We start from the raw sequence: 144,179 nt of genomic DNA, 5'->3' as shown, positions 1-144,179 counted from the left end.
TCCCAAAATAAGTTCTCTCATTTTCTATACAAATCAGGTTTCAATGTGGAACAGTTAACCACTGTGTTGGTAGAAATATTTTCAAATTTTTAATAGATAAGCCTCTAATTTGATTTTAATAAATTATTTTCCTGACCCAAACTAGAGTTTCTTCTTTTTGCTGAAAGTAAAATAGCTTCTCTTTAGTGGCACATATATATATGCAAGTTGTCATGATATCCCAGTGTCAAGACATATTTCATAACGCTCATCCCATTTTGCCAATTGCATCAACTAGAACCACACCTTGAAGCAAAAATAATACTTTTCAGTAATTTCAACCTCCAGATACTGCACTTTGCTGTTAAGTGCTATTGCTACCATAAAGAAGGCATATGTAAATTAGCACTAAGACAAAATACCTGAGGGATTTTGGACTCTGCATAATTTGCTGAGACTGTGTCTCCTCTTGATGAATATTTTCAGAAAGCAGAAGGTTGAGGATATCATAGAAACATAGGATACTTCAGCTCACCAGTGGCCAGAGAAGTAAATCCGGACATGTAGAGCTCTGATTCTCAGTAATACAGATAATTTAAATATTTATTAGCTGAGTTTTGTTTTTTAATTCTCATATTTCTCAATCAGTTACATTTGAAAAATGATGCTAAAGAATAGGAAAGGATTAAAGAATACTAAGTGTGAATCCCGCTGATCTTAAATTATCTCAGTTTTTCAACCTAATGGGAACTTCAAAGCGTTTTCCAAAAGGTAGATGGGTATGCAAGTACAACAAATCAAAGAGAAGCTAAGACTGCACCTTGTACAACAGCACAACTGAAAATGAGCTACCAGACTACCATGTGGTGCTAGAAAATCATCTGGCTTGCTGTGAACAAGGGCTTGACATTGCAAAGTTAAAACCTCAAAGTGACTCTTACATGAGGGGGCCTCAGTGTAGCTGTCTGGCTGAAGTGTTGAGCAGGCTGGCTTGGCACGGAAGGAGAAATTGCAGAATGGTGTCCACCCACCAGAAAACATGAGTAACCACCCTGATGCTTCAGGATGACTGACTGCACGAGGGAAGTCATATGCCACGCTGAGGTTTTATTTTGCTCTTTCAGGAGTGTTTTCATATATGAACAAGTTTTCTGACAGTATCTTTAGAACAAACACCTCTGTAACATCGTCCGGTGAAATATCTGAAATGTCAGATGGAAACTGAGGATGAAGTAGGAGTGAAAAAATGCCACCTAATTACAATTAAACAAAATATTTGTTCTAACATTTGAGGAACAATGCAATTTTTATACACAACTTTATATGAAATATTTTTAATAAAATTTTAATAATTCAAAATATTACAACTTTAGAAATCATTAATTACATATCCCTATATGCAGGGTTCCCACACATATTCTGTGGGCCTGGATATCTAAAATTTCCTGCTACAAAGTGATGTGCACAGCAGCAAGAGATGTGTCACAGCTACCAAACTAAGGATATTGGGTTTTTAAAATTAATTCTATAGTTGCTATCTCATGAAAACTCTGCCTCTCTATTTACTGAATCACACTGAAGTAGAAGAACTGAGACATTTTAACTAAAATAACACCTTTTTCCACCCAAAAAAGTTCTCAAGAACCTTGACATTTTTTCTCAAGACAAAATTAAATACATTATTGCTTCTCAATTAAGTTTTAACATTTTAAACTATAACTATTATTTATAGTTTTAATTTCTACAAAGTCAAAACTTTATATAAATATTATAGGGATATTTGTGTTGGATTGTAGGCAGGAAAAATTAAAACTTTTTCAAACTTCTTTTTTTTTTTATTGGAAGGTGCTCAGCAAATTTGAGATTACTTTAAGAATAATTCCCTCTTTTCCCTGCAACAAGCTTGCTTTCTTTATAGATGCAATGTTTTATTGTTATTCATTTAAAATTTTTCAGAGACCTACAAATTAATATCATGTAAATACCAAAAGTAAATTAAATCACAGTTTGTTCTTGACAGATTCATCAATATTTATTCTTTAATCCATGTCTCAAGTGAAATTTCATCCTAATTATTAGCAGGCAACTAATGAGCTTCTTTTATCAGGCCATTATGTCATGAGAGCTGAAGAGCATTAGAAGATTTGCACTTCTCATAAGCTTTCTAGTACTCGCCTTATAATTCACCTGGTCTGCACTGAACTCTTATATATAGCTATTTTATCTGATAAGTATTTTGCTTACAGATTCCAATCTTTAAAACAAGGCAATCTCTCCTTCTGGTCACAGTCTCCTAGCAACAAAGCTTACTTCCCTTGATTCTGACTGCTGAAGAATTTATGGATACTTAAGCTTTTTGTTTTATTTCCAGCAGTCTGACTTTTTCTCAAGAAAGATTTTGTTTCCTTAAAATGCTGCAAGTCAACGCAAGATCACCTCTTTTGTTAAACAAAAAAAGATCTTAATATGTTTATAATCTAATCAAATTCAGTTGGACCACACGCAAATTAAGCTTTTATATTCTGTATATAATGCTGACAGTATCGGATAGCAATAGGAGAAAGTCCCCTTTTTAAAAATGTAGGAGAATTTTGCAGTTAGTAGAGTAGCAAATTTCTTAAACCTAAATTCCCTTCGACACACAAAAAAAAATCTTTCTTTTATTCATTGATGGTTCTACCTTATAGGACACCTTAAAGCAGCAAACCTTTGTGAATAAAATTGTATTCACTTAAGTGATTTCATTGAAGATTTGGTTTCTTTGTTCTGTAAGGATAAATATTAAAGGTGAAACACGAGAAGCTCACAAACTGCTTCCCTCCTGTCCTGTGGCCTTTGCATGTGCTGAGTGCTCTGCTGTTCAGAACTGTGCTCCTTTCTGCTACTGGCCCTTGACACTGAGAGTCTGGGCCAGTAATTCTCATCCATCTATGAGATCAAGTGTATAAGAGATTTGAATTCTATTTATCTGGTCATCTCGAGGATAACAAATATCATTACACTCATACTGTAAAATGCTTGTATTATCGTACAGAAAGTGTATTTAACACATGGCAATCTCCCCTGATAAAAGCAGAAAGCCTCTCAATGTCTCTGTTTATTAAGCATGAGCTTATAAGGCGATGCAGAAAGACTGTGAGTGCCATTCTACCACTATCTTTTCTTCTTTCTGTTCCCTCAAGTATATTTCTTTCTTGATTATTCTATTTTATTTCTTTTTTCTTCTCATTTGGCCAAAATTTGAGGAGGTAGAGATCTTAAGGTGATCTCAAAGATCTTAAGATGAAAAGGGGTGTTGGGTAGAGAAAAGATCCTTCAGATACTAAGCCTTTATAATTTCTAAAATCACAGGAAAGAGCGAGAATACCAGGCTCCAAGTTGCATTTGTCCCAACACTTAGAAAAATACTAATTATTATTAAAAATCATCAGACACTGTACTCTAGTGCCAGGTCATTTTCCAGGCTCCTGAATAATTTTGGCAAGTTCAAAGTACTTTAAGAGGTATTTTTTATTACTTTTTCTGATGTCATGCCTCCTTGGTTTTTTTCAGTTACTGAACAGCAACTACCATAATGTATTTTGCTCTTTGCCTAGATATATTCCTGCGTCCTCTCTGGCTCAGACCATTGCAAATTGTGGCAATCATATACCAATATTCGTCAACGTAACACTTTTTTTCCTACTGAAGTGAACTTTCAGAAGATACTTGATAATCTGGTAGCCTTCCTACATGGATTTGCTGAAGAAGAATTCACTATGTTACAGTATGGTTGTCTGAGCCAATTTTCTATCAACACTTAAATTATTGTTATGACCTTGTGTCTTATAATTCGGTATTTTTGTACTACACTTCTGTCTGTGGCTATGGTCTTGGAGTTCTTTGTTGCTCACACAATCCTTGTGATGCCTGCCTTATTCTGTAGAATATTTCTGCAGGAGATTTTCCTGCAGCAGCTTCAGAGAAATGAAAACCAGTGTACCCTTTTTGATTTGTGGCATCTAAACAGAAGCTGACACAGTTACTGTTTTTCTATTATTTTATGTATATAATGCTGGAAAGATTTTTATTTTTCTATCATTTTTTCAGTTTGTCAGTGTGAGAATGAACTTTGAGGATATTTACAGGCAGCTTATTACTTGAAAATGTAACTTGAGTCTCCTCTCTTTGTAAATTATGATCAGATCTGTGTTAAGCTCTTTAAAGAAAAGATTTTCCATCACACCTTGAGAGTTCCTTGTTAAAATGATGAGGCAATCAATCTGACTGTAAATCCACCGACCCATCACTCATGGAAAGTCCATTACCTTATTGCTTGAAGAAGGTATGTTCTTACTGTGAGGTCACAAGAGTCACCATCCCCCTCTTTTTGCCTTGTCACACTAAAGCATCTGGGAGCAATTAAAGAAATTTCTGGAAGCTCTTGGGCAGGGATTGGCAGTCAGGATGGGTCCCACAGCCCCAGACAGGGACCAGGGCATCCAGGACAGCCAGGGCAGCCCCAGCCCCCAGCACTGACCCTGGGGACAGGGATAGGGATAGGGATAGGGATGGGGATGGGGATAGGGATAGGGATAGGGATAGGGATAGGGATAGGGATAGGGATAGGGATAGGGATAGGTATGGGGGTAAGGATGGGGATTGGTCAAGGCCAAGCTGGGCTTGGCTCAGATGAGGGTCCATGGGTGAGTTGAAGCTGGAGACCATCCCTATGTGGCTTTGCTGGGCAACACCTGCAGGGGCAGTTGTGGGGTCCTGGGCTGTGGGCAGTCAGGAGGAGGCCAGGCAGGGCTCTCAAGGCCACTGGTGCTCTCCAGACCCTGTGTCTGTAAATACCTGAGCTGGAGACTGCACCTGGCTCATCCACTTGAGTAGGCACAAATGGACCCATTCTACATGTGTTTATCTAACCCTTTTCCTCAACCAAAGCTCAAGTGTTTTCAGCTCCTCAGTGCCTTTTGGCAAGAATGTCTACATAATTTTCTGAATAATGAGTGTCTACAGGAGGACAGTAAGAGACTCTTTATCAGGGAATGCAGCTATAGGTCAAGGAATAATGATTTTAAATGAAAATCTGGTAGAGTTAGATTGGATATTGGGAAGAAATTCTTTACTGTGAGGGTGATGAGGCACGGGAACAGAAAATTTGTGTCATCTCTGGAAATGTTCAAGGTCAAATTGAACAGGGCTTTGGTCTATAAAAAGCATCCTTGCCTCTACCAGGTGCACCAAACTAGGTGATTCAAGGGTTCCTTCCAACCCAAACCATTCAATGACACTTTATTATTGATATCTTCATTCCTGGCTGGTTTGCAGCTTATATTTGCTTTTCAGAAGAGTGCATGAAGTCTATGTTTTGTTCTGGGGAACGGTGCATATTTTACCCCTCCAGCTAGAGCAAATGCGCTGTGCAACAAAATATATGGAAATGATGGATCCAGAACTGCTACCAACAGCTCTGGCAGGTCCAGACATGAGACACAGAGCAAACAGGTGGCAGACCACCTATATGGTCTTATCTGGCCATTATCTGGAATTTCTGGATAGTATCTAGTGTGCCAATTCCCAAAGCAAGTATGCAATGAAATGCATCTTATAGAAAACTGGAGGATACGATGGCCCTGCAGAAAACAATGACTGATTCAATGGCCTAGGAATAAGTGGTTCAGCCAGGAAGGTGACAAGCTGATACCCACTGCTTAATTTCCTGGGATTGATTTTTTTGATATTTTCCCCCCAGAGAAAAATTTCTGGAAGTGAACTGAATGCAGTGTCCGTGCCATCATCTAGATCAAGCAGCTATAGGTAATTGCCACGATGGACTATAAAGTACTTCAGAATGAAGCCATTGAATTAAATGGCTTTAGGTACCTGAAATAAAAATTTAGGATTGTTAGAAAATTGATTCACTTTTCAAAGTCACAAATTATGCAGAATTCAAGCAGCCTGGATACATAACCCTAATTCTCCTAGCCTGCCAATGGCAGGGGCCTTGTTAATAGGTGATTTTTGAGGTCCATTCCAACCCAAACAATTCTATGATTTTATGATTCAATGATAACCTCTCTTGCTTTCTTAAAATGTCATCTGACCCTGGGAGAAGTTAGAGATCTCTCTCTCCCCAGACCCATCATATCCTTGCCTGCAGGGCCTCTTCTGTTTGATGCTCTCAGAGCAAGCTTAAGAACTCTGTTCTGTCCAAAAGGTGTCTGCAATATGCCCATCTGCCAACTGCACTGTATCTAGGGCATTACTGATGTTAAGGACATCTTAGATTCAGTTGACTGTTTGCTTGAAAGCTTCTTTTACCCAGGCCTTTAATATTTTTTAATATCTTTTTGTACATGAACTGTTTGGTATGTCAGGATTGGATAAATAAATACGTTCAGTTGCTGCTGTTGAAAACATCTCTACTGTGAATATCTAAATAGTCATCCGACCCATGAAAAAATAAGCATAAAAGTAATTGTAATTAAGTGTTTGGGACTTAAGAAGGAGGAAAATCTCAAATTTTGCCATTATTTTATTATTTTATTATTTTAATTTTTTAGTAAGTGTTCAACGGACAATGGTAGACAATTAGGCTTGACTCCCTTTTCTAGGTGAGTTCTCTAATTAACGTATTTTAGATTTGTGGTTCATTTACTCTTTTTCCACTCATTTATGGCACTCAACTGTGCCAAGGTGAACAACAGTTTCACTGAAAGGGCCTAAGAATCCTCCCCTCACTTAATTCCTCAAGGTATGGGTAGGATAGGATATCTAAATGTTCAGGTCTTTCTTGTGTGATAAGAGATGTGGATTCAAACACTGGTTATACTCTGCTGTAAATGTAGGGGGTTGCAGATTCCAATGAGGTTTTTTTTAAGTTCTCTGTGTATCAGAAATTTTCAGATTATTTTCTGGCAGAGACAAAGATCAAGGAAACAGAACAAGCCAGGGTAACTAGGCACAATGCAGGTAGTCACCTGGAGGAAGGATTCACCCCCATTCACTTTCTCCTATGCTGCAGCTCTTCCTCTTGTATGAAACAGTTTGTACTCCCCAAGGAAGAGAAAGAATAGTCCCCTGAAGAAAAAAAAAAAAAAAGATATCCATTATTCTTTATATGCCTTTTCTCTCTGAATTGCAGAAATTGCTTTTCCTCCAGTCCAAAGCCTAGACAATATCTGTCACAGCTTCAGCATCACTATCTGACCTTTTGCTGTCCTCTTCTGGTGCAGGCTTCTTCCATCCGTGTTTTCTATGTTCCTTAATTCTACACAGCCCCCATGTGTTTAAGACATGTTTTGTTCTCTCAGAGTTTTAATGATACCTTAGTGGGGGCTGGAATTCTCAGTGGTACAAACCTCTTATTAGTGGTGAGCCAAAATGGCATTTCTGTCATCCTTGACTTCATCTTGACAGGGAATTCCATTAATCCATTGAATTTCATAACAAAATTTTTATTCAACCAAGACTCAACTGTTTATGAATGTTTAGAGGGGTGAATACATCATATTTTGCTTTTGTATCTTGTTATTGATTTCTTTTATAGACTTATCATTTTCCACATATACACAGCATTATAGAAATCATAGTTTTGTGAGCATGTCTTTAACTAGTAGCTGTGGTTCAGTCATCCTACAACAATTTTACAACATCATTAAACCTCCCTGGTAGCTCAGATCTCATTAAATCACAGGCTACCTCCCTGATCTAAGAATGTAACAATCATTTCCTGTAAACGTAAAATGTATGAAGGAAAGATTTTCCTCTGTTCTATTAAATTTTATTATAAAATAAAGATAATACATTTAACAGACAGAACTATTCTATCAAATGTTTTAATATGTCATTAAACCTTAAATATCTTCCTGCTTTCAAGAAATGAGAACAGATTATGCATTTAGGAGACTTCATAAACAAAGCTTAAAATTCATTTAACAATTAAGAAACTAAAGAAAAATCCCTTTTCATGTATTTTTCCCATGGGTTCCTTTTTTTTACACCCATTTACAGCTGAAATAATAGGAATCATTTAAATGTATATAAATGGAAACAAACTGAATGTAGGCTTCACTGTGTAGGCTAGGATTCTATCACAGATATTATTGTCATTCATTTTCTAAAGGCCAACACTGAAAAAAGCAGCTCTGGCTGTAAAGAACAGGAAACAGGAACAGCAAAGCACAATTACACCTACAACTGTATAATATAGTCAGAATATAGCTATGCAATACTCCATCAAAGTTAGCTGCTGAAAGTTACTCTGGTGCATTATTTCTCATTTTATAAGAGCCACTTTTTGAGAGGCTGTAAGATTAATCAGTGCAAAGTTCAGGAGCTTTCAAAATGCAGGTCACTACTTTGTTGAGGAGATTAAGTAACTGTCAAAACTACTTAAAGTGGTATTTAATTAATTCATCTTCTTTCCGATGGCTCTAGAAAGGGCTGTGGAGAGCAGGATGCAATTGGGGATCACCACCCAAGGCTCGAGTAAACAAATTCACTGATAAAAGCAGTCACCTCTGACAATCAAGCTGAGTTGAGCTGGTGCAGGGGCTGGCAGACAGCCCACAGCTCAATTCTGCCTGGGACAGGAGCACACTGGAGGCAGATGGTCATCCTTGAGCAGAAACAGTCACAATCAAGTTCCTCTAGCTAGATAAAAAGAGAAAGGCCTTTTGTTGTTGCTGTTGTTGCTTTTACAGAGGGTTTAACTGAGATAGGATAGTCTTACCCATTTTTAGGATAAGAATATTCCAGTATATTGTGAAAGACAGGAATGTTTAAAAGTGCAATATTAATACACGCAAAATGGTCCCAACTGAATGACTGATTGGGGAAACCTTAATTTTGTATTCAGGTATGAAAATTTTGAAATTTGACTTAGGATACCTAGATTTCATTTTGCATGAGGGTGTGTGTAAGGCTCCATTAAGATAGAAATTTGGGGATATAGTGAGGGGACTTGTTTGTTGGAGATATTATTTCACCTGCCCAAAAAATTACTTTGGTCAAAATATTTTACTCAAAATACATGTCTTGTAAGAAGCAAAAACCAATTTGATCACTGTAATAGTAATGCTCCCACACAAAATAAAATTAAGAGACCACAACATTTCATAACAGTGTACTAGAAAGAGCTAGTGAGATGGCAGGATCTGAATGAGCTTAGGGCAAAGATAATGAATCAAGCTGGGAGTGAGGGAAGCTGGAGAACTGAACAATAAGTCTAAAATGCAGCATCTAATACCTGATAGGGTGCTAGCTAGGAACATTTATTTTGAAAGATTGCATGCTCAGGTAAAGCAGATAAACTTCAAGGAATAGAATTGGAATTGAGCAAATTAATAGAGCTCCAATTGTTTCCCTATCTGAAAAAAAACCAGAAAAGCCAAGACTGAATATTTTGGGAATTGCAGTTCTAAAAGTAGACTAAAATTTGCAGAGATATCAGAAAGACAAACCAGCGAGTTTTCTGAGCAAATTGGCTTTCTTTAATCACTATGCAGTTCCAAAAGGAAAGCAAACAACTTTCAGAGACTATCAAACAGATGTGAAGAGTGAAGCTGCAGTGCTGAATGGAGATCTGGTCTCTCTCTTTCAGTTACAATCGAAAGCTGAGGAGGACTTCATTTTGTATGGACAATTCTCAGGCAAACAGTAACTAGAAGAAGTTACGTATCTGAATAGAGATCGAGGTATTTCATTTGAAAAGACCTGTGGATGATTGCTTTATCTCCTTCATTATCAGAGTATGTTAGAACTCAGCTGCATATTTCAGATGTATCTGCTGGTTCAGTGCATACTAAGTACAAGAGGATATAGACTTAAAACACTAAGATTTAACTACTATACTGTGGGGAATGGTGGTAGTTTAAATTCCAGTGATAACCAGAGGACATTCCGACAGATGCTTAGTGTCTGTAATTAGTGTGGGAAGCAGGCTCTAAGCAAGAGTCTTTAAAGTTTAAATCTCACAAGGGAAAGATAAAGACTTAATATGAGAGAGGAAAAAATGTAAAAAAAGGAAGATCTTACCTGACACTTTTTTGGTTGTTAATTGTAATTCTGTCCTGGCTTCTAGTGTTCGCAATGGGATTTTTGGTACCATACTTTTCCTGAGGCAGACCTACATTTTTCATTCAGGCCTTGATTTCCCTTTGTATGATTGCATATAGTGAGCTCTTGACAAAGGCATCATGTGGTGCCTGCAAAGTTATGTTCCTGTTCTTTTCATGTGCTTCAGACCTCACGCTCAGCATACTCCAGGAGAGAAAATGGTCATTGTTCTATCTGGATGTAGTTTTAAGAACCCTAAAAACACTTTGACAGGTGCCTCTGATAGCAACCTTAGCCTCATCATTAAATAGATATTGTTGATTATGATGCATTTATTACTGCTGACTGAATCTAAAAACCCTTCACCAAAAAAAGGACATCATATAAGACTCAAAATGCTTTCCTGTAATATTTTTATTTTTATTCTTCAGGGCAAACATCTGATAGGGGAGGGTTTTTGGTTTCAACTGCATTCACCTCTTTAGTTGGCTGGTATGGCCTTATTGTCAGGAAGCAACTCAGTGTCATTGCTAATGTGTTCCACCTACTGGATTCCCCAGCCCTGCCAGGCTCCATGCCCTTGCCAGTGTCCTTGCTATCTTCCTACTGGATAAAATTTGAAATATTGGACTTTTTTCTTTTTCTTAACACGGTATTCAAGGTTAGATTTTAGGCCACGCTATGCAGATCTGTCAGATAGTTGCAGATATTTGCAGATAGTTGCTTGATCATGGGTTTTGTTAATTAGTCATCATCTATGGTTCAAGAGGATTTGATTTAATTTAATACCATTAATTTAGTATTTTGTCAGGATGGGAATACGATATTCTTTACTATACTCTGGAAGAAAAAATAGATGCTCTTTACCACTTAACTTTGATTTTCAAATAGTTTATCACAAATTTTGACCACATTGCAGAGCTGTCATTTATGAAGTCCATTGCAGCACTTTATTTTTTCTTCTGCTGTTTTAGCAGTACCATTTGAAGGACTTTACATATTAACTGAGCTGAGTGTAAAAGATATCACATTTTTTAACATTGGTCTAATTATTTAAGTTTAAATAGATCTTGGAGTGAAAACCAGCAAAACTATATAAAATAAATAAAATGTTTGTACAAGAAAGGAATGAAGACAAGAATGAAAAGTGTGCCAAATCAAAATCCAGTATTTCACTTTTGCTCATTCTGACTCCAAAGATTGTCATTGTTGCTATGTGGCTTTGCTGCCCTTCTGAAGTCAATCCACAGAACCTCTGCCATCTGCCACTAACCTTCTTTCCCTGAGGACCAGATTCCCAGCTGATGCAAAAAATGCAACCCCAATGATTCCTTTACATGCGACCTGATTTTGATTCAGACTTTGCCTCAGGGTTTCTCTGTCTACTGTCACCACTCCTGTTGTCAGACCTGACACAGGCTGAGTTTCTCCCAGAGGCTTGGCAAGGAGTGACCTCGGCATCCTTGCAGAGTTCCATTAGCTTCAAACCAGGTTGCCCTACAGGACCTGGTTGTAGTTATGGGACATAAGCTGAAAGCTCTTCAAGAAAAATGTTTAATCTCATTATGGCCTGAAATTTCATCTGCAGAAGCCTCAAGGTGAAATGGAAGTTACAGTCACACAGCAGTGCTCGTTGACTGATTGTTTCTCTCTTCAGTAATACTACCTTTTTTCATGACTATCAATTCCAGAAAATGTGTATTATCCTAATCTTTAACAAATGTTCTAGACAATGGCATAATATTAACTAAATCTTCAAATGGTCCTCTGCTCTTTCAAGAAATCTGTTTTCTCAGCAGTAATCTACTCTTTGATTACATTATTTCACTGTAAACTGGTAGATCCATGGCTATATCATTTTTTTTAGCAAAATTACAGGTTTTCTTGTGAAATTTGTATCAATGGATGTATCTCCTAATATGGTTTTTGATATTGGTTTACAAATACCGCTCTCTATAAATAGCATCTTCAAATATCTGTAAAGCAGAACTAAAATCATTAAGAAATTATTTTTGTTTATTACTTCTTCATGGTCTCCCTCTGCCTTTAGTTCTCTTCTCATCCTGTTTTAAATTCTCCAAGATGGATTAGGAAATAAAGCCCCTTCCATAGGTCTCCTAATTGTTGGTTCCTGATTCAAATTATGAAGGTCTTCCTTTCCCCCTGGAGGGGGAGAAAGAGATACAACAGATGGTTCTTTCTCTTTTTGACGACTTATTTGGTGAGGTCTGCATTTTCTTTTTGGAACTCCTTTCTGATGAGTTAGAAAAAAAACCCCTTATCTCTGCAGTATGTTTTACTTTCTGAAGTAGGTTTTCTCTGACAACCCCAGCTGTAGCACTCATACCACTTTTCTACTTACTCAGTTTTCAAAAGAGAATTTTTTTTTTTTTTTTTTTTTTTTTTTTTTTTTGTGAAGTCAGCTTGGCAGCAGTGCTTATTTGGTCTTTCTTCATTTGCTGGCCATTTCTTATTACCTGCCTCTTTTTACACTATGGTGAAGGCATACACAGCACCCTATTTTAGTCAAGACATTGCAGAACTAATAAGAAAATACATCACTAGGCTGGAAAAATTCTAATACTAGCTTTCATTAACAAGAAAATGAGACAAGTCACAGGATTCATGAATAAAAACCAAGATGAAGTATAAAAAATTAACAATGCAGAATCATTACTTTCAGTCTTCCAACCTCATAAACAGGCATTTGCTTAAGTTCTGTTTGTGAAAAGCCTGAGCATATAGCAAAAATAGTAATTTTTATCCCTTTTATTCGTGTTTCAATAACCACTGATATTTTATCTGTATGCTACCAGATAACTCAAAATACAAATTATCCACACTGAGGGCAGGGAAGGGCAGGAGGGAAGGCTTGCTGGCATTTCTTCAAATGAGCACTGAAGCATACAACACAGTGTTTAAACCCTTTTATTTTCAGGCATGTAGGAAAAGAGATAATGCATTGAAACTTATTCTGGGAGAAAGACTGAGACTTCAAAGTCAGCACAGCAACATCTTTTGAGCAAAACTGACCATACAGAATGAGTTTAAATTGCCTTCTTACTTTGCTTCGTGGGATTTTCTTTTGATCTCATACCACAAGACCTAAAGACAGATTTATTCTATGATCACACTGCAGCCTAAATCCATTGAGTAGTAAAGAGTTTGCAGGGATGCTCCCCATTTCAAGTAAGCCCTAATCTCTTGAGAATAACATAAAGAATTAATTTTCTGAATTCTTTTTCAGGGGAAAACTCTTGCAAATTATCCTAGAAAGATTGCCTTCTGGGTGTGCTGAGACATTCCTCATGCAAATCATTTAGTGTATTTTTCCTTCAATATACCTTGCTGCCTTTTATCCCCAAAAAGTACCAACTGAATGTGTAACAAAAGTCTTCATTTTTTTTTTAATCTGATTTTACTCAATGAAAAGATTATTGGCAAGTGACCTTTTTTTTGAAGAGAAATTTCTATAAAGTTTTGAAAGCAACCAGTTTTCCAGCAGAAGGATGGTAAACTGTGAAGGAGTTGCAGCAATGCTTTTGCTGAAGAATGTTTTTTCCTCTGACTGTCAAAAAGAAAGGTTACAAAGACAGCCTTTTCTTAGACACACAGATTTTGGTGATGTTAACAAAAAAAAAGGTTTATGCCTTTCCAGGAAATCTCTCTGATCACTGCTGAAGACACAGGGAGAGGTCAGAATGAAAATCTGAAACAAAAATAAACCTTTTACACCAAATATTTTTTCCAGAAAAACAAGATTTTCTCTCTCTGCCTCTGAATGTGAACAACTGCATTTTAAAGTCTCAGAAACTATTGCAGGAGCTGTCATACTCCAGTAATTTCTAGTAATAGCTCCATTTACTAGGTAATAATGGAGTTTAAGCTCAATATCAAAAACAGAGGCCAAAAGAAGATCCTGCTGTTGCAAATTGTCATGGGAGCATTCAGTAGTGTTTTCAGAGAAAGTCTAAGAGGCACATTTTTAGACTTAGTGGAAGCCTGCAAATGACTTCCAGAGGAGGAGTCTGTTAAAGAAAAAAACAACTGTAGTCAAAGACAATAAGTTTGTAAGGAGATTTCCGACTTTAAGCTAATTCTAACATCTTTAATTTAGCTTTTTAAAAAATACATTATTTGTATAATATTCCAATCGCTTAGTGAGAAAAAGGAAAAAGTCATTAAAAAATTATAACAAAAAGGAAAAAATACAAAATATTTTAATTTCTACTAGTTTATAAGTTTATTGTGCTATTTGTGAAAGTAACTCAGAGAAAGCTAGTTGACAGAAATGCTCTTGAATGCTTATTGCTGTAAGCATCTTCCTGTTCTTGAGTTTGGTCTTTCGGGCACAAAAGATTATCTTTCTTGCAGAGGTGATCTTCAGGGCCTGTTTCTCAGCATGTTTTTATTTTTCACCTAAGAATACCCAGACACTGTTTAAGCAGTAAAGGACCACCAGCTGGACACTACATTCTTTTGACATTACTCTGTGCATGAAGTGCAGAAATTGCATACCTTATAAATTACCACACCACTTTTTGGTAAAGTGAAGATAGGTTCTTTCCTGGAGCAGTAATTAATAAGGTTCCAGAGGTTTTCCATCAGAATTATTGTTATTTTGAAAGCTGTTTTAATTGGTAAAACATTGCTGCCTATTCCACCAAGAATTCCTGTCTTCTTTTGTCTTCCTTTGTTCAGCTTCTCTACACCTACCATCTTTCCTTTTGAAAACCTGTATTTCTGATTGTAGTTTTTCTTACTTATCTGTTATCTTGCTTGCTTTAGATTGAATGCCATGTCTTCATTCTGGAAAAGTTCCTGCCTGAAACAACTATACACACAAAAGGAGGAGGGAATTTATTATGGGAACTTGGAATATTTCCATCATATTCAGAATAGGGATTCCCACCTCTCCTGTTAAAACATAATTACCTCATCACAGGCAGTATGCCTCATTTTTGTCTAGCTTGCTATCTATGCCTTTTTAAGTTTTATTAAAATGTAGGTTATTTTTATTGTCTTGCACTTTCTTTTTGCTTTATTTATTCAAACATCTCTGAACATGTTATTTTTATTACCTTTTATTACCTATGGATTTTAAATTTTCATTTCAAGCATTAGGGTGCATCACAGTATACAGAAGCATACCTTGTTATAGGCATGCACAAGTTTATTGACAGCAGCCAGTTCAGGATCAGTGTTGTTCTCATCTTGATGTGGCAGGCAAGTTCCTTTTATTATATTTATGATATCATAAAAAATAGTATTTTCTCAGCTTATTATGGAACCCACTCAATAGCTTAGGGGCAAACAAGGACCTCAACCAAAACATTCCTCAACACTCTAAGCCTCTCTCTGCCCCTCAGTCTTTTGTGGGATACTTATATGTCTCTCTGCTCTGATCAATTTGTGTGGCCTCACAAGAGTGAGGTCAGCAATCTCTGAGGTGAGGGATTTCTGATAATACCAAGGAGCTTCAGAGACTTGAGGGAAAAAATAAACAAAATTGTTTCTGAGATAGAGTTGTTCACATAAAAATATGTGACAGTCATCTGATAACTGATATTTTCTTTCTTTCTTCACTTCAGATTGCACGGTGCACAGAAACAAATGAAGTACTTCTCTATGAGAACCAGACACAAATACCTGTAGCCTTTTACAAAAATTACCATGCTACAAGCCTTCCACAAGTGCTTATATTTGCAGTTGTGCAATGTCCTCTCCTCAGGTCAGCTGCAGCTCCTGATCCTAGGGGAGTTATTCTTGTCCCATGAATGCTTATGCTTTGCTAACTTTTGTACGGACTGTTGAAAGGCAATTGCAGGCAATGCAAAACAAAGCTCTGATTAACGTAGTTGTTATGATTTGAGCCAAGAAGGCCTGCTGGAAATTTTCCTCTTTCATTTTTGTTCACTTTTGGACTGTGTTCTTAGGAAAAACAATCAACATTTCCAGCGAGTTTAGATGATACCCATATTTAACACTTCTGTCAAACTGCTATATTGAGACCTCGACTCATTTTAACTGTTTATGTAAGACAAATTTCTGGACGCTAGCTGCAAGATGATAGGTCCTTTAAACAGACTAAACCAATCCCCTCTAATTTTACTAAATAAACACTCTTAAAGCAGTGTTAATTAACTGGCTTCAAGTGTCTTGTGACTAATTTTTCCATGCAAAACCACATCTGTAATATGCTTCATAAAAATATAAGGTTCAAAAGAAACTGATGAAAATTTTAAAAAGCCAATTCTTTTATAAGAATTTTCCCTAAGAAAAAGCCATTTATCTCCTTTCCAAAAATAGAAAGCCAAAATAGTAGGCCCAGTCATCAATAAGGGTATCAATCCAGTTTAATTGACACTTTTTAAATTTTGAATGTAGTGAAATGAGAATATAGCAGAGTATCAAAGAAAATTTTATTTATTTCATAAGAACAAGCCTGAAATATTATATAGTTGTCAGTATCAATGCATTATTGCTATAATGTAGAAGAGTGGACTAACAGATTAGATCTAAATAGACTGGGTCAGCAGTGTGCTTGTAAAGTGAGATTCATGCTCCTCCCTGGATTATCATGGAGTGGTCCTTGGAGATCTTGGACTATACCACCTTAGATGAAACTAAACTGGAAGAAGAGCTCCAGGAGTATGGCCAGTGCACTCTATCAACCAGTGGTCACTCAATCCATCAGGCCAAAACAGAATTAGCTGGAAAAAAAGAAAGAAAGAAAAAAAAAAAAAAAAAAAAAATCCAAACCAAAAAACATGCAAACAAAAACCCTCCTGAACTTCACTGCCAGTTGTTTTCCTTACAGATGGTGCATTTCAACTGGTCTGTCACTGTTTACTATCATAAGTACAGCCATGTGTTTCTCCCCTTGCAGTAGCAAGGTGCAGTCCCTTCATAGGAGACAGAAGGTACTTAGTAGATCACTTCATATCTACATGGGGTACACTTTAATCCATGCCTCAATATTGCACAGACATTTTTTTTCATCATGCATAATGCCACAATTGAATTCATAAAAAAATTAATAAAAATGAAAAACAGCTTTAAGCCTAAATAAAAAAGGTTGACTGCCCAAGATGACCATGAAGGTATGAGATTTCTGCACACATTTTCCTGTGCATTATTCAGGTAAACACTATGCTTGAGCATCAACAAAAGGGGTTCGGGGTTTTGTGGATATTTTTAGCTTTGGCCTGGTAAAATTTAGTCATTATAGTAAGAAATAAATGCATAAAAAGAACCAGAAAAGATGCATATAAGTGCATATATACTTGTTCACTGATGACCAACATTGGGTTGAAACGTGTTCTACTCCTCAGGAATAAAGAAGAACATCACCCTTAATATTTTATACCCCAGGCAGTTTTTATTTTCAACTTTTGAACTCCTTTTTCGTTGCTACCACTGAGGAAAACCTTGCCTCGTAGCAATGTAAGGTAAAGAGGGAATGGCAGCTTGAAAGAGAGGATTGCCACTTTTCATCATAAGTCTGCCAAGTTGACAGCCAGGAAACACTACCAGCTAGAAAATTGTCCTTGGAGAGGTGTTTTGATCTCCTTCACCATGAGCATGAGCAGACATGGAAGCACATTGTATGAGAATGCATTTATTTATTTTTTTTTTAATGTGTTGTATTTGTTTGGGTTCAAGTGATATCCATGGACTCAGTATACATCTTCAGAAATCTTATTTGTCTCTTCTGTCCTCCAGTCATTTTCATGAATGAGCTGCTCATGTCGCAGACATTCTTACAAAGCATGAAATTTTCCAGATGAAACCTCAAGCGAACTGTTCCCATTATGGTTCAGTAAATGCCTCCCAGATTCTTCCATACAAAAATTTCCTCCTTTGGAGTTTATTACATGGTCTGTTTGCAAATGTTTTTTTCCTTTACCTACCTTTCAAATCTTATTCTGAATGTATAATTCTTAAGCCAAGTAACTTCCTTAACAATAATGAGCAACTACTTGAGAATAACGTCTCTGCTTTCAAGAGGATGTGAAGAAAAATTGTGTCTTTACCCTACAAGAGGAAAATTATGTAGGCATGTACAATACAGCAAAAAAAAGAACAAAATGGTCACATACAAAACCAAGCAAAAATAAACTAAAACAAGTGAGCAAGTCAGAAGGTAAGCAGGATTTTGTCACGAGGCTGATATAATTAGGTTCCTTGGAGGAACACGTACCTGAGTAATTGTCTGAGTAAGGGGAATAGTCCCTCTCACAGTCAACATTTTTTAGATTCACAGTGACCTGACTCACATGAAGTTTTGGGCCTGGCAAATCAGACTCAAAGTTTTATGTTTCAAGGTTGTATAAAGAAATAAAATTTCTCTATTATTTTTTTTCTTGCAAAACTTACACCTAATGAATTTCATGACTCAAGAGAATTTTTTTTTTATAAAAAATTAAATATTGGTGGTTAAACTTCAGTGATAAATATTAAACTTTAGTGATAAATTCTGGTGGATATTAGCCATATGCAACATTATGAACATCACTGTTCTTAATCTCAGCAAAGATAAAACCCTCAAAACAGAGCTTCTTGTTGCATCACAGAGATAACATATCTAGCGAATGTTGCAGGCAACTGCATGCAGTATACATTTTAAGGAAGCACATTCAAAAAAGAAAAAAAAAAAAGGGTGATTTTTCCTCTTAGTTTCATTTGAATAATCAAACTCTAAATTGGAGCACTTAAATGGAAGTCAAGGAACTTGGAGTGTGATGGAGGAAGCAGCAATCAGTTTGAAAAGATGGTGAATCTCTGATGAGCGTTGAATATGTCAGATTAAGTTATGTCCTAGAAAGGGAGGTTCCCTAAACAACTGCTAGTCACTTTAAATTATTCTGCATTTCAAACAGGAAATCATCCAATTAGACTAACAGCTGCAGAGATTGGAATAAGCCTTGCATATTAGAAAATTAAAGAAAATGCAGCTGAGTACTATGGAAAGGAGCAAAGGTAAGTCATTTTCCCTCTTCTTTTCTGTAATAAAACTTAATTTCAAGGACTTTAAGGATAAGGAAATGACTGCAAATTTGTTACATGTGATTAAAATATTTCCCATTAATTATGCCAGATAATTTTTTTCCATATGTATGTTCTGTTTGTCCTGAAATATCCACTGTTTCTTTTAACAGTGGAAACTTCTGTATTTCTTCTTGTCCCAGGTCCATTCCAGTACCATCACTATTTTTTCCAAATGTTTTAAAGAATATAAGCAACAATATTATATTGAAATTACTCTTTGGCTAAGAGTCATCTCCATTTGAATCTTTGTTTGCAAAGACAGTCTGAGATTGCAAACTACAAACTCTAAGCAACAAAGGAAAACATAGGTGAGGTCAGGAAAAACAGTAACACGGAAGATGGAAATGAAATTCTATATAGTGAAAAATTCTATATAGTTGAAACTCAACCTCAATAACAGACAGAATTCTGATGCCAGGGAAAATAAAATTATGAAAGAAAATAATATTGAAAATACAACGTACTATTAAAACACCTTGGGAATTCTACCCTGTATCTGGGAAAATGTATAAAACCAATATAATTTTACCTTGACACCTCCATGTAGTTTTAGGATCAGAAGATGTAAGCCAGCCAGTATGTCAAAATTATCTTTAACTTTCAATAACTGGACTAATATTGGGCATCATTCTAAAAAAGCAAAATGGATAGAGTCATAAAGTGTCAGCCACAATTTATATTTTTTTTGATTGATTTTTCTCTGTGAAGAATTGTGTTTAAAGAAAAAAAATTGAAACATTTCACATGGTAAATCTTTTTATTTCCATAAAATTATTCTTTTTTCCTGATGCCCTCAGATACTTACAGACAACCTACTGCAGCTTTTGGCAGTGTACATCCCATGAGTGTCCTTCCAGAGGCACAACTCATTTCAGCAGAGGTTATTCCTGCAGGAATTTCAGGTTAGATAAGGAAAAGGAGTTTTTCAAACTGACCATGAATGTCAGGGCACATTCCCATGCTACATACACAATTCCTCCCACAAGATTTCCACCAAAGTATTTTGCCTGGGGTCTCTGTCCCTTTGGTATATATGCAACCTTTTCTAACTTATCACAAGAGTTCACTGAAATCACAACTAGATCTCTAGTAGGCAGAAATACAGCCTTTAAGTGGTGCAATCCTTCTCAGCCTATTTTGAAATGCTTCATTCCCCTGATGCCTGTTAAATGAGCCTCAAAACATAATTAGGAAACAGTCTAATAATTTTCCTTTATATGTTATTTCAGATTGCTTTCTTCTGAAGATCTTTAATGTTAAAGGTAAAGCTTTGAATGTCCTGATAAGATCAAAGACAAATTTTTCAGGAGGAATATATTGAGGAAAGTGACTAATTTCTTATACCAGTACACATTCACCTCACATCAAGATTTCACCAGCTCTGGAAAAATTAGATCTGAATTGCCACTGCATAGATATTTTTTTTAGTTAAAATGTATAATTTTAATAAGGAAGTGGAATTAAAGAAAATCCAGGAGACACTGTCCTGCTTGCAGATAGGCAGAGGATTCAAAGATAAAGCTACCTATAAGAAATTAATTTTCCTGTCCTGACAAGGCAATGAGTTAGGGAAAAATGCCTTTACGCCACAAATATTTTCAAAAAGTATAATTTAACTTTAAAAATGGATTAAAAAGTATGTTTAAATTGTTGATGGAATCAAAATTTCAAGTGGTTTGAGCAGGAAGCTTGTTGCTTTTAGGTTACACAGAAGATGCTTGTTATTGGGAAAATTAAAATTTGCATTAAAATTATGGCTTTAATATTCACCAATGTAATAGAGCAATTATCTAATGCATTGGGACAAAAAAGTAGTAGCACAGCACTGTATTGGAATGCATCAGATGAGCAAATGCATGGAAATCACTCTGCCTGCTGGTGAAATGCAAAAGTATGTGGAAAAAAAAACCTCTGTGACTTTAACAGTACAAAACCACTGTGGCAAAATGTTCCAGCCCAAAACATTGGAAAGTGCCAGTGGGATACAGCTGCCAAAGCACATCTGGTCAGTACACACAAGTCCTTGCAGCTTGAGCAAGTCCAGTGCAAAACAGGCAGAGCCCAGACCTGTCCAACTGCCTGCAACACTGCTGCTCTCAATCAGAAATTAAAAAAATAGGTTTTCAATCACACTTGTAGAGTTGAACTTAGCCAGGAGATCTGTAAAAAAATTGTACTTACCTACTACCTCATTTTAGGCCTGTATTCAGCATATCCTACCATGGGAAAATCCAGAGAAGGAGTCATGGCACATAACTTCTCACCTCCTCTCAAAGGCTGTTTCCTATATTGCTTAATAAGCATCACTTAATTTTATTGTAACACATTTAATGTATGAAAACACATTTAATGTATGGTAAAATCATGATACAAGACCCATTGAAAATTAGATGGTTTTTTGGTTTTTTTTTTTGGGGGGGGGGTTTGGGTTTCGTTTTGGATTGGTTTGGTTTTTGTTTTAAGTTTCTCAGTTATCTGAAGGAGTCTTTTTCCTGTGATGACTAACTACTGATTTCAACCAGTAATGATAGTTTGCGTGTTCAGTGTATCCTGGCATTGGGGCTTTTTGCTGTCTACTTGTAAATTTTAAAACTGTTTCATAGATTCTTCTGTCTGAGCAGCTCTTCTTAGCCTGATTCTTTTAAGCAAATGAAGAGTAACTGCAACCATCTAATCTAACCTCACATATACCAGCAGCAAAGATTTCCAAAGATGAGCTCCCAACTCCTGTTTAGTCATTGAATTTGAAAACAGTAATGATTGTTGTGCTGCTTCAGAACTTGAGCACCTGACTCTTAATAAGATGTTAATGTAATGAATGTTACTTCCCACATAGTTTTGAGAAATAGGTATTCCAAAACAGCTTCACTTAACTTTTATGTGAATACAGTTTTTCTGATAGATGCACAAGTGATAATGCATCTGTAATGCATTCTACATCACACCTTAGGGTTAAGAAAGTTAAGCAACACAAAATTAGTGTGCTGCATACCATATGGTTTAAACACTAGTTAAACAGCATATTAAAAAATAATAGATCTGCATAGCAACATTATTTTTAGCTTTTAATAACTCATCAATTAAGTGTTTGGAGGGCAGTCTAGGAAAGAAAAAAGTAATCACACTATAATTTAAAGCCTTTGTCAGCTACTGTTGAAAAAGTAAAATCATTGTCAGTTAGAAAACGGAGAGTTTGCCATACACAGATAGCATAAAAGAGGAGTGTTTGGCTAGGAGGAAGTCAGACATATGCAGATAATCAAAAAACTGATCAACTTAATGTGCACATATACTTATGTGTAGGTTTGAGATTCAGTGTGGCCAAAGATCGGAATACCTCTTACAGCAGCACACAAAAGCCTTTCATGGGAAAGCAGTGACACTTGAAGAGACTTAAAATACTGGCGGATGATGTTCTGAAAGATCTGTGTCCACTCTGGTACCACAGCCTCTACAGTTAATGTGATCCCTGCATGTATTAATTCTGCTGTTACCGGTGGGCCAAGGAATGACATTTCTCCTAAGCTGGTGGTCTGGAGGACTCAGAGGAGTGCAACAATGCTTACTGAGTGTTGAACAAAGCCTTAGAAGGAAAAAACCTGAGGAGCTCAGAAGATACATGGGTAATTAGACCACATTCTACAGGAAAGAGATACATAACAGTGGACTTTACACTCTAGCAGAAAATGTGAAGCTGAAAGTGTGAAAACTGAAGATGGAAAAAATTAGATCGGAGTTTGAGGATATTACAAGAGTGAACAATTGAGTGTTTTGATTGGAATATGTGTACATATGTTCATTCTCTGCAGATAATTGTAAATAATACACAAGACTTTAGACAGCTGTGTATTTTAAGGAGCGGGTAAGTCTTCTTAAGTAGTTCCCAATAATTATTCACATTTTTTTCTTTAGTTTCTATTTACCAGTTGACTAAGCCTATAATTATCTGTATGCCTGTGAAAGTAGTTCCTGGTATGCACCAGAGAATGCATATCATATGTTATTGGTTTCCACAGAAGCATAATCAGATCATGAAAACCCACAATAATCATCATTATTTTTAGGCTTGAATCAGTTCTTCAGTACCTTTAAAAAAGCCCAAAAAACAACAGAGGACTATTCCAGAATTTACTCACTTGCAATGTTGTATTTTAAAGTTAAGAAAACAGTTGCTAATTATTTAGAGAAAATATTTTTCTGTTATTATTAAAATAGAAAACAACTCCAGTATGTTTTTATTTGCAGCTCCTGTGTAGTTTTAATTTTAAGTCATAGTTTCTAACAGCTTATTGACCATTTATCTCATTCCCTCTGTTCTGCTTTGGCTTTCTTTGGCATCATACTACTTCATCTTCTCTTTTAATAGTTGGAAGACTACTCTCAAGGCCAGAAAGACCATTTACTCCCACCTTGTCCTGGATTCAGAAAAAAAGGTAACAATCCATTGACGTTCTGATATGTTTCACCCTTGTTAAATGGATTTAAACCTAATAATTTTAACACTCCAAGGAAATCTTCCCATCACATTTCAGAAATATCAGCCAAAATTTTCATGCATACAGCAGAGTTTCTAGCCTTTATCAATGATTCTGAAGTCAGTATACAAGTAAATAAGAATTTTTCTCAAAGATTTTATTGCTGTAGGTATTATTGTACTAACATGCTAATTTTCTGCTGAATTAATGGTCTTCATCTGCTTCCTTTTTCTTTACATGAACACATTTTTTATAAAAATTAGATGAGAAAATTAGTAAGATAGAACCAATATAATTTATTTTTACATTGTTATTTGTTTACATGTGTTTGTCTACTTTGTTCATTATTTTCCTCTGTTGTCACCATTTTAGAGAAATGAAAACTTTTGAGTGCATTATACATTTAATTGTATTAAGTATTTCTTAGTGAAATAATATTTACACGTACTTTTGCTTGAGATACATTCAAGGGAACTTTATGCCATTATTAAACATTTTTGTTTATTTCTTAAATAATTAATGGAAAAAATCAATTATTTTAATGAGAAGTTATTTTTCATGATCAATTCTCACATTTTAAACCAGAACTAACAAAATCCTGAAATTAAATATTAATATGAAAAGCTGAAAAATGCTGTTTTAAAAGATTGAGATCAAAACATGAGCTTTTCAAAGCAATCTTTATTAAAAAGTAATTTCAAAAAATAGTGGCATTTCAATGACCTCAACACTGCACTTTTTCATGAACTAACTATTCATTTCATTATTCATCTTTGTTTCCTGAGCCTATCCAGATAGATTGCTCCTTCCTCTTGCATGGAAAAGAAATTACTTACTCATTTTTCCTGGCTGATGTTGCAATACATCTTTCCCTAAAAAAGGTTGTAGGACTGACAGGAGCAAAAAAGGGAAAGATTAACTGTCGTGAAGCTATACATTAATGCTTGGGATACATGAGAAGAAAAATTAATGTTTTCCTCTTCCCAGTGGGTCTTAAAGTGGTTAGTATTAAACAAGGTTGCTCATAACGGTAATAACTTTTTTCCCCTGTTATAAATTATTTCTGTTTTGAAGAGGAACACACAAGGCACAGAACCTTGCTGTTTCACAAGACATGGTCTTGCATAGCCCATATTTTCACTGGGTTGACTCAAAGAAACCACTGAAGCTAGGATACTATCCTACAGAAGTGGTATTCCTTATTTCCCTCTCAACTTACTAGCCACTGGTGTTCCTCTACACAGTTAACAATGATGTGAATTTAGTGGCTCTGTTTCTCAGAAAATACTGTGTTTTCTATCCAGATATAGCCTGAAGACCTTAATGTCATTCGGTCATTTGGATAAGTGCAATCTTTAAAGAAATTATTACTTTGTGGATACCAAAAATATGATCAAGTAAATGCACGCAAATCTAGTTGTGTCCCACAGACTGGTTTGAAGGACCTCTCTAGTGGTCCAACATACATGATAGAATGGTTTATTAGTAGGAAAGAGAAGGGAAACAGGTTGTGGGAAAAGAAATCATTTCACAGAGAAAAAGCATGATAAAAGACAAAAATAACTATAGAAACAAAAATATCAATGATTCTTTGTTTTAAAATACCTTTCCCCCATGCTCTCATCTTCCCAAACTCAATTTCCTTTGTTTCTGACTGTTATACCTCTTACCATAAGCTGTGCAAGGAGATAGGGGATGGGGCTCATAGCCAGCTCACAACACCTTGTCTCTGTTGCTGCTTCCACCTCACGTTCTTCCCCTGCTCCAGCACAGGATTCTTCCCATATGAGGCAGTCCTCCACTTATTTCTCCAATGTGATTGCTTCCCACAGGCTGCAGTTCTTCCCAAACAGCTTCAGCATGGGGACTCCTATCTGGTGCAACCCCTCAGGAAAATCTTCACCAGCATGAGTCCCCACCATGGGATCCCAGAACCTGCCAGAAAACCTGCTCCAGCATGCACTCCTCTCTGCTTGTCCTGCTCCACCCTGCTCCAGCATGAGCTCACCACAGAGTCACAGCTTTCTGCAGGGTACTGTTACAATCCACTAATGCTAGCGGGAGTCGTGATGGTTCATTAACTGATCTCAGAGTGCAAAAAACAAGACAGAGGGGATTTCAGTATTCATCAAAACAAATGCATTTTTATTAGTGCCAACAGCAAATGGGATAGAAGGACTTGAAGGGAAATAAAGGATAGCAAGAAAAGAGAAAGAGAGGGTGGGTAATAGCTACCAACTGAGAGACAAAGTCCTCATGGTCCAGCCAATAGGTCCGTCTTCTTCCATGGGGAGATCTCAAAAGTCATTGGTTAACTCAGGGGTCTGTGTAGTCCTTTCCAAAGCAACAGGCCAATATGTGGGGAAATCGTTACGGTGTGTTCATTTTGAGAACTCAGAACAGGTCAGCAGTCAGCAAGTACAGTGTTAGCCAGAACAGGTACAGTTGTCAGCAAGTGCAGTCAATTCACTGTGACTTGCCCATTGTTTCGGCTCAGGTTCTAAAGTTCCGATGGAAATGCGTGCTAGGTTTTTACAGTGAACACACCTGCAGGCAACACTTGGCAAACATCCCACCTCAGCCAGGCCAGAACTCCTGTGTTGGGGTTTTTTAGAGTCCTTTTAGGGGTTTAAGTCTCTGTCCTTGATGATGGTCGTGAGGCAGATGAGGAATCTTCAGACCATCTCTTACAGGTATGTCCATCTGCTCCAGCATGGAGTCCTCCAGAGCCTGCAGGTGGATCTGTGCTCCCTCATGGGCTGCAGGGTACAGCTGCCTCACCACAGTCTGGACCAGGATCTGCAGGAGTATCTCTGCTCCAGTGCCTGGAACACCTCCTCCCCCTCCTTCTGCACTGACATTGGTGTCTGCAGGGTTGCTTCTCTCACACATTCTCACTGCTCTCTCCCACCTGCTGTTGCACAGTATTCTTTGCCCTTTTTGAAATCTATTATCCCAGTGTCACTCCCACCATCGCTGATGGGCTCAGCCTTGTCCAGTGGCAGGTCCATCTTGGAGCCAGCTGGCATTGCCTCTGTTGGACACAGGAGCAGCTTTCAGTGACTTGTCACAGAAGGTACCTCTACTGATTCCCTGCTACCAGTACTTGTCCACACAAACCCAATACTACTATACAGACAGTTACAGTTATATTTAATATGTACATTTAAATATTCTAATTTTCAACTGATTCGTGTATTATATGAATACACACAGTCCAGGATGCAGTGTGTAGTACAAGGTTGTCTAAAGCATTTCTCAAATGTTATTGAAGGTGAAGTGTAAAATTTCATCTACAGTGCAAAAAGACTTTCATTTCATACCTCACAATAAGATGTTAGTGAAAGATATAATTCCCATAGGTCTGTGGCTGTGAGAAGGGTTAACATGGGAGCAAATCAAGCACGTGAGAAGACTCACAAGTAGTGTGAATCAATGCCTGTGTGACACTGTCTGATCATCTGGACCACACAGTTCATCAGGAGTTCTGAGGGCAAATGGATGTATAAAAAAAAGCTTTCCACTAGATAAGTCTTTATTAGCTACTCTGAGGCCTTCATTTCATTACCAATAAACAAGGCATTTGCCTTCCAAAAAAGCACTTCAACTGATCAAATACGTATTCTGATTATGAATGACTTGCATGCAGATATGTTTGCATATATATCTACAAGCATGCAGATATAATAGCTTAGTGGCACTTGGGCAATATTCAATATAGATGATTATTTACATAATTACAGCATCCATGATTGTACTCCCTCATTGCTGAAGAGAACTTTGGGGATTTTCCTGATAACACATAATTCATTTTCTTTTGGCACTGAAAGGCTGGGTATTCAAGTAGCACGTTGTCAGTACTGTAGATGCTGTGCAATTAAAGCTGTGGTGGAAAACACACATTTTGGTTGACAAAAACAAACTTTTGCTGTAATTTTCTCCTTTAAGACAGAGGGGCACTTGTAATTTAAAAAGTCATCAAACTTTACCTGATCATATGATTGAAAAATCTTCATTTACTCATCCTCCAAGTCTTCTAAAAAATTGATGCTGAAATTGAAGCATTCTGCTAATTTAAAATTAACCAAGATTTTTCACAGTTCTGCTCTTGGTTTTTGTGCTTTTTTGCTCTTTCATATTTTGCTAATGTTTTGAATAATAATATATCAACATACTGAAAGAAAACAATATAACTAGTACTATTAGCATTCAAGGTATCTTCAGTCTGGACCCCTTTGTACTCAGTTGAATTTTCTTCAAAGGAATTAAAAGCTGCAAGGAAAAGATGTTCTTTGCCTTTCACAGAGATGGGATATATTATTACAGAGATTAAGATCCAGAGAGAAGGCTTTAGCTCAGCAAATGGGATGAGCATAAAATGTAGGACCTTAAATCCAAGATAGTAATTTTTAAAATATCTGTACTTTGAAGGCAGCTTTGTGACAATGATGTCTGCACTCTGTTCAGCTTCTAGCTCAGGAGCTTGTGGTCCCTCCTCACTGTGTTATTCCAGCTAGCCAAAATTACAGTGGAAATATATAGCAGAAATATTACAAATATAAGTGGGGGCAAAAAAGCCTACTACTGAGAGCACCAAGAGCATGATCAAGAAGTTGTATCTGCTCTCTCACAGACCAGCAGCACATCTAATGAGCCATGAACATTCCTCCCATAGAACATTCCCATTTTTCAGACTGTGATTATGTGCTCCTGTCCCCACAACAGCACAGGGGGGAAGGATGCCATCCCACATGGTGCTGCTCCATGGCCTGGTGCCTTAATACTCTCTTAGCATTAGGAATTAATCTTAAAATCAAAACATCCTGTGTTGCTTCTTCTGTCAGATTTTAAATGATTGTGTATTGACACTCGCATCAGCAGAAAAGCTTTAAAAACATGGTGTCATGGCCCAAATAGAGGCATCTGGCTTCACATTATGAGAGGATTCTTGACAAATAAAATAGCCTCTCCAGCAGTTTTGCCTTGGCAAGCATATTCAAGTTGAAGAAATACAGACTTGTATACCTTTACTCATTGTTGCAAATGTATTATTCTAGAAAGCCACTAGATTTTGCTAGATATTTTCCAAAACACATGGGTTGCTGTGTAAAAATTAAACTTAAAATATTATGTTTAATCATAAAAAAATAAAAGGTGATTATATTTTCCCCAAAGGCTATAAATCTATTCTCATAGTACGCATTGTGCGAATGGACATTAACAAGGCATTCAAAAAAATAATTTTTTCTAGTAAGACCAATCTCAATATTTTTTCTCCTCCCATACTACTTTTCTACTGTCTATATGTATTGTCCTTTTGAATTTTATTAACATTTTTAATATTTTTTCTTGATCCTTGAATAATAACTTTCCATGTATTGTTAAATACACAGAGTAACAATATTTTGTTAGCATTATTTCTGTAATATTTTACATAATAATAGTTTAAATAATAAATATATAAATAAAGAGATGTGAAAATCAAAAGATGATTCATCTTGTTGGTTCTGGAAGGATGGAATTTTTAGAATTTTTTATTTAGATTATTATATAATATTTGTACAAATAAAACATCTAGAGTGGATTCTTTAATAAGATTCGCTTTTCTTAACTTTCATATACATAAGAATTTGAATGTGTGAGAGATTACAGAAGTTTTGTACTAAATGTTAATTTATTTTAATTTCTTACTAATTTCAGTTGTCATTATTTTGTTAAATTTAGTTAACAAATGCAAGTTTTTTCTATTTCTCTGGTGTAATCAAGATCCAAACTAATCGATCAACTTTCACAACAGAATAGTGATGAAATTTGATGAGTGTGTGTGGACAGAAAGCATTGGATTATCAAGACTTGTGAATCAGTTCCTGTATTTGATCATGAAGTTCCTGACTGGCAAATTGCCGGAGAAAAGACAACACAAAATCAATTTAAACTATTCTTTTCTAATTGTTATTTTAACCAATATCTTTGATTATGTTTCTTAACCAATCTTTCATATTATTAATGGTAGTCAGTCTCAAAGTTTAATAATTTTCTTAGTTTTACATTTATTTTAGATTTTTTTAAAATACCATTGCGTATCAGATCTTGTTCTATAAAAGTGATCCACAGCTGTGTTACTGGCATGCCAAATAATTTCACCATTGCTCTTCTATAAGTATTTAAATTTATTATATATCTTGCTTTAATAGATAGATGAGAGGAAGAAAATTATAAATTGTCTGACACTTCCATGCTATTTAAATGCATATGTAACTCAGTACATCAATCTTCAACATTTTGGCTATTACTATTATGGAAAATGCTAAAAAATCTGAAGGGGGAAGGAAGAACAGTAAAGCTTACACAGGCCAAATAAATGTGTGCTTCAGAATGGAAACAATTTGACCTGACCATACGGTAGACTGATACAAAACAAGAGAAAATAACTGTTTTCTCATTAATTTGTATTTTAAAACCTCAAAACCCTTGAAGAGCTGTCAGCAAAAATGTGTAAGACTTTAACAAAAAACAGAATTGCCATCACGAGGCTTGAGAAGATGACAGGTTAATGTCCTTCTACATGTGCTTTACCATATGGTTGAGTAAAGTTTCATAGAGCTTTGTCTTCTTAGAGTTTTATGTTCAAATAATTTAGTTGGATGAACTTATGCCTGCTCACATTATGTAGCTGACAGACTCATAACTGCTGCTTGTATTAGCTGATTGCAAAATGGGGAAATCATGGCCTAATTTCAATTAAAAGACAGAGAACATTCTTTGAGAAAATGCATTTTAGTCTCTTTTAAAAATGCATTATGCCTTCTGTCTCATTTGGAGCTGAATGATCATTTTATTACCAGATGGCTTTAGTACTGTATCACTGATATCATGTAAATAAGGAATTCAAGTCTGTGAAACTGGTGTTTCTTAGAGGGAATTTTTAATTTTATTATTTAATAACAAGTTTATATCTTTATTTCTTAAATTTAGATATTTCACCTAATAAAGACTAGTACTGGTTGAAGGCACTGGAAAGCAGTAATTCAAATGCCACAGTGTCATTTCAAATCACCAAGACCTTTACTTGCCAATTCCTCACAGAATGTGCAACTCCAATACTGCACATAGCAGACATCAAACTCCTCTTTTTATTGAATTCAATGCTGAAAAGCCAGCTGATCTCAGCAGCAGGAGGTTAGGTGTCATCTTTTTCCAGACAGCTGGAGGAAACTGCATAGCTGGAAAGTCAGTCTTGCATTCTCACATTTAAGAATTTTCTAATTAATTTAGTATTGCAACCAAACAAATTTTGTAAGCTAGAGTCTGTTTATCAGAATGTGTACAACTAATTTTTAAACTAGTATGGTGCTATTTAATTTCTGCTTCTGGATTCAAGATTTACTGCTTTGATTTAGCTGAAAGCTGTACTTATTGCAGTACTGTGAAACCTGAAAAGCATGTCTATTCACATTGTGCTGTCTCATTTAAGGTTTGAACTGATGCACCTCTTTGTACAGGAGACCATCAGTGCTCTTAGCAAGAGCAAATTTTTTGTTCTGAGGGGTTAAAAGGTCTCGGGGTTTAGTCGGTTGTTTCCTCACCCGAGATTCCTAGGCTGGCTGGTGGTTCGTGTGGGCACGAAGGGAGTGATTTTCCCTCTGGACCTCTGAAGGATTTAGGGTCTGCTGTCTGACTCTGTGTCTCTGTGTTCTGTGCTCAGCTCGGTGCTCGGTGTTCGGCGCGAGAATGATGAGGAGTCTCAAGGTCTTGGTTTTCTGGTTTCTCGCGTTGTTTATTAGTTCTTATCTTACAATTCTCTGTGTCGGGCCAAGATGTTCACAGCAGCCTGGACACGAGGTGACTCCCCTTCTCCTGTGTCCTGCCATGATGTCCACAGCAGCTCGGACACAAGGCGACTCCCCTCTGTGATGGGAGGTCGCTACCTCTTATACAGATAACTACGTACCCATTGTTTACAATTCTGTGCCAATGCCTATCACCTATACTAACACGGTCATTTCTACTTTGATCCAATCCACTGAAACTATTTTGTGCCCACGTCACTGCAGAAGATGGATGCCAAGGGAGAAGAAGAAGAACCCAGGGCACCGCCCTAAAATCACCATCTTGTCCCTTTGCATCTACATTCTAAAAATCCATAACTACAAAATCTTCTGCACAGTGATAACTACACTACTCTCAGTAACACCTTTGTGACTTGCAATTCTTCTCTGTGTTAGATGTTTTTCACATGGACCAAGATCAAAGACTGTGTCTTCCTGGGCTCTGTGCCAGGCAAACCCCCCTGCACAGACCCCAGACCCTCTTTTTTGGGTCCCAGGCCTCTCTACCGAGGTCTGTGACTTCCCAGGGCGCCCAGAGGGATGCCCTGGACTCCAACAAAAAGGTAGGTGCTGTAGGTGTTCATAAGGAAAGATCGAATTTTGCTATAGTTTTATTCAGTTGTCCCTAAAGGACCAAAATTTTACTGTCTAAGGTTCTAGAAAATGAGAACATCATCAATGTAAATTGTGTTAATGAAAGGTATTGAACATGGAACTAAACACAATTAAAATTCTTTGTTCCCAAACAAACTTGATTTCCAACAAAGTGAAGATGAAAATACCTGCAATTAATTGAAGATTTTCATCAAAACCTGTTTTTATGACTCCAGGATGTAAACTTTGAGCCACTAAATTATTTGCAGTTCACCTTATTATAGTCAGAATGCCTCCATTTATTCAGACACATTTTAAACTACTATGTCTCTTCTTTAATCTATAAAAATCTTGGAACTGTGAAGCATGTGTCTTCTGTTCTAAGTTTTTTCTAACTTTGTAGATGCATGTTTGCATTTCATCTGTATTAGTGTGTGGTAAATTATATCTTTCACTTCCTGTCCTTAGCACTTAGCACTGGTACAGTCAGGCTTGAGGGATATAGATCAGGTGAAGAACAAAGCAAAGACCCAGAACTTTAGGAAAGCAGAGCTCCAGCTCTTCACAAAATTAGTCAAGAGCACACCCTGGGAAGCTGCCCTCAGAGACAAGAGAGCAGAACAGAGTGGGAGATCTTTGAGGATGTCTCCCAGACAGTATTAGAGCTACTGATCTCCAGGTGTAAGCAATCAGGAAAGTTATATAAGACTGGCATGATGAAGCAGATTGACCATCCTTCTGGTCAAACTAAAGGGAGACAACAAAACACACAGGAGGAGGAAACAGGAACAGGCATCCTAGGAAGAGTAAAGGGACACAGTGGTTGTGTAGGAATGGGATCAGGAAGGTCAAGGTAGGAGTGGAGCTGCAAGGGATGCAAGGAATGATATGAATGGCTTCTGTAGCTATGTCAGGCAAGGTTTGCCTTGTGGAGCCATATTGCCTTGAATTGCCTGCCTCTCCTCCATGTGTCTTAGCTTATCTTCTAGGATAAATGGTTCCATGATGTTTCCATGCATAAGGCGGGTAGTTCACAGGGTCCTCCCTTCTATCCTTTTAGAAAATGTGTGCACTTCATCCTATTTTCCACCCACCGCTGATTTCACTTGACTGCCATGACTTCTCGCTCATCCATCGATGACATAGACAGTGTAAGTGCACACTCTGCAATTCTGCAGATGACACGAAGCTGAGTGATGTGGTTGACATGGCCAAAGGCTGAGATACCATTCAGAGGGGCTCGGATAAGCTCAGAAGGTGGGCCCATGAGGATCTTATGGTGTTCAACTAGGCCAAATGCTAGTTCTTGCATGTAGGTTGGGGTAATCCCCAGTATTCATCCAAAATGGGTGATAAAGGGATTGAGAGCAGCCCTGATTAGGAGGGCCTGGGGGTTCTAGACATGAACTGGAGATGTGCACTGGTGCCCAGAAAGGCAGATGTACCCTGGACTGCGCCAAAAGAAGAGTGGCCAGCAGGTCATGGAGCAGACTTCCTGGAGCAAATCCTGAGAAGGTCCACAAAGATGACCAGAGCACTGGGGCAACTCTCCCAAGATAAAAGGCTGGAAGAGCTGGGGCTCTTCAGCTTGGAGAAGAAAAGGTTTGGGATACACCTTCCAACAACTTCTCAGTACCTAAATGGGGCTACAATATATATGAGAACAGGCTTTTTAGTAGAGCCTAAATTCACCATTATCCCTTACACAACGAGGGGTAATGGTTTCAAACCGAAAGAGGATCGATTCAAACTAGATAAGGAAAGATATTTTTTACAACAAAGTTGGTGAGACACTGGAAAAGGCTACCCAGAGAAATAATGGATACTCCATCCCTGAAAATATTCAAGGTCAGATTGGATGGAGCTTTGTGAGCAACCTGATCAAGCTGAGAATATCCCTGCTCATAGCAGGGGGGTTGGACTATATGATTTTTAAAGATCCCTTCCAACCCGAACTATTCTATGATTTACTTGAAAACTTTGAAGTGTTGCTGGGTTTTATTAGTTCTTAGAGACATATTATGTATTTTAAAACTTGCTGCCCTCAGATATGACAGTGCTTCAATACCCTATCAAATCCTTTGAAAAAGGACTTTGTTGTAGTTCAAAGCATATTATCTATTAAGTATAAATGCAGTGAACTGAAAAGAAAGAACAAATATTTTCAATTAATTTAATATCATTATGTAGAAGGGCTTTAAAAAATCCCATCCTACAGAAAAAGTGGGTTTAAATTAAATTATTTCTGCATTTTTCCACCACCATTACAATTCCTGACTTGAAATGTCATTATCCTTGATGCCAAGTTATTACAGTTCAGGAGTTATGTTTCTACAGATATCACTCCATTCAGTTTTAATAGTATGAGAATTCATGGCACTCTCATAACTCACATCAACATTAGGAGGGTTCAATTAACTCTATAGAAATCTATTCTTGAAGCATATTTGGCAAGCGAATTATCTGAAGTTTGGATCTTCATTGATTGAGTGGTATTTTGATTTTCCATAAATAATGCAGACTTGAATTCAGCTGTGATCAGCAATCAGTGTCTTTCAAGTTTTTATTTCAGATGGCTTACTATGTCCAACTAAATGAAAATATAAGCAAGCAACATGGCCCTTTCTGGTAACACCTTCTCTGTAAAATACTTTTTAGCTGAATATTCACACCAATAACTTAAACCTGTCCATTGTCTCATAAACTCCTTTCCGAAAATGAAAAAAAGGTGTAAGAAATAAACGTCAGAATGGTCAGAAATATTACGATGAATATCCAACAATACTGTTGATTGCTGTAAACACATTTTCAGAGTTATTCAAATGTGTCATACCTGCTATCTGAACACATCAATCGACTGCACAAAGATTGGTCTAAGGGCACTTTGAATTCTTAGTTCCCTGCAATATCAGAGGAAACACTTGAGGAATGCTATTGGAAACCAGCTGGCAGCAAACAACTAGAAAAAATTAAAAAGCCTATTTTTGGTCCTGAGTCCCCTTTTAGTGTCTGCTCCCTGTTCATGTTGTTCACCCAGCTGCCAACTGGAACAAAATGTACTGCTGCTATTCTGGGGTTCCAAACAGCATGTTTAGGAGGACAGAAATCATAATTCAAGATTCTGCAGCTGAAGGTTTTTGAAAATTTTAAGGCACATAACACTTTAACCTTGCAATAGTCTCTCACAGTGTGGTCAAAACAATATTTTAAAAATTGTTGGGCAAGCCAAAATATTCCTGTTTCTGAACATAGCTCTGAACAATTTAAAGCAATTTCAAGATTGAAAATGAAAAGTTTAATCAGGAAGTCCAAAAGAAAAGACCTAGATAACCCATTACAGCTTTAGAGAGGATTTAAAGGAGCAATGAGGTTTGTTTCACAATTGACATCAGTTATTACAAGACATCAAGCTTACAGTGTAAGAAAATTTAGGAAAAGTGTGTTTTAGAGAAAAAGGTATCTCAGAAGCAGCCACTCTACATTGTTTCAGAATACTGCAAGTTTGGAAATACATAGTCATCTTTTAGATAATGCTTTTATTTTGAGCTATACATCTTTGCAAGACTCAAACTTCTCTTGTTCACCATACAGCTCTTGCACTAATCATCCCAAGAAATACCAAACTTTAGTAAAACTCAGTGCTTCTGTTGGCATTGCAAAATTCTCAATGAAGAGAAGCAGATGAGTGTGGATCTTGTTGAACGTTTCTGAGTTCTAGGCAAATTGTATTAGAGCTATATTTATGTTAGTAAACAAAATGGGCTGGGACCATTCTGAGGGCAAGTAGCACAAGAGTGAGGCTTTCATGATTAAAGTCTCTCCTGTCCTCTGAATAAGATAGCCTTGTACTTACTGTCCATCAGGAGCAGACCTTGGCTAGTGCTATCCAAAGTGGCCCCTTGGTTTTTGTCTGTGTAGTGTGAGGAAGCCCAGGACAAAACCATACCAACATGTTAAAACAGTATCAGTGCAGATAATCACAATGCTTGATCTGGTTTAGTTTTCAAAGTATGGACTGTGAGTTCACCTGACTCCAAGACAATGGGAGAACTCACAAAAGGGGAAAGACCAACCATACAACTGCTGGCTAAAAGCCTGCCCAGATCTGTAACACTTGTCTGAACTGACTAAGCAGATTTCAGATACAAGCACTATTTCTTGACAAGTAGAAAAAGGTGGGGAACATTCCCATGTACTGGACCTTGATCATTCACCCAGTGAAATCATTCACATGGTCCCTGGAAGGCTGCATTTTACCTAGTCTAGTATCTTTCACAGAATCACTGAACAATTCTCAGGCACGGCACAGAGCTGCAATGGGTAAGGAATCAATCTCAACAGGCAGGCAGGAGATTAAGAGGATTTTAGGTGGGTACAGAGTGTTCTGTTCAACTCCTAAGAGCAAACCAGCATATGACAAACTGGTTTAGATAGGACCAAGTTGTCATTAGAAATAATATTTATAGAATCTTAGAATGGTTTAAACTATAAAGGACTTCTATTGACCACCTAATCCAGTTTTGCTGAGTAGATCCAGTGCATCCGGTTCCTTGTGAATGTATTTAATCAAGTTTTTAATGTCTCCAGAGAAATATATCTATACTGATAAATAAAAAAGGTCCAGTGAATTGAAATAACAGACTCTCATCAGCAGTTAAACTACTAGCTCACTCTCTGCATTTGCATGATCCAGCTTTTTCTACTTCAAAACTAGTGTCTTATTTTTATGGACACTAGCTAGGCACCACACTTGGCTGTTGTAGTTATCAGTCCCCAGCTATCTTTCTTTAGACCCACAGGCACAGTCAAGACAGGCACAACTGCACAGCATATTTCCCAATCTAATCAGGACTCCCAGACCTGAACCACATAGAGCTCCCTGCATTGTGTGTGCACTTGGGGCATTGCAAAGCTGTTACCTCAATAAATCACCAGTAAATTCGTAATAGTGCTAATTATGCTTTTTATTCATTTCAGTTTAAAATAATAAAGGCATTGCACAAGGCTCTAGGCGGTCTAATATTTAATTATACACTAAATATGACTAAATTACACCTCATCATAATTTAAATTGGTTCCTAAATCAGGCAAACACCTATTTTCTCTGTGTACCTCCTAACCACATTCAGTTTTCTCCAGAGGAAAAATGAGGCCGTTGCAGAAAGAAATCTGAAGAAATCTGAGCATGCAGGAAATGCTGCAAAGTTCAGATGGGTGCATACTTTTCCTTTGTTAAAGAGTGGACAACAGCTAGTTACTCATGTAGCAAATAATAAGGTAATAATGAATTGACAGGAAAATGATACTCAGACACATCAACAACTACTGAATGTAAGCAGAGATGCAGAAATGTAATTATTAATGAGATATCAATGCAATATGGAAGACATTTTTCAAGTAGGACTTGGACAAACCATATAGAACTTCAGAGATAATTAAAATTATGAGTAAACTAAAATTTTCAATCATTTTTTGGGAAAGCTGAAAAAGAAATCATTTTAATAATTTTCGTCAAAAAATTATTCTAATCAGTTTTGCATCTAAAAGTGGTTCTGCCTTACACAACAACAGGGTGGAGTGATTTATGCTATGATCTATCATACTGCAGTTGTCTGATTTTTTATACATTAAAGGTACAGAAATTCCAGTCCTTATACACTTTCCTACAAAGAAGCAAGGGCTGAATTTATACATGAAAATCTACCAGATTGCAGTAAGGACATTTTTTTTTTCATTTATATGATTCATTGTCTTCTACTTGATCATGTTGCATATGAGTGTTTTGTGCTTAGGCAAAGTTCTTTACATTCTAAAATGTGATCAGTTTGAGAAAACAAAACAAAGCAAACATTTCTATAAGAGAAGACAGTAATTTTGGTGTAACAATAACTTTTTTCTCTGTTTATAGAGATTGTTAAAATGGTTGCTTCTTATTCAGACACTGTGTTGCAGAATCCTTGAGTGAAACATCTTTTAATGAGGGCAGCACCCATGAGAACAGCAATCAGGAGCAGCAAGTTTCTGTAAACACCTTCAGCACTTAGCTCACATCTGATTTTAGCTTCACTGTAGGATGGCAGAGCTGAAATGGTTTCATTAGTCAGGACTTTGAAATCAGAGCCCATATTTATTTTATGATCTCTGTTTTCTCCATCTTCAGTCAGTGTGTCATAAGTACTTCATAAGCCCTCCAGGCTTGTGGCAATCCTTGAGACTCACATGACTCTCTCTATTACCATCCATAAATCCAATATCTGCCTGAACTTGAATTCATTATCTCACACTTGCAGCTAACCTCTGAGCCTTGCACTGATCTTATTGATATTTAAATAACACTGTGTGCCTTTACTTTTTCCCCTGATGCTAGTAAAAAGTTTTGATTTCAGGCACTATGGCAAGTAAAGTGAAAGCAGTAATTCCAGAGAATCTGAAGGTGCTAGAAAATATTCCATTCCTTACTAGATTTCAATGCAATGTTTTTCTTAAGTTTCAGCAAATCACTGGGAATTCTCAGTAGCGAGTAAATATTTTTTAATCTCAATTATTGTTATAAGAATAATAATATTTATTCAAACCATTGTAGATATATTATTAAATAGCCTTTAAAGGCAAAAGAAGTTCAGCTCAGGGCATTTGCTTGTTTGATTGACAACCAGTACAAATCTCCCATAGCTGATCTGAAAAATTAACTAAAAGAGCACAAATACTGGCCCGGTACTCTCTCTACCTCACCTCTCCTTTCTTTTGCACTCTTGTCCTGGGTTATAGTGTAGGATGTACACAAGATATTTATTCTATCACCATCTTCATGAACTGTTGAAACCAAGTGGGGCAGTGTTCTTCCCAGGCCCCCTTCCTTTGGAGTGTCTTCTGCTAATGGCCCATCAACGCCTTGCCCATGACTCACAGGTAACTCCCTCCAGGAGTTATCTCTGTTTAATGGGCCATCAAGGACCCACTTCACAACTCATCTTCCCATTGGGAGATGCTCTGCCCAGGGGGAGGAGCCAAGCATTCTCACCTGGATATAATCTGGGATTGGAGACAGTACAAGCAGCCCTTTCCTACTGGATTCCCAGAGAACCAGAGCTACCAGACCTTTCTACAGGATCACTGCTTCAGGAAGAGCACCTCACCTGGACTGCTTCCACCACCCTGCTCAGGTTGTATTCTGACTCTGTCAGTGGTTTTTTTTGTATTGTTGCATTTATTTTATTTTATTTTTACCTTTTTACCTTTCTTCTTATCAAATTGTATTTCTGACTTGGAACCTCTCACTCATTTTACCTCCAAACCACGACAACTCTGAAGAGGTGATGGGCAGCACAGGAGTCTGAGTGCCTGAGATGGTTTTGGCTGCCCATACACAGCAGGTTTCCTCTTGCTCTGTTTGTAACAAGGTTTGCTGCTTTATCCCTTTGTGTCTTTAACACAGTGGGTCACCCATGGCCACAGCTCCCTGGGGGCTGTTCCTACCTCCTTCAGAATGGAGTACCTCCCTAAAAGTGTGTCTCTGGTCACTTGTGCTCCTTTGAACAACTAAAGTTTTGGTTCCCAATGGTTCAGTTTCCTCCACTGTTGTTTCATTTGCTGCACGATGATGCCTACATTGACTAAGAAACAAACAACCCATTGCACACAGTATCACTCCAGCTTTACCCGAAGGGAGTGACCATGGGTTTCAAAACAAATGGATTTGGCAAACCAACATCTGGCAACTGCTAGTAAGGAATAGAGCTGAACAATTTCCAGATAAGTCATTGCCCTCCCCCATGTTCCTTGGTGCTGAGGATGTAGCAGGCCTAACTGTAGAGAGAAAAATATGGCAGGCCACAGATACTCAGGCAGCTTCAGTTCATTAGTCCTGTTTCCAATGGAACATCTTATTTAATTGTTTCACATTGAAGTTGTAAATTCTTCCTAATTTTAACAATTTTCAAAACTATATATTGAGTCGTTGTAATAACAGAAACACTTTATGGAAAAATATGAATATACTACATTAAGTTTTGAGCTATTTCTTCATTGCCCAAGCTATGGATCCTTTAATTCTGCTATGGATTCCTCTGAAACCAATCCATTATGTTAATAATTTCATACCTTCATTGCTGACAGCTGTTACTCAGATGCTGAGATGCATCATCTGATGTAGGAGGAATATTTCCTTCTACCAAAGTAATATAAGTGATATATTTGCCAATGAAACAAAGTCAGATAAGTCCCTGATCATGCATTTTCCATTAAAAAATTTGTTCAGAATAGTGTCTTTGACATGAAAGCCCAGATCAAAAAAATCTATCCTGGTGTCCAGGTACATTTCATTTGATCAGATTTCAGGCAGTGGATGCTGTTATTTCTTAAATCTTGAGGAAGTTATGTTAAGAAGAATAAATCTGAGAGAAAGCTGCTTCTTTATTTTGAGTGCAAAAATACGATGTACTGAATAAATGGTCCAAAAGACATGTAAGGCGGGAATCTCATGTCCTCTAATACATCTGCCAAAAGATCTGTAAATGTCTCAACAAATCAAACCCCATTCTGTACATGAAAAGAAAGCCACTGATCAGCATTTTGAACAAATTAGAGGATTTTCTTTTTTTCATCTAAAGAGGATAACTAAAAATATACTTTGGGGATAAAGTCTTGATTCATGAAACCTGCTCTTTGGAAAGAGAATATGTCTAAAATTTATTGGAGATCAATCCAGTTAATAAACTGTAGATGTACTCTAGCTATCTTCTGCTTTTAGACCTGATGATTGTTGCTTATACTCCCATTTCCTGTCTCTGACACATCAGTATTACACCTAGGGGCTGTTTTCACCATGAGGAAAGAAGAAGACTTCCAACAATTGAGTTACTTATCCTGCTCAGAACAGGGTAAAAAACAGAACCTAGCCACCTCTGCATCCTTTCCAACCCTTACCATTTAGAACTTACTTCTCATTTAAAAGAGATCCAAACAGTAGTCCCACTTCTTTAATATTTATTGTGCCCATCTGGTATAAAGGACTTTGTAGCCCGTTATGATTGCATCCCATAAGGAAAGTAGGAAGTCTGTGTCTCATGGTTCTTTGCTTTGTGTTTCATGGTCCTATGCTTGCACACGACAGTGGGAATTTGGACTCTCCACCTTCCTTCTGGAATGAACCTTCAAAAAGCCTTCCCTAATTGTATTATTTTTCTACTACAGACATTCAGACATAGGATTTTCATTCCGTAAGTGTTCTCTTTATTATTTTCAGACCTCTCTGTTTTGCTAGTAATCAATAATCACACAAGCATTGTGAAAATAGTTTAAAAAAGGTTGCAAATATCCATTGTTAGCCTGTTTATGTATGGAATATGGACTGTGGACTGGAACTTGAAGAGATCTTACAGAATTGACCTCCCATGGTAGTAAAGTCTTCCATTTAAACAAATCATCTAGTTTCCACTTCAATGAAACTCCTATTTCACCTGACTTTGCATGCCTATAATATAGTTATCTCAACTGTGTAGAACACCATAACCTTCCAGCATACTTATATGGAAAGAAAAATTCATTACCTTACTTGTGTCTCTACTTTAGTGTTTGATGAATCACCTGAAGAAACACCCATTTTTCCCTCTTGACTATGCAGAAAGCCTAACTGAAATGTAGACATGCATATATAACAGCAGGATTTTCATTAGGAAAGATGAATCCAGCTTCTAATCTTGCTCCAAGATCACTGAAGTGAATTACATGCATCCAGAAGGCGATACATGAGGATATACCTTTTTTCCATAATAATGTGTATTCTCCTTACTCTCTGTCTTTCTCCATTACTTTTAACAAGAACATGAAAGCAGAGACAAAAACATATGGTTAAAGTTAGATGAGATGAAAATCACTCATGCAGTTATTTTCTAGTTCTTCTTGAACACATCATCATATCCATGAATGTGATGAACTTCAATATATTGTCCATATGTTTCCATATCAATTTGAAATCCTTTTCTTAAAGTACCATCAGAAAGACGTTGAAGAAAATGCAATCCTTTATCTAAATGGGTGCAAACTAAGAAGGACTCAAGTTTGACTTGACTGTGTGTATGTGGCATGACTCCAAGTAGACATTCAAGGTAAATTTCCACAGAGGAAGAATCCAGCACACTGAGTTATGACTTAGAGAGTCATAATAGAGAGACTATATGTCATACCTCTAAGTCATGGTGGATTCTTATGCTTGAACATAGTATTCATAGCATTTTTTCCCTTTTCAATAAAGTTTCAGAGCGGTGTCCAGTGTAAAATTCACAAATCTTGAGAACGAGCACTTTCTTTCATTCCCAACACAACCAGTAAGAAAGATCACACAGGCCAATTTTAGTTCTTGATGACAGCTGTGAAATCTTACTGAATGCTCAGAGGTGTAACTATGGAAATCATTTGGCATGTAGGATCTTATTTTTTATTTTTAAACTTTTTTACACCTCCCTCTGAAATTGCCATCTCCTGGCTCCTGTTAGGCAGAGGATATGCAACTTTTCTAACCTATCATTTCATACCAGTAGTAATGATGATTGACATGAAAACAGCACAGCTTGTCTATTAGCACCAAACTGAATTTGCAAGGATGTCAGTAAGATTATATAGTTATGCATCCACATGTGTTCAAGTGAATACATATATGTTTAAAATAACATACCCAACCTAAATCAATGAACTTCAGGTTTCTGTGCAATTTCAGTAAAAGCTCAGGATCAGAAGAGTGAATTTTGAAGTAGAAGTAATCTTCACAAAGATCTCTCCTAACACCAGGCAGCAGATTGATCATTATATAAAAATTATGGAATCATGGAATGCTCTGGGTTAGGAGAGACTTTAAAGATCACTAGTTCCAACCCCCTGCCATGGATAGGAATATCTTCCACTAAATCAGGCTGCTCAACGTCTCATCCAACCTGGCCTTGAACACTCTTGGGAGTGGGGCATCCACAGGTTCTGTTCCACTGCTTCACCACCCACACAGAAAAGAATTTTTTCTGTCTCTCTAATCTAACCTACTCTTGGTTTAAAACCATATCCCTTTGTCCTGTCTCTACGTGCTTTTGTAAGCAACATCTGTCTTCCTTTTTCTTTTTGCAGGCCTTATTACCACTGCTTGTGTGTAGCAAGCAAGGACAGGAGTGCAGAATGGGCTATAACTCAGTGGTTCTTTCCACTTGAGACCATTTACAGTGGAGGCTTTGAGTCAGAGGTAAAACATTTTCTTAGTACTGGTATCTCAAAGACTTCAGCCTTGAAACTGTGCCAAAAACAAAAGTACAAGTAGCTGAACTCGAGACTTTTGACAATCATGTCTGTTTATGAAGTGCTTCAGGTTTGTGTTTACATTACAGGTTTGTTTTACATTACTGGTGCTGTCCTTGATCCCCAGTAAGACTGGAGGTATGTAGGAGTCCAGTGGAACAAACTTAGGGGACATTCATCCTAGTAAACCTTTACTCTTAAAGAGACACACATGTATGTAAAATATGTATTTTTTATTGTGGTTGGGGAGGGAAGTGTTTAAGAGAGTGAATATTAAAAAGGAGCATTTATAAACTGCTAAAATAACTACAGAATGTTGTCTTGCCGACCTTATTTTCTGCAATGGTAGAAACTCTGTTGCTAAGTAATTAACAGAGCCAAAGAAAGAAAGACAAGAAAAAGACAATCCTATTTCTAAATTCTCTTTAAGTAGCACTTATATGGATATTAGATGGCAGCAGACACAGTTATAATTGTTCTAATGTAATGGAATTCAGTCACACTGAAGGGAGCACCATGAAAGCGTTATATGGTGAATTTCAGTCCATATGGTTTTATCTCACAATACACATCTCCATTTGCCCTGGACTTTGTCAAAGATTCCCATTTTTCTAAAGGAGAAAATTACTTCCTTGCCCCATGGTGACATGGTATTTGGACTTGACCTCTAGTCAGGCCTGAGTACTCCTGAGTACCAGCTTTCCTGCTCAGGTCAGTAGAGAACCTTCTTTCAGCATCACAGCAAGATCCAGCTCACTGCTTTGTCTGCAGTTGCAGGACAATTCAGTGATGAATTCAGGGATGAAATTCAGCCACTTCTTTCTCATTCGGACACTCTGAGCAGTTTCTCCTAACAAATTGCTTTAATTTGTAAGCAAAACCAGAACAGAAACAAACAGCCAGTCTCTGCGGCTGCCTGCATTCAGAGATATATTAAAAAAAAAAAAAAACAAACCAACAAAACCATCTGGTAACAAAACCAGCATTTACTATTGCAAAGGAATAAGATATACTCTTCAGTGTACAAAAGATATTTCAATTCCAGCCTTGTTCAAGTCCTGCATTGAAAGGCACCCATCCATCCTACTGTAAAATTGAATAAATTAGTTGTTATTACTGTGGTGAAACTGTGGGGTCTTTAATTTCATCAGAGTTAGTAGATGACAGATATCTGACTACTTAATGACCTTGTATTTACTGAGAAAAAAAAAGTCTGCTGCTGAAATGACAGAGATGTAATGGCATGAATTCATTGTGGATAACAGAACTATAGAACAGCTTACCATATAATGTATGACTCAGATTTCACTGCTTTTTGACATTCAACAGTAACATTGCTAAAATATCACTTAAATAAATATCAGCAGTTAATCACAAGAGATGTAACATTATTAAGGGGGAGAAATTACCCTTTTCTATATGTTTTCCTTCACACAAAAGGAAAGGAACACAAAATAAGGAACAAAAAAAATGTCAGTTAAATTGCACTGTTCCATCTCACTCAAAAGAAGTAGAAAGATATTAGCCAATGCTAAAGCATGAAGAAGAAGAAGAAGAAGCAGAAGTAGAAGCAGAAGAAGAAGAAGAGGAGGAGGAGGATCAAGAGGAAGGAGAAGGAGAAGGAGGAGGAGGAGGAGAACTGAATTGGGAATCAGAGTACCCTCCTTCTCCAGCCTCCCACATCCACCCTTAAGTAGTTTACCTAGTGAAGTTATAAGAATCAGTTTTATTAATATATGTTAAATATAAAATATTTTTAACATTTCTCTCTTTTAGGAGCAGATCTCCTCCAAAATATTGGCTGTTCCAAACCTTACAAATTCTGAAAATATCTTTCTTTACATCTAATAAAGACTATCCAACACAAACTCTGGAAAATCGGAGCTTTACTGATCACTCCTTTTTTTTTTTTTTTTTTTTTTTTTTTTTTTTTTTTTTTTTTTTTTTTTTTTTTTCTGAGAAGAATAAAATTTCCATGTTCATTTATGTATATACAGATATTTCTCTTGAAAAACAAGGCACACTAAAATTCAGCACTATAATGTTTCCTGTGTTCTAAGTAAATATCCTTAAACACCATAGGTGATGGGGAGCAGGCAGGTTTCAAAAGATGCTCAGAGGTGCCATGGAAGTCTATGGGTAATACTGGGAGGAAATTCAGATCTGCCCACATTATATTTTACTTGAAAGACAATAATTTATGTACATTTCTACTTTCCTGCTCATCCAGCTTGCTCTTCCCTTAAGAAGCCAAAAACAAAGAGTAAAATCTAAGCCAGCCCTGCTGTCTAATCAGTTAACCACACTCCAGTAACTGGCCATGAATGTCAACAGTTAAATAAGCCTGGTCCAGGAGCAATTAGTCATAAATCCCATTACCCTGAACAGAAATCTAACATAGAGAGATGAAAAATTAAAAAACCTAAAAAAACCTAAAAACCCTAAACACACACAACCCCCCCCCCCCAAAAAAAAAAAAAAAAGAAGATAAAAAGATAAAGATAAAAATAAAAATAAAAATAAAAAATAAAAATCTAGCCACTGACTTTATCACTAACCCAGGCAAGAAAGCTGTCCAGTATTTCCAGTAGTAAAGACAGTTTGTGGTATATACAGTAATTTTAAATACAGTTATGTGTGAAAGATTGTACTCATATTTTGTATGAGAAAAAGAATGAAGGAACAAAGACAAACTATGAGACGCAAACAAGGGAGTGAAGGAAATTTTAGGTGTAAGCAATATGAAAAGTTGAGGTTTTATATTAATTCTGAGAAAATAAACATCAGTAAAGAAAGGGACAGTTGTTCAGGGAACACTTAGTATTTCTTTGTCAGTATGAAATCCACAAATCTGACCTTATCAGCAATTATCAAAGGTAGCAAATTCAAAGCTGCAAGATATAGAAACATTTTTCCTTTCCAACCTCAAACCAAAATTTATTGAAGTGAGTCCCTGCAACCTGCTTCATCTGTGAACAAATGGTACTTTTTTAAATAGGAACAACCTCAGGCAGAAAAAAGGGATTTATAAACCATGCAGTATATAGGTAACATCCTACAGAGAAAAAAAAAAAAAAAGCACCAAGTATGTTTTCTTCCTATCATGTGGTGTGTTTTTATTTACAAATCCTTTTTGTTCAGCATAATTACAATAAGTTCCCTTATACCACTGGTTCATGGGCACTCAATCAGCTGCACTGCTATTCTGTCCATATGCTTTGGGCTTAGTCTTTTTCAATCTTGCAACCTGTTGAAAACATATTTAAGATCTATAGTTTATTGTCTCTGAGAAAGATTACCAGTACTCATTTGAAACCATCTCTGAAAACAGTACCAAGTGCTGCTTTTCTTGTTACTGTGGGACATATCTGTAGGTTTCAATCCAGCCCTGCCTGCTGTTGACAAACCAGATACCACATATACCTTGTCACTATACCAGTATTTGCCACAAGTAAAACTGAAGCTCATCCTCTGGCTTTTCCAGATTGTAGTGTGAAATACAGAGCAGAGATAATAGTGGAAGGCATTCTACAAAGAGTTAAGGTCATGGAGACTGAATAAATATTAGCTCAGACCCACTAGAATTTCATTTAATGTTTTTATAATCTCTTTCATTTCTTTTGGGATTTCAGATGTTCATACACATGTGAATCACGGAATGTCAACTGAAAATAAAACATTCTTACAGGTTACAGACACAGAAATATATGACAAACTGGAAATATAAGTGAGCATTAAAGGGTGCAAATTACCATTTTTTCCAATTTATTTAAAGCATCATACTTGACGTTACAGCTCTGCTGATACAGAGAGATATCTTAAACAACTTTGCCTTCCTTTGTTCTCCTCTGGAGAACAGCATTTTTCAGCAGAAGGTCAGGAAGGAAAATGCAGCCTTTAGCTTCCATCTGGTTTTCAATAAAATAGAAATGGCATCTGCCTTAAATATGGAGTATGCTCCAAAAGATATTCTTAACAAAGTAAAGGGATGACTCTAGCTTCTTCTTCCTTTAAGAGAGGGATCTGCTGATTAAAAGAAGTGTTGCAGGCTGAACCTGGGAGAAAGAAATAAAATCTCAGAAGAAAATGACAGCATAAGCATGTATTTGAAGTTTTGTTTTGGTCACTGAGCTTTGATGCAAGAGCTTTTTCTGCACTCTACCCTACATTCCTAATCACAGAAAAGTCTGGAACAAGTTGAATAGAAATAAGAGATAATATGTGCTTGGGGCTCTTAAGGACATGGTTGTGGTCATTGGACACATTTCCTATCCTCACTAATCCATCTCCAACCTAGGGAGTCATCTTTAACTGCTTGATCCATGAGAGGAAAAGGCTGAAGGAGTTTCAGACAGCTACGTACAATTGATGCCAGTTAGTGGCGACTCCATTTCCCCTAGAGATCTCTTGTCTTTATTTTGTAGCCTGTTATGCATTAACTGGCATGTGCTAACCAGACCTCACCTCCACCAGGCCTGGAATTAGCACCTTCCTGTTGAAAATTCCTCCTTTCTGTGCTTATCTCAAGCTCCTGATGTGGTGGCTTCTCTTACAGCAAATTCCTTCTGTGGCCTTGACACTGTTTAAGACAGGCAATGGTGAGTCCTTTGAGTCCTTACAACAGCTCCAGCCACGAGAAGCAGCAAAGGTGATTCCAGGATATTGTGGCTTTATCATTGGCCCTCAAATGCACAGACAGGCAAGTATATAATGTCATGAATCAAAGGGATATTTATGTGGAATAAAAGCTAGCCCAATAAAAAGTGCAGTGGATAAATCAGAGCACTATAACGACATGCTAGTTCCAAGGATGCAAGTTACAATGAGACACTGAGATCAATAGCAAAAAATAATAAAGAAAGATATATAATTCCTCTAAAATTTAGTAGTGAGCCCTTAACAATATTACCTGTCCTGCAATAATAAAAATATTTTTAAATGAAAGGGAAACTACAGTTGTTTTTCCTCAGCCAGGTAAAGTAAATATTTTTAAAAAACAGAAAGATGTTCATCTGAGAAGAAAGTTCATGATCACATAACCTCATTTGCTCCTTCAGAATTTCTGATTTGGAGTCTCCATTGAGAGTCAGAAGGAGCATGTCCAGGCAACTGTATTTTCATTTTGCCATTGCTTCTTTCCCACCATTCAAGTCCTACTCAAGGATAGAAAGTGTTTCAGCCTTGGCCCTCAGCCAAAATAAAATCCTTCCTCTTTCCAGGAAAAATAAAAATCCTAAGCAGCAACCCGAACATTTTCACCTCCCCTCTACAAGACAAATTTCTACAAGCATAATGCAGCTAAGGGCAGAAGATGTTCTAGCAGCTTGTCAGGATTTTCTAGGACAAGGCAGGGAGAGTCTGTACATCCTGTGATAAATATATATGAGACTGATGGAAGGGTAGAAGGGGGTAAGAAAGCAAATCTCTCCCAGAGCACAAGACATTGAATTTTCAGTTTCTGTTGTACCTTTCAACTGCCACTGCTGATGGAGGCAATCCCTCCTTTCCTGGCTGATTGAAGCTGGTTTTCTACTCCTTAGTCCAGTTTATTTAGAGTTTTTCCATCATATATATCCAACTGTCCACAGCAGAGGTAGAGGGTAATCTTTATCGTAACTCACAAAGGATGGACTCCAGAGCTTCCTTTTCTGGGTTCTCCCTCCTTTCCAGTTTCTCTAAATCTATGCTTTTGGCAACCACAGAAGCTCTTCTCTCCCCTACATCACATGCCTTGCATCCACGTAATCCATAACCCAAGAACTTTGATAGTCTTTACTTTCTCTGAAATGAGACAGCTCTTCAATTTTCCACACCTGACCACAGTGACTCAGAGCAGACACCTGCCAGGCACACTGGTGCAGGATCCTGAAACACTCTCGTTCACTGTGTGAAGGAAGTCTTCTGTCCTACCTAAACACAACTCCTAAGGCAGAACTTAGTCTGTAATGTTATGGATACACATAGTGCACCTCCAGTGTGTGTGTCCCCTGGAATCAATAAAAGGGATCAATAAAATTGTGGAATCAATTAAGGGAAGATTGGAATGACCAAAATGCAAATGATCAATGTGCAAATTACCAAATCTGCACATTAAGTTTTAATAATCCCCAGATCTCATAGATTTTATTTAGTAATTTTATATTTATAGCTGTAAAACTTGTCTCTGGAGGCTGGCAAAATAAAGTACTGTTCCACAGACTTCTCTATCTCATATCAAGAGGATGGAAACCAAACAAAAATCTGCTGTGACAGGGAGACACATTTCTCTGTCTTAACCATAACCTTCTCTCTAACTAGAGTCTCTCAAGCATAAGCAGATTGAGGCAAGATTATTGCTCCAGAGTCCAAAATGGGAAAATATTTAAAGGTGAAGTTTTGCCTGCAATTTTACATATAACTTTATTTCTGCAGATCTTTATATCTACATTTCTGTAAAAATGTTGATAGCACTGCCATAATTTGGCAGATATTTAATACCAAAAACCTTCTGGTTTGCAACTACATCAAATTTCAGTTTTACACAGAAGATCATGCGATATTTGGAGAAAAAGATTGAACTGATAATAAGAAACTATTCACTTTATTTAAAAATCCAAAGATATGTGATCTTTTCTCCCTTCTGACCGTATTTCAAGTGGCAAGATGGAATAACAGTATACGCTTTGGAACCTTTCTTCATTCAAGTACATATAATCATTACTGTCAGCACATCAGGCTCCAGGTGAAAATAGATTCTATATAAACTCTTTAAAGTCACATTTGATTAGACCCTTTTCTGTATGAGTTTGACATGTTTTATTATTTCTTATCACTGCTTCTGTGGTGGACTTCCCTGGAATAACTCCTGTACCATAACTGACAAACGAAATCTGACTTACGTTACAGAGAATGCAACACTGAAAGTCTCCAGCTGAATATGGCAAATTAAAAGTGTTTACTGTACAATTCTCTTATTTGAATAGAAGTTTTATTTTGAGCAACACCAACCAAAACCAGGAACCCTTACCAGGCAGGGGAGGATAGAAATTAACCTGTATCCTGGGTGGAGGTGGGATCGAGAATCTATGGCAAGATAGAGGAATGTGATAACAGAAAAAAACGTGGGCGGTAATAGGTAAGGAGAAATGACTGTGATTAAATAAAAAAATTATTTATAAAAAATAAAACCAATTATAAAACCACGACTGAAACTTGTAAATGTTTACTTAAGAATGTCAATAATCACAAAGATAATGAGACACAGCTGGAAGCTTTATGGGCCTTCTCTGTTGGGAATGTTTTTTGGAAAATTAATACCATGACAGATTTTGCCTATTTCAGTGGCTTTCTAGCCCTCTTTCCCTCTCCTCCCAATATATATAAATACACAGAGGTAAAAGATCTCTTGTAATGCATAACTAAAGCACTATTTTTGAGCAGCTAACTTCTTTGTGGCTTCTTTTTTACATAGTAAAATGACCAGAAATAAAGTGTATTTTTATTTAATTTGCCTCCTTCAGTGGCCTAATAGCAGATACTAATCTTGATATGTCTATCAATATATCAGTCAAAGGCAGATTCTGCTGTCATGTGGTCAAACGCTACTTGTTCTCATTGCCACACAGGGAGTTGTTCATTGGAAATTTTAGAAATGTCTCCTGTTTCTGTTCATTTATCAAAATTTCAATAAAGTGCTATTTTAAAGCTACAAAACAACTTGAGTTGATATGGGGAATAATAAAAGGGAAATGAAGATTATGTGCTCTTTTCTGAGTGATATCAAGGAGTCCAGAGAAGTTCAATGTCTAATTAGTCCAATAGCTCCCACAAGTTATGCACATTTCTTGCCCTTGGAACAGTTTCAAGTTCACCAGTTTCTAGATAAGTGTAACAAACAGGGCTGTGCCTCATTACCCTGCACTGGAAAACCTCTGCAGTTGATAGGCTCCTTCAAAAATTCAGCATTCACAACACCACCCTCATAGAGCTTACACAAAGGGCTGTCAACCAGACCAAAGAGGAGCTCTGTAGTATCCTCCTCCTCTGGAAGGATTGCACATGCAGGGATGAATATATTCAGAAGACTTGAAAATAATAATTGCTGTGATGGACCAGCAGAATTGTAAATGTGAGTGGAAGCAGTGGTGCATGCTTATTGCAGTTAAGGACATTTGTCTTGAAAACTCACATTTCAGAAACCTCTTTGCAGAGAACTCATTTCTGACACTGGACTAGGAAATGATGTGTCTTCTTGGGGATGCTGAAAAACTCACCACCAGCCAGAAAGTGATCACTCTTTCACCCACAAGGATGAGCCTGCAAGAATAGCAATGAGGTTCTATTTCAACCTGTCAATAAGTCACTCCACTATTCATAAGCCAGACCTTGCTGAAACAATTTATGGGACTGGGAAACAAGTGGAACATTAGGTATGAGGAACAAACCAGGACACAGCAAGGGCCAGCTGCTCCCTAAGGGACAGGGAATCAGGAGCCAAGCACAACAGGAGCCATATCTGACAGGATTAGGGCTGGGGACTGGCAGCTGGAGACAGCCTGGAATCCAGATCATCAGCTATGTTCATGAAGCCAAGCTGGAAAGTCACAATCAGGATCAGGCCTAGTGATTATAATTAGGATCAGACACAACTCAGCAATAACCAGGCAAATCCATGGTGATGAGGCAAATTTGAGCTGAAGCTGGTAAATCAATCTGTGCTTTAGGGCTGGGGTCTGCATCAGCAAATGATTGGCCAGGAACAGGCAGCCTGAATCCATCTCAGGCAAGAGCCAAGGCCTAGAGTCCTAGCTTAAGCTCCTGTGGGAAGGAGGATCATCCACACTAAGGCTTCTCACTTTCTTCACACAACATTTTCACATCCAGAACCACCTGTTGTTCTTTCTGAAGCTGTAGATGAGCTCAAGCAGCCAAAAGTTGTTGGAGAGGGTCGATGTGCTCAGGGCTCTGAAGAAGAGACTAGTGGTTTCTGGAGGAGAAACAACAGTTTCTGTTCACATATGAACATCTGTGGTGGATGGACCTTGGCTGGACACCTCCCAGGCAGACAGAAGGAAAAAACAACAACAACAACAACAACAACAAAAAGGCTCCTTGCTTGAGACAAAAATGTGGAGGGATCACTCACGAGTTATTGTCAGACAATCTCAGCTTGGGGAAATGAGTTTAATTTATTGTCAGTCATGTCAGAGTAGGATAATGAGAAATAAAAATTAGTCGTAAAAGAAACCTTTCCTCCACCCCTTTCTTGTTCCCAGGCTCAGTTTCTCAAAAATTCTCTACCTTCTCCCCTCACCTGTGCAGGGAGATGGGGAACAGAGGTTGAAATCAGTTCACAACATGTTGTCTCTGCCACTCCTTCCTCCTCAGCAGGAGGACTTCTCATCCTCTTCCCCTGCTCCAGCATGGATACCCTCCCTTGACAGAGAGACTTCCATGGGTCCTTCCCATGAGATACAGTTCTTAGTGAACTTCTCCAGGGTGAGTCACTTCCAGGGGTGTAGTCCTTCAGGAACAGGCTGCTGCAGCATTATCCCACCCAGGATCATAAGACTTGCAGCAACCAGCTTGTGGTCTGTCCGTGACCCACCAGTCCTACAGGAGCCTGTTTGAGTCCTGGCTTCCCACACGGTCACAGCCTCATTCAGGTATCCACCTGCTCTGTCATGGGGTCATCCATGGACTAGCAACAACCAGCCTTGTAAATTATGGCTTCTCTGGTTATTTCATAACATACCTATACCAATGGTAAATTAAAGGTGATAATAATCCCTACACCTTAGAACTTTGTCTACTGTGAACATTGCTTCACAGTAACACAAGTGAGGATAGTACACAATTCCAATGCAGCAAAATGTATTCAGATGGGCATATCTAGTACAGCACTTTGTAACATGATTATTTAAAAAATGTTTGCACAGAACTATGTAGCCACATAAGTTTTCAATTTTATGGTTCTATGCAATTATTTCCAGTAAACACGCTTCCAGGCAGGAGTTACAGATATTTTAGAGATATGGCTCTATGCTTTACAACTAATTTACCAATTTGCTTCTGTATTAGATCAAGTTAAAGTTTTATTATCTGGAGCTACAAATCAGTTTTGTTTAAGCTTTCATAGCAGTACACACATTATACCAGCTGTCATAGATTTTAAACTTTGGATCTGTAGCCCTTAACAGACTGATTAGCCCTGTTGGCTGATATTTTTGTGATGGGGATGGCAACGGGAAAGTTGGTTAATGATAACAAGACTAGAAGCAAACAAACAGTGTCAAAAACAATGGGAGAACATGAACACACTTCTATAATTTTTTTCTCATTTAAATGTTATGAAGACTTTCTCAAAACCATAGGAAGTGTACAAAATGGCTCATTAAGTTGTGAGAGGAAATATTTTTTAGATACTCTGCAAATGCTGGTAATGAGATGCTGCTTATAAAATTGCAAGAGAAGATCCCTGTAATCAGTCATCAAAGTCTTCGAAAGAAACTGAACACCATAGAGTAAGGGGGAAAGATCAGGCATGGAGTGAAACTGCCAAGAGTAGGAATGAAAATGTGCTCCTCAGTCTTCAACAATTGTGAAGAACCTGCTGGAGATTTGAAGTTGGAGCCAACCTTAGCTGCAGTGACCATGAGATTGTGAAGTTCAGTATTGTGTGAGGAGGAATCATGGCAGCAAGTAAGATACAATCACAGGCTTCAGAAAAACTAGCTTTAGCCTCTTCCAGGGTCTTCTTGGAAGAATCCCATGGGGACAAGTTCTGCAGGGTAGAGGAGTCAGAGAGCAGATTGCCATTCAAGAATCATTTTATCCAATATGAAAAAAAAATTCTCTTGAGCAAGAAATAAAAAAAGGGGGCAAGAAACCCATGTGGATGAACAAAGAACTGTTGTCATTACTCAAGAATAAGCAGGAAATAGACAGGAGATGGAAGCAGGATCAGGTCACTTGAAATGAATATAGAGTAAGTGGAAATGAGATGAGGGAGGCCAAGGTCTATCCATGATCAAATCTGGCCGAGGATGTCAAGGACAAGAAGAAGGGGTTTTTCAAATACATCAACAGCAAAAGGAAAACAAATGGTAATGTGGGCCCATTACCATAAATGGAGGGGGATCCTGGTAACAGAGAACACAGAGAGGTCAAAATTACTGAATGTCTTCTTTGTGTTGGTCTTCACTGACAAGACCAGCCCTCAGAGATCTCTTACCCAGGAGCACAGGGTAAAGGAATGATGGAAAGAAGACTTGTCATTGAACAGTGAAAAAGAGGGTGAGGGGTCTGGAGCATCTCTCTTACAAGTACAGGCTGAGGGAGCTGGGGCAATTCAATCTTGAGAAGAGATGACTGAGGGAACCTCATCAATGTATACAAGTTTCCAAAGGGAGGGTGCCAAGAAGAAAGAGCCAGGCTCTGCTTGGTGGTGCCAAGCAATAGGACAAGATGAAATGGGCAAAATTGATGCACAGGAAGATCCACCTGAATATGAGAGATATCACCCTCCTAGAAACAGTGTCTCATCCACAGAACTTCAGAGAGAAATTCTAACTGATGAACTTTTGCGCTTTAGCTCTATTGCTAGTCTTTTATTCCTGTCTTCTCAACTTAGTCGATTGACCTATTTAGATATGCTGTATAGAGTTAGATAAACTCCTTTCTTCTTTACTAAAGAGGGCACCAAGGGTAACTAGTTTAGCTGTCTACTCCACTGCCAATCAAAGAGCTGGACTGATGGTAACAAAGTTTTAGTATCCATATATTTTCTAAATATTTACCATATATTTTTATCCATTTTAACCAAACACCATGCAAAACCAGCTTCACAGAAGGAGGTATGTAGTATTTCTTTACCCTGAACTGACTTTCCAGGTTGTTGACCTGAGTAATGTGAGTAGCTAAGTAATGAAATACTGAATCCCAGGTACATAATATATTTATCCTTGAATTATTTGCACTGCATTATTTTTTCCCTTGGAATTGTTATTTTTTTGTATAATTAAAGAAATTAATCATCATGACATAAAAAACCTGAAAATATTTGTGTACCTTCAGTCATACAGTGATGCAGATGATGTGAACTGGAATAATTAGCCCAAGAATACTTGACAGAATAAGATAAGTCTCTCATGTCATGTGACGTCACTGGCCTGGGGTGAAGAAGTGACAGAGTGCTACATTCAAACCAACTAACTAGAGATGATTTAGTGCCAGATCATTATTCTAAACAAGACACATGACGCATATAGAACACTGTAAAGGCTCAGCAGGAACACAATGCATTCAGATATCACCAGGCATAGGCTATGACTCTCAGTGCACAGGGAAGGGGAGTGAGGGATTAAAGCAATAACCTCTGTACAATGAGTACCATGCTTTTACATCATTAGCAAAAGCAAAATGAATTTTCTATTTGTATAAGCATACAAAATAAATGTTCCATTTGAATAAGCCTACAAATATTGAAAGAAATGCTGATGATATCATATCTGTTGGACTTGAACTGAGTTGAATCATTCTATCTGATTTGAGCGCTGTCTACACTGGATTTTCTGTTGCTAAAGCAACAGCTAAGATGTCTGTGAAATGAATGGACAAAATAATTCACAGGAACTTCAAAACATTATGTACATGCTCATTCGTACTGTGTGCTACCATCCACAAACATATATTTGAGTATGCAAAAAATATGTAAGCGTATATGTATATCGAGTATGCTTTGCCAAACCAACAGCAAATGCTTATGCTATAAATGTATATGTACAGTAATCATGACTCTGAAACATCTTTTTTCAAAATATTTATTAGGTAGTTCAATTTCTAGAATTAGAAACTACTTTGAAACAATTGTGCTAACTGAATATAATTGTTTCAGATGTGATCCTGAGGAGTAACCAGGGCTTGAGTAATCCTATATTCTATCTGTAGAATCTTTTCCAATCTAGACAAAGCACAGATGTTTTATCCCCACAAAGCAGTTCCATCTGAGATAACAGACAGGTTATGATAGGATAGATGATGTACATCATGAGCAGGACTGTTCCTCCCCCAGGTCCATGCTGTCCAACTAGATAAAACAGGTGAGATTTGGGAGGAATGCTGGAAATCCCACCCAGTAGAGTAACATATGACTGAAACAGAAAAGAATACTGATTTAGTGGATTCCAGAAGTGTTTTTATTAGAAACAAATACTTGAGACCCTTTAACAATAGGGAAAAATAGCTATCACCGTGAAGGAAGACAGTGCTGGAATCAAGTCACCTTATGGCTTTAGATTTCCAGCCCTAAAGAAGAGAAAAGCTTAGACAGGAAAAGGAGTGTGGCATCAGAGGGAACAGAGACGGAAGTGAACAAAGCTGGCCAAGTAAAGGGAGCAAATTTCTCTGGAGGGCTAGAAAGTACTTCTTCCATAGTCTAAAGAAGTTCAATTTTCTGTTGCTTTTTGGCTGGATGGAATTGTCTTGACCTTCTGTTGGACTGCAAATAAAGTCTAAGAGATTTTGCGTAACAAGGACATTGTTACTCACTGTCCTAAATAGTAGGAGGAAAGAGCAATCTAATGTTAACTCTGCTGTTATCATACACTTCCCAGAACCTCATGTCTGGTCAGAGGAATTTATTTTCATTCTCATTTTTCATTTACAGCTAATAAAAGAAAGAAAACCTTTGCCTTACTACTGAAGAATAGTAAGGTGTTATTAACAATCGGCTTTTTGATTTCCAGTACTTTTGGACGAGATCTAATTCTATTGTCTAACACTGACAAATTACTACCATCAGTGAGACTATTTCAGTGAAGATATATACACAACCAATTATAATTTATGAATTTATGAATTTATGAATTGCATACTACCTATATATATACCATTACGAACTGTAAAAAAAACCCCACCTATAGATACATGAAATACAATACATAATATAACAAGCAGATAGAAGGTGATTTAAGCTAATTAAAAATTGCACACGCCACCCTCATTATGGTCCCTAATTCATCTCTGTTAGAATGTTTCACCTCTGAAGTCTGCTGAAACAAAGGAAAGAAAACTAATTAGAATTATTTAATACTTTTTTGTTTATGTATGTGGTCTTTTTTCCTTTAAAAAAAACTCAATAGAAATAAACTAAGATACTTCCCTGCTTGTCCACAAATTGTTACCTACATTGCAACAGTAAATCTCTAGCATTTGTTGCTGTTCAATTTGAAAGACTATTCCAGCTGCAAGAGTGGCCAGAATTTTATCAGTGAATGGCAAAAGCTCTTCTACATTCTTTAAATCCTTGAGATGTATCCTAAGCAGTGTTCAAACTACTTCAATTTTTCAAATTAAATTAATTCATAACAGTGCCAATTTCTTTCAACAGTCTATAAAGACAGTTTAGACTGAGTAACATAGGTGAATCCCTTCTCACTTCTTGTCTCCTGACTATTGTCTCAATAGGTGGTTGAGATATGGAAATGTTTTTTCCTAGTGTGATAATCATCAATGAGAAGAACAGGAAGAAGCATTATGTGCAGACTTTGGCAGAAACATTTTGTTTCAATTCTACTCAGTTTCCTGCTTTGGCACTTATTGATGGTATCCAGTGTAACTTTTAGGCCATTCTCTTAGAATCCAAGTCTAGTCTTTTTGGATGTCCAGTTTTATAGAACTACAGAATCATACAATCATTTAGGTTGGAAAAGGCTCCAAGATCATTGTCCTGGGTTGTATTGTAGGATGTACAAAAAGTCTTTATTCTATCACCATCTGCATGAACTGTTGAAACCAAGTGGGGCAGTGCTCTACTGTTCCCAAGCCCCTGCCTTACTTACACGTAACTCCCTCCAGGAGTTATCTCTGTTTAATGGGCCATCAAGGACCCACTTCACGACTCATCATCCCATTGTGAGATGCTCGGCCCAGGGGGAGGAGCCAAACATTCTCACCTGGATATAAGCTGGGATTTGAAACAGTAAAAGCAGCCCTTACCCACTGGATTCCCAGAGGAGCAGAGCTACCAGACCTTTCTACAGGATCACTGCTTCAGGAAGACTACCTCATCTGGACTGCTTCCACCATCCTGCTCAGGTTGTATTCTGACTCTGTCAGTGATTTTTTTGGGGTATTATTGCATTTATTTTATTTTATTTTACCTTTTTACCTTTCTTCTTATTAAATTATATTTCTGACTTGGAGCCTCTCACTCATTTTGCTTTCAAACCACAACAATCATTGAGTCCAAACTTTGATCCATCACCGCCTTGGCAACTAGACCACAGCACTGAGAGCAGTACTTCAATGTCTTCCTTGCAATGCTGGGCCAAAAACTGAACACAGCATTTGAAGTATTGTCTCACCAGCACTGAGTACAGAGGTATGGTTTCTGCACTAGTCCTGCTGGACACACTGTTTTTGATACAATATTTTGATATTTTGGTATCCTACAAAATAATCCTAGAGAAACTTACACAGGAAAAAATAATTTTAAAAGTAATTCATAACTCCATCACAGAAAAAGAAGCAAAGAAATGTATCTCTTTACTGCAGTAGCTTTCTTCCTAGGGTCTCCTCTACACAACGGAAGCTGAAATTTCTGTGACACACACGTATATTCCCATCAATTTAGTACTCAATATGCTTCTTAAGACGGAAATTTAGGGACTGTTAGACTAATTTGACTTTTTAAGAAAATTATCAAAAAGGCATTATTCTTGCTTTTGCTATTTCAACGTATTTTTTGTAAAACAAAATGAAAAACCACACAAACAAACATACCCACCAAAAATCCTACAGCAATGATAAAAAACTTGTGGTTTGATAAAAGATATATCCCTTTACAGTCTTAAAGGTAAAATAGTCATGGTGTAAACAAAATTTTTTAAAGGCTCTTTAGAAAGAAGTGTACAAACTACATTCAGAACAAAAACAGTTTGGTATTTTAAAATTTAATGCAGTTATTTAACATAAATAGGATAAATTTAAAGTCACTGTGATTGGTGCTATCTTGCCCTTACAAAAAAATAGAAGTGGTCACTTAAAAGCAAACATGGCATTTTAGAAACTAAACCATGAATAACACTCATATTACAGGAGAGTCCAAAGCCCAGAAGAAATCAAAATTGTACTGTATAAGGCTATGTACAATAGCTTTATCTCTTTTTGTAGGGAAAATTCAGTAGCTGGAAGTTTTCAACGAGAACTGAAAGCCCAGACTCTCCTGTAGAAGTGAGCACAAGTGAAATACAGCTGGAGTGTGGGAGAATCACAGGAATACAGAGCAGCTGAGCTGGGGATGTGCCTCTGGAGATCATTAGTCAAACCCCTGCTGCAGGCAGGACTACTAACAGCAGGTTCCCCTTGACCATCTCCACTCAGACTTTGAATATCTCCAAAGCTACCTGCTTCTAGTGTTTGACCACCTTCACAGTAAAAAGTGTTTCTTTCTTATATTCAAATAGCATGTCTTGTAGTTTAACTTGTGCCTGAAAAACAGCCTACAGATCTGCTCTAGGCACTTCATTCCTTTTTCTAACTTGGTGGGGGAAGAAAGTGGGATTATGTTGGCAGGCAGTTCATTAAATTCACAAAAATACCAAAAGGAGGATGGTACTGTCATGAGATCATATTAAAAAGACCTATGAAACTGAATAATATGTCAGTAAGAGAGACTGTCTCTTACAACTTAAGCTGGCAAGTGGCTGCTGTATGTGTGGGACCTCAGATGGGTCTCCTTCCCTTCTCTAGCCATTCCCAAGAGAAAAGCAGGAGACTGCAATGACCATGAAGCCCCCAGAAAGACAGGAAGAAACCAGCTCTGCATAGTTTTTGGCACTAGAAAAGGAAGATAAGGAGCTAAATGGAGGCTATTTACCTGAATTATTTGAGGACTGGACTTGTGGGGAGACTCAGAGAAGGGGACATGCCTCCTTTGAGTCATGAGTGTATCTGATGGCAGTCTGTAGTGAGCTTTCAGACCTGATCATTTAGTGACATATATTTGCCCCTATCTATACTTGCAAAAGAAAATACATCTCTGTTCTTACAAAATGCAAATGTCTCTGAAAAAGTAAAGTAGATATGGGAGAAAATTCTGAACATGCCGAAACATTTTTTTGCTGTGAGAGTGACCAAGACCTGATTCAGGTTGGCAGAGAGGTGATGGACTCTTCATCTTTTCAGATATTCAAAAGCCATCTGACATGGTCCTGAGAAACCTGCTCTAGGTGGCACTGCTTGAACGGGGGAGGTGAACCTGATGATGTCAAGAGGTTACTGCCAACCTCAACCATTTTGTGGTTCTAAATTTTTATGAAAATAATTAGGTGTCTAGAGAAGAATATTGAAGATGTTACACTGACTCTATTTCAAGATTCCATGCCTTACTTAGGAATGGGTTTCAGGAAACTCTGGAGATTGAAGTCAACATTTTGAGAAGAAAAGACTCAATTCATGCCTTGAAAATTAACTCTTTTTGAAAGCCTGTAGGCCTTTTTTTGGCTGTGTCTAACAATGGATTTAATAGGACTATGCTCAAGGGCTGCAGCAGGCCCTGTGTTTTGCCCATGTCACTAGCAGTTCCCAAATCTTGTGTCTTTCCCCAGATGCCTGAAAACATGTGCTGACTGAGGAGAGTGGACACATCTCTTGGATTTTTGTTTTTCTCTGTACAGAAATGGTCAAACTTCTCCTCTTTTAGGTACTGTTGCTTTAACTCACATTTTTTGCCACTTGGTGGATTTGCAGATCCGAGGGTTGGTTGCTTTGTGAAGTGATGGCCCACACACCATACATGAGCTGTGGCGGGGGAGAGGAGAAGGCAGTCAGGGATGTTTGCTGCTTTCAGAGACTGTGCAGTAAAACATCTTTAATTTCAAGGACTCCCATTCCCTGTCTCTGTACAACAGTGCCTGGCTATGATTATGGAGAAGGGCAGAGGTTTTATGGTTGCATGTTTGCAATCACCCACTTCCAAATACAAATGTTATCCATTCCAGGCAGTGGGGATAGTGCCATTCATTTGAACTGCTGTCACTGTGTGGCAGGAACTGAAGGTTTCCACTACCACATTAACTCCTAGGCTGCAGACAGCAGGGGAAGAAGGGGAAGAAGAAACTGATAAAGTCTAAAGAAGGACAGAACCTCTAAGACATTGCTAGAAATTTAAGTAATTTAACAATAAAGGTAGCATTAATCGTTTAAGACAGACCTTGTTCTCCTCAGTTTCAATGCTTTTCACTATGATAGAGGAGCTCTTTAGATTGCTTCCCTATAATTATTAGTAAATATCTTATTTACTATGTTAGCAGAGCCTAAATATCTCAGTCTAATTATTACTCATTCATGAATGCCTGCTTCATTGTTCTAAATGAAAACATGCTCTTAGAGAGGTATTAAAATTATCATCAGAATCTATTCAAAACAAATTTAAGAGTGGATGCTCAAAGCAGTCAACACTGAAGTCATCTAGAACATGTGTGAGTATGCAAGAACTGTTATATAATGTTCTCTATGTACTGTTTAATTGTTACAGTTGCATTTGACATAGGAAAATACAACTTCTTGATCTAAATGGTGTTAAACTTGCAAGGCTCATCCTCAGCTGATTAAATTGCACAAATTCATAGACAGTAGAGAAGCAGTGTTGTTCAGTTCCAGATCTGGATCACAAAACTCAGCTGTATTTCATCTAAGTAGCACCACAAGAAACATAGCATTAAGAAACAATCACCATGCTCAGGCACAAAGTCACTATCTATCATGCAGACAAACTCCATTTCTCACGGCAAAACATTTACTAACCTTCTGTCTGAGAAGAAAATTGCACTGTACATTTCAAAACAGTTTTCCTGAAATGCATAAAATGAGTAATAGCCAAAACAGGCTCTTAACAGGTATAGTCATATATAGTGTCAATACAAGCAAAATCAAATACAACTCGTCTGAGTATTCATTTCCCTTCACTCTAGTTATATCCCATACTAATAATGAATATACAATGCTAATCTATTAGCTGGCAAAATAACCCACATTGATCTTAACCAAGATAATGCTGTCCAAGATTCCAGACTTTGTTCACAGGAAGCAATATTTCACCACAAATGCCAGACAGACAGCTGAATATGAAAAAGCCGACAGAGCTGCTAAGACAGACAGATGCAAGTTCTGCTCTACCTATTCAGCACTCCATAGGGAGCCACTGTAGTGAATGGAGGATGGATTGTGCTTGTGTTGTACAGAGATGTGTTTCTGACATCTCTCCTAACAGCAATTTTCTCATTCTTATGGATTCATGCCCCTACAGATTTCATTGCTCCAGTTCTGAGTGTTAACCAGGAATGCAAGTCCATGTTTCAAAGGCAGAAAGCTCTAACAATTTCAAGAGCATCTTGTCAGTTGGGAGACAGGCTCAAAGGACACCAGGAAAAAAAATCATCTGAGGTAAACCTAATCTTGTAAAAATCTTGCACAGAAACACTGAAAATATAAATGCTTCAAATAGAAAAATATCTATATGCAATATGGATACAACTTCTGATTAACAGTCACCTAACCTATGAAAGATGGTATGGGGTTTTTTTCCACAGCAAGACACTAATGATTCTGCTGTCATTAATAGCTGCATTTTGCTCAGGTTCTGGCTCAACAGGACCATTTAATTCTTCTGACACATTATCACTGACTTTATCAGAAAGCATAAGGATAGGATTTTTCTTCTGGTAGAAAATTAGACCACAGGAGTGGGTCTGCACTAAATAAATATGCCTGTGATTGATGCAAAATAACCTCCTGTTCAATGCATGTAACCCCCATGTTACAGTTGACGAACAATCAGTTTGAAATCCTGCTTTTAATTTCTCTATGGTAAGCAATTCCATTACTCCCCATAGTAATCCATACTTGACATACCTAACATGATTCTGCTCACAATTTCAACTATTAACACTATGGTAAGGAACACTAGCAAACTATAAACATATTTGGAACATAAAAGAAACCTTTATGATTTAAATAAGCTCTACAGTACAATTTTCATCTCAGATCATAATGATTATTTTGGCATTTACTGTGCTTGCTAAACATAATTTTAGGGTATCTGATCTTTGCTGAAAGATTATGTCCTTTAAATAAGAAAGGATAGATTAATGTCAGAAAAATATTATTGATTTAATGTGTTAAATACTTTTATGCATCCTGGTAGATATAGTCTCATTTTTATGAACATTTTAAAAGGTAGTCTGGTTTCTGTGTTATAATGGACTAGCTTGTCTCCCGCTGGAGCAGAGGATTTGTTACAGACTACTGACCTGAAACTTAATTCACAGAAGAAAAGAGAGCATGCTAGCTGAATCCTACACTTCCTTAAGTATATATTTCCACTTTTAGCTGCATCTTCATTTTCTGTCCTGCATTCTTAGAAGAAAAAAAAAAAAAAAAAAAAAAAAAAAAAAAAAAAAAAGCAATAGTATTCCAGTGACATATCCTTGGTTCTTCCAGGACATAATATCAGTAGCATAATGAAGCCAGGTCATTTTGCTTTCTATATGCCAGTACAGTGAAGGCCCTAAGGCACGTCTTGGCCTTTTCCACTGTTGACTACACAATGGCTTCCAGTTTTGATTTGCCAATTGCTAATCTTAGTTGACTAAAACCACAGCCAAATTCTCTTGAGAAACAGTTAGATTGCATTACTCAGTACATTACTCATACTTTATATGACATTCACTCACTACACTGAACTGCAGCTAAGCATTGCACCTGATACATTTTCAGGGATTTAAATGATGCTGGTTGGCAGTCATGTAACTTCATCAGCTTTGACACAGCTGCTATATACCTTGTGACCTCTTGGTACTTTATAATTTTAATGTGTTCAGAGCTAGTCAACAGAAATGCAGTAATGTCATAATGCCATCTACAGGCCCTAAACAGTCCCAGTTTCTCTTGGTGACCCTGCCTTCCATATTCCACCAGACAACTAAAAGAAAGGGTTGGTAGAAAAAAGAAATCATAACAAACCCTTCCAACTGAGAGTCAAGTCATAAGTATTTCAAACAAATTTCTATGTTATAATTATTAATAAGGAGTTTCCTCACCATCCTTCCAGTGATTTCTGCCAGCAACAATGGAGAGATATCTTTTTTATGTTGTATTTATCAACTCAAGCCATGGCCTCAGTCAAGAAGTAAGACAGTGTGAAAACAAGTGAGCAGTCCTGGATGTTGCATTGAGGTTGCATTATTTTCAGTCCTCAAAATCACTGGTTAAGCTGTTGGTCTACAGTGGTTGGTGTTCCTATAATACGGATGTGTCCAGCCTTTCTGATCCCGAACACCAGGCAGCAAACCTTCAAAAACCCAGTGGCTGCAGGGTAGATAGACATTGCACATTCTAGAGAGCTGAGGGAAGAAGAGACCTCCAACAGTAGTTCACAAAAGGTGACAACACCTCCCAAGGCATCCCACTGCTTCACTGGGGTATTGTCAGTCTGTCCTGGGTTGCAGTGTAGGATGTACACAAAGTATTTATTCTATCACCATCTTCATGAACTGTTGAAACCAGGTGGGCTAGTGTTTTCCCAAGCCCCCTGCCTTTGGGGTGTCTTCTGCTAATGGCCCATCAACGCCTTGCCCATGACTCACAGGTAACTCCCTCCAGGAGTTATCTCTGTTTAATGGGCCATCAAGGACCCACTTCACAACTCATCATCCCATTGTGAGATGCTCTGCCCAGGGGGAGGAGCCAAGCATTCTCACCTGGATATAAGCTGGTATGTGGGACAGTGCAAGCAGCACTTACCTACTGGATTCCCAGAGGACCAGAGCTACCAGACCTTTCTACAGGATCACTGCTTCAGGAAGACCACCTCACCTGGACTGCTTCCATCATCCTGCTCAGGTTGTATTCTGACTCTGTCAGTGATCCTTTGTGTTATTGCATTTATTTTATTTTATTTTTACCTTTTTACCTTTCTTCTTATTAAATTATATCTCTGACTTGGAGCCTCTCATTCGTTTTGCTTTCAAACTACAACACAGTCTTAACACAACCTCCTGATTTTCTCTCTCATAATCAGAGACTCAGATTAGCCAGAAGTTCCCACACCAGCTCAGCTTCCCTGTTTATCATGTGGCACAGTCTCACATATGGCTTGAACTTCTGAACATCCACACACGTCTTAAGACCCATGTTTGCTATCCTGTTAGGTTTGCCAGCAGATATGATTTTGTGCAACAGACATTGCTAAAGTTGACTGATGTTTTTGCCTCTGTTCTCTGTAGGTTAAATGGGAAACAAATGAAAAAAAAAAAAAAAAAAAACTCGCCCAAACACACACACCAAACAAAAGGAAGGGGAAAAAAATGGCTGAAAAACAGAAACCGCAGCCCAAAGGGACGGGTCATCAGGCATGAGGTAACCCAGAGTACAAAGAGAAAAGCTCTGCCCTTGCAAATGTTACTTTTTTCATGTTTTGGTGGTAGAGAATTGGAAATAGAGAGGAAACTTCTGGCTTTGTCTACATTTCAGCTCCTTATGTTTTCTTTCTGTGAGGATCTGTGAACAGTAAATTTGGGAGCACTATTAATGCAAAATACACAAAGAAATTTGAGGCTATAGACTTAAACAACTCATACACATTTTTAATCTAACACACTATTCAGTGTCTTGCTTCTTTCCTTATTGGAAGAACAAAAACTTGTTACACATTCTCCTGGTAAGCAGATGTCCATCCCAGTCTGTGGGTTCCTCCCACCAGCTTCTCTTTGTCTTCTCAAAAGTACTTCAGTCAGAAGGCTCAGAGAGGCCAAGAGCCACTGAAATTACATGAGTGTTATATTTATGTGTATAGAAGTGTTATAATCATATTAGTGTAATATTTATTCATATGACCACTTAGAGCAACATCTGAAAATCTTTCTTAGGTGAGTCCTAACACAGAAGGTGGAATGCCTCTTCTATTATTTGTACAGAATCATCACATGAAAGAGAGATCTATGTACAAATAGTAATTAACAATCAGAATTGTTGAGTCTCTTCTAATTCAAACCTACAGACTACAGGAAGAAAGAAAAGCTACATCCATAAGAAGAGGAAGTATCTCAAGCTTTTATGAGGCGTGATTTTTTTCAGTAATATTTTCAATTCTAGGGCTTTCTGTGCTGTTTGAATAAAAGCACTCTTATTTAAAAATCATATTTTAAATGCTTTCACAAAAAATTAGAGAAATGTATCAGAAGAAGAGTCAGACTAACAGCTTGACAATAGACATCACAGTAGATTTAATTTTTGCATGCATTCTTACCGCAGCCCCTGTCAGGCAGCAAAAAAAGATATGCTATCTGAAGCTCTTGTACTTCACATTTGTTGCATGCAGCTATTATTTTACTCAGCTTTGATGTTTCACACAACTTTTAGAAGCAAAGAATCTGCTTTGACAATATGACATTTCCCATATGTTCCCTTAGTTGTATGAATGAGAAAACCTTGGCTAACCCTAATTAGCATTGGCACTGTTGTTTGTAATCTTTGCACTGCTTTCTATATAAAATTGTTTTAGTAAAAGAGTTATGAAAGGTTCTGCTTATTGTGCAGAGCACCAAGAGCACTTGGTGCTACTGAGGATACTTGACTTTAAATTGCTGGGGAGAGATGGTGGCTGGGTCCCACACCTTGGCTACCTGTCCACCTTGTAACTAGGTGGAGGTTATGGCAGGTAATGGTCTGGCTGTGGGCAGGTGGAGATTGCCTCCAGGTGAATTTCTCAATTCCACCTGCTTTGCTTTATGGGCTGAGGGGGTTTTTTTAAAAAAAGCTGCTTGGTCAACAGATGGAGGAGAAGAGACTTACCTGAACTGGTTCACATTTTGCCTCCAGTCATAGAAACTTCTTTTCTGTTTTGGCTAAAAAGTCATTGCCAGTGACTAAAAGGAACTTATTCTCCTACAGATCAAATGCAGTTAGTCCTACCTTTTGTAAATGTTACCTCTCCAACTGAATGGACAAATATCTAACCTCTGCATATAATCTAGCAGGCCAGAGAGCATGTCTGACATATTGTGTGAGAATAATCTGCTTCAGAGCTAGCCAGAGGAGAGTGTTGTGTAGTGTGCTGCTTGTCACCTCGGGTGCCTTCAACTGTCTGAGATTCAGGATCTGGCCTGCTTTCAGAACCCAACTCCCTGCTTTGGTTACTGGGAGAAACAATACACCAGAGAGTTGTGCTGCCTCCCAGAGAGACGTGGTCAGGCTGGAGGAATGAGCAGACAGAACCTCGTGAAGTCTAACTATGGAAAATGCCAAGTCTTGCATGCAGAGAGGAACAACCTCAGAAATTAACATATGCCGGGCACAGGATGCTCTTTCTCTTCTTTACAGCAGGGACACATTGCTGGATCGTGCTGAACTTGTCCACCATGACTGCTGGGTCCTTCACTGCACAGCTGATTTCTAGCCAGCTGCCCCTAGCCTGTGCTGGTGCCTGGTCTTATTCCTCCCTAGGGGCAGGACTCGGTATCTCTCTATATTAAACTTCATGGGGTTCCTGCCAGCCCATTTATCCAGCTTCTTGATGTCCCTTTAAATGGCAGCACACCCATCTGGTGTAGTAGCCAGACATATTCTCTTCTGATAACTGTTTTTTTTCTTCTTTTTTTCACTTTTCAACTTATTTTTGGTTTGTTTTTTGAAAAAAAAAAAAATCAACATCAGTCTCTCATTCTTTTAAGCATTTTGAAATCAAGTTACAGCTTCCATGTTCTGGCATAAACTTTCTTCTTTATTGCTTTAAACCATGGATAAGATATGCACTGTGTCCAAATATGTTAAAGTTTGAAATTCTCTAAGATTCTGGACAAGTACTGAATAACTAAACCTATTATTGCACATGTGGGATTCTAGCCAAGTGCTTTATCATTAGAATTCAGAACTGCTTCTGTAATACAAAAACAAACCCACAAAATACATGGAGAAAAAGATAAAATGAGAACAGCAACATAAAGACCTCATGCCGTGATTTTTTCTCCTCTCTTGTCTTTATTCTCAAATTTAACTTTAAAAATAGCAAATGACTGAACTGCTAAAAGAAAAATAATTCATCAATGATAAATAAAGGTCAAAAATTTAGGCAAAAGCATTTCTTGATGGAATTTGGTAACTGTTATTTCCTCAATATCCAATCCTTTCTCCTCATCCACTTTTCGACTACTTGTTCACATGTCTCTCCTCAGTTGAACTTCTTTTATTATATATTACCTTTCCAAAGATTGTGTTAGCAACTTAGGTAATATCTTTTTCTTTATCTATAAAGAATGCAGGTAGAGCAAGGTCAGTGTTATAAATTTCTTATTTCTTTCCCTGGATGTAAGCCTTGTTTGGAGAAGATCTCTCTCTTCACCCCACATTGCACACGAAGATATTTAACAGACCATTCATTCCATAACATCCATTTCTAATCTGTGATACTATATTTTTATTAGAACAGGAGATTTGGAACATATCCTGTGAATGTTACTTTTTCTGTCAATTGGTAGTTTGGTCATCAGTTCCTTCTTTTATAGATCCTTGTTTCACTACGTAGAAAAAAATGCACTTCTCATTTCAATGTTTAGATACAACAGCATAATAACCACAGCAACTGCAGAAAAGTTTCAAAGGCCTTTTGGTAACCATCTATTTCTAACAGCAAAAGTTTAGGACAAGTTAATCACTCTGACCAAAGCTGATAAACATCCTTTGGTTTGTTACTCCTTATTCACTAAGCAAAATTCAGCAAGGCACCTCTGCTACTAGGATCCATGCAGGTATTTAATGAGACTTTCACAATCCTTCTGGCTGTGTCATTATCTTGACCAATTTGTTTTTGACCCCCTCCAATTATTTTTCTCTGAGATTAAAGTCCTCCTCTGGAGTCTCTTTCAAATGAGTGTTTGACACTTTTATTTTCTCTTATTTTTCGAAGTTATCTTTCATTCAGGATCAATTAAGAAAATCTCCCTGTTCTTTCATGTGTATATGCGGCACAGTCAGAGTATCTGAGGGAGTTTCAGGTATGAAACACATCCTTCAGCCAAATTTAACTTAGTAGGTAAAGGCCTGAAATTGCAGTCATGCCCTCTAGCTCTAGATATAAAACTAGTCTCCTTAAAGCAGTAATTCTTTGTTTTCTCCCATTTTCTATGTTCCTAAAAAAGGTTTGAATAGCATAAAGCAGCTGTGTCCCAATTAAAGGAAACAGAAGCCAACATATTTGCAATTAGAAATATGTCTTTCTGAACAATAGCAATCATTTTGCAGTCACGTTCTTCCACCACTTTTACTATTATACCTTGTACTAACAATTCAAGACATAGTCCCATCTCACTATAACATAGTTGACATATAGGTAAAAAAAATAATCTGAAATTAAATATTCTTTATTTCTGGAAACAGACAAAAACATAAGGGTTGGTATTTTAAAAGCTTTATACTTCTCGGATAGATTAAGGTTCCTAACACAGGTTGTATTCTGGTAACAATGTGTCCTACTATTTGTCTTCCTCCAAGTTTCCAAAACACTCTTGTTCCATCCAGAGCAATGCTCTCATTTTTCTATTTAGCCTTCCAGCTTGCATGCAGAAAGCTGTATATCAACCCTTGAATTTCTTTCTAACTATATTGAACATTGCCTTGCATTATTAGTCTTTATCTGTCCTATTTTTTTTCTTTAAGACTGTAGCATTTTAGTGATTTTATCCATAGTAGATGGGGTCTAGAAAACTTTATTTTATTTTACACCTGTTTGCTTTACTCTTTTTTAGAAGGTGACTCTTGACCTTGACTTAGCAGCAACTTGGTCCCCTTCCAGCAAAGTCAGAAAGGTAGTGCTCTGGAAAAGATTATTAGAAACTGGATTCTCGGTCCCTCTTCCAACACATGAGCATATCAGATGCAATTAAAAAATAAAAATAAAATTTAAAAATATACAAGAATATGTAATGTACATAAGGTGAATGCCTTGTCACCAGATATTACTCCTGTTAAGAGTATACTTGTGCTCAGGAAGTGTTCAGACAAATTCATGAAATATGAAATTTTTAAAGTTTCCTATATACACAGAAAACATGTCCAGCTCATGAATTCCCTGAATTACAAATATCTGAGGGTAATATAATACATATAATTCCAGTGGTAGTGTAATAAGAAAGTGTAAACCTTTTTACAGGCAGTTGGAGAACTTTTTCTGAATGTAACAGAGTGCTTTATATGCCATTCTTAACCTAGGAGACCGATCTGTATCACTCTCAGCATTTCATAGGTGGCTCCTGAAGTAGGGAAATGAGGAATGTCAGGAAGAATGAGCAAAAGGAATGAAACTGTGTGGTTCAGTTGTGGCTGTGGTAGCCCCAGCCCTTAGTGGAGATCTTTTTCCACCACTACAAAGAGTGAGGGGATCCTCTTGACTTCTCTTCCCCTGTACTTAAAATTCTTCCACTCCTTTGCACATGTTATACAGAAAAGGTTCAGGAGGAAACAATGTCTGCGGGTTAGTAGCTGTAACACCATACTTCAGGAAAAAAGGAAAATAAAAAACTGCTTTTGAGGTTTATATTATGTCAGATACATGAAGTCATTCATCCTGTCTGGAGGCAGACCTCAGCTATATTTAATTCAAGATATTGCCCTCCAGTATGGTCCAAAGAAGAGAGGTAAGTCTGAGCACAGGGACACAGAATATGGTCTATGTACAGCATGAAAGAACTGAATCAGACTAAGGAAAAAATAACAACCTTCAACTACATAAATGGTTGGCACAAAGAGGAACAAATGCTTTTTCCATAATCACAAGAGACAAGACATGAAAAACTAAATTTATATTGTCATGAAGCACTTTTTTGGTTAGGAAGTAAGAAATCACTTCTAAGTCTAAATGCAGTTCAATGGTTGAACCAATTACATAGGAAGGATAAGGAAGATCCATCAAAAACTTTTAATACAAACATATCAAAAATAACAGAGTCCTTGTAATAGAATACTGTAAGTGACATCTTAAGACCTCTTTTAAACCTTTTTATTTCTTTTTATTGTTGTACTATATGCTGAAGACAGCAAAGCATTCAGATACAATGATCGGATTATTATGTAAAATAGACAAGTGGAGACTGCCTTTGAGAATATCACAACTGTCTCACAAGTATATCACAATCATTCTACTAAAAGATCTATGTACTGGAAACCAGTAGTTTGAATGAAAACTAGCCAAAACACAAGATTAATCTTTGGCTACTCATATTCTGAATTTTAAAAAGGGTAAATTATTCTGTCATTTATCTTGAATGTCATAGGAGTGTAGTATATAGACTTAAAGATGAAGTCTGGATGAGATTATATTGAGATTTTCTTTTATAAGATGTCCACACTTTGTACTTGAACAAAGACTGTAGTCTAAGTCATGCAATAGAAGCTCAGTTCCTTATTCAGTTCATTTTGAAGTATAATAGTAACCATCATGATTATCATGATCATCATCAACGAGTTTTGTTTTTAAATTGCAGCAAACTCTGACAGAAATTACCATGTCTAGAAATGAATTTCATACTTCAGTCCTGTTATTCCTCCAACATTTGTTTTTGTGTAACTACAATTGATTCCTTAGTTACTGCAACACCATCCTACAGTATCTTTTGTGGTAAAATTACTTTACAGTTTTTGCCATGAAAGAGATGTGCCTAGGCTTGATAACCAGTGCTTCTAGAAAGCAAAACAATAATCATCTCCTGTACTGATTTCTCAATAAGTGTAAAATTTGAAATTTTTAACTGTGTGTACTCCAGTGTGTTTTTTGCTTTATGTTTTCTTCTGTGATAAAGCTCTTTCCATAACTATGCCACGTAAGTTAAAAATTAATATTAAAATAAGAGTATAGCTGAAACAGAAAGAGTACCATTAAAACTAAAATATATGCTTTGGTCCAAGAAAATGCTAACACTTCTGTTTTTATCACATATGCCACTGGAGTTCTATCAACTCACAAAGCAAGTAGATATGCATAAATAAACTTTAAAATTCACTGCTGTTTCACAGAGCAACAATTGCAACAGAAGCCTTTAAAATATATATGTTGTATGTACCTGAATATTTTATATCTCTTAATTAAGTCTGTGGATATAAGCAAATAAGAGAGACAAAGAACAAAGAAGGGATCTCAATTTTGCATAACATAAAGATGCTGATCCAACCAATGCAAGAGGTAGACAATTTTGACTAGGAGAGGAACCAAATTCTATTTGAACTTACACACTTTGCTTATTTCTGGAAGGAAAGCACTTGTCTTTTACATAGAGAGAAAAAAAAAAACAAAAAAAACAAAAAAAACAAAAAAAAAAAAAAAAAAAAAAAAAAAAAAAAAAACCACCCCTTCTTTGGTAGCTATTCATTTCTCTTTAAATAATATCCATCCTTCTATAAGAGAGAATGATCCTATGTCAGTAGTATCAACAACAACCTATGGAACACAAAGTAATTTTTTTTTTCAGTATCAGGGATAAAGAAAGTATCTGTGAAGCTTAAATCTTCTCACTAAGTGTTATGTATAAAAATTTGTTTAGCTGTAGGAAGTATTGGAGACATGGAAGTGAGATCCAAGCATACCATGCCTTATCAGCCTCCACTGTGTCTCCCAGTCAATGGAAGGGTACACACTGATCATTCTTCATCAAACTTAGCAGCTGCATGACTTTATTCTTTAAAGTATTTACATTTTACAGGTGAAGGCAGCCTTTGGGTCTGCCCCTCATTGGAATATCTTGAGATATTTTATTGTGTCTGAACATGAGTATGGAGGTTGAGTTTAACTGATTAACATTAATGATGACTGGCCAGATTGCCTTGCTCTGTGCCCTCCATTACTTACAATCAACTTGTTGGCTTAACATGATTAAGGTTTATTTCATATCTAGTGATCATGATGCCAAAACTAATGGTATTCAGATGGAGGTACCTGAGCCCACACCATCTGCTGTCAGCTCTCTGAAGTGAATTAGACCTGTAATTGACTCGGGTATTATAGCAGATATATACTTTGGCTTTTAAAATCACTCGCTTATAGCTCTGTGCAAACCAGAAGCAAAGAGCCATTTACCAAAACCCCTTATCACAAAAATTCCTCCTTGGGCATACCTGCTGGGGTGGAGATTTTCAGTTCCTCATCCTTCTGAAGGCAGTCATTCACTTAATTTCACTTGACTTTATCTTCCAGAAATATATGCCCTTGGGTCAGGACACAAGAGCACACATTGTCTTCACACTTCATCCATTGAGTGATGACATTGCCTGGTCCAGTTCCACCCCACCTTATGCCAGCAGGTCTGCATCATTGTTCAGATGCAGGCACAGGCCCACCTTCCTACTTCAAGCTGCATGATAGTAAGCTGTGTTTATAAGCATGGCAGTAGGTTCATGTGTGAAGTGTAGCAAAACACTTTGTGATCTTCTCAGAGTGCAAGAACATCAGGCATATATCTGTCAGCTTAATGTTAGAGGGGTCAGCTATAGATCTGTGCACCTGTATCTCATTATACTTCTTGAGAATTTAACTTGTTTGAGAACTGTACATCTGAGAACTTGTACACAAAAAGTTAGGTGTTTATCTCTTCCTCTTTCCTGTGTATGGTGCAGTATTGCCTGTAATTGCATATTCTCAAGAAAGTGAAGTAAACATACATCAGTTATTTTCTTTGATACAAGAACTATTGAAATCCAGTAATTTTCCATCTCTAAGTGCATTACTATAGGCGGTTTGGCTGCCTCTCATTTCAACAGCAGTATGTCAGAAGGATTCCAGGCTTTTATTGATTGTTGTTATCATAATTAGCCACTGTAATGGAATTAAGTGGGACCATGTCTTGTTTGGACTTGTACACAGGGAAAATATAAGGACAAAATCCAACCAAAAGGTTTCACAGTCAAAGGCTAAGAGAGTATTTTGGATGGTTTTGAGCCCTTTGAGGGAAGGCAGGGACGCAAAGGTAGACAAGATATTATTGTAATGTTGAGTTGGTGTCTTGGACATTTGTGAAAAGTGCATTGCTGAGGGTGGATTTAGATATTAATGTTTATAATTGGTTTCTCAAGACACAGCATCTATTTTATAAAAAAAAAAGATATATTTAAAATAATTTAATTTATGTGGCTGGATCATTCAGTAACACAAACAGCAGAAATTTCTTTTAAATTTCTGTTAAAATTATTAGTAGTCTGACAGGTCCTGTTATAATCATCTGCCCCATTTTTCTTCTGTTTTTTAGGTTAGTCTTCCTTTGCATACTAAAAGCACCTTTCAAGCATTTATAGCTTAAAGCAAGATGAACTTCAATTACATTGACTCACATGGTGAAATTTTTGTTTAAAATAGTAAGATCCTTTTTATCATGGGAATGTACTGCTGTTTCTTCTTTTCTTTCTTTCTTTCTTTCTTTCTTTCTTTCTTTCTTTCTTTCTCAAGAACTGGGTGTTATAAACTTAAATATTGCACTTTATTTAAAAGAAATTCAAGTGAAAATGAACTGTCAACATGGATCTTATAGTAAGGACTGAATGATTGAATTTAAATCTGTATTTTATTGATTTGGAGAATAGTAGGTACATCTACTAATTTAGTATCTGTAAAAATAAATTAGCCATAGGAAGTATTGCAATTTCTTTTTGCCTTAAATCTAGCAGTGTATCCTACCATTTCTTAACAAGAGAGGTTATAATGTAAAGAAAATGAATGGTTAATGTAAGAAGCATATCCTTTTGAGCCCCATGAAATCAGCACAAACCTCCTTCAGAAGTTTGAAGGAGCAATATAATATTATCTAAAGAGAGTATGTCTTTTATGCCTTTCTACATTTTCAGCCTTGACAAATATTATACGCAAAAGTAGCATGCACATGTGGGAATGTGTTTGAAGACATGCATGTTTTTGTGGGCTGTTATAGCCTTCCAATTTATAAGATGCTGGCAAAAAAAAGTGTAAAATGGATCAAAGAAGACCAGTTTTATAAGGCTTTCTATGGTTCTCTATCTGCCCCACATAGACAGAGCTGGCAATTGAGCAAAAGAAAAACATAAGGAATATTGTTCTGCAGGTGTTATTTCTGCATGCTTAGATATATTAGAATGGTCCTTTCTTATTGTTCTTTTTTTTTTTTTTTTTTTTTTTTTTTTTTTAATTCCCTAGTGGCTACCCAGCTACTCTGGGAGAGGACAAGCAGCAATGTCATTCAGAGAAAATGAGTAAGCAACTGCAGAGATGCCAGGCAAGTACCTCTTGTAAAAATCAGTAGTGGGCCAAGAAAACAAGCAGCGGAAATATTTTGGCAAAGTTATGGTTTTTTCCACTCACCCACCACATCACCACGTGCTTTGGAAGACAAACACTAGTTTTGTGTCTTAGTGCTCTGTTTGGATGCAGGCACACAGCAACCATTTTTGCAATAACTTCTGGATGCATGTTACCTTAGTCACCCACTTCTAAACCTGCTCATTACTTTTAATGTTGCTGAATCTTTTCTCTAAAGCAGTGTGACATGCACAGTTGAATAAAGGCCATAATTTCTCTTTGAAAACTCACTGGCATGAATGGAGCTAACGATTTTAGTCTGGCACTTCAGCTGCAAGGTAAATGAAATGAAGTTTTTTTTTATCCAATATTTGATGGCTTTGCCTTTCAGATACACATCTATTTAATGCTAATGAATTAGAAAATTTTTTGATATAATGGTAAATTTCAAGGATCATCTAAAAATTTCTAAAATAGTGTAACTATGCACAATTTGTTTAAATCTCGCATATAATCATACTGATCGTGCAACACACATAACTGGCATCCCATGATACCAGTAGCACATGATACCAGCTCCTGGGTCTGGGTTATCCAGCCTTAGGAATCAGAAAACTTAGAAACTTCCTTATTTCTTATAAAAGTTGTAATATGTGTCAGTTGTTACCCCGAAAAAATATTCTCTCCTTCACAGGAGGCATAAAGAGTACAATGTTCCAGTTCTTCTGTTCCCCTGGATCCTTGGGTCATGACATCTCTATTTCACTAGTGTCTCTATTAAAGTCTCCTTGGCATGCCTCCTGCAGTGTTGTTAGCAGACCTTGACATTATTACAATGGATATCATCCCCCAATCTCCTTCCACAGGCCGCATTCCTAGGGTGAGCAACTTTTCCCTTCATGTTTCAGCTGTGTGCATATAAGTCATTGTCTTGTTGTCAACCTTGGGTTTTGGTCAGGCTTTGAAATGTGTGGGAAATAGACACCAGGAGAAAGAACCGGTGGAGGAACACTTGCAAAAAGAACAGGGGTGTCTATGGAGGCATGAAGGGAGGAGTCTGTACCAAAAATAATTATTCTTACCAGGTGTAAGGAGCCAAACAAGTAACTTCTTCCTACCATGCTTCTCAGACAGCAGCTGCTGGGAAGTTGATGCTCCAGATTTAGAAATTGCTTGGAGGAAGCAGAAAGCAGGCTGAGGAGCAGCACTGAGGAGTCAGGAGCTGTGGCCAAATCAATATACAGAAAGAAACTTCCAAGATTAATCTGGAATGAGGGGGTGTATCCTCACTGTACTACCCCCGGTTTTGATGAATCTCCTCAGCAGAAAGCTGAGAAGCATAAAATGAATACCTATCCCTTTCTCCTGCCTTTTTCCCCACCTGGCCATAATGCCATTTCTAGGATGGTCTGCTCCCTTCCAAGTTTATCCCCCTCTGAAAGAAGATTGAAGAAATCCTGACTGGTTTTTGGGAACAACTTTGGCATCATCAGTTAGAAGTCAGCACAACTCAGCCAATTTTACAGTCAGAAGGTGTTGAAAAATGGGTAAAATGAAAGAACTGGCAGCTTTCATGAAATTCTTCTGAAAACATAAATCAGTCCCGTCTGTTCACTGTGAACAGTTAAATCCATTTCACTATACAAAGAAAGATGAAGTGATTTTCTGGTGGGCAAAGAAAAATCTGTTGTATAGACACTTTGCCTCCACCTCCGTTTATTCAGAAACAGATTTTGCTGCACTCCAGAACAGTCTCTTCTCCCATGAGCTAGCACCACGTTCACCTATGCCTTTGAAGCATCTCAAAACCACCTGGTTCCTGCTCCCTCAGTTCAAGTTAAGAGCATTAGTCTCACCACCACTGTAAGAGCAAATTGATGGCAGTGAGTTGAAGCCTATTTGAAGGAGACCTGCCCCTGCTGCACCCATGCATGTCAGACAGCACAAAGTGCAGTTGGACATTTCCTCCACTGGGAAAATTTCCTGACAGCCATCAGAGCTGGACCATCACCCAATCTGGGTTTGAGCTCAGACTCGATGTAATGACAGTGCAGAAAGAATCCAACAGGCAGACCTGCAGAGAACCCCTATGCAATTCTTCTATCCAGGAAGTCACATAATTTGGTACAAAACTACAGTCCTGAGCTAGAATTCTTTCAGTCATAAAATCATAGAATAATTTAGATTTGAAAACATCTATAAGATCAAGTCCAAAAATTAACCCAGCACTGCCAAGTCTAAAACTAAAACATGTGCCTAAGTGCTGTATGTACATGTCTTTTAAATACCTCCATTGATGATGAGTCTATCACCTCCCTGTGCAGCCTGCTCCAATGCCTGATCACTGTTTCAGTGAAGAAATTTTTCCTAATATGCAATCTAATCATTCCCTGGCACAACCTGAAGCCATTTCCTCTCCTCTCACTTGGGAGAAGAGACCAATGACCTAGTCGAAGCTAGTTCGGCACAAAATGGTTCAAATCTTTTCAGACTTGTTTTTTAATTATGAGGTGGTAAAGAGATCAAAGCAGAGCTAAGAATTTAGCAAAAAAAAAATCCTTTTTTTGGGCCAAAAGCCCCAAATGAATACACATGACCAAAGACTGGATGGAAGGCTGTAAATCTTAAGAGTCTTCCATGACAAAGTGGAAGCATGAAAATACTGTAACTCTCTAGAAAAGGTTTGTAGTGTTTGACTTGTCATAATTCAAGATCAGAATTTAGTCGGGTGAAGACAGAACTGTTTTGCAAAAGATCTTCTTTCTCCAAGCCATTTTTGTGAGTTATGTCATGTCAACCAGAAGGGGGGAAAAAAACACCTTTTAATGGATTAGTGTGTAGTTTATGCTGTTACCTTAACACGTATCAGCCAGGTGAAGCAATGTCAGCTGCAATGATGTGTCCATATAAAAAAAATAATCTGAACCTTTTGTGAGTTAGTCAGTTGCTCTGTTTGCTTGGCTACAATGTGGGGGGGAAAAAAGGCAGATCATTAATTCATTATATTCAAAAGGCTCTTAACTACATTTAGTGCTGGAGAGAGGACAAATTTTTTTAATGGATAATAAGTCTGCATGGCAACAAAAAGAAAAAAGGTGACTCTCAGCTCTCTGTTCTGAGGTAGGAGCTTGAATGTCCCACATTTACTGGGAAGTTAACATATAATTTAATAATTCATTCATTTTGCTCATCTGTGTAATTTTTATGGCATGAGAGGTAGTGGCATGTTTCCAGCATTTTCCTAAACAAATCCTGAAAATATAAGTCTGCAAATGAGTATGCCAAGTGGAGATTTTAGAGGCACAAACACAGCAGATGTTCAGTTCTCAATATTTTTTTTCTTTATATTTTACAATTAGTTCCTTTAGCAGTGCTAGCATTTACAAGCAGATAGTTTTATTTTTATGGAAGATTGCTAAGCAGATTTAATTGCAATAATTGCAAAAGGGATGAAACTGGAACAGGTTACCCAGAGAGGTTTAGATGCCCTATCTCTGGAAACATTCAAGGTCGTGTTGGATAGGGCTCTAACCAACCACTAGTTTAAAATGTCCTTACTCATTGCAGGGGCTGTTGGGCTGGATTCCCCTTAAAGTTCCCTTCCAATCTAAACTATTCTAATATTTTATGATTCTATGAAGTTTCTGAGGGTGTAATTTTTATCCCTGCTGTGCTGTGTTAAGCATCAGTGGAAATGTTTTTCTGATAGTCTGTACTGTGAAAACAGAATACAACCTTGCAAGTTGAAGAAACGATAGGCAGGCTGGTTTACACATTGTGTATATTAATATCATAGCTATCTTTGGGCAAGATTTAGGTCTAGCACTATTGGGAGACAGTGTTAAAAGTGGGAAGATATATATTGAGAGCCACAGGAAAAATACCTGTAAAAGTTTTCAATCTTCCAAGGATATAAGCTTATTAAGATAGTCAAAGTCTTATTACCAGATTAATTTATATCAGGATAGCAATATGTGTCCTGACACATGATTTTTATTTATGTAATTTTAAGGATTTTTAATCAAAACATTTTTGCTATTGTACTTATAGGCTGCAAAAAACAATGTTTGTTCTGAATTCTTCCTGAAATACAGGACTACGTTCCACATAAAGCACTATGTGAGGCAGCCTGGAATATCTGTTGAAATGTGGCTTATATAAACCAAGATGAAAGCACATTAAGTGTTTTATGTTTTGTACATGACAGTACAGTTTTCAAACTGCATTTTCCAGACAAAAAGGAGTCACAGGAGCCACACGCGCCTGTCTGCCACTTCTGCTCACACAGTGGGTGGCGATCTCTCTGCTTCAGTACAGCATGGTGTCCAAATGGATACGAGCCTAACAAGAGCTGGTAATTAAACATGATTAATCAGGCACATGACTCTCCACTCTGGCCTCTGTGGAACTATAAACACACTGATGTTCTGTGTTATAGCTGGGTCCTTGCAAAAATTCAGCTGTTTGGGTTTTGTTGGCGCGCAGTTCCCACAGCCAAAAATTGGCATGTCTCTTGTGCCTGCATTTCTTTTCTCTGTGCTGCCCAGATATCAAGGCACCCCCAGGAGGACCCCCAAAAAAGGAAATCCCATAGATTTACAACAATTTACACTTTGGCTGCTCAGATGCTTGCAGTAGTTTAAGTACAATGTACACAGTACATCCTATGCTTGACAAAGAAAATACGCTTTCACTTGACACGTTACAGGGTAATTGAGCTTTTTATGACTTCTGAGTAGCCCAGGTAGCATTATTTATATTGAGATTTAACTGCTTCCCATTCTTGAACTACATTACTTAGGGGTAACTTAAATCCCTATGAGTAAGTTAGGAGTATATGGTATAGATATCACCAGAATACTGGAAGGCAAAGTCAGGACTTGAGTAGTCAAAGGAGGAAAAACTAAGAATGGAGAATTGGAGGTTCTGTTATTTGCAGCTATATGATATTGCTTTTATTAAAGCGAATCACTTGTTACAACACTTTTTTTTCTCTGTGGAACATCATTAGCCTACACTGAGAATACATATTTATCTATATATACAGGAAAATATAAAGAATTACATTTTATATCCTCAAGAGGACTGTTCTCTTGAAATCTGATGACTGAAGTCTCGTAAACCAGATACTCAAATAAGGCTGCATAGTGGAGAGCGGGTGTCAACTCTGAAATTTTTTGTCGTGGTCAAACCTGTGTAACAACATGGAAGTCAGTGCTGCATTATGTTTCTGAGTGGAGGATTGGGTCAAATATTTCAATAGCATTTTTCCTGTATCTTTACCATTTTTAAGCTTACACTTTTCAGCCCAACACACACTTACCTGGAAAGGTCACACCTTAGTTCATTGAACACATACAATGTACCTTGGGATAATTTTGTCCTGAAATTGATACGGGGACTATTCTTGCACCCCAGTGTTGCTACAGCTAATGGAACGAGCCTTACTGAGCCACTGGCCTCTTATTCATCAAAACCTGAAAGATCAGGAAATCTGACAAATCTACAAAGAAGGGAATAATAAATAAATGCAAGAAATGGGTAAAAAGAAATCCTGGTATGCAAACAAAAGGATTATGGAGGGAAAATTGGCAAAGGAAGTATGAGCAACATTCAGTTCTTCACATATATTGCATAATATTCATATTATATTTACACATTTTTACATTATATGTTTTATATCTATCCAGCCAGACATAAATTTTTCTTCCTTAGTTTAATTATTTTCCCTAAGAGAAGTGGGGGGGATTTTGGTGGGTAGAGAGAAGGAAAGGTGCCAATTTTTCCATAGGATGAGTAATTTGTTCAGAAATTTTGTACCTTGTATTATACCCACATACATAAGGCTGTTGCAGACTTCGATAAAGTTTAAACTTTGTATATGTATATGTATAAATATCTCTCTATATATAAAATGTATATAGATTTGTATATGTATATATAAAGTCATAAATTATATGTAAAGAGATATCTCAATATGTAATTTTACATTTAAATTGCATAACTTCTCTGCATACTGATCTATAGAGAGATAGATTATAGATGAGACAGAGACAGATACAGAGGTATATATCACTCTTGTTTAAAAATCCATATTCATAGTCTTTAAAATACTTAATTAAGGCAATTTTCCTTTAGGATAGCTATGGGACCAGTGTGTAGACAAAAGCAACACTTCATTCCTAAAGCTTTTCAAAATTCATCTTCAAAACATCTTGCATGAATCACACTTCGAAGAAAATCTTAACACATATCAAAACATAAAGCAACTAAAAGATTTTATATTTATATTTTATATTTAAGGGTCTTGCTTTCTAGGTGCAGTGTGCTTTCAAGCCAAAAATAATATTTCCACTAGCATAAGCCAAGAAGGAATTCTTTGATCCTTAGACCAGGGTACTCTGCATTGTCTATGGAACAGCAGCTACATCTCACTGAAGGGACTACTAACATTAATATAATCCAGATGCTTCTATTTGCTTTCCTTACATGGAATCCATGGCATGGCATGGATTTTAAGTGAATACTTTCAGCATATGTAGAACCAATTTATTTTGTTATTTTCCTTGAATACTATGGATTCTTATTTTGAAAAAAGGGAAAAATTCCTCAACAGGAAATAAATGATGATTTGCTTGACTACAGATGCAAGTTTTCTACTTGCAACCAGACATGGAGAGTAATGCCTAATCAAGGGGTATTTTTCATCTCTCTTTTCCCTTTATGCACATTTGCAAGACAGGTTCAAGTCTTCTCAAAATTCCCAAGAAGTGCTATAAAAATTTGAAAGAGAGAAGTGAAATAGGAAAGACTCTTAGTATTTCCATTTTTTTTTTGGCACGAAACTCCAAATTGTGTGAAAGTTATTCTTTATATTAAAACATGATTTTAAAAAGCACTACTGGGGGGTAGAGCTGGTTAAGCAATACCAGAAATATCTTTAAGGAGAGGTTTTTGGTGAATAATCAGACTTATTTATTTATTTGTTTTAGTTGTTGTGTCAGTACTAGGCAGCTTCTTGACAACATGATATTTGAGTGAGTTTGCAAGTTAAAAAACAAATGTGTCAGCTTCTGATGTCCTTCTGGGTCTTCAGGTTTTATAGGACTCACAGTGAAGTCTGATCTTGTACACATAATTTAATTAATTGGAAATACTTCTGTCCTGCCTTGAAAGAGGGAGGTAGACTTGTTCATCAATTAATTATGCATTCACTAAGAATAAAATTGTCTGTTGTGTCACATTAGACTCAAAAAATTCCAGTCCATTACTAACCACAACTGCTATATATTCAAGAGGGACCAATAGGAAAATAAAGAGATGAGGCTGCAAAGAAGACAGTGATGCAAAGAGGAAGCTGGAAAAGTCCATAGCTTTTTTGTAGGTTCAAGCCTCCACTGAATTCACCTGTCAGGGAAGGGCCTTCTTACCAGCAGGAAAGTCTGGGAGCTCTAGCATTGCCAAAATTTTCATTCCTATTCTCATCCTCTTATTTTTGCTCTCATTACAGAACATAGAGGATGTTTCTTTCATAATTGCCTATTCTGATAAAAGCTGGAGGAACACACCTCCTCAGTTTAGTAGAAAGTTTCTAGGTTTTCAAAAGGATTACACAATTATTGAGCCAGAGTAATTAGATAAGCTTTGCCCTTTTTTTTTAAAGAAAGAGAAAGATAAAAGAGGTGAATTCCCACAAGCTGATACCAATGGATCACATACTAAAGGGTTAGTCAGAATCGGAGACTCATTAAGTTTGGAACAATCTTCCAAGGTCACCAAGGTGATTCCACCTTTTCCCTGGGCAGTGTAATCCAATGCCTGACCATCTCTTCAGTGAAGGAATTTTTCTTAATATGTGATCTAAACCTCCTCTGGTAGAACTTGAGACCGTCCCTTCAGCTTGAGGTTAACAACTCTTTGACAAATATCAAAAGCAGCTGCCCCTGGGTCAAGGAAACACACTTTTCATACATGCAGCATGCCATCAAAGGAGTGGCCTTAAATACAAAACAAGTGCTGTACAAATCTGTGGATGATGAAAGCATCAGCAGAGCTTCTGTAAGGAGGGAACAATCTCTGGGCACAGTCTGTATCACTCGGCCCATTGCACACATTCCCAGAAAACACGTTTCAATACTGTTGCCACAGAGAATGCAGGTCCTGTCAGCTGGAAGGACCGCTGTCTATGGAAAATAATTACTTTAAAAAGAAGTTATTATGAGCAGTATAATGAAGTGGTAATATGGGTACATGTAATCCTGAGATTTATAAACACTAACACAATAAAGTGTTTTATAGAATGCAGGACAAAGAATAGCAGGAAATAATTGCTATAAATGGAATAGAACTAGATGAAGTCAAAGCAGATATTAGTAGTATATTTTTAATAGTTACGTTGATTAACAACTAGAATAAAATAGTTGAGTCATATTTTGACAAAACTTCTATAGTTGTAGGGAGATCTTATTCTGGGATTAAATTGTAATACAATTAAAATTAATTATTAGATGGAATTGGTAAGAAGTGTCTTTTGCAACAGCTGCTGGTCTGTGTGAGATGTAAAGTTGATCTTACACTTGCTGCAGTTAATTTCATGCTGTTTTCATGATTTTCTGAGTAGGAATGCAATTTCTCTGCTTCTCTTCACAAAGTAAATTGCTGACATAAAGAATGCAGTGGCAGACCTCTGGTCTTATTAAATAAACATGGAATTCAGAAGGTGTTTCAAAAAAAATGCCATAGAAAAATGGGATCTTTAATGCACTCAGTAATGTGGAGAGCTGTCATAAAGAAGAGAAGTGCTGCTGAAAAAGGCAAAATGGCAGCAGATAACAGTGTGTGAAGTAAACAAAAGACTGGGTATGAGCCAGAGAGCTCCTGCTTCTAAAACATTATGAGGGTATCCTCAGGATTTAGAGGGAAGACTTAGGGCATCAGCCTTGCACACTAAGCGGGATCATTTATTGAATAGCAGAGAATGGGAAGAAAATTACACCATGGTTTTGGGAAAATCTGTGCATGGGTTGTTGCAGTGGGATGCTAAAGGAGTGGCATCTGTACAGAGAGGTCAGAGCTGCAAATATTCCTCCATGTCCCTGCCCACAATGGAGCAGGAGAAGGAGCAGCAGATAGGATCAGTTATGGACTGACCACATACCCATCCTTCTCCCTGCTGGAATAGGAGGTAAAGTCAGGAGTGAACAAGTGAAGTTGAGCCTGGAAGAGATGCAGTGAGGGAAAGGAGCCTGTTTCAATCTTTCTTTTGTTTCTTTCTAAACAAATCTATTTTAATTGGTGATAAATTAAACTCATTTTCCCCAAGCCCAATCTGTTTCATCTTGACAATGACTGATAAATGATCTCCCTCTCTTAATCTTACCTTTCTGATTTTCCCTTGTCCTGTGAAGGAGGAGTGAATAAGGAGCTGGGTTGGACCTGTAACCAAAGTTAACATTTCAGGTGTTCTTTCTAAACAAACCAAATTCCCATTTTTACAACTCTGTATGAAAGAGCTTTTCTCCCATACTGAAGTATGAGTTTAAAGATTTCTAGAATCAAGCAAGTTTGGGATGTGAGCAGAAGCTGGGAAAAAAAAAACCTTTTTTTTTTCCTTTTTCTTTTTTCTTTTTTTTTTTTCTTTTTTTTTTTTTTTTTAATTCTTAGAAGTGTATGGAGGCTGCAACTGAAATTCCAAAAATAAAGGGATATTTTGGACCATCAGAAATGTAAATGGATTATAATACAAAAGCTTAGCAATTACAGACGTATTTATGTGTAATTGTAAGAAATACTGTGTCAAATTTACATTGCATTACAAACTTGAAAAGTTTTTGTCTAGTTTCACTGACATAGTGAAGGTTAAAAAAAAGGTGGTAGTAAAGAGTGACTGCAGAAAATTTGGCATTTTTGATATATCTACAAAATTCATGGGATCTGATTGTTTCTTGCCCATGCACCAATGGCTGTGGTAACTTTTCACACAATACCTTATGAACAATCACCATTTGGCATTTCAATGCAGGGACATCACAGCAATGTGTTCATTTTACCTGAGTCACAGGAGTGATGTTACTACGGATGACCTCTCCCTTTCAATGAATATGCACAGCTTGAAAATATATTTATTGCAGCTGTAATGAATTGTGTGAGAGTGTGTGTGTGTATTTCAAAAATAGGCTAAGGTACTTGCATATTTTATTCTTTGTAACCAATAATAATTTTGTTTTAGAAAGTGACGGAAGATTACATTACTACCAACTATAAAATAATTCAGGCTGGCGAAAACACATAGGACCAAAATCAGGGAGAGTGGAGGCTTCTCGAACTTCTTGATTGTGGAATCTGTGCATACATCCTTGCGGTTTGTTAATAATGACAGTTAAAAATAAATCTGCCTGTAGTGTATGCATTGAACTATTTCTTGCACTGTTCAACATCATCTGTGAAATAAATACATTAAAACTTGGCAGGCAAGATAAATAAAAAACATTAATATAGACAAAAGTGTTATTGATAAGGTGCTAAGAATGACTCTACTAAAATGCATCTAAATATGTTCAGAAAACCAAAACCAAGAAGACCTAAAACTAAAGAACCTATATTCCTACAGATATACTCTCTTCCTCATGGCAAATATAATTCTTTAAAATCTCACATGCAAATACTTTCCTTTCTAGGAAATGCATAATTTTCCCTGCATTAACTGGAAACTTCTGGAGGTTTAAAATTTATCTTTTTTTTTCTTCTCTTTTCTTTTTTTCTTTGTGAAACGAGGATAGTTGAACACCAATATACTTCACACCAATATACTTCAGACATATCCTTATAGATTTTTTTTCTTGAATTGTCCTGTTATGCTTGATAAAGACATCACACAAATCAATAAATGCACCTGAGAAATAAATTTAATTATTGTAATGAAAGGGTAACCATGGAAGCCAAAGTAAAGTGGAAAAGGGAGATCTAATAATGATGAAGAACTTCAGTACATTGTGTGATGGTCCTATAGTTTGTGTACAAACTTAATGTGCATCTGAAAACAGAGCTTCAGCTCAGCCCCAAAATCTCTGGATTTCAATATCAATTTCAAAATCTCTGAATATCAATAAATCAATATGTAGCTTTTATGATCCAAGAGATTCTTTGGCTTGATGTTTTTTGCATCATCTGACTAATCCAAACTTTTCTTTTCTCCTCTTGGGATTTCAAAATAATCATTAGGAGAAAATTGCAGTAGCTCTACATTGTAAGGGAATCATCTCATCAGTCCAGACTCTTCATAATAACTTCTACTAAGCTCATTTGTTTGGGTAATAAACTGAGAAAAGAGGATATTTGACCACATCTATAGAAACTTGTTTAAATTGAACTATCTCTTCTACCCCTTGACTGCCCTCAGGTGAATTGCAATAAATGATTGTACAGCAATTATATTCTGTTATTTTACCAAATGTCTCTATTTCTCTGAAAATGGAGACATTCTTGCTCAGTTTTATAACCTGTGGCTCTCTAAACAAATCAGGAAGAATCAGTGTGGCTAGCCACACTTTCTTCATTATTGAAAGAATTATTCCCATGTCACACTCTGTATCAGCTACTGTACCTCTTTGTTGGCAAATTGTTTCTTTTATACAATAATGATAATAATTTTATTCAACTGTAAAAGATTTGACCGTAATTGTAAGAATATTATTTGGCACAGTATGTATAAAAAAGCTTGAAAGCAGATGATTTGCAGTAATTGGCATGTTTCTTCTGCCTCTACTTAGGGAGGCTCTAGCTGATGGAAGAGAACTGAGTATCTTTGAACTAAAGGTAGTATCAGGACTGCTACTGTGACCTGGTCCATGTCATCACTTCAGTCATTTCCCATAAATCTTTAAGTGATACAAGCAGAGGAAACACACTTCCCATTACAGATCAGAGAATGAACCCATTATTCACAAGTCAGAATCAATGTTAACAGATAAAATGACACCACTGTAAAAACATCACACAAGAAAAACTATTTTGAACATTCTTAACATGACATAGTCTGAGTTAAGCAAAGAAGCTTTGAAGTAATCAAGAAAGATGGGAGAAGAAAGGTAGTGAAGGGTCCTGTGATGCCTTTGTGTTCCTTTCCTCTGAATCAATGACAATTTTATGTGCTGATTTTGAGAGACTGTATGCCAAGATTATTCATCCCCATATCATGGTGTTTCAGAGCACACAATAAGGGAGAAGTGCTGCAGTGCACCTTCCATCAGATCCCTTTTCTTTCCACTAATAAGTGAGCCGTGGCATAGTACTAGAAGTTGTGTGCTGAGATTTTATTTCTTGGGTTTGAGGGGGCTTTTCCTACTTTTCCTTTTCCTTTTTTCCTTTTCCTTTTCCTTTTCCTTTTCCTTTCACTTTCCCTTTTCCTTTTCCTTTTCCTTTTTCCTTTTTTCCCCCCTTTTTTCCTTTTTCTATTTTTCCTTTCCCTTTGCCTTTTTTCCTTCCCCTTTCCCTTTCCATTTCCCTTTCCCTTTTCCTCATTCTGGTTCTCATTCTTTTAGTCTTTCCCTATTCCACTTGCAGGCTTGAAGGTGATAGCCTAGATGAGATGCATTGGAATTTTCCCCTCCAATGAAGTTTAAGAAACCCTCTGTGCTTGCTTAGCAGAACTTCTGAAAGCAAGTTTTTTGCTTAAATAGCAAGTAATTAAGTGGTCTCAGAGAAACCTCAAGAACTTGTTTTGACAAATGAAAGCCTCTGAGGGTAGAGGCCAGATGCTACCAAACTTTTCAAAACTTTGAGCCAAAAATCATTGTTTCCATGAAGACTTTAAATAGTGAGCAGATATCCAGTTCCTCCAGAATCAGGCATCAGCTCTTTCACAGAACTGATGAAGTTAAATCTGCCTTATTTTCTATGCTCAGGAAATAGAAGGCATTTCCTCACACCTCCCTTCCCACTCATTTCTGGACTGTTCAGTTTGTTCAAACATGTAGCAATTAACCTATATGTTTATAAACCTAGAAACATAAGAAAGAGCATAACAAAAAATACTTCTGAACTTAGCTATACCTATTAACCTTTTGAACACTGTTAGGAAAAGAAACAGGGCTGTTCTCCATAGCACATGGAGATTGCTGCTACTGTTAATATCTCCTGCGGGAGGGGAGGGGAGGGGAGGGAAGAGGAGGGAAGAGGAAGGAAGAGGAAGGAAGAGGAGGGAAGAGTAGAGGAGGGAAGAGTAGAGGCGGGAAAGAGAAGAGAAGAGAAGAGAAGAGAAGAGAAGAGAAGAGAAGAGAAGAGAAGAGAAGAGAAGAGAAGAGAAGAGAAGAGAAGAGAAGAGAAGAGAAGAGAAGAGAGAGAGAAGAGAAGAGAAGAGAAGAGAAGAGAAGAGAAGAGAAGAGAAGAGAAGAGAAGAGAAGAGAAGAGAAGAGAAGAGAAGAGAAGAGAGGAGAAGAGAGGAGAAGAGAGGAGAGGAGAGGAGAGGAGAGGAGAGGAGAGGAGAGGAGAGGAGAGGAGAGGAGAGGAGAGGAGAGGAGAGGAGAGGAGAGGAGAGGAGAGGAGAGGAGAGGAGAGGAGAGGAGAAGAGAGGAGAGGAGAAGAGAGGAGAAGAGAAGAGAAGAGAAGAGAAGAGAAGAGAAGAGAAGAGAAGAGAAGAGAAGAGAAGAGAAGAGAAGGAGAAGAGAAGAGAAGAGAAGAGAAGAGAAGAGAAGAGAAGAGAAGAGAAGAGAAGAGAAGAGGGAAGATGAAAAGAAAAGAAAAAGATTATGTCTTTAGTATACCTGGAAAGATTAGCCTTATCGCTCTAGAGGACTTTCACCATAATGAAAGACTGAACAGATTTTCACTGCCTACACAAAACAAGTACACATTATAAAGCAGCATTTTTTATACACAGCCAAAATCTTCCAAACACAATGATCCTGACCAGCAGAAAAAGCTATTGCTAGTTCTTTTTTGGTACTACCTACTTCTGCACCAGATCTTTCATGTGGAAGATGGAGCTCACAGTAGCCTTGGAGTCTGTTTTATTAAATTCCATAAACAAAGTCAAAGGTAGTCTTGAGAGCTATAGCATTCTCTGATAGATATTTATGTGCTCAACAGGTAGATGGTGCTAAATCATCCTAGAGGGGTGACTTATCTCTGCAGCTTTAAACCTTGACATTTAACAGGACCGAACAAATGGCACATGCACCTCAAGTACACAGGATTTATTGTTTTCATCTACCTTGGTGCCTGTTTTATGTGAGTCCTTATTAAAATATTACTGCAAACATCTAAAGCTTCAGTTCAAATTCCTGTGTTATCATCTAAGGGTTTGAATATTTGCTAGCTAGAGCTATCTTTTCCCTAGAGTTTTGCAATTCTAACCTGTCTATTCTTTGTCTTGTGAGGCACTTACCCTCTCCAGAAAGGGAATGCCACATAGAAGAATAAGCCATTATTTTTATTTCAAAGGCAAGGCACCATATTGATAATACATTCAGACTCACCAGGGATACCTGAGGGGACTGCAAAACCCTGTTGATTGCTTCTGAAATACTGAATGGTGGTATATTTCCCCAATAAAATAATTGAGTATCAAGTGTATCATCATTCTGGAGCAGAAAGGCAGAAGGATGTCTTTTCCAGGTTAAGCCAAAGGTCTGATCAACCAACAGGGGCTCTACTTTGCAGAGATAGCAAGTGAGCAATGCCCAGCCGATTCTGGTCTTGTGTCGAGCACTTAGGCTCTATTTTTTCTGAATTTGTTTGGAAGTATTATCCACAGTCCATGATTTTTTTATTAATTTTCCCCATTTTCTTTGGTTCTCATCTTTTTCTTTAAGGCATTTCTATTCCTTTTTCAAGACAGGCTTGTCCTTTCCATGACATTGAGTAGGGATAAAGGATGTTTGAGGAAGAATACTGACTGGATATCGCACGCGGTGTTGTGGCCTAGGTGACTGGGAGGTGATCAAAGATTGGACTTGACCTTAGAGGATTTATTCAATGATTCTATGAATCTGTAACATGAGAGATCAAGAGTGGTACTACCTCAGAATACTCTCTTCTATCCTCTAACAGAAAAAACTTTCTAGCCCAGAGACAGTGCCATTGCATTTAACCCGCGGCAAGTTTTTGTTACCTGAGTGTAACTTGGGTAGAATTGCCATCTGTGGTGCCCGGGGAAAGGGTGGGAAAAGGCAAGGAAAAAATTAGAGGTGATCACCAAACTGAGACAGAGATTCAGATCTGTTGTTAGTCAGTCCCAAACCAGTATTTATGAATCTCATCCAACTTACATTCTAATTACAATTTTTAGCTATAAACCTGGACTTCCAGAGTTTTGAAAGCGGCAAGGTGAAGAAAAGATAATCACTTTTTCTTTCCAGTGACATATACCAATAAAATGGGATTGAATGGAAGTTCTCTGCTAAAGTTTTTTCTTCATAATTCTGACATACAAGGAGCAAAAATTGATGGTCTTTGGAAAAAACAAGAAAAAATGTACATTATTTGGTTATTAAACTCTCAAACATGAAGCTTTTGCACAAGAGGAACTCATTTAAATTCAAGAAAATATATTACCATAGTTTGTTGTACTTATGCAAGTATCTTGCTTTTTAGGTCTGAAAGGAGGTGGAAATATCACCATGGCTTATAATGAGTCAATTTCTTTGTGTTGCACCTGTAAATGAAATTAGGTCCTTCTCACTGCACAGTCAGTTGCCATTATGTCTTCCATGGCAGTACAGTGAAAAGATCAGCAGAAAACACAAGAATTACACGTTTTTATGTGTTTTTCTCTTCCTGAGAAACAAGAACTTTTTCTTATTTTTGAAGAATGTAAAGTAGAAGTGGAGGAAATACTATCACAACTTGATTACATTTCTACTGATGTTCATGTGAATGGCACACATGGGACCTGGAACAGTGCATAGGATTGGCATTATTAAACTATAAATATCTACACTGCTGTTGGCTACAACTGAGCTTGTCACCCTAAACTTTATTACTAATATAAAGAACTAGAAACACTTGACCTATTTCAGATACCTACGTTAGACTGAGCTGCATTATGTTTCAGAGGGATTACAAATCTTCTCCAAACTGCAGAAAATTATTTTCTTGGGAGTTAACAGGCCATAAGAGTTTCAGTGATGAGTTTCCTATTCTTTGAAAGAATATAGAGAAGAGAAGAGAAAAAGCCAAGAATAAAACCACAAATCAGAATTTGTGAGAATAGCTAGAAAATATTTTGTCGGAATCAGTATCTTTATATATAGCATGTTAGTTTCTGAAAAAGAATTTTTTTTTTTTTTTAATTAAGAAATACTGGACGAATTTAATTTAAAAAATCTGTACACAGACTAGCATATACATACGTGCCTAACCCCAGGACACCTCACTGATACAGTGAAAAATATTAGGTGTCTGTTTTGATGGTTCTGAAAAAAAAGCTGTTAAAACCACGTCTACCTGGCTTGCCCTGTTAGACACAAAATACCCAATACCTCCTATTTTAACTTAATTGGAATCATTTCCGTTCCTTCTGTTTGGGTTTTGCTGACATAGAAACACATCCCTGGCTTAATAATTGACTTTGGGTCTTTTCTCCAGTGTGGATTAAACCCAGCAAGATAATTTCTGTGAAATAGGTTTGAAACACAGAAGCCGTTTTCATGTTCCATTCATGTTTTTTCTCCTTTGAAACTCACATTTCAAATCCAGAGTTGTCTTGCCACAAGGTGCTTTTCTGGAAACTTAGATACTTGAGACCATAAGCGTCCTTGTGTGATTTTCTTTTAAACACCCTCTTCTCAATATCAAATTGCCAATTTCCCTCTGGAGCCTTCTTACTGTGCAACCTCCTTCACAGGATCCCTTGTAGGGAGATTGGTGAGTTGTGTGGAAAAAATCCAGGAAAGCTGCTCGCATGGCTTTGCTTTTTCTTCAGGAAAGCCACCCCAAAGAAATACAGGATTCGGAATGGTTTCAGGAGTAACTACAGAAAATAAATACTGTTTCAAGCCACAGAGGAAGAAAAGTTGAGCAACTGAGTGTGTGCGGAATACGTGCCTACACAGCCTCAGGCATCCAGACACTTAATGCTGTGAAAATGCCACATGCCTTAGTGAAACAACCCCATTTAATGAGTATTGCCACTGTTTTTTATACTTAAATTGAGTTTGCTTACCTTTCCACTCATCCTGCCTTTGCTGAAATCAATGAGACAAGTGGAGGTATTCTAAAGAGTTAAACTAAAATTACTAAAGTTGGACAAAAAATAATAATGCAGAGTTTGCATCTCATTTTATCTTTAAACTGATGAAAAGGAGCTCCTGAAGGAGCTCATGAAGAAGATTTCACTTCTGAAATCAAAACTCTGAGTCTAAGTCTACCTGTTTGATGTCTGAGCTACTGTTGAGTCTGACATCAGTAGTTTCTCATACAGTGTAAGTTTAAATTTTACACCATTCAGATGCAGGTTTCCCATTCCACTCTACAATCTGCAATGTGTTCAGTGTTCCAGGACTATCAGGCTGATAGCTTTGGAGGTTGCAGTCCAATCCAAAGTGCAGCAATTTTTCTCAACTAACTGATGGAAGATCTAGTCATTAAAACTTCTGCTTCTGCAGAAGCCTCACAAGCTTTACCACAGTGTGCCTTTGATGTAGCTCAGCCCTGTGTTGGAGGCAGGCATTGGCCCTTCTGCCAGTCTCAATATCCACACCAATGGTTCTGTGATGTGAACTCCTGTCCCTTTGCAAGCCAATCTGCAATATCCAATTCATTTCCTTAAATGACCTACAGGCACTACTAAACACAGCAGGATGCAAGCAGTGAACCAGAAATGAAAGGTTTGCTATCCTCTTACCAATAGCCTGAGGTGCTCTGCCCTTTCTGGCAATGTTTGTGTAAGTTAAGGTTGTCTATTCAGAACCACAGCTCTTTCACCCTGTACCTCAGACCAGATCACTGTGCAGAGTACATTGCAGAATTTTACCTGCCACAATACGGCAACATTTTTAAAAAGCTTGGGTGTGTACCAAATCTACTGTGTAGTCCAGCCACCCACAAAGTAAAAGTTCCCTCTGAAAAGCAAGCAGATTATAGTCTTTTTTCTGGTTCATTTTACAGTAAGTTTACTATTGTGTTTTTATTTCTAATAAAACCTTGAGAAGATATACAAATCCAAATATAAAGTTTTATAGGACTTTCATACTGACTAAACACATAAAGATAAAACATATGGAAAACAGTACATGGTTTATGGGCTTTTCTTTCTTGCATCTTGGATCACTGCAAATAGAAAAATAGAACACAAACCAGAAAAATTTTAATAGCAAAGAGTCTTAACTATGAAATTTTCTTGCTAATAATTATTCACTGGTAAATTTATGTCTGTGAGGAATGATACTGAACCTTCATTTTCCAGAAAAGCACACAGCAGAGTGATCAAGAAGATCATCCACTTTTGAAGGCACAAAGGTTCCTTCACGTGGTACTTCAGGACTCCAAGAGGACATTATATAGCAGGGAATTTAAGGTACAGAAGAATATTTCTTCAAGATTGTATTTGGCATCTAACCCTGAGGGTTTATTCACAGTTTTCCACCTTAATATTTCTGGATTATTTTGATAAAGCAAGTGGTGCACTGGCTTACGAGGAGGTGCTATAGGAATTCCTGAGCCTGTTCTAGGAATGAATAATTCCAAATGAATTTTTCATTGATTTTCGAGATTCACTATAGATACAACATTACATAGACTGCTTTCCATGGCGTATCACTGATTATTCAGCATAGAGAAAGAAGAAGAATCAGGATTCTGGTTTTCTTTAAGCAAAAAGATTCCTCTAAGTGAAGCATTGTAGTCATACGGCATTTAGAAATTGCTTCCATCTACACCTAGCATTTTACATTTTACAAAGAGCCATGCATGGAGTCTGCAAAACAGAAATAACTGAATTTGCTAATCATAATGATTAGGTGAATCACAGACACAAGCTGAGCTGAGCAGCAAAATAAACTAAAATTAGCAACAGCATGCCCCTGGCCTAGGGCAACATCCAGCTGATGAACAGAGACAGCAGGGACCTCATCCTTTCTCTGCATTCTGCAACCAAAACAAATTTGTTGTGTCACTCATATAATAGCAGGGACAACATCCACCTTCTGGAGCACCTGCACAGCAATTTCTGTGTGGTTTTGCTGTTTGTTGCCACAGTCCACCTGCCTGGATGCATTTCTTGGGAGAAAATACAAATATTGGGAGAAAGACGGTGGTGAAATAGCTGTTACTACATCTGCCACTGATAATCTACCTAAAGCTCCTGCATCTGCTCTTCACAGGATCTATAAAGGCATTTCAAAAGATCTATATAGCCATATTTTGATTCATCAGCTCCCAGCCAGCTTTTCATGCTTTTCTTGCTTGCCACAGATTAACACTCTTCCTCACTCGGCTGCAAATGCTGCAACATAGTTTTTTTATAAATTAATCAATATTTAATCATTGTAATACTTTGGAGGTTAAGAGAGGTTCAGACATGAAAATTATATTGCACTTCCCCAATATTGAAAAGATCTCACTTTGACTCTGTGGGATTAATAAATCATACTATTCCCATTATAACAAGGAGTCCAAATTATGCATAGGCTATGTGCATTACCCAAGGTACAATGCATCAGTGGCAGAGCAAGGAATCAAACTGGTGAAAACCTCTCCTGCAGTGAATTAGAGCAATTCTGTCTGTGTGAATGTTTCAAGAGATATCATATCAGATAGAAACTGTTACTGTGAGCTGGATATTCCTTTGCAGTCCACATTCACACCCGTCTGCATTTTTCTCTGTTTAATATGACCTAGTTGATCATATTAATTAAGATAAAGGGCTGGAAGCTCTCAGAGAAGTACGTTAGTCTTGCTGTGCATGAAATAATCAAGTAATGCTGAGCAGCTGGTCAAATGACCAGAATTTGACTGACACTACTGTCACCAAATGTCTAATGATGGGGAAGTGGCACGGAGTCCTTAGAAGTGAGAATGAAAATGCCAGTAGCAGAAAAACCCAACAGCCTGACCACTGGAAAATTCTTTCATTACATGAAAATTATTGTCTTAGAGATGTTATATGCAGGTCATCCTCTTACTTTGGAATGGTAGTTATAAACTAGTATCTTTCAAATATCTTGGCCATCAAGCACACATGGAGTTTTTACCTCTGCCTTGACTTTTCCTTGAGCTTTCATGAAGAACACTATGGCAGACAAAAATTGGAATCCTAAAGAGATATTAAGTACTTTTTTTTCGTGTATCTCAACCAACAACCAGAAGCTGTTTTACTGATTCTTTCCACAGCTTGGCTACAGTAGCACCAATCACCCATTGACTTGAATTTCTAGAACAGGAAAAGCCATTTAGTTCCTCTACGAAACAAAATGTCATTACTAACCCAAACCCTTTGTATTAAAAGCTAAGAGAGACCTCATGTATTGCAGTTCATGGTTTTTAATACACGAGGCATAGATTTAGCATGCATCTGCTATTCCTCTTCTTTTGAGTTGTTCAAAGACTAGTTTCATCTAGTGAGCACCTTACAAAAGAGATACCAAGAGATTTCTTGAGTCTTTTGGAGACATATATTTCTTTTTCAAAGCTTGTCTGAAAGCAAAAGTAAATAATTACCAGATAAATGGGCAAATCTGTTTATATTTCTCCTTTTCATCTTGTCAACAGTTCATGAATAAATAGAAAGAATATTTTCTAGGAAATGCTCAAAGAAACTGATTTTTAAAAATTTTATGCAAAAGCTCTAGCTGAAGCAGCAACAAGGCGGGGGCTATACAGCTGTGGAAGTTCATTCAGGAATAAAATCTTTTTGAAAGCTTTCCTGAACAGCTATGAAAAATAAAATACACATTCAGGAGGAAAAAAAAACAAAACATCAAAACACAAATTCTCTTCAAGAACTTATTTCAGTAGGTTTCTCTGCATCCTCCTCATTAGAAAATGTTGTACTATCTGAAATACGCTGCTTCCCTCAAGCAACAGAATTTCAAAATGATTATGCTGCAGGATGAAAGTATGTAACATGCTGGTTAGAATATTCTCTTCCCTGCATTGATTTGAAATGGTGTATGAATGCTCCTACAAAACAGATCACCTGGGGTTATTTAGGATTCAGGGTACACTGTCTCTGAAGACAACAATTAACTAACTAGTCAAAAAACCCTACCACATTTTTTATCTTTTTTGTTTAGTCTCATCTTTTTTTACAATGAGACCCCTTACCCTCTTTCAACTATCTGTGCACACAGTTTGCCATTGCTGTATAGGTTTTATAACACATCCAGCATTCTTCTCACTCTGTCTTCTCTCTAGCTTTTTTAACGCTATGGAACTAGTTGAAGGTGGCAAGGAGCCCTTTATGTCTGTTGTTTGGACTTTTGTAAAAGTGCCATCGGCACCTTCTTGATCTTTTCTTTCTCACAGAAATGTGTTTAATGGCTCAAAAGCAATCCAAATGTCCTACTAATTGGTACCTTTCTTAGTTTGCAAACAACTCAGAAAAGTTATTGCATTTTTATGACACCTACACAATGCAGTAACCTTCCTGGATCAGTTTCTTTAAATCTTCCCTGGGAGTTTCATTTAGGCATTTTAGAACAGTTTATTTTATATGAAAAGATCACTGAATAAGAATTAGGAGGAATAAGAAATCAATTGGAAGAAAAGACCATCACTGAAAATTAAATGAGGTGAAGTATTGTTGATTTCTATTTTGCTCATACCTTTGTAGCACAGCTGCAACCACCCTATCATTTTCCGAAATTATTTTGTCCCGGAAAAGGAAAATGTTCAATGTACTGCATTTTGTGGATGCACCATCACTGAAAGTGCTCAAACTCAATGTCAGCTCTGGCCCAACATCAGAAGCTGGATGGGTTGGATGTAGCTTTAATCAACCTAACCTAGTGAAAAATGTCCCTGTCCATGGCAGGGGAGTAGGACTAGCTGATCTTTACATATCCATTCCAACACAAACCTTTCAATGTTTCTATGATTTCCTCATCCAAAACAAGAGCTGCAATATTCATATATTAATAATTCTGACCATTCTTTCTTGTCATGTCTTTTCCAAGCATGGACAAAAACAAGTTGAAGAGTAAAAATCCAAAAATATAGCTACTAAAAAAATTAAATCTGCTAAATGCATTGAATTTCATGGGCATTTATATTCCCTCTCCTTTGCTTCTTTTATGTTTCCTGAGGCAAGGGGATGACTTTTCTCTGGTAACAGTGCCAATCTATTTTAAATTTGATAGGGTTGTTCTCAAATCAGAGATGCTGAAAATATTCTCTATATTCTTCCCATCTGGGGGAAAAAAAAATAAAGCAATATTGTGTCTGAAAAGCTCTAGTGTCTTACATGTAGTGCTTTGCTATCCACATCGCTATAGTCCATCACAGATAAAAAGTTGTTTTGAAAAATACTGGATAATATGGTTGCCTAGGCAGCAGGGACTGGATTGATTGATCTGGGAGGTGTTATTCAGTTTAATATCCCCCATTCCTATGAAAAAGGAATACTAGTAATTGAGGTTTCATTGTTTGATATTCTGAAGTGCTATTGGATCACAGTAAAGCAAGACAGCAAACAACTTACTGAAACTTCCTGAGTTATAAAAAGTACTGTAGTAGTTCATGTTATTCCTTTAAACCTAGACCAGATGTTTATTACGTTGAACATCCCAGAGGAAAAAATGAAACAATCCTTGGGAAAATGTGGCAAACTGAACTAAACTGCTGACTTTCCATTTCCAGTTGCTCAGGAGGAGTTAATTAGTTCATGATATATTAAGTACAGCAAGCTCAAAAAGGGGGCTATTCATGTAGAGTAATAAATCCATGAGATTTTTTAAACATATTCACTTTCAAGCAGATATGTTCTCCTCACAGGGAAGAGCAGGTGAGAAGACAGGGAAGATAAACTGAAAACTCACCAACACAAGAGCCATACAAACAGACATACCAGCATCTTGCCTATTCAAAAATTGTAGTCAGAAGACACAAGAAATATTTATAACGTGTCTCAAACATGAATATTCATTCTAGAGCAACATCCTTTTTTGTTATAATTGCAACTTCCTTTACAGCTAATTAGCCAAATCCCAGCTTTCCAGACTTTCATAATATGAATGCAAGTTTTCATCACTCAATTACATTCAGAAGAATGGTAAAAAAAATATTACAGCCAAAGCAAAGTCATTTGTTTTGAACTAAATAATTTAGAGCATGTTTATGGAGTAAAATAACCTACACAACAATTCCTCTGAAAGAGATGAGAAGATCATAGTTGATAATCAAAATAATAGTGAGCCCTTTCACTGATGCACCAGCAAGAAAATCAATGAAATAAATCCCTGAAAAAATTAAACATGGTAGCGGTGAAAAGACACTGAACAATAATTTCTTGTCTCCTCTCATCAATACTGAGACCGTGCTAGGATGTTGTCTGAAGACTTACTCTTAAAAAAAAAAAATTGGAGGGAATTTCTATGAAAATTATTTGAAGACTAGTGGAAATTAATTACAGAATGATGTTTTGAACTTCATTAATTCATCTTGTAAATAACAAGATATTACTTTTCTGAATAATTAATATGAGTACATTTATGGAAGTTTCAAGTTAGTACAGGACTTACAGGACTTGAGTATGTAAATCAAGTCTCACATGGTCTATATTATTCATATGATGGTGCAGAACAAGTCAGAATTCTATAGATAACCAGGTTTATCATTTCACTGTTTTCTGAACATCAGTTTGAATTCCATATTTATTCCTCAGTACAAGTCATAGATTCATATCACAAGCCTTCCCTTTTAACACTTAATGACATCAAAGAGAAGTATAATATTCTACTTATTTATTTTATATAATTTAACAAACAAATATCTGCAATTCTGGTCTCTGCTCCAGGGACTGTTTATGTATTTTATATTGTAGATTGTCCCTGATTAAAACCATAAATAAATCTATAACCGGAATTGAAAAAATAAGGAGTGTCTCTGCTAAGGAGTCCTCTTTACACTCTTTGGTTCAGTGTTTCTCTCTGATTTACAACACATGCTTTTCCAGGTTTGCAGCAGTCCAGCTTCAACAATAATTGTAAAGAGGTCTAATAACACCTTGCAATTCATGGGAGGAAAAGGCTGATGTGTGAGAGCTGTGGTAAGAGAGCCCTCCAGGCTAAAGGAGGTTTTCCATTTCCTAAGTGAGTACTCTTCTAATCACTAAACCATCAGGTATCCTAAAACAAGGATGTTTCTCAGGCACTTTTATTGCCATTGATGATGTTGAACAGAGCTGTGATTTGGCTCAAAACAATCTTAAATTTGCTCCACTGTTTCTTGTTGCATTTAATGTCATTCCTTGTGGCAAATAAAGGAGGGCAGCAGCCAATAGAAAAGCTTTGGACTCTCATCATTTTTATGCAAAAGCTAAAATAATGAAGCCAAACCCAGATAAATGTTTGCTTCCATACATCTATACTCTGCTGAATTTTATTCCTAGGCATAATTACATTGTTCTAGAACGATTTTACTCGAATTATAAAGTGTCTTTGTCCCACAACAGCAAGGAAAGAAACACAATACATGTTTGAAATAAGATTAGCTGAACTGAATCTATGCACAGACCCCACATCTGAAAGATGCTCTTCAAGTCTGGAAATTCTTAAGCTTGGTAGGAAAAGTTTTTGAAATGCTCCAGATGCTGCAGTGTATTACAGAGTGTACCAGTGATGTTATTGAGTCTGAGTTACTTCAGTCATATTTGTCTCTGGCATCATGGATAGTAATCCGGCATCAGATACCACAATTTTTCTTCTTTTTTAAAAAAAATTTTGAGGACAGTTCAAATCAAGAACCTGTCCTGGAAGAGGAAGGTAAATATACAGCAACAATTCCCAGACTAGGCCAACTCACAGAACTAATCACAAGATCTGGAGGATTCAGCCCTCACCAAGACTTTATTACAACAACTGTGAAGTTGTTTATGTCTGACAATATTTTAGGATACTTTATTGATTTTTTAAAAAATATGTTCAGCTTTGAAAGAGAAAATAAGAACATTAATAATCCATTGTCATTTACATACACAGGTAGTGCATCAAGTCCAGAACGCAACTTTCACTGTAGAACTTAGTAAGTTAGAAAGGAACAATAATACAGCTGATAAAACAATTACAAAAGAAAAAAAAAAAAAATCCATCAAGCTGTCGTAGAAAAGATAACATCATTCATGTCCTGGTGACACTGTTTTAGGAAAAAGTGGTTTTGTTTTCTTTCAGAACCTTGCACATAATTTCAACTTGTGGTAATAACAGGAAATTTTCCCAAATCCCATCTCTGCAAAGATATTTCATGACTAGCATTAGATTTAGATTTCCTTGAACAAAAATTAATGTTTTTGTGAGGTTGAAGTCTAATTAAACCAGTCTAAAATTATCATAAAAGTTTCAGATTCTGAGACAATAGATTCTGAACCACTAGTTAGGAAAAGAAAATCAGATTTACTAAAATTTTGTTCTCCAAAAACTGTTCTGTGCTTCATTTCCTTTCTCATAACCTTGTGTTGCTGGGGGAATGACAGCACAGTAACTATAAACATTGCCTAGAGGAGTGTTCCAAAGAATAAAGTTTTAAAAACCTACTGCTCTTACATGTTTGGATTTTTTACAAGGTATTTCCTAATAACATCATGGTAGATGCTATTTTGGCATAATATAAATGCCTATAGCATGATTATGTACATCCCAGCTAAACCCTCATCTCCCTGGAGAGAGAATATGGACTTTTGGGGGCACAGTTCACACTGTGTTGAAGCAGAAATTTGAAGCATGTTAGCTGTATATCAAGGAATACCTGTTACTCTCTTTCGAAAAGTCTAAGGATGACCAGCTTGAAGACAGATGTGAACATTTTAGAGGTCTAAAATTAGGTGAGACAAAGCCCACCCTTGGCACTTAATTTCTACAGGCTATACAAATCTCTCCATTATATGTGTTATGTTCACATTAGCAGTTGCTATTAATTACTGTGGTTATACTATTATTAAAACCTCAGCATCAAGCTAGCATAACAAAACACCCTGTATCAAAACAATTCCACATTCCCAATCTTCATGTTTCAGCTAAACAAGAAATGATGCCCCTGGTTACCTATGATTTTTCCAAGCAAGGATGCACTGATAAATTAGTCATTTTTGCCAAGAAGCAAATCTCATAATTAATTAGGCTCTTTGGGAGTTTAAGTTTTCCTCTGTGGATTTCTGCCAATATAAAAAATCTCCGTATGAGCCAATGACTGAGCTTCATGAGTGAATCTTAGTACACCCTGAGATAAATACTGAAATTCCTCAGGAGGAACAGAATTTCAGGTGTGCTTCAATATTTATCACTCCTATTTTGACTAAGTGATTTAAATTATTGTTTCAAATACCATTTTCAAAACAAACCCTTTTCATATGCTGTATGGAGAGGGTGTGTCCCTAAATTTTCCCTGACTTCATTTTTTTCTTGCCTTTGTTTTGGTTTTCTTTGTTGGCTTTTTTCAGAGTATTTATTTTTTGGTTTTAGTTGTTTTGTTTTGTTTCGTTTTGTTTTTCATTCTAAAGAACAATGTTTAAATTTAAGCTATGCCATTGCTTATTGTGTTCTTTATTGTACTGAGTATCACAATATTCAAGTTTTTTCTCAAATCTGACTCTTTATCTTCCTATCACAGGTCAAATGACTTCAATGTCCTTTTTTAAACATAATAAAGACTGTTATGTGATAGGTTCAAACTGATACTTTAGAAAATATAAAGCTGACTAGAAATAGCTACAGGCATGGCACAGATGTGTGCTGAGAGCTTTCTCAGGGTGGAGAGTCCCAAGCCTAGCCAAGAGGGAACTATTTCTGTTGTGTTGTTTTGGACCAATAATAAACAATCCTTTTTAATTGTGTTGCTCAGAGTGTCAGTTTACCTTTGACATCACATACTGCTTCATGCCTGGGCCATTAATTTGCCACCCTTGAGGCACAGACAATGGGCTGCAGCCTGTAACAGAGCAAGACAGTTTTTTCTCGTTGTTTGCAACACCATCATTCCGAGAGAAAAGGTGGGATCTAATTTATCTTGACAGTGCATTGCCAAACATGTCAAGCAATATTTCCAAAGTCTATGACATTAGGTTTGTTCCTAAACAGGCATTTACTACATATCAAATTTTATATTCATGAATATACCTATGCTATTTACTCCACTGTTGTCACAACAGAATCTCTTATATCAACACTAATAGCAGAGTTTATGTGTAATTTGCTGCACTTCATGGTTCTGAAACACAAGATTTTGAAGTAAAAATGATAGATAATGCATCCCTCTGTTTCCCTTGCTGTCCTTTGGAAACATGCTTTCCTCTCTGCCCTTTCAGCCCTGCACACCTTGAACTACACTGCAGCAGATGTGGCATCATTTTTTTACACACTCTCTGAGATGCTTAAGCATAAAAGATGCTATATTAAATTAAGCATCATGTACAAAAATACTGAAAGAAAATAAAGAAATTAAGGTAAGGATATTCCATTTTATCCTAATATAAAAGAAAAATAATTAAGATCCCCTTTATTAATTGCTACATTTTTCGTTTTAAATTTGGGACAATTAGTAAAAAATCAGGGTAAAATGTTATAAAAAATAAGTCAAAAACAATGGCTAATTAACATTAAATTAGTATATAGTGAAAGAAAGTGACATCTAATTTCTTTCTAATATTTTTAAGTGTGTCACAGAACCATCCCAGGAAAAGTCAGATACATTTGAGTTATCCTGCATTTGGGACAAACTTTGCATATGCCTATAGAGAATTGGTGTATTTATGATGAATGACTTTTTCACAAGCCTGAGCTCACAATGTATTGATGCTTAATGTATTACCTATAAAGTCAGTATAGTGACAATTCCCAATTCATCAGGGTATTACAGGGATAAAACCATATAAGACTGTGATCTACAGTTAACAGCATGGATATGAAGTGCTCAAAATGAAAAATACAAGTGAAGGTTCAGGCATGGAAATGGTGAACTGAGATGGATACCTTCTTCTATCAATAAATAAAAAGAAGTCTCCAGAGATGAATATTCACTGCTACTGTCTACTGGAAAGACTAGAAAGTAGAATTTTCCATTCCTAGGCATTTTTTCTCCCCTAGCAGCAATTAAATTACACTCCAAGAGGTCTTTGGAGAATATATAAAGTGTAAACCAGCAGAGTAGACGGTAATGAGAAATAAAAAAGAAAAAAGAAAAAAAAAAAGGAAGGGAGAACTGTTCTGGTTGTGGGAACAATCACATGCTTAACAAAGCCTCCTCAATGACCATCTACACTGAGAACTTTGTGACCTATAGCACCAGAGAAGACCTTGCAATAAACGTTGTTTAATAATATTGCAGAGCATTGGAGGAAAAATGAATGGTCCTGGGAAGAGAAATGTCGAAGAGAGCTAGAGTCACTGTAGTTGGGTGAAATGATGGAAACTTATGGCTGGGACTATCATGTTTCACCTTAGGACCTGAGATGACCCCGCCTTTGTATTCCCATGCAAACACAGTGTTTCCTGCTTCTGTGTACCTGCAAGTAGAGCACAGTGGGAAGAAAAAAGAAATGTTTTGTGATGTTTATTGGGCAGAGTCAGAGGAATCCAGGGAACTGACTTAAAGATTGGTACCGAGCAAGGAACATGAGCTGGAGAGGTTTATTTGCTGCTCATTTCTGTAGGCAATAGATGTGTTCTACAGATTTGCAGCAAAATTCTCCTGACTCATGGCATATTCCCTTCTTGTTTAGAGTGCAGCCTTATTACCAATAATCAAGGAGGCTTTCCATTTAAATTGTGTCTTCAGGATAGATTAAGCTTTTACATATGCCTGGATAGTGCCTCAGGCTAACGCTTTGTGTTAATTAGCAATAATTCATTTGATCTATACAACATGTGGAAAATGCCTATGATTTGTGTGCCAGTAACATATCAGTGTTAATATGGTCTTTACAGTATTTTAATTCATATTTATTTCTCAGCTTTGTCATGCTTCTTTTTTGTTTTTTGTATGTGTGTGTGTCAAGGAGAGTCTTACTCTGTATTTCCTTCTGTCCTTCCTCTTCCTGGATGTTTTCTATCCCCCCTCATACATGATGCAATAAGCCTCTAGCATGCAGAGGATCTATAGATGTTTTCTGCCTTCCACAGATGGTGTTTGTGTGCTAACTTTATTGCTGCCACCTTTCTTTCCTACCAGAACTTTCAAAGCATATACTCATCGCACAGGGAAATACGATAGAAACATCCATATTCCTATAATATTTGGGTGTGTATTAAGACACCTTTAATTGCCAGATACTACTGAAAAGTTCAATTCTCCTGTGTGCATATCTCTCTCCTCTCTATTTTACATCTCTTTCCTATCCCAGCATACTTACTACACCCAGTGCTGCAGTGATATGGCAGAAGAGAGCTGGTGTGGGAAGAGTCTTCCAAAAAGTGGATTTTTAGTGTTCAGCATAAAAGACAAAAATTGACTCAACTAAATTTTTTGAGAAATTATGAAATCTGAAATCTGAAAGTTGTGTTACTGAAATAACTGGCTTCATCTCCTTGCTGTCAAAAATGAGACTTGCTTTGAAGTGGCAATGGTTTTTGCTCTATCTGTTAAGCACAACAGGAATATTTTGGGCCTGCAACACAGCACAAGCCATGTTAAATGACTTTATGGAGCACACCTGCAAAGGCTGGTTCACACAGGATCTTAGCTAAACTTGACATGATGTTGAAAGCATGTCATAACCTGAGGTTTATTCAGCTGGAGAGGAAAAGTGCCTAGTGCAGGTGGCAACCCACTTTCACTGCAACCTATGCTCCTGAAAACTTTGCATGTGTGCTTTTGTCTCTGGTGAGCTAAAAGAAGCTTGACTCCTCATGGGAAACTCAGCCAACCAGCTCTTCTTTGCTTTATCCTTTCACTTCTTGTAGCATGGTGGTGCCACCCCGCAGCTGAAACGGAGAGTAATAAAGAAATCAGAGTTCACAGGTAAAGGACAGATAGTTGCAGGTGCTCCAAAATCAAGCACTGGTCATAGACATATGTAGCCAGGTAAATCATAAACATTAGATTCAGATTGTATGATGGGAAAATGCTATTTACTTCAACTGTTCTAAAAACAACATTTGAAATATTTCTCTAAGAAATAAATTAAATGTAAGTGAGAAATATGAGTGTTATATTGGAGTTATATACTGTGTCCATTTTATTTCAATGTTAAATGTACCCTTCAGGTGCTGTGCATAAGCAATTTCCAGCTTTGGTTATTTGGACACATTAATATTTGATCCCTCAGGCAAAAACATTGGCTGATTAGTGTTTATTAATGTATCTTTTCTGTGCCCATTAATCTAATATTTGCTTGGGTATACAACACCTGTATTTTTATACAAAAACTCCTTTTTGGTTAAACATAAAATATAAATCAAAACAAGCAAAGATAATGGAAATGGGACATATACTGGGATATAACTCCTTCAATGTTGAAAGACAGCAGAACAACCACTGAGATAATGCAGAAATTATTAGTGCCACCTATTGGCAGGCAAGCAAACTATGCAAGCCATAAAGAAGAAAAATAATACAAAAATAAAATGCTAATTGGTTTCCAAAAGAGAAACTGCCTTTCAAAACAAAAAAAAAATCATGTTCTTTTTTTTTCCTGGCATTCTTGTATATTTTTTCTTCCCCCATGCAATTTGAAAAATATTTATAGGAGCAGTGACTTTTAAGTCGATAATGAAGATGGAAGTGAAAAACAACATTTCAAATTATGAATGCTACTAATTAAAGTGAGAAGCATTATTCTAAAGATTCTGACTTTATTATAAAGATTTTTGCTTCTTCATTCAGGAAGGAAAATGAAAAATATTATTCACATATCTAGCCAAATAATATGGGGAAAAATAATCTATTCATAGTCTTTATGAGAATAACACTGTTCATTATCAAAACCCACTGAAATATTAATCTTTTTGAGACTTTTCAAAAACGTTCAAATTATTACAGCTTATTTAATTTTTTTTATTATGGGCTACGAAAATATTTAAAGAGAACTTTTAAAACAAGCCAAATTTATAATGAAAGATATGATTAATATAAAAGTAACAAACATTTTAGAGGAAACACGGTAAGGTTTTGTGACCCTGTGCATTTAACACAGCCAAAGAGTAAGTATACTTATTTCTATGCTTAATATATAAAAGGAAATATTGCTTTGAAGTCAAAATAAATATGCGAATAAGAATACAAATGTAACATCTGGCAAGGTCAATCAATTTGTGGTACCCTATGATTCTTCCTGCAGGTTTAGTAAGCACCATGTCAATTACTTTCCCCCATTCTTGAAGGAACGTTAAAGAGTCCAAACTGTGCACTACTTCACAGAATCATTACACTTCGACAGTGAACTGTTGGCAAGTGATTTATTACTAAAGTGATTCAAGTTTTTCTGTCCCCATTTTCTATAGTTTTGTTTGGAACAGACTTCCTTGGCTTAAATATGAGAATATTATGAGGCAGTGTTAAAAGCTATATGTGACATCTGCTGCTTCCTTTCTATCCACAGTTGCTCTCTCACAGAAGAAAATTAGATTATTCTGATACAATTTTGTTTTGACAAATCCATGCTGACAGTGACTAATTTCCTTGGGGTTTTTTTAAGAAGCTTACAAATAGTTTGATTATTTGTTCTAGCATTCTTCCAGGAACTGAAGTTTTATCTAATTTCCTAAAATTGTTTCACATTCCTTTCAAAGATCACTACTGCATTCATTCTTGATCATCACCTATTGTCTTTGACTTTTAGAGCTACTTCTATCATCTTTGATGTTTCATCAGCTTATTCTTCAAGTATCACAGCATCACAGCTAATTGAAAACATCACAGCTAATTGAAAACATTTTACTTTATAATAGGCATTTAACCTATTCCATCCCACTTAGAGCCATGGTCTTAAATTTTCCCTGTTGTTACTTTTTGTTGTAATATTGAAATGCCTCTCATCCTTACAAATAAAGAGTGATTCAGAAAAAGTATTAAAAATGTGTCAATCATCTCTAGAGTGGCTTCTTTCTCTCTTTTTTTTTAACTGCTATTTAGTTTGCTTTTGTCCTTTTTTTATGTGATGAAAGAACAGTTTTTATCATCAGCATCGTCTTTGGGACTGAAATTTATTGTGTGCCTTCATGATTTTTGATTCTGCAGCATCACATTTATGCAATGCTTCCCTACCCGAAGGATGTGACCCAGCTTCACCTTTTCAGATGCTGCCTGAAAAGGTCAAGATTTAGCAAATCTCATACTATCTGTTCTGCATTAGTTTAGATTTATACCCTTAATAATGTTCCGTTAAGTAACTCCTAGATTTCTTGAATTCCAATGTGTTACAAGAAAATTCTTGTTTACTGAAGCCTACTTTCCTGAAATCTGATACCTTCATTTTGCGGTTCTTTTCTTTTCCTATGTCTCATGAACTATTAATGCATGGCTTTTCTCACTTACTCATGCCTTTTACACTTAGGTTCTTGACCAATTCTACCCAAGTCATTACAACAAGGAATAAGTCTCTCTTTCAGTTGAGCTGTTTGCCATCTACATTTGTGACTGTCATCAGGTCATTGCAAGGACTTTGTGGCCAGTTCGCATCTTTTCCCAAAGGAAGTACACAAAGATAAAATGCCTTGCTATCCTCAAGTCCTGACATCAGTATAATTTTGCCATTTGATCAAAAATTTTTTGAATACTTATGATGATAGTCTGTTGTTTACCTTTCTCTTTTGACAATGCTCTTTTTAAAGTGTTTTTTAAAATTATTTTAAAGAGTCATATAAGTATAGCAAAAAGACAGCAACCTATCAGATAGAATTCATAATACAGACAACATCCCCCAGCAATCAGACCAGGCCCAGCCAGCACTGGGATAACTCACTGAGAGCATTGAAAATAGACATATATCTCTAAACTCTGAGTCAGAAACACTTCCCAAAAGGCTCTTCCCAAGCACTGCTCATTGCAACATTCAAGATAGGATTTTTCAGTTTGCTGCAGTGAAAGTTGAGTTACTTACCTGGTTATTTATAAGAAGATTATCTTTTTATTCTTAAAATCACCTTTTTGAAAGTACAATTAAAAAAATCATAGATAGTTATTGCCAGAAAATAAAAAAAAAGGACTCTCAAAGACTCTTCGAATCAGTAAATATAACAAATTAGGTAAAAATCAATAGAATCTCTTCTCTAGTTATGTTTGTGAGATAGATATAGATTTCCATTTAATCAAAATTAATTCCTTACCTTTTAGCTGTTCTGCAGCTTAATAACTGTCTTGAAAAGGTTTTATTTCTTGCTGTCAGAAGTCAGAGGGAATTTTGCTGCTAACTTCAATGGAGAAAGATTTCACCTGAAGCAGTTCAGTCTAATGATATCTTAATAAAATACTGGAGATTAGTTTGAGCTTTATTACGTCAGACATCTGCATTCACATCTCTCTAGTCCAAGGATCTTCTATTTATAAAGCCACTGAAAGGCTGCTGATTATCAAGGTGATGGAATCTATACTAGAGCAGACCGCTTCCTTTTAAAGTATTTATGGCTAGAGTTGCACAGGCTTTGTGGTTTTGTGAGGGGGAATTTTCAGCTGTACATCTTTCACTGCTGCTGGCAGATATGATGTAGGGGACTGAAGTTCAGCAATCAGCTAATTGATTACAGCCTCTGGCTCAGTGCTTGCCACAATCTCCCTTTTTGCCTCTCTGATTTTCACAGTATCATTAGCTTCTCTATTATTTCCCTTCTGTACAGCTATCTTCTGTTAGAACTAAACAAATACTATAAACTACAGAATGCAGGTGCTTCACTTCTTTGTTTTCTCTTCTGGCATTTGAGTAGAAAAGGGGACCCTTAGGTGCTGTTCAGTGGTAGCATTATTTTGTTAGGGAACTAACAGCCAGCCCAGGGGGACTTTTCAGAAGTCATTGCAATGTCATATGGCTCCCCAGCGACACTGGACTGCATCACTTACCTCACACATAGCCATCTGATGCTACTGAATCTGAGAAACAGCCATAAACATTGTAGTTACGGTGACCATTATCTTTCTCCTGAGGGATTTCACTCTTCCTTGAGAATCTCCAGAGGGACGGCATACCAGCACTGCGGCACACCAGATAATGGTCTCAGACACAGAGGTAGACAGGTAGGATGGGGGGTGGATAAAAATAATTCTCAATGGCTTTTTTGTGGCATGGCATTTTATTTGGGTTGATAGAAGCACAATTCTCTGTGCTCATCTGGTCAGTGTTTCTTTGATTAAAACAGTCTTCTTTGATTAAAAAAAAAAAAACAATAAAAAGTCCCCTGGCAAGTGGAACACCACTGTGTTTCAAAGCAAACCATGACACCTCAGGACTCAACATCTTAAAGAACAAATTTATTACCCTACTGTCTTTGTCTCTCTTATGATTCTGATTCCCTTTAAAAGACAATATAAAAAAAATAATTTTCTTGGTTCCAAAACTGGTAAAGCTTTTGAGTATTACAAGCTGGAGAAAATGTCACTGCGCCTGCCTTCTTCATATAAACTTTCCTTTCACTTCCTGTGTGGGATGGTTTCACACAGGAGACTGGATTTGAACTGTCCTGGTGTGGAAGATCATACATTTTTATCTTGCTGCCAAGTTATTGACCAAAATATTGAATTTTTTTCTGCATGATATGTGCTGTGAGGCAGACTTATTGCAATTTTTTTAAAAAAGATAACTCCATCGGGTAAACATTTTTGCTGAAAACCTTGAGCAGTTTGCTGAAAATATTGTAGATTAAAGTATTATCAGGATTTTCTCAGACTACTGTAGTGAAGTGTCATTTCATTTTTGAGGAATGACGCATTAATGAATTAATCAGAAAATGTGTTCAAGTAATAGCCATAGCAAACCCAACTCTCTCCCACTTTAGTACATATTGCTCTTTCTAAATGCTGAAATAACTGCTGCTTACATCTATAGAAGAAATCTCTAAGAGCACTCAATGAACTGTTAGTTTAGCCTTAATAGCTTAGCATTAAGGCTGAATGTGTGGAATTTTATTTAAGAATATATTTTTCAGGTGGATATGGGAATAATTTCTTTGTCATTACAACATACAAAAAAGCCTTGTGAGCATCAATTCCATTCATATATTCCCACTGCTCAAACAAGAAAAAAAATCCCACTATTTGTTTTCCTGAACATGATGTCCAAGGCGGTGATGGAAATACTATTCATAAGCAGAAGGGTTTGCATGACATTTTTATGGTCAAACACTGCTCACAGAAATAAAATATAAGTTTCATAATTTGAGTAACAATCAAAAAACTCTTTTTTTGTGTTGAACACTGTATTTATGAAAGAAATTATTTAAGGAAAACTAATAAGATTGACTTCATGACACAGAGAGATATGGTGATATGAAGCAAGTAGAAACTCACAAAAGTCTCATAAAGGATGTCTCAAGGGGTTCTTTGGAAGGTTTTCTTTATTTGATGGAAAGAAAATACTAAACCAGCTTCAGGACAGAAGGTCAGCACTAGTATACCATATCTGATTCAGTGCAGGTTACAAGTAAATCAATCTGCTCCCTCAGTTCCAGGAATTGTCTCAAAAAATAAAGAGGTTTTATTGCTTAAAGGCACATTGTGTTATTAATTGAACTCCTCGGTGTGTTGAGAATTGTGTAGCACAGCTCTTGCATAGCATCCGCCCAAAGCTTCCTCTAAACAGCGCTTTGTTGAGCTTTGCATTGATTTTCTAAGGAAGAACTGGATGGGGATTGCTGGAAACATACTCTTCATTTTTACTCTGGGCCACAGAAGGGTCTACTAAGGCAGACTCTGTGTGATGGAGATCCAAAGGGAGCTTTGAGGAACCAGTGGGTAAGTGATGGTTTAGATGTGCAGCAGCTTGTGGCCCTGAGCTCCAGGGAGCTGGCGTTAAGCTGCTGCAGTGCTGGGCATCCCCACAGGAGCAGAGTTAAGCAGCAGATTAGCTCCAGCCCTGTGCAGTTACAGAGCACCACAGCACTGGTGCCTGAAGATAAGCTCAGCACTCGTGAAGCTTCCCTCACAGCAAACCCAGGAGACATCACCAACGGGATGATGATAAAGGTGTAATATTCATGAATATCAACAAAAGCCTGATCTTTGTTTTCTTGCCAATTGTCTGACACAGGACAGAGCTGTGAAAAGCTAATCAGAGGACTACTCAGGAAAATGGAATTTCACTCATGGGCACTTTTGTGAGGAAACAGAAAAATCTTTTATGTTTTCCCTGGTGGATACTTCACACCATTAAATGTACAACAAATTACTTCCTCATATCCCTTGACTGCCTTCCAGCTTAACCGTGTTAAAACAGTAGAGTGCTAAAATCGTTCTTAGGAGATGAAGTAGCATGGCCATGTTTTGAAGAGAATAAACATGTAATAGCAAAAGGGCTGTTTACTAATGTGAAACAAATTAGTTCTAAAAGGTAAGATGTTACTTCCTTTCTTGTTTTTAATTTTACATGTCTCAAGGGCTAACAAAAAAAGAAGTAGAGAAGTTGTCTATTTTTTTGTAATGTCCACTTCAAAATATGAAATTACATTTTAGTGAAATCTTCTTTTCTAAAGTAATATTGTCTAGAAATTGTCTAGGGGGGTTTTGTACCAAAGTATAATTTTGAAAGAAGAACAAATTGTTACTTCTTGTGTTTTGACTGGATGGACACTATTTGTACTTAAGGGCATTGCTAATATTTACTGACTATAAAAAACTGACCAAAACAGAGACAGCAGAGAGGAGAAACATTTTGAAGCCTTAGACCAGGAGTGTGCTTTACTTAAATTGTAATGAGCAGAATAGAAGGGTAATTGTCAGATAGTACTATGTGGAAAATCTAGCTTTGGTCTGCAAGACTTATGCTTTTTACAGCCTTGTATTGCTCTACAGAAGGACCAGAGTATTCTGGATTTATGAAAGCAGTTCCTCAGTACTGTTCTAGTTCTCTGAAGATAAAGGAGAAACTACTACCATTTGTGAAGGATACAATTTCATAGTCAATCACATTTCTGGACTCACACATCAATGACAAATCTTGGCAGAAATGCAACATTGCAAGTTCCTATTGAGAAAAATTAGAATATTATTAAGGGGAAAAAAATCAGATTTTTTTTTTTTTGTCTGGTTAATCAAAACTTGTCTCTGTAATTGGTAAATTAAAAAGCCACAAAAATGTGACAGAATTGAAAATAGAAAAAAATACTGTTAACTTAGAGATATTTGGAAATTTTAGTGATGTATATGTCTAAATCTTGATCTTTTACTCTATTTCATGGCTTACACTCAGGAAAGTATTTTCCTGAACTGTTTTCAGACCAATACAGCCAAAAGTTCAGTTGAATGACAAATTTCAATTTCCATCTGGTCACTGGTGCCTCACAAGAAATAAATCTATGGAGTACTTTAGAATAATGTTTGCCGAAAGCAAGGATCAAATTGTATGTATGAACAGTTCCCTGAGTATACCTGTGGGATGGAGGTTGCAATGGAAGCACATTGATAAGACACGTGCAGGAGAAGAGATCACACTGCTGCTGCACACACTCATTCTCTACCCCACAAGGATGCAAGATCATTTCTAAGCACAGAAGTGTTAGTTGCAGAAGCTCTGAAATCTTCAGTTACCTTCATAAGCTCTGCAGGCAACATTTAGGAAAACAAAGGAATTTGTTGGTTCTGTAGCCCAGCTGACTCCCCAAAACAGACTCTATGCTGTGACCTTCTATCATTCTGAATACTGGCATTTCATTTAGCAGACAATGACAGAAGAGAACCTGAAAGAACTATAGTATAAGACCTGAAATAGTGCTCTGAAAGGGAACAGCAGTGGACACTGGATGCTTAAGGAAGTTATATGAGAACAAGACAAATTTGAATGCTATAAGTATCTGATAATTACTGGTTTAAGGATTTCTTAAATTGGGCATAACTTCAGATATTTGTATTTAACAGCCTCTTAGGGATTTTTTTAGTCTTCTTGTAAATTTGTCTGAATCCATTTCTACCTTTGTTCTTCATTATGTCCTGTGGCAATGACTTCCACATTTCAATTGCAACCATGTTAAAAAAGTTCTTCTCTTGTTTTAAACCTACTGATTGAAAAATATCACTTGACAATTTCTTGCTCTTTTTGAGAGCTAATGAAAGATCATCACTCCTGATTTTTTAAACTTGTACCATATCACAGCCTTTCCAAATTGGAAGTCTTATTCTGTTTAATCTCCCTTCAAACCAGAGCTGTTCTGCACTGTTGCTCATCCTTGTCACATTCCTTCCTGTTTTCTATTTCTGCCTAACACTTTTCAGATGAGACTATTAGAACGCACTGTATTACTAAAAAATATAAATGTCCTAGTAATTTATATGCTGCCTTAATGATGTTTTCTGTTTCATTCTACCTTCCTCCCCTAACAACTTCTAATATCACATTTTGCCTTTCTGGGCTTACCGAGCGTTAAGCTCTCTTCAAAGAACCATCATTGCAATTTTGTGATTCCTTCAATTGTAACAAATTTTTCAATTATATTTGTATCTGCATAGATAGGATTATTTTTTTCATTGAGCATTATTTTGTATTTCATTGACCATTTTATTGTCAGTCAACTACCAACTGACACTATCAATCCCAGAATTCCTCTGCTTCTCTTCACAGGCATGCTCCACAGACTTTTTTACAGGGCAGAGAGGATTATTCCTAAATATCCCAATCCTGAAGATGAGATACCAATTATGTATAAGGGACAAACAGGCTAAAATGTGGTGTCCTAAGATTGCCTAGAAAACAATGTCAATTGTAGGCATGGGCAAAGAAACAGCTGGCAATGGTAATAAACTGTTCAGATATTTTTTCTCTTTCTTCCCACTTTTTTTCTCCTCTTTCCCAGCAAGTTCCAACAGGAAGCACAGTTCAGTTTCATTCCTTCATCCTTGGAACCAAAAACATCAGTTTTGTCTATTGTGAAAAGGAGCCATTGACGTAAAATAGGTACATGTAGGTACTAGTCTACCATCAGTGACTGGAGTAGCCTCTGTTTTTCTGAAGTCAGTCACAATAAATCCTCTCAGAAGGCAGCCTTGAGCTTTCAAGGAAGAGAGGAGGCAACTCAATATTAGCTTGCTATTTTACTATACTTCATAAATCAATATTTTCTACTCCCTTCACATCACTCCTTGCAAAACATTTAAGAGGTGTACAAGGCCAGAAATAGAGACCTAGCTGTAATCTACAGTTAGAGTGCAGTATGAATCTGTATAGTTGGTGTAAAGAATTCGTGAGAAGTAGTTAGGGAAACACCCTGCACAACAAGAGTATCCTGAGGCGGAAAAACCCAACAGTATTGACAAGACCACCAGATGACCTCATTGTTTTCTATGCCAAATTTCTATTTCCATAGCATTTATAATTGGATTTCATTCTATCTCAGAAGCCTACTTGGCATCTGAAAGTCTAATCTATTTGAACCATGATCATATGCTGATTAATGCTGAGGGAAATTTCAAAATGTGTCTGTCTAAATGCTTCTCTGTGTTGAAACATAATGCTAATTATGTTAGCATCTCATGAAAGCTTTAATTTTTCTGTCTGTGTATATATGTATAACAACAAATATTAATCCCCCTTATCCCAATTTTGTGACACTAATTATTGGAATACATGTGACTTCCATGTTATCACAGGACTCTTTTGGTATTGGATGACATACAGGTTATAGCTTAGATGGCATTTGTTTTACTCTTCCCTGTAGAATGATAAGTCTGTGGAAATAGAAGTTGTACTAAATGGTTCTGAAGGAAATCAAGCAGAAAACACTCACATAAAATGAAGAGACCAAAGAAATTTGTGTAATTTGAAAAAAAAAAAAAAAGGAGTGGGAGGAAACACATATGTAAAATAGTTTTTAAAACAGCAATAAGTCAATAGATTTCATTGATTTCATTTATGATTATCAATTACAAAGTGGCCTGGCTTCTGAACTTTTTCAAATAAAGAATTTTTAGTCTGAACAATGTGCTCCCTGAAGAAGATGCTGTCTTGGTTTGAAAACAAGTGCCACCTCACCCTCAAAGCATATGCAAAAGAACAGATTTCTGCAAAGTATGGGTAGTTGTATTGCACATTAGTGAAAAAAAAAAAAAAAAAAAAAGAAAAAAAAAAATCAGTACTGTGAAAAATAACAGTCCAGAAATAACAATAATCTATGCCTCTCCCCCTAAACAGTATCAATTTAGGACAGAATTGACCACAGTGACATAGTGAAATAGGTTTCTTCACTAATTGTGTGTGTGTTTGTAATACATTACGGTAGATGAATTCTGTGAAATTTAATTGTGACAGCACTTCTACAGCATTTCTAATGGAAAGTCACCATTTTGCAGCTAGAAGTGATACCCTATTTCGTAAGTTATTTATAAATTTCATTTTTGCTTATTTTCAGTCCTAATTTATTCCACTAAATGCTGTATTAATTATCCAGAAAAAAAAAGTGTATTCATCTCCATTGACAATACAGGAGGCATAGAGCTATTAGTAGCCTAATTAGGGCTGCTACTTTTGCCCTCTAGCCATAGCTAGTTTGGAAAAAATAAAGTTTTAAAAAATAAGCATATCTTTCTCTACTAGGAGTCTGCATGACCTTTGTTGGATTATAATGAGATAAAAATCTGATTTTGGATTAAACGTGCTGAGGGATGGATGCTTGATGGGGCCAGTAGAATGACAAAGAGGACTCCAAAGGCAGATAAACTGCTGCAAGGTGGATTATAATCCTTCTCTCCACATAGGGGATATGTTTTGGGATGATGCCAGCCACTTATGCTCGTTACCTTCTGGGCTAGAGCTATCCTTCCCACAGCCACTCTAAACCTGCATCACCTCTGCATGGCCATGGTCTGTGCAGAGAAACCTCTGGGACACATGGCTGTGCCAAGGATGGAAAGGAAGCATGTCAGGGAGGCTGAAGGAGCTCCTCCGAACATTAATAAAAATACAAAAATGCAGATTATTTCGATGCTTTACAGGGAGCTAACTGGAAATTCGCTATTCAAAAGTATAGCTAAGTGATGGAAATTAATTCAAAGAAGCTTTACTATGAAAAAAAGGTCTGTGTGGTTTCAGGCTCACTTCACAAAACATGTACAGTTTTGATATCTTTGCACTAGAAGTGTTGCTCTTTAGCTAGCATGAATCAACACAGTCTTCAGCAGAGCCACATTGATTTACATGAGCTGCAGACATGACCCATTGTATTTAATTTTAGATATCTTATTAGAAGGATATTCACATATTGGAGGAAGATCTGAAGAAAGCTGCAAAAAATGATTAGACTTCTGGAGTGATTGATGTATGAGGATTGATTGCAAGTGCTAAATATGCATAGTTTGTCTAAGAAATGACTAAAGGGGGACATGGTAACAATCTATAAATACTTGAAGAGTCTAAATGTCAGGGAGGGAAAGGCACTTTCAGGATACAGAAGAGATGCAGCAGGACAAAATTAGCAAACTAAAAAAGAGAATGAATTTCAAAAGAGCCCCCAAAGGAAGACCTTAGAGACTGGAAAGGTGTTTTCTTTGCAAAAGAAAAAAATATTTATCAATATTTTGGATACATTAACAAATGCATATCAGATTCCAGATCATTCCAGATGGCCTTGAAATAGAAATTTTAAGGCCAGTTTTCTGCAAGTGATCAGATCACATCACTATTCACATTGAAGAGTGGACTTTTTTTTTTTTTTAAGGTGTAGACAACTGTGACTCTACAAGGAACCCCAAAATTTGGAAAAAACATGCCTAAGTCCACTGTAACTGCAATTGATTTAAATTTAGAATACCATTTTCAGCCAAGCAGTACCACATCCACTTTGATGAAAATAAGGAGAGGCAAAAGATCTGTATTTTCCCTGGTTTTGTTGTCTTTGGAGCCAATGGTATGGTTTAGGAAGAAACAAAGGAAAATAATTTCTTCTGGACATACCTTCCACGTTTTTCTGTTCAACACAGAATATTTTCAGAAATGAGTGGTGACTTTTGAAGCTACCTGTATATAGCCCTGACATGATCATTATAGCTCTAGATTTATGTCTGACTATGAATTTCATTAAGACCTAATTTCAGGATTCCAAGAAGTGACAGAAATCAAATACCTTCAAAATGCTGACAACAGGAAAGGAGATTCAGAGAAGTGGGCCTGAAACTTGTAGATTAAACTAATGTTCATCAAGAAAGTGTTATGTCCCCAGTTTCAAATGTGAGCATGAAGATGAGAAAATATGTTTTGGGATTAGAAAGAGATGACAAAAGAACTGGACATAGGAAACATCAGCTCCAAATTCAAAACAGGAATTCCTGAGAATTATTTGTCTAAAGTTGTAAATTATGCCCAAAATAAAAAAAATATATATAGAATTCAGAAGTAAAATAGATGTGGTTATCTGATTGTATTTCATTATATCATAGATTTTACAGATATTACAAGTAAAAGGAATTCCAATGTTACTCTATTTTGTCTCTGGCATAACACAGGTTAGAAAAAATCATTCATCAATTTTTGTCAAGTTGAACTAAAAAGTATATTTTAGAAATATTTTCAGCCTAAATTTAAGGGGTCTAAATGATGGAGAATTTGTATCATCCTTTTGTAATTCATTGTAATGTATGGCACTCCTCTACTAAAATAAATGTGTTTTGTTTCAACCTTACGAGTTACTGATTTCATTTTCTAGCCACTGGCACTCTCTCTGAATGATTCCTACCATATTCATTTGTCAGAAATCCATTTATGACCCCATCAAATACTATTTTCATCTTTGCTTGTCGTTTACCCAGAATTTTTCCTGGACATCACATTACAGAGACTTGGTAAATATATCGTTAAATAAATAGTTTTCATATATGCATAATTTAATATCTTGATATTTTGCTTTAATATCTTGATATATATTCACAATTATTCACTGAGATAATATGTATATATATAATGACCTAAGAGACCACATTGGCATGCAAAAGATTTTGCAGAAGCTTAACATAGACTGAATTGTTCTGGCAGGAAAAAACCTCAGCTCACCACCACTCATCATTGCAAATTACATCTAGGTAAACATCAACATCTGCTTCCTGTGCAAACAGCGTCTGTCATCACATCAGCCATTATATTATTATGAGTAGATGAGATGGTTTAATATTCATTATAGATATACAGGGTGCAAGAAACTGCTTCATACACGTGCTAATGAGCAGTAAATGTACGAAATTAATTGTACCAGTCTCCACAGGTAACTACAGCTTTGAAACTTTGACTCATTTAATGTGAAGAATTCCAGTCACATCGAAGACATATTCAGCAGTAATAGGTGTGCTTAGTGAAAATATGTTATAAAAACTCAAAAGGACTAGCCCATAAGGAAAAACTAGTGTGTGTGTTCTAGAGTACCAACAACACGCAGGTTACTACTTTTTTTCCATTTTGTAATTTGCGTTACCTTTTTTTGAAAAAAATCAGAATTCAGCTATAAATACTAACACAGTGGAATGGTTAAAGCCAAAATTCCTATCTTGTGAAATTCCTGTGCACTTTTGCTGAATTTTTAGACTTAGGACACGGGAAAGAATAGTGGCATTACTGTTCTTCCAAGTCTATACTTTTCCTGCATATATAAATTCATCAAGGAAGAGGCAGAGCAGATAGTAAGTAGGGTTTTTTGTCCTTTCATACCCACAGTACTCACTCACAGAGCTAAATCACCGTTCAAACTCACAAACAAAATCATAAAAATATAACAATTCCTTTAACTGTCACCTTGTGGAGTTCACTGAATTTTGCCATTCTCCTTTGGATTTGGCTTCATTTCTTCCTATCTAGAGGAGTCTGGTTCTGAACTATAGCCTTAGCTTGGATCAAGTGCTGCTTCTCCAATGGAAGTACTCTGTAGCTGTCAAAATATTTTCTGTTGTCCATTCAAGTGACATTATAAGGGTATCAATGTGGTGTAACAGCAAAAGTCTAAACTTTGTCTGCATTAGCCATATAATCAACCTATAAAGAAGATAAAATTTGTAGTGTTCTGGTTCTTATTCTTGTGAGCTTCTTAAATCCAGGTCTGAAGGACTAAACAGAGGGTCTCTAAAAATCCTATTGCAGTATCAGAGCAATACCTAGTCAAGAACAAACCTAAATAGAAATTTTGTCCCATCATGTCATCATAAGTTAACATATAGACTTTTAAAATATATAAGAAAACACGAGTGATTATGCTTAGTCAGATCAGAGTTTCACCTGGTCCAGGAGCCTGTGTGGTGTGGTGTAAGAAAAACCTAGATAAAGAAAATAAGCATGAGACAACCATAAGGGGTAGTTCTCAGATGAACTCTCAGTCTGTAAATTAGGTCATTCTAGACTCAGAGATACTTTTTTTAATAGGTTTTAATGAGATTTTATTTTCTGAATTTCTTTTATTACTTTTTGAACTCATCAGTGCCTCCGGCATTGCTAGGACCATGTGGCAGTAGGTTGGACAACTTAATTATGAATATCGCACAAAATTAACTTATTTTGTTTGCTTGAAGCCTGCTACTCTATAATTTAATTTCATGTCTGTTAGTTGCTGTGCTGTGAAAAAAAAGTGAATAGTTGTTTCCTATTCTCCTTTACAGTGTCAATCATGCCACTGCTCCTCTGGATTTTCCAAAACTATATGAATGTACCTGAAGAGTCTGTCCCAAGATAGGATAACTATTGGTCGACTTTCTCTGAAAGAAAAAAATGTACAAAATAATTGCTTGTATTTAAACAGCAATTAACTATGCTCACTATTTCTACTACTACCCCTTACTTCAACCATAGACTCATAGAACTGCTGAGGGCTGTGATATACTGTAAAGGAGTTCTTTTCTTTATCTTGCAATCTAGTTTTTTGAGCAAGCTCTTATAAGCATCATATCTTTAGATCATCTCCAATAATTGTGACTCTATAAACAGCAGCTGCATTTTCTTTAATATGCAATTTCTTATCTCTTTTTTCTTCTGCTCAGAATGGCATAAAATACATTCTACACATCATGCTAGTGCTTAGCAACCAACTTCAAGATACTAAAATAGTATAGATTTCCAACCCCCTCACTCTTACCTGCTGCTCTCCATTATTATAACAAAGCCACTGATTCATTACCAGTACAATCAACAGTGGCCAATTAAGTGACACTCCTAGAAGTTGGTATCCACCCATACAAAACAAAATACTCTCTTTTCAGTTCTGACCTTCACTATGTTTAGCAGCAATCTATCCTCCAAGTCTGAAGGCATGTATAATAGTTTCATTTCATCAGGAGTATTTCTCATTCATAGCATATTCGAAAATGTTCTCCTGTATTTCAACCTAGCAGAAAGAAAATGCATAATGTAAGGGTATGGGAGATTTAGAAACCTTTGCAATTTCAATTTCCATAGTAAATATAGCGTACAACACTTATAGGGGCTTTTTTAAAACAATAATTCTGTGAGCTATATTATAATGTTAACTTTGCAGAAAGGAATTACAGTTATATTGGGTAGCAATGAGAATATGTAATGATATGAAATCAGAGAAAGCTTTAGCCTTAATTTTGTTTTCTGTTCTTTTAGTAGTTTAAAATGCTAGAAAGGCCCCCAGTCACCTCAATATAATTTAATAACTCTGTAAAAACTTCATTCAGACCTAGATGACAGTAGCATGATTCCAAGTTGTGCATTCCTATACTCAAAGAATCTAAACCACCCATTCATTCTGCAGCAACTAAGCATGCACTCCCACAAATGCACACATTCACAAATAAGTACATACCAACGTCTTGGACAGAAAACACACCCTGAAGATACTCAGATATTTCAGTCAAGTGTTGATATAGCAAATTCCAAAGACCCTTCTTTGAGGAGACTAAGTGATTCTTTTTACAATAGGCCAACTTTCACCCAGTTTGGTGCTTTCCCCACTGATCTAAAGCAGGGCAATGCTTTGGAGTGAAAATGAGTTCCTTGGAGTTAAAAAAACTCTTCATCACTGAGAAAGCTCAAAGATCAAAAGATCAGGCTCTGGCTTATAGCATGGACAGATTCCAATGCTCAGTGGGGCAAAGCCTACAATGTGCATGGATTTCACTCTGAAGTTGACACAAATTCAACACAGAATATGGAATATTGTGCTAGCTTGTATAGTAACCCTAAAGTGGAAAAGCTGTGAATTTTCTACAGGTACAGAATTTAATAACTTTGAAACCCCGTAAAATCCTGAGCTTTCAGCAATTTTTATTGGAAGGTAAGGGGGCTGCAGCATCACTGCCTCTGTTTCTTGTGCCTGAGAAATTCTGCAAGCATAGGTAGTACTCAGAAGGAGTAAAACATCTATATGCTATGAAAAGCTTTTATTCTCAAAATGGGAGCTAATTTTCTGTGGAAGCAACCATCCAGAGGCTCTATCCATATCATGAAAAATAATGTATTGCTTCTCCAAAAGCAGGTTCTGGTCAGTCATTCCAGTTTAAAATTAGCAATAACTAGTTTGTTACCACAAAAGTGTAAGCAGAGGATAAAGAAGTCTGCTGATTCTTTCCAAGCCATTTAGCAGATCTAATTAATATTTAATTAAAAAAATCCCGAACCATTCCAACTTTTATAATGCACAACTTGTTAAGTACATGTGCAAATTTCAGAATAAACTGTTTACTAAACAGTTTATAAACTATCAACAAATTCAAGTGTCTTGATTTCAGCTGAACATAAAAATTCATTTTTTTTAATTGAAACTGACTTGGCACCGGTATGATCGCATATTTCTAACGTACTTTGACATGCTATTTTTAAATGGATGATTAAAGAACCTAAGGAAGATAGAAAACAGAATAACACTATGCATTAAAACAGAAATTGATACATAATTGCTCTGTGTGCTTATAGGCAAAACTATTGCACACGTGTTCTCTTAAGCACATTCATTACCATATGCTTGTTTCACTTGGCTGCCATGAGACTGACTACTTGATGGGATTGAGACCAGGCACATGTTTAAGTGCTTTGCTGAACCAAAGCCTAGAAAAGTGAGCAGAAAGAGACTCAGAACAAATTTTAATTAAAAGATATATCCAATATTTTAAAAACCATTTGGCATGTCCTTCAGGTCTGAGTAGCTAATGCAAGACAAACTTTAATAACAAACCAGCTCTTTTATAATTTGGTCCTAATTCTGCTAACTTTATACAGACCAAACTTTCAAAATAGAAATGGAATATGAACTCTGTGAATATGAACAAGCTCAAGTTTCTTTCTGTGTTTTCCTCTTCCAAGAAACGAACTGATTTGTGTTTATAGTATGTTGCATAAATGACTCACTCAGGGAGCATCTGTGCTAAGTGCTGAGTGGGACAACATTTTATATCAAGTAAGATGACACATTTTGCTCTTTTTTGTTTGCAAATTATGAACAGATTTCTTATCTCCACCCAGGCTGAATATTTTTCTCAGACTTCAGATCAGCTTTGACCTAGCTCACTGAGGCAGAGGCTAATGAGTGTCTCCCAAGACAAAAGGAATATACTGACCAAAGGTGAGGATTCTCACAAAGTGTAGCATGTGTTTTTGTCAGTGAAAAAACTTCAACTGTAATAATTTGCCTGACTTTCTTCTCTGAAGAAGCTGCTTGTCAAAGCAGAGCCAATAACAGAGACCACAGAAAGGTTTTGTAATCTGCATTCTCATGCATACACATGGAAACAATCCCTAACTATTTAATTCTTTAGATCTCTAAGGGTTTTTTTATACATCAGACAGTGGGCACCGTCAAATTAAAAAACAAACTAGTCTGTAGAAGTGGTATTCTTGTACGAAATCCTCATGGTAAGATTAGTAAGCTCAGTTGGCTTTCATAGTGATCAGCAATTTTGGCCAAAAATCTGTTTTTTCTAATAATTCTCACTTAAGTAATTCAAACGAGTGTTTCCAACAGCCCAGTTCTGTAATGGCAAATAGCAGGCTTCATTTTAAAGGTCAGTTTTTTACATGGAAAATATTGCTGGAACAGCTGGACTAACTAAATCTTCCTCCAAATATAAATTTTTAAAATTCCTTAGTTCATAATTATTTTTTCAAAGTATTTTCCAGTAGTAATATGTAAAATTAAAGTATGGACTTAAGTGGAATTCAAAATTCAACAACAAAGTCTGTTACAAACGTTGGACACTGAAGGCATACAGAAATATTAATTTTCCCAAAGTTTTCTGCCTACACCTTCCCAAGGCGAGTTTAGTTTAGAATGGATCTGGATATTTGTCACACCTGCCTGGTATCTCCTTATTCCAGTATGCTTTTAATGAATGCTAAATCTCTTGTCTGTTGAGCAAGAAAAAATTGAAAGCTTTTATTTCAAAATACTGTTCTAAGTGCCCTGTTAGGCCTTACAGTATCAAATCTAAGAAGGAAATGGGGCAAAAATACGTCACAATGTCCATTTTAACCAATTTTCCTATTAATTCAGTTTGGTAAATTAAAAAAGGAATTTGAAATTTTTCTATATTGTCAGGTATAAGCTCAGAATACAAAAGCAAACAAATGTTTGGTGGCACTGTAGAGAATTCTCTGTCAAATTTTAATCACACAGGCTGAAATGAGATAAATTAAGCTGTTACCATGACAAAACCCAGGAGGTTTGGAAAGTCTGTGGGAGACAACTAGAAATGCAGAAGATGTATGAACAAATAAGTCTTCTAAATACTGGTACAACATATTGGAGACTGACTATATGAACAGGATTTCAATCATATATGCATGTCTTGCTTGGGTCCTTCCAGTAACAAAGCAGCAGTATTTCCCTGTCTAATCATAAAAAAATCAATTTGACAAATCTAAAGTGCTTTTTTTTCTTCATGTTCGTAAAGAATAATTTATAATATTAACCACCTACTGGTGGCTTCTAAGCACAGAAACTGGGAAAAGTATTCAAATACATGTCAAGTGTAGTATAAAAGCTCTTACCAGTTGTCAGTATTTGTCTTCTTTCCCCTTTTTGCTTTTCTTAATATGTCTAAAATATTTACTAAGGCCATTTACACTGTTTGATTTTCTAGGAATTAAATATGAATCAAGATCTCACTTCATATCTTAAATTTGTAAACTATATTTAAAAATGGCACAATACTTTGTGTAAACTAGTCAACAAGCTACACGTGATTTTAAGAGAGTCATTTCAGGGTAACATAGAGATTCAATGATAAATTGAGACATCATATAAAGGATGCAGAAGAGCAAATCGTGGCTTTGGATTCCATATATTTTAGTGAATTTGACAGTGCTTTGTCTGCTTCATGGTCGACACAGTATATGTGGGCATTACTAGTATACAATTCAGTAGTGTGTAATACTGGCATGAAAAAGCATGCAAATTGGATAAATAATTTTCAAGTGAGAAACATCTTGAAGCTGTGAATTGCTTTGAATGCAAATCATAGACTTGAGGAATCACGGAATCAATTCATTTGGAAAATACCTTTTAAATCACCGAGACCAACTGTTAAACTAAGTGTTAACTCATCACTGTCAAGCCCACCACTAAACCACATCCCCGAGTACCACACCGACATATATTTTAAACACTTCAAGGAGTGGAGACTCTGCCATTTCCATGGACAGCCTCTTTCAATGCGTGACAACCATTTCGGGGAAGAACTATTTCCTAACATTCAATATATTTTCCTAACATTCAATTTCATAGCATCAAAAGAAGCATGGCCAGCAGTTCAAGGGAGGTGATTCTGCTTCTCTATTCTGCTCTCGTGAGACTCCACCTTGAGTATCAGAGCCAGTCCTGACGTCCCCAATATGGGAAGGACACTTACTTGGAGCAAATCCAAAGGAGGGCCACCAGGTTGACAAGAGGTATGGAGCACCTCTCCCATAAGGAAAAGCTGAGAGAATTGGAATTGTTCAGCCTGGAAAAGAGAACGCTTCAGGGTGACTTGTGGCCTTCATTGAGGGGCCCAGAACTGAGCACAGGATTTGAGGTGTGGCCTCAGCAGTGCCCAGGACAGGGGGACGGTCACTGCCCTGGTCCTGCTGGCCACACCATGGCTGATCCAGGCCAGGATGCCATCGGCCTTCTTGGCCAACTGGGCACACCCTGGATCATGTTCACCTGCTGCTGGCCAGCACCCCCAGGTCCTTTTCCCCCTGGCAACTTCCCAGCCACTGCCCCCAGCCTGTAGCAGTCCCTGGGGTTGATGTGACCCAGGGGCAGGACCCAGCACTTGGCCTTGTTGAATCTCTTAGAGCTGGCCTTGGCCATCAATCCAGCCTGTCCAGGTTCATCTGCAGAGCCTTCCCACCCTGCAGCAGATTGACACTTCTAATCATATCTGAACACTTGCTGAGAATGCATTTGATCCAAGTCGTCAGTACAGGTATTAAACAGGTCTGGACCCAAAACATAGCCCTGGAGAATCCCACTTGTAACCCAGTTGGATGTAACTCCATTCAGCACCACCCTCTGGGATTGGGAATCCAGCCAATATTTTACTCAGCAAATAGTATGCTTGTCCAAGCCATGAGGAACCAGTTTCTCCAGGAGAATGCTGTGGGAAAAGGCACCAAAGACTTTGCCAAACTCCAGGCAGACAACATCCATTGCCTTTTCCTTGTCTACTAAGTGGGTCAACTTGTCATTAAAAGAGATAAAGTTGTTTAAACAGCATCTGCCCTTCACCAGGCCATGCTGGCCAGGCCTGATCACCTGGTTGTCCTGCACATACCATGTGAGGTCACTTGGGATGATGTGCTCCATGACATTCCTCAGCCCCAAGGTAAAGCTGACAGGTCTGCAGTTCCCTGGATCTGCTCTCCAGCCCTACTTGTAGATGGGCATCACATTTACTAGCTTTCAGTTGCCTGGGGCCTCCCTGGTCAGCCAGGACCGCTGACAAATGAGGGAAAGTGTCAAGTGAACTCTTCTGCCAGTTCTCTCACTACCCTTGGGTGGATCCAATCTCAACAAACTACAGTATGCAGCAAAACAACAAAAAACATTGGGTTTTTACATTGAGGAGAAAGGAAAGGAGTCCATTAATGTTGCCAAGGCAGTTTCTCCAGCTACCTGGGAAGCAGTTGGTGGGAGACATCAGGGCACTATAAAGGCCTCCCATGAACATCACCAGAACAAAGCCAGGTGAAGGGAATCAGCATCAGGCAGCCCCAGGGTGTTCATGGGCATGACACATCAGCTCGTGGGTCAGGAGGGCTGTGGCCAGGCCTGGCTTGCAGCAGAACCATCACCAGAGGTGTAGGAACTGCCATAGCTCCCCCAAGGTACAGTCAGGAGCTCCTCTTTGCCTTCTGTGGGACACAGAACAGGTGCTTGTCCCCCTGGGTGAGGGGGCCTTGCAGGAATGAAGAACCAGGGCTTGACATATGTCTGTATAACTGGAAAAAAAGAATTTTCTTCAGAACAAGAGAGGAGTGTATATAGATACCTGTTAGCCCCTTCTGGGAGCTGTTACAGCAGGTTGAATCTGGTAATTAGCATTTAGGTTCCATGTCTCTCATCTGGGAAAGGGCTGACCGCTCAGCTGTGTGTGTGGGGGCTGTCAAATCCCACCTCCAGCTGCACAGCAGGCACAATTATCTTGTCCAGTGCCTAGCTGTACATAAAGCTCAGGGACTCAGAAACAGCTTGTGCACATCTGAGCCTGCTGCTCTTCACTTTGGACTTCATTACATACACCTTCACACATCCCAGGTGGGTCCATTCATCTCCTGTTCATTTGGCTTGCCCCCAAAGCTTGTGCTGTTACAAACCACCAGGACCCTGATAAAATTTCATGTCAAAATTCAACACCCTGGAGCAAAGTGCTTTCAAATGTTATTTTAAGGGCTTGGTTTATTATAGATTCACAGAAAAATCTGGTGATTAACTTTTTTAAAAAACATGAAAATACAATTTCTGCAAACAATTTCTCCAAGAAAACTGTTTTTGCTGTTAGGAAAAAAAAAAAAAAAAAAGGTCAGATCAACTAGAATGAGAAAAGTTTGAGGTCTTTTGAAATTAATGGAATTATTTTATTTGTAATCTGCATTAGCTTCAGTCTGGGATTTGTTGCTGCAGGACCTCACAGGAGTTATAACTCAAGCACATCCCTTCTTCACTCTCTCAGACAGAAATAGCTCTGTGAATGGATAACATTTCCCATGACATATCACCACTTTTTTCATGTTTGAAATAGCAACACAGGATGAAAATCATACGATTATATGAAATAACAAATAACAAACAGATAATATGCAATAAAACATCTAGGAAGTGGCTAAGTCATTAGAATGATATTATAGGGCCTTGGAAACATCAATTAATCTCAGTCCAAGCTGCTCTGATTTTCAAATATGCAAGTATTTTACTATAATCACAAACATCAAGATATAACCCTTTTTCAGAACTTTCTGTTTTATGATAGTGTAAAAAAATTGACAAATTGAAAAAAAAAAAAGAAAACCTGCAAAAATAAGTGTCAAACTTGCTATCTCAATCAGAAAAAAAACTATGTGTGAAATGATTACTGATTTTCACAGGAGAGCTATTTCAGTATTTAAGCATTCTTCTCAGAGACAAAAAACTAGTTATAACGCTATCTATAAAACTTAACTTGTCAGAATTTTTTCAGTTGTTTTTGTAGTAACTATTTAGCTCAAGAGACCCGAGGACTACCACGCTGAATCTGTAGCAGCTACAGATTGGAAAGAGGTAAATATTTTTCATTTTCATAGAATTACTAAATTGGAAAACATGTCAAGACAAACATATTACTATTTTTATATTATGTATATATGTGTATGTCTCTTTGTATGTACACAAATGTTTATATATTTAAATATTGTCCCAGGGAATTATACCAGAAGCAAGTCTATTGTGAGTTGAAATTCAAGATGAAATAGTGGTTCTCATTTGGAATTCAGCAGCTAATTTGTGACTGTGTTAGACAATTTGCAAAAATCATAGAAGACATCAAGTCTGATTACATGCCCTAAACTACTCTAATACTGAATATTTCTATATGTTGTTTCAGGAAATGAAAACTGATTTCATAGCAGTGGCAAAAGACACATTTCTTAATATCTGGAAAATACTTGGCAGTGTGATATGATCCATGTTTTCAAGGACAGATCTTAAACTACATTTTCAAAAAGCAGAGACATAAATCAATGGCAAGATGTTCCTGTAAACTGGATACAACAGGTTTTCTGTCTCTTCCTTCTCTTCTAATTTTATATGCTTTTCAAGTACCAAATGGAAATGTTGATTTGAGTACAGTTTTCTAAAGCATAACTTTCAAGGCAATAGAAAGAAAAATAGCACACCTGGCTGACTTTCTATTAACATATTGATGAAACTATAAACCATCAGAAATGCTTCTTCAACAAACTTTTATTTAATGCAAATACAGTTGTATTCCTATCAAACTATTCTTTCATAATCCAAATTCATTGATAATGAGCTAATAAGGAAACACTACATGTTTTCGATTTGTCATTGCTATTTTATGTATAGAAAAAGTTCATATAATATATGAAGTTTTTCTATAATATATATAAAGTTTTATAATATAGAAAAACTTCATATCATTCCAGGGAGTTCTAATCTGTTTGTGAACACCAGACCTTCTGCCTATATATGTGGCCATGTTGCTCATGAAATTCTCTGAAGGTTTCATATGTTCTCACTGAAGAGGGCAAAGGAAAGTTTTTTTAGAGAAGAGACTTAACAGAATCAAAATCCTTTTTCTCAAATTACCCTCCCCTCCTTCTGCCCTCCCCTAATCTCACCTCCATGGCATCATCCAGCATATGGGAAATTTTATGTGGAGTATGAGTATAGCTAATTTGTATCCTATTTTCATATCACTTCAGGAAAATCATCAGACAAAAACTCCCATGCTTTGTTTCTGGGCATCATGTTAGGGCACTGTTTCTGGCATCACATGAGAAATTCAACTCAGCAGATAATATTCTATTAAAGTAATACAGTAAATATCCACCATATGGCCAGAGCCATAGTTTTTAAAACTGATTTAGAGTATTGCAACTGTAAATTATCATCTAGCCCTGGGTTTGGATGTAAATGCAGAAGATAGAGATGGATATTTAAGTATGATCTACCTTCTGTGTTTCCTTAGAGAAATTAACAGATCCAAACTGAGCAGGTTTTTACATCCTCAAGAATTTTTTATAGCATTTATCTAATCTGGATATGTAACTGCCTAATTACACTTAAAAGGTAAATATTGAGTCTTTGCAACACCATGTTACACTGACATAGTACTAGAATAATTCTCTGGTGAATCAACAAATCCTTAACTCTACATAATTTTTCCCCAAAATTACTTGTTGTATTACTGCAGGTGTAAAATGGAAATCTAAATAAGGCCATCAAAGCTAGTGAGTTTCTATTCTGTATACAAATTTCTTTGACTTTTATTTCACAAGTCTGTATCTTCCCATTTCTAATGACCGAAATATTACGATATATTCAAAACCTCTGTTTCGCGAGTTGGCTTATTGGAGTTTGGGTTTTTGTTTGGGTATTTGGGGTTTTCTTTTGCTGGGAGTTTTTTAATAAAAAGATTCCTGGTATAGTTAAAATTTCTAAATTACTGTCTGGGACAATGACATATGTAACCTTTACCTGGGAAAACATTTAGATATCAAAGCTATTGCAACTTATTTTAGTAATCAGGTCCACCAATCAAACAATCATAGAATCAAATAAAATGTCTGACCACTTGTAAATATCTCTATATCAGAATAATTCTCATCTGTGTCATCTTATTTGTACTTATAGAAGAAGAATTAAACAATTTCTAAATTTGGCTCATAGTGATTGTAGTGTTATACTTTTTACTATTATGGCTTGCAGACTTCAATTATATCCACTCTGAGATATGACTACTGCTTCTGTAATTTCAGAAAAAAATACTGTAAAATAGCCATAAGCTGTTAGTACTTTCTGCTTCTGTCTTTAACAATTCTTGTTACATGATACAGTCCTTTCAATCCTGGTCAGTCGGCTCAGTATCAAAATTTGGTGCAAGTATAAAAGTCAGAAAACATTACATGAGCTTTTCTTGGAAATATGTGAAGAGATCCATATCAGGGAGGTCCTAATTCTCATGCCTGTCTTATCTCCAATAAAAGTAGTGAAGAGGTACCAGCTACTGTTTCACTCCAATTCCATTTGGATCTCTGCAGTTTTACGCCAGAATGAGTGTTAAACTGAAGACAGATTTATCTAATGTACAAATTAAACATCACTTGAAGTTCATGGAGGTCAGGGCCTCATTTCTGACAGGGGTCTACAAGGTGCATCACAGGAAGCTATAAAAATCCTGTGGCAGTAATGTAGAGGATAATGTGGACACCTGGGATATCATGGATGCACACAACTGATTTGAAAGGACTTTCTGTGTCCATTGGTCTTTGTTTGCAGAGGAGGAATAGCAGCTCATACTGCAGATTGGCTCAATGCAACTGGCAAAGTAATTAGGAGACATTATGTATGCTTATTTATTTTTTAAGCATTATGAATTCCACAATACTAAATTTTAATTTATTACACTCTAATAATTTTTGTGTGTGTCACATTAATCATCAAGAATGTGCAAGCTGCAATACAAAGCACAATATGTGGCACGTTGCTCTGTATTGGTAAAGATAGAGCTTCCTGGGAGGGCAGTAGAGGAACTAAAAAGTTCAGAGGGAGATTTGGCTTTTCATAAAGAAATGCAAATCAGGTTTTTGCAGCCACAATCAAAGTTACTTTGTTTTATTCTAAGAGACTACATTAACTCTGCATTCATTTAAAATACAAAAAATGTGGTCTGTGAGATCATTTCAGACAAATAATGACTGTAGGTAGTATTTCAGACTGATGAAGGTTTTTTTGTTAATGACATTTTAATTCTTTAGAAATTGAGAGCATCAAAGCAGTAAAACAAAACCAGGAACTTAAAAATTTCACTGGGGATTTGGTCAGAAAGGTTTTTCTCTCTCAAAGGCAAATACCAGGTTCATTTTTAAGCAAAGATAATAGCTGCACTATCTGTAAAAATATTTTTTACATACAAATGAATATATGCAACATCTTTGTGAAATGAGAAAATATTGCAGTCTTTACGGACTGGTAGGCTCACTAAAATATGAAATGGTAATGATTTGCACAGAATTGTGGAGATAAATCAGTCTGAGAGAATGTTGAAGCATCTGACTAATTCTCATGCTTCGACGAAATGCACTGCCTTTTCCCACTCACTGTTTCATTTCTCAAATGGAAGTACAGGAGGGTATATATTTGCAGTAAGGAGCAGATAACAATGCAATAAGAACTGGAAAACTCTATGAATATCAGCTTGTTCATACCTGAATTGCATTCCCTGAATGTAAAGGCATTACTGCCCTTTCTAGCTCCTTGTTGATTCTTATAAACAAGTGGAACTCTGAAATGCTTACCAGTTTCCACAATAACTTCGGTATGTCCCACTTTTCTGTCTTCTCTATTATTTTAACCTAAATTTTGCTCAGTATTTTTATGTCATAATAAAACTGCACACCATGTTCAGAGACATCTCAGTCATTAATGAAAAGATACCAGATTACCAACATAAATTTGTTTGGGATAGGTGATCAGCTCCTTTTCATTTCTATAATCTCACCTATCTATAGTGCTCATTTCAACCACACTTGGCTTCCATTTTAGTCATTCATTATGAGAAAACCGTAGCATTTCAGTGTCAGAGAGGAATGATGTCACAAAACTAAAGAGATGTGAAAAATACCTGTCTTGGAAGCATTGCCTGATAAAGCACAAGTTTCCCTGATAGAAACATAAAATCCTAAAACCTCATTTTCTGTGATTCATAATATTCTGCATAAATACTTCACGGTATTATAAGTGACATAATACTGTGTTTGACTTGGCGTTAATATGTATTGAGAATGAGAGTCTATGAAGAAATGTGCTGTGAACCTAGATCTATTTCTGTAAAACAAAACTGTTCAAACAAAAAAAGACAGACGTTAACAACAAGAGGAAGCCTGTATGTTGCTAGCAGTGAGAGCTTCAAAGCATTAAAAAGAAATAATCACCACTTTGTACTCACTTTTTTCTTTCAGTGCCTACATGACAGACACCCACGTTTATAAGGAGCTTCTCTATCTATGGTAAAGATAGAGATGGATGATTTTTAAATCCTTCTCAAAATCATGTGATGATCTTTTCCTCTAAATTCTAAAATTGCATCAGACAAAAAGATGAATTTAAACAGGTCTGAGATGTATTCAAGCATCCATGCAGCTATTCAATTAAAAAGGAGTGAAAGCAAACACTAACAATATTGAGACATTCCATATCAGAAGCAACTGACAGCTTCTCTCATTTTGATCACTGTAAATAAGATTTTAAGAATCAGTGAATTTATATTGATGTAAAAACTGCAAAGTGTAAAAGCAAGAAGAAGCCCCACTGAAGAGTCCTATTCCTGCTTTCTGCAGCAGCATAGCCTCTCTTCATTCTGCAGCAATATGTATTAAATTAACTTAGGCCTTTTTCACTCAGACATAAAAGTGCACATTTCATTGAACAGTCTTACCTAAGGCACTAGCAACCTGGAGGCCTAGATTCAGAATATAAGAACATTTTTTAACCATAGAAGACCTATGTGCAAACTCTGTAAATGACCATCCATTATCTGCATCATATATATGCCCAAACTATTCTGCTAAGGCATATGCATGGAAAGAGTATCTTTAAAATGTCATATTTTTTTAATTACTTAGCCACCCTGATTCTCCCATTCTAACCTTGTCACATTTCTCTGCACTGGAAAACAGTTAGGACTGCTCAGCCATGAGGTCATTCAGCATCACTGAACCATGAATGTCCTGCAACAAGAAGAAATTGTTATCAGCAGATATCCATCAGAACATCGCTTAGGCACTGAATGAAAATGGTCCATGCAAATGCTTTATAGATACTCCTAAAAAGTAAGGATAGTTTATCTAAACTGAAGTTATTCATAGGAGCATTGTGGTTTCTGATAGTTTTTGGTCAAGTTGTTGGAAGCCATACTGTAATATTGTTGCTACATGTCTTTTCAATACTTTTGAATGGTGGTTTTTTTGTTTTTTTGGTTTTTTTTGTTTTTTTGTTTTTTTTTTCTTTAGAAAAATATTCTCATCCTGATGAGAGCAAAATCACAGTAAAAATCAAGGTCAAGGTTTAGTTTAAAACATGTCCATTTGTGGAAATCTCCTGTGAACTACTGCTTCCAGAGAGATTGTGAGAAGAAAAGAATGACATCCCAAAAAGACAATGGAACAAGGAAAATATTAGGCTTTACCCAATGCCTTTAGAGGATATTCATTTTCTTTCCCTTCTATATATTGAAAATGGAGACATTCAAATCTCTGAACCTTAGTGCCTGGTGATCCTGTACATGGGACATCCTCACTATATTAGAAATGATGCCCCAAGACCACAAAAGTCCCATTAGCTTTCCGTGGTCTGGTTAGTGAGTGATTAAGCTATGTAAGTTTAGGTGGCTTGTGACACTGTAGATGCCCTAGGGTACTGTCCAACCCTAAGATGGGTGTGCTGGACAGCAGTGGCTGAATATGAGCCAGCAGTGTGCCTGTGTACCCATCTGAGCTTGTCAGCCATGGTGTGGCCAGCAGGACCAGGGCAGTGACCGTCCCCCTGTCCCGGGCACTGCTGAGGCCACACCTCAAATCCTGTGCTCAGTTCTGGGCCCCTCCCTGCAGGAAAGACATTGAGGGGCTGGAGCGTGTCCAGAGAAGGGCAGCGGAGCTGGGGAAGGGTCTGGAGCACAAGTGCTGTGAGGAGCAGCTGAGGGAGCTGGGGGTGTTTAGCCTGGAGGCTCTGAGGGAACCCTCTCACTCTCTAGAACTGCCTGAAAGGAGGGTGTAGCCAGATGGGGGTCAGTCTCTTCTGACAAGTAACAAATGATAGAACAAGTGGAAATGGTCTCAAGTTGCACCTGGGAAGGTTTAGATTGGATGTTAGGAAACATTTCTTCATGGAAAGAATTTTCAGGCATTGGAACAGGCTGCCCAGGGAGGTGGTTGTGAGACCATCCCTGGAGGTATTTTAAAGATGTGTAGATGTGGTGCTTAAAATGTATGGTTTAGTGTGGACTTGGCAGTGTTGGGTTAGTGGTTGGACTTGATGGTCTTAACCTATATAATTCTGTGGCTATAGGATGTTTAACAGTTTCTGAAAAACTGACTTAAAATCCCGTGCTTTAATCTGAAAAAGGGACATTTCCCATTTCTAATTTTATGGCATTTAATATTAGCACACAAATGGCCAATCTGTTTATACCTTCTTGTTACTGGCTGCATTTGTCAAAAATCCATGTCTTTACACACACACATATATATATAGTCTGATCCTACATTATTTTGAATTAACTCTGTCCTTTTGAAGTCTTTAGAAATATACAGCTCTCCAGAAAAGGCAAGTGTTTTGTAATAACACTAAGGAGATCTGTCATCTGCCCCAGAGATCTTGTGACCTCTTTTCACAGATGTTGGTTCTAAAGGGAATCACTGCTAAGAGCATAAATGGAATACAGATCTATAGAAATAAATGCTGTAGATAATTGAGCAGCATCTAGAGGACAGCATCCCATTGAAAAAGAGAAGAGGATGAACAAAGACTCTACTCACCTGCCTACCAGCTATCTAAGGATCTACAAACCAGTGGATAAAGATGTGTTTAAGTCAGTTGGTTGACTGTAGAACAAGTGATGCAAGAAAGATGTGATAGGTTCCTTAAAATAAAAGATGTTCTGCCCCCTGCAAAGATAAATCACATCTGTGAAGTGCTGAGCATGAACGGAACTGAAGACCCTCTGATGCACTCAAACCTTTAATGATACATTTTATCTGCAACACAAAAAAATTTTAGGTGGGACTCTGCTTGCTTTGATGAATTAACAGTTTACTTACTCTTGCTTGGTGAGAGTAGAGTTTTGCAATTAATATCAACTACAAGGCTGGTGTAAGAAGTCAATTGTTTTTGGTTTTTTTTAGGCAATTAAGAACTCCACAGAGCATGTGTATGCTTTCATTTGAGATATTTTTTCAACTTCTTTTTTTTTTTTTTTTTTTTTTTTTTTGCAAGGTGATATACTTTTTGCTGCAAATTATAATAACACAAATCTGTGTTAAAATTTTGTACTCCAGTTTTTTAATTTTTCCTTTTGCATTTTTTGGGGGGTATCTATTTCCCTCCTTCTGAACGGGAGATGTGAATTTGGATTATCAGCTCTTCCCTGAATATTGCAAATTTTAATTTGAATTTCATTATAAAAGGAATTGGGTTCAGTGCCACAGAGGGCAATGAAGCAAATCCAATACAACAGATTTCTTACTTTTTATTTTTACCTCAGAATTTTTAGTCTCTCTTATACACTGCTATTAGATCATCTTCTACCTGCCTAAAAACTCTTCTAATATATTAAGCATATGAAAAAAAATTTATTCATAATCTATGCAAGTGAGTTTAGTCACTAACATGGAATATGTTAGTTTATGTACTTGGTCATTGTTCTAAAAAGATATAAAGAACTGTTTGAAATAAAAGAAACCACCCCTTCTGTTGAGAAGCCTCTGATTGATGTACTTGTAGCAATAATTATTTAAATGATTTAGTGCTTTCTATCATCCATCTCACATGAAGTCACTGTTGTGAAAGTTCTGAGGTAAATAAACATTTCAGCAAATGTTGTCACAAGATTAAACAAATTAACTACACATGTTAAATTCCTTTAGAAATAGTGAGGTTTAGATCTACCCTCTTTCTTTGAGGACTGCTCTGGATCTGTGTTTACTCACAAACTATCATAGGAAAGCTCACTGACTATTGGTATCAGTCATAATGTATAAGGACAAGGATATACATAAAGAAAAGTGAGTAGTCATTAAGAAACATTTAATATAATGAGTGCAAAAAGGCCATATGGATTTCACAATTATCAACCTCATAGCCAACAATTATCTGCAAACTATAGCAATAATTTAAGTTTAGGTTACTTTGCATTGTTTGTTAACTTTTAGTGAATACACATGTCAGTAAAGTAGATGATGACCCCGGTTTATTCAGATTACAGCTGTATGTAGAAGTTCAAACGAGAATCGGGAGACCCCGCAGAAGAAGTAATGGATACTGTTGCCTCTTCCACAGAAAATGTCTCAACCTCAGTCTGAAAGAAGGTTCATGAGTCAGTGTGACATGCATGAGAAAGGAGAAAGGAGACTACAGAGTCAGATCTGGCTCCTTTGAAATCTCGCTGCTCATGCTCTTAGGTTTAGTATTGTTCTCTAGAATCTTTACCTTAGGAATCCTTGGTTTTGTTTTACTGCTTTCTAGGCTCCCAGTAAAGTAGCCATAACTCCTTTGCTCACTTCACAAGGTTTCAAATTACTAAAAAAATGATACAAATTTGATGTTTTGGTTTCTAACCATACATATGGCACAAAGACATGGTAAACTCTTTATCCTACAGACAGTGAACAAGTCTGAGACTGGCATCATATTTACTGAGTGTAACTACTGTTTCTTTCCCTGAATACCTTTGTGTATAAGGCTTAGAAGCTTTTTGCTTACATGCTGGCTTTCCTTGCTGTGTTCATGCATACCTGCTGGTAAAATGTGTTGCATGAACTTGACTCAAAACGTACAAAAATGACACTTTTAAGATCCCTTTATTGCCTTTGGTTCTGGGTTACCTATGGTATTAGAAAGTCCACACTGAAAATTAAACACGAACATTTGAGAGAAAAGCATCACCTAATTTTAAGATAGTCTGCTTTCACAGAAAGGCACTAACTTAGCTAATTAGTAATACACTCTATTCAAATGCTGCTGAGGGAGAAAAAAAACCCTGAATATCTCATTATGTAAAAGATGGCTAATTATCTTTATTTTCTGTAAGTACATTCACAAGATTTGAAGAAATTATCTCAGGATTAGGTCACTTCTCTCACATTCTGACACTGGAGAGAAAAAAGACATGTAAACCTGACAGGTATGACTTTGTCAAGTATGTAACAAGGGCAGAAGGACAGCTGAACTTCTGCAACTTTCTTTTCAACAGGAGAAGTCTGTATTTCAAGTGTCACATATATTGAGGTTTCAAGGACTGTGCCTTGCAAAATTAAAAGTGAAAACTGCTCTGGTGGTCAGTTTCCCAAACAAGCTCTGCTTTATGCCACCAACCATCACTGAAGTAAGGACTACTGACAGACATGGTTTCCAGACTCTATACTACCAAGAGCATTGCTGACCTTTTAGAAACATCCTGTGAGGTATTTTGAGCCTCTAGAGCCATTTTCATAGTATCAATAGAGGAAGGCAGTTACCATGACAACACAGTCAGCAATAAGATACAGATTTCTAGTTGTGTGACTTGAACATTCTGTGAATCCCAAGGGTCATTTGAGTTGGAGTTCAGGACTCACAGCATTTTATTTTCATGGAGCAACATTGTTTTCTCCCAGGGAACAACAACATGATGCTATAAGAGTATTTTCAAATGATGCCTTCATTGCATTGGTCCTCACCAACAAGACCAACTCAGGAATCTCTTACCCAGGAGAGAAGGGCAAAGAACATTGGAAAGAAGACTTTTTCTTGGTCATGGAGTATTGGGTCAGAGACTTAACATCAGCAAGTCCTGATGGGCCCTGACAAGATGCAGCTGTGAGTGCTGAGAGAGCTGATAGATACCATAAACAGGGCACTCACAATCATCTTTGGAAGGTTGTGGTGATCAGAAGAGATGCCTGAGGACTAGAAGAAAGCGAATATCATCCCAGCCTTCCAAAATAGCAAGAATATCCTCATAGATAAACTCAGGAGATGTGGAGTGGATATGCAGACAGTGAATTGACAACTGGCTGAACAGCAGATCCCGGAGGCTCATAATCAGTGGTACAGGGTCTAATTGGAGGCCTATCACCAGTAATGTCCCCTAAAGTTCAGTACTTGGCTCAGTATTGTTTAACTGAAATTATTTTGCATCAGGCAGTGGTTTTCATTAGGGCAACCTCTAGTTCTATATGAAACAGGCAAAGCATTTGTCTGGACCATGACAGAAAGACAGGTAGAATAACTGAAGATGGCATAATCACGCGTGACATAGGGTCTTTTATATCACTCGTAGTCTGCTGGGAAGATTTGCATCTCACTAAACTTTACTCTTCCATGTTTATTGCTGAGCTACACTCAAGACTCACTCCATAGCAATTATAAAAAAAAAAAAAAAAAAAAAAAAAAAAAAAAAAAAAAAAAAAACACCAAGAAAAACACCTTGTAAGTTATAAAACCATTTGAGCCTAAATCTATGTCTGAAGCAGGTCAAATGCATGATCCATAAAAGCACCCATTTCTCACTAGTGGCTAAAAAGGAAGCTGACTTCAGAAGGTGAGAAATTTGCACCATATGTAGCAAAAAGAGATTAGATGATTGTCCCCTCAAACAACAATTTGGTCCATTTCGTGCTGGTTAAACCAATACTTCTAACAGATGCATAATGTAATAAATTTAAGTTCACTAGCACAACCCACAGAAATGAGCATTTGTTCTATCCTAGGTCATAGAAGATGAGGTCCATTGAAATGTTTTGTAAAAGAAAACCATCTTCGGAATTTATCATTTGATTTTCAGTGGCCTGTGAAGAAGACCTTCATATCTCTTGAGGGATTTAGTACAGGTATGATAGTAAAACAACTGAACACTGATCAGCAGTAAAGAAAAAGATGTTCAAATATCATACAAGAACTGCAAAATCCCAAATACAAGACATCAATTTTGCAGACCATACAGAATAATTAAAACTGAGTGATAAGGTAAAATATTTCACTTTCCTGCCCTAAAATTAGAAATGAAGATTACCATTTGCTTTTTTCTATGCAGTCATTTAATTTATGAATTTTAATCTGATCCAATCTTTATATTCTGTTTATTTTACAAGATAAGGATGGACTAGTGTGCTTTTTCAATTTCTTACTCTGTTACTCCCTTTACATAATCTCTTTTCAATCAAAGGGAACTCTTTAATGAAACAGAAAAAAGGTGTCATAGAAAGGGAAAGCAAGTCTTGCCACTGATAGGGCAGAGAGAAAGAGTTCTGCCAAGTAATGGACAAAGTATTTATTTTACTATTACATATTTTTTAAATGCTGTTCTGGGGATTGTCCCACAGCATTTATGCTTCAGAGTGGCAGTTGCATCTCTCGTGAGAGCAGTGACACAGTGAGAATTAATGAGAAGTTTAGTTCCACGTATCCTTTTTATGAGAAAATCGGGTTGTTTAATATAAAACTGAGCTCTGCAAAAATAAGGCAGGCATTTTTACAGAGTTCATATTAATTGGAAGACAGATTTTCTGCACAATTACATCAGTGAGCTTTTTTCATACAATATTAAACACTGAAATGTACAAAAAACCAGACAAGACTTATTTTCAGTTTTACATTTTTACCAAGAACAGAAGAAAAAATGCTGCATGAGAGGAAGAAAAAATCCTATTAAAATACTTTATTATTAGATCATTAAGATAATCTGAAAAGTTGTTTTAGAACCAGTCTGCCAATACATATAAGAATGTTAGCATTCAGAGGGAGAATAAATCATGACGCTTCTCTTTAAGACTTTCTATTGTTTGATTAGTATCTTCTGCAGAAGCCCTAGCATGACATCCAGTTCCAAATCCTATGGTTCATACAAAACAAAAGAATATTATTGTAACAAGCATTATTAATAATGCCACAGTAAAGTGCCTGTCACAAGAATTTTCCACAATAAGTATTCAGTTGACATAAACTGGTATATTTCAAATGCACCACCCCATCCTGCTACAACAGTATGTATATTAACCAGATAACATCTCTCTCTGAAATAAAGACTTGAAAGAGTTATAAAAAGTCATATAATAGATCAATTCGTATTTTTGCATGGAACAAACCTATTCAGCTGGCAACACCAGCAGGTGTAAATCTTCAGACAATGAAGTAAATTTCTCCCTGGAGACCTTGTTCTCTCTCACATTCTGTTTGCAAATGACCTGTCACCCAAACTGCTGATTCTGTTCCCATACCCAGTTCTCTGCATTTGTAAGCATTATAATATCATTTTGCAGTTTCCATATCATAACTTCCTTACAGCAGGATCTCAGCGTATTTTGCAGTTGTTAAGTAATTTAATTTTGCAAAAGTGAATTATTGCAAGGTGGAGAAGCCTTAAGGGCCTTAATTTTTTAAAGGTGAAACCTGAGGTGCAAACATAGCTTTTTCATGGAAAAGCTGAACACCTGCACCTTTGAAAACAAGAACAATCTAAGCTCAGCAGATTATATGGCCAGGGCAATGATGAAGGAATGAAGAAGAGAGACAGCCATTGTTAGAAGAATTGGAGAATGTTGGATGGGTGTTTTTTAAAGCATTCAATTTCCATGTTACTGTAGAACAATGTTGCTTTAACAGTAATTAGGTATGGAGCATGTAACAAAATATGTTCAGAGTGAAACCTGACTGCTCTAATATTAAAGACTTAGACTTGTTAAGAAACAAAGAAAATACTACTCAGGTAATAACTTATATTTTGCTACTTATATCACCAAGATGCTCATTAGTAATCAAGTGTATGCCTGTTCTTTTCCTGTTTGAGTTAAATCCTGACAAGTAGGTGAAGTTTTGTGTGCGCCATCATACCTTAGCATTCTAAAGAGAGAAATTCAGAGTGGTTGAGTGATTTGTAGAAGGCTACATTTTCCATATATGTCTCTTCACAAACAGAAGTACATATTGTCCCATTGAAGACTTTTTCAAGTGAAGTTTTTGTAGTGATCTCTATAACAAAGTAGGATTTCACCCAAAGTGATTTTGATGATGTTAATCATGAGAATTAATCCTGAGAATGATAACAAACAAAGCAAAAGTGTAGATACACACCAAGAAAGCAGAATTCAACTTCAGGACATACAGTGGGGCATAGAAAGATATATCCTTGCTCTTAAGGAAAGAAGCAAAACAATTTTATCAATAAGAGAACAAATGGAGGTGAAGGACATAATGAAAAGCAGGAACAAGTAGTACTTCAAGCAGAGAAGACCTAATACATAATATTCTCATGTTAGAATGAAGAATAGTGAAGTACATCAAGGACTGCAATTAAAAAAGAAAAAAGAGATGATAACATAAGATGTTCCTATTTTTTTTAAGTGCATAGTTGTGTTTTATCCAGAATAATTATGTTAATAATATCATGCTTATGTGTTAGACTTGTATTGAACTGTGGGTGTTTGTGAAAATGGCATTACTGTAATGATTGCATCTATTATTATCTGGAAATGAATAATGAGATTCATTTCATTTAGCTTTATAAGAGTTGGGCATCAAGACTAAGTTCATTATCTGGACTCCCTTTGGAGTGAGTTGTCAGAGAAGCATTTCCCAATGTAAAGCATCCAATGTAGTCAAGACTAATAGCGTTAGGACTTGCCTGTCCATTGCCATTGATTACAAAAAAAAAAAGATCACTAACTTACTAGATGACTAACTTACATTGACATAACTGAAGTTAGGTGATGCTAATTCTACTTTAATAATATTTTCTCTCATTAAATCTTCTTGAGATTAAGTCTCTAAATGCTATTACATTTACTTACGAATACACACTTCAATATACTTATGAATATACACTTCTTTTGCAAAATCTCAGCTAAGTATTTAACCAGAAGAAAATTTGAGCATATAGTCATCATTTCCTTGCTTCCTTCAAGAATGATAATTTGTAAATAGTTAATTTTGTTCAAGCAGCAATTAGCAAAGCATTTTAACTACCTCAGATTTACCTAAAAGTAAAGCTTTATTTAAACCGGTTAAAGAGATTTTGCCAGCCAAGTGGACTTTTCCTGGAGAACAGCACCGGCATCTAGAACAAATGTTGCATTCTGACTGATGTACCACATGGCAAAATTTTCATGAAATAACTGAATACCATCTGCATAGCATTTACAGAAAATAGAAATTTAATCAACAAGTTTTCCTTTTCAACCATACAGCTAGGTCTTGTCAGTTCCAGTGGTCCTTAAATATATGTCAGTCCCAGAACGCAAGGTCACACGGATTCATTGTTCTGTGACAAGATTTTCCTTTCACTGTGTAACACTAGTTTCTGCAGCACCCAGAGTGTGAACAGAAATGTCTTTAGAAACAGAGATGATAAATTGTGCCAAATACACCACAACTTTGCTGCAGTTGAGGTTGCCTTTGGTCAAGATGCTGAAGAGCAAATATGATGCACTGAATCCCCAAAGATTTGGAAATACAGATAAATGCTAGAGTATCAAGCTGCTGGGTTTCCCACATACATTGAGGAAAGGTTCATACTTTTGTTATCATTTGTATTTTCCCTCTAATCCACTCTAGTGATATTACCTTTTGTCAGGACAGTCATATGCCCATGTTCTTCATCACTTCTGAATTTTTCACCTCCACCATCACACCAGGAGAAGCAGTTTAGGTATTTGTATCTTTTGTTGATGTGCAGAACTGAAATGGTCCCAACTTTCAGAAATTTCACATTAAGGCTGTGAGAGCCTGAAAAGTAGGAGACACAGATTCTTAGCTCCAACTCTGGTCAGCCCACACCCCTTTTTTTGTCCCAATTTCTTTTTATGGTGAAGGAAAAGTGCAATTAAAAGGACACTACCGTTAAGGAACAAGGTCACAATATGTCATCTTAGGAGGTGAGGAGCAGGATCTACCTGTAATGCTTCTCTGATTCTTAGAAACTTGGATGTGAAGCTAGCATCACTTACCTATTTGGGTCCAAGTAAGGTGTAAGGGCTAGCTGTGAGAGCTAGATTTTACATTTTGTCTTCACTGCTGTTAGACATGTCACTGTCCAAGAGACCCCTATTCCAATAGAAGAGCCAGCAGCCAACACATAGCTGTAAGAAACAGATGACAACTTTAGATAAAGGAGATTTTTCGTGGTTGTTGTTGAGACTTGTTTCTAAAGAATGTGTGCTAGTGAGAATGTTTTGGCTGTTTGAACAGCAGCAAAGACAAGGAAAAGACTGTATGCCTGGGTGAACACTTACCCTGAGAAGGAAGTACAGTAAAAATAATTGACAATTTTGCTTGGATAATATAATCCAACAACAGTGGGGGAAAAAAATTTCCTATTTTTCCTCAGATTCACTTTCTCTCCAGGAGAACAGAATAGCTGGCCAGTTACCAGTGTGTGCCAAAAGGGTTGCTTGACCCTTTATTGCCCCTGCCCAGAAAACAGTTTGGCATGTTCTTGTGCCATTCTACAGCATTGTTGGCCCTGCTCTTCAGGGCACTCTGACAACTCCGACTTTGA

This window comes from Zosterops lateralis (genome assembly GCF_965231275.1).
Source record: "Zosterops lateralis genome assembly, chromosome: 2".
Lineage (NCBI taxonomy): Eukaryota > Metazoa > Chordata > Aves > Passeriformes > Zosteropidae > Zosterops > Zosterops lateralis.
Note: the sequence above shows the minus strand (reverse complement) of the source record.